Source organism: Crinia signifera, chromosome 3 (genome assembly GCF_055691185.1).
Source record: "Crinia signifera chromosome 3, ASM5569118v1, whole genome shotgun sequence".
In the NCBI taxonomy this organism is placed as follows: Eukaryota; Metazoa; Chordata; class Amphibia; order Anura; family Myobatrachidae; genus Crinia; species Crinia signifera.
Window position 1 is genome coordinate 104339224 of NC_139219.1, and position 144179 is coordinate 104483402.

Sequence of the window (144179 nt, forward strand, 5' to 3'; positions counted from 1 at the left end):
CGGATGACCAGCAGTCAGAATGCCAGTGGTCACTATACTGGCATCCCGAAGGAGGGAACCCCGATAGGGATCAGCTAAGTGCACTTACCTCCCTTTCTAGCTGCCTAACCTGGCTCTCCACAGACTATCTATTCAGGAGTTCCAGCGATGCTCTTCAAACACCTCACACTCACATACAGGGCCATCTCTAATTCCATTGCTCCATATATCTCTAACCTCATCTCCATTCATACACCCTCCCGCCCTCTACGGTCAGCTGACGACTGTCGTCTCTCCTCCACCCTGATCACTGCTTCCCATGCTAGAGTACAGGACTTTGCCCGTGCTGCACCCCTTCAGTGGAACGCACTCCCTCGCTCCATTAGACTCTCCCCGACCTTGCAAAGCTTCAAACGGGCACTGAAAACTCACCTATTCATCAAAGCGTACCCTTCCACTGCATAAACCAGCTGGTTCTCCGACCCCTTGCCTGTTTACATCCTGCTATCTAACCACCACCCCCTCGCTTGCACCTCTTGTATTCTGTCTGTCTCCCCTTCCTACTAGATTGTAAGCTCCTCCGAGTAGGGCCCTCTTCCCTCCTGTTGTCAAAGCCCACTTCTCTTCACATTTCACTCACAGCTCTCCTTTACTCCTTTACTCAGTGACCATCTTCATACTCATCTCCATCATTGGCCTCAAGCCTCTAGTTGTATGTTGATTGGGTCCTCACTACTTACATTTAAGCTGTAATGTGTATTGAACTGTGGTGCTCTTTATTTGTACTGTATTTTTGTTATTTATTCAATGTTATGCCAAGTTTTGTCTCCCTGTATTGTTCCTTTGTACGGCGCTGCGAAACACTTGTGGCGCCTTATAAATAAAATTATAATAATAATAATAATGGTGTTGTGTAGGCAGCCGGGATGCCGGCATCGATATACTGAATTTAGGGATGTTAACAGCATCCAGCACAGGGTGATATATAATAATCCATGTAGTTAGAGTGACCAACCGTCCCGGTTTGGCCGGGACTGTCCTGATTTAGACCTCCTAAATCCCGTGTCCCGGCCAAACCCATCCCGGGACGCAGAAAGTCCAGTTTAAACTAAATTGTTGGTGTTGTTGCCTGGTGACGTGCCGGGCAGCTCACTGCTCTATCCGGCCGCACAGCATTTGCATTAGACTTGGAGTGTGGGAGGTGAAGCTGTTACGCGGTGTGCGTCGCCGTCTCCCCATCATTGGTTAGTTCGGCCGCCGCGTGACCGCGTCCCCTCCCACTCTCCCAGTAATGCTTTGCAGCCAGCCAGGGGCTGGTGCGGTCAGGCAGCATTACTGTGAGCGTGGCGCCGGCACCGCGTTAATGACCTGCTGCGGCCTGTGCTGGTGAGCCCCTGGCTTGACTGAAGGAGGAAGGTGAAGGCGGTGACCCGACGGCTGCTAGAGGTTGGAGCCTGCGAGCCGACACTGCGACTCTCTGAGACGGTCGTCAGTCTGCTCTGCGACGGTGTGCTGCTGAGTGTGATATGCAGCCGGGTGAGTCACTCTGTGGGGGGGGAGGGAGGGGGGGTTGTCGAGCCCGCGACCCCCCTGTCCCGGGTTGGCCCTATGGAAAGTTGGTCACCCTACATGTAGTATAGGTGATTATATAATGTGCGCAGTAGTGCAATTCCATTGGGCGGAAGTAAGTTGATGCCTTAATCAGAGGTTCCCAAACGCGGTCCTCAAGGCACTCCAGCGGTCCAGGTATTAAGTATATCCATTCTTTGCCACAGGTGACTTAATTAGTAACTCAGTCAGTCTGATTTAACCATCTGTGCTGAGCCATGGATCTCTAAAACCTCGACTGTTGGGGTGCCTGAAGGACCGCGTTTGGGAACCTCTGCCTTAGGTTAAGTAATGTCCGCACTCTTCCAACAAGTGTGTGTGCTTGTGAATATATTGGCGACGCCGTGACCTGAGCTCTTCTAATCTACACCTGTAATCATATGTTCCAAACAGCCCACAACCTGGAGATTTCCAGCGTTCTCTTCAGGCCGGGACCTTGCGACTGAGGATGCGGAAACAAATGCATCAGACCAGATAGAACGACCCAAGCAGCAGCATAACAGCCGGGCGGAGGCGCTACATACGTACGCTAATAATACACGGAGAGATGATCATTCATGACGTAGCAAAGAGGCGACACTAGGACACACCCGAGAGCTTTCACTCCCCCGAGCGCCCCAAAGTCAGAGCCAGACGGGTAGTATTACGTGTGAGCGCAGTGCCGTACTGGGAAGTGTAGTTCGTCCGGGGGTAAGAGAGCAGCAGGGAGGGCGGTGACCGTGCAAGACTGTAGCGTACTGCTCTGCTTGTAGCTCCTCCTCTGTGCGGGGCGGGGCGGAACTTGTCATCCCAGCCACTGCTGTCTGTGTGAGTGTAGGTGTGCGGCGCTGCTCAGTTGCCTGCAGGAGGCGGGGGAGAGAGAGAGACGGCAGCGGGATCTCGGTCGTCACCCGGGGCAGCAGGAATGTCCGTTGTTGTCCTGTGAGGAGGTGTCGCAGCAGCCGGACCCCGCACATTGTGCTCTCCCACGCTCACTGTACCACCGGCCTGCGCTGCTGTTGAGCTCGGAGCCATGCACGGTGTGTGCGCGCTGTACGCAGGCGGTGCAATGTAGAGGTATGTACGTTGCTGCTGCTGGAGGGGATTACAGCCCCTACCCACATACAATGCTATACGTACGCCTGCTGCTGGCAGAGTAGTGATGTGACATTTTCCTGTGTGTGCAGATGGAATCTGGCTGCTCCTTGCTCTGACTCATCTGTACAAAGTGCTGCTACTGCTGTTCTTGTGAATGGAGGGAAGAAGCTCCTCACTCTGCACCCTACGCCGTAGCCCATGCTGCTTCCCTATAGCCGCTGGGTACCTGTAATACCTGCACCATAGCCCGCTGCCCCATATCTTATACAGCACTGTTTGCTAGTCTGCCATATCCATGTTACCTGCCTGGTGCCCATTTCCTGCAACAGGTGTCTACAGTGACCCACAGTTATTGTAAAAATTCTACTGAGTGGAAGTTAGGTGAAGAAATATTTTCATTATTATCCAATCTCTCAAAGCTGTGAAAGGTACTAAAGTGCCCATACACGGATGCGTTTGCACAGTGCAATGCACACTCCTGCGGGCATCTCATTGCACAGCACAAAATATGTGCTGCCCTCGGATCGCATCATACGCAAATTGCATGCGTTGCGATCCAGCCGGTAACTGGTGTGATCATCGCACAGTATATGGGCACCTTCAGTAATACCCTGTACACACTATGTGATTATGACTGTTTTTTTTTTTAATTCTTTTTTGAACTATATAGACAAATTCTAATAGACATCGGTTTTCAGCCACGTTAGATGCCAATACAGTCCTGATACGCAGCCCCGTGTCAAAATTGAATAGAAAAATAGACTGTGCAGGCAAGACTATATAGTACAAATCTGTGCTATATAAACAAAATCGAAGGTACTTCCTCATCTTTGCGGCCACCGCTTACGCTATGGAACTTACATACTGTCCGGCGAGCCACCACCATGGGTCCACGCCACCATCTATTACAGTTAGTAAACTTGTGCCAAGCAGAGTGTTTCGAGTGAAGCAAGCCTGTGAGGGGACAATGATGGGCTAATGTAACTAGCGTAGCGGTGGCCGCAAAGATGAGGAAGTAACAAATCGAATGTGTACACTGTGCTGTGCAATTTGATCCTGATTGAATAGAAAATAAATTGCACGGTGTGTGTGAGGATTAATGGTGTGCTTCAGATTTGTCATTTGATGGTTTAAATATGGTGTAACTGAAACATTTTTAAGGACACGCTTGATAGTCATGATTGTACAAGTGTGTACACACCATTAGGGGGCAGCGGGTGGTGGGGTCTAGACTGCAGGGATCCGGCAGAGACGGCTGGGCTCTTGTAGCGCTATTTGCCGGGCAGCGGGTGGGAAGAGCTGCTGGATTTTAAAAGACTGGCCAGACGCTCTCAGCCAATCAGCATCTGGCCAGTCCTTTCAAAATGCTTTCAAATTCTCCCACCCCGCTGCCCGGCAAATAGCGATACAAAGACTCATCAGTCTGGACCCCACTGCCCGGACCCCACTAAACGCTGCCCCCTCACGCCAGAAAATGCAGAGACTAGGCTGGTATGAAAGGGGCCAACCCGGGAATGTCCCTGCATGACCCAGGGACCATATTCCCATGTAAATCCCTGCGTTTTCTGGTGTGAAAGGGGTATTGCATAATACTCTCACATTGTTTAGAAGGCTTGCGATACCAATGTGAAGCCATGTGGCATTGGTATTGCAATGGAAAATAGACTGTGCAGGCAAGTCTATTTTGACTGTTGCCTGTAGAATGTATTTGACCTAGGGACAAATGTCAAGTGCAATTATCCACAATTGCATGGTAAAAATAGGATTGAAGTAGGATAATCAAAATCAGCCATTAGCCTGCATTGCACCATGTGTACACACCTTTGCCCAGCTGATGGTGCCCACATACAGTGTGATTTGATTTTTTTTTTTTTAGTTCAAATTGCATTACATCTTGTTCAAATTGCACTGTTTATTTGCCTTTGTGATGTGAGGCGCAATCCCGTGTAGTCCTATGTTGCAAGGAAAAATAGTATGTGCATGCAGGAATTTTTGTACTACATTGCATACTATTGTGTAGTCAAAATCTGGTGTGTACAGTCCAAATGCTGTAGGACACATTGTATAGGCTCAAATCACACCTAGCGCACATCTCACTGTATGTTGGCACCAAGAACGCTGATTTTAAGCACTTGGGGAAAAAAAACTGTTTGTAGTCATTTTAAAATAGAGATTTTATGAACTTTACTGATTGTTACAATATTATGTAATGTTGCATACAATTCTATGAATCAATGCTGCTTTTATTTTCTCCTCTTTCACCCTCTAGCACAAGACATGTACATTCTTGGAATCAGGAGTTGCTGTCACAAATCTTGATACTTGGAGGAAACCAGACTAAATGGTTGTGGAAACCAGTGCATACTGTGAGGAGTAAAAGGATTCGTGCAGAAGACAAACCTGCTTCTGTTTCAATTTTGTTGAAAGATTCAAGGAGAGATATGAACCATTGTAGTCTCAAAAGCTCAAATCGGATGTGCTTTTCATTCTGGATTGTTGCTGCTGCTTCCTCCAATGTGTATTGACAGTGCTTCATCAGTTGTTAAGGAAGGGAGGGGATTATTGTATAACAGGAAACAACCTAAATATAATTTTTCTTTGACAAGTCTCAAGAGAAAGTTGGTTTTGCCACAGCTTCAAGTTGTTTTGATGCGTTAAATACCTGCTCGTTTTCTTTTGCCTCTAGTTCGGAAATGGGACATATTATTTTCCATAATCAGAAATTATTCTCCTGCAGTGTTTTTTGAGAACAAGGACTTACCTAATATTCTTAAACAGGAATTTCATTAGTATGCCTCTAGTGCTATAATTTTAGTTTGTTCTCTAGATAAATTCAACAAAACTGTGGTGATGGTGAAGGTACATTGGAAACAGTGTGGTGTCTGTCGGGACCTCTGGGGAACAGTGAGAGTCTATTGGGCACCTTTGGAAAGGAACTGGGTTTTTTTGTTGCCGCTCATATGAGTGCCACAGCGAGCAGGCACTCTCAACAAAACCAAAGGAACAAACTTGAGTGTACACTACACTGTATAGCTCATAAACCTGGCTTCTTTCCCCCTTAACTGATTATGTATTTTGCATCTCCTCGCATGGTAATGTAATCTCTGAATAATATTATACTGGTTCACAGTATAAGAGGGACCTTTTTTACTTAAAGGCCCTACACTTTATTTTGATTTAAAAACGCATACAAAAGCAAGATCTATGAAGTCATACTGAAATTCTACTTCTATTATCTAGCAGCTTGAATCTTGTTCCGAAGTTGAACTACTCATTTGTGGATCCCACTTTCAACTGTCCGGATCTTACTCAACAGATTGTTATTTTGCAGCTATATATATATTTTTTTATTGATGACTCCAGGAGGTGGGCCCATGAAAGAGTGTGGATACAGTGAAATTAACACTCGTGGAACCTCCCCCATGGAGTCTCCTAACAAAAAGAAGAAAACTGTTGTAAAGCGAAAATGGGAGGTTTTCCCAGGGAGAAACAAGTTCTACTGCAATGGCAGGATTATGATGGCCAGGCAAACTGGAGTATTCTATCTCACACTGATCTTAATCCTGGTCACAAGTGGACTCTTCTTTGCCTTTGAGTAAGTGGTTTGTTTTATATTTTCATCTTAGTTCCAAACTGTTTTCTGTAATGGTTTGCTATATGTTTAAAAAAAAAAAATAAGTTTACTGCGCAAACATTCATATGCTTTTTTCACACTTCAACATAAAATAAAGTATACTTTTTTATTTTTTGGTACTTGTGTAATAACTGGATGCCCGATTTTGAGATCGGGTCGGAAAAAATCGCATGCGATGCGATGGACGCGATTTTCCATAGGATACAATGTTAAAATGGTTCTGTTCATTTCCCCACTATCCAAGTGGGCATAGAGTTGATTTTATATAGCGTGGCGAGCCACCGAGCCCGAAGCATGGCGAGCGGAAGTGGAATACATTTTATGTAATCCACTTCCCCTCACGAGGCTCGCTGCGCTCGCCACGCTTAGGGCTCGGTGGCACGTTGCGCTCGCCACGCTATATAAAATCAACTCTATGCCCACTTGAATAGTGGGGAAATGAACAGGACCATTTTAACATTGAATCCTATGGAAAATCGCGTCCGTTGCGACGCGATTTTACCGCAGCATCGTATCTGATTGTATGCCTTAAGTTAAGGCATACAATCAAATAATCGGGCGTCCAGATATTACACAAGTACCTTTTTTGAAAGTGGAAAACTACAGTGGGGTGACTTTAAATCTCTACAGAATGATGTAGCTACCAGGTTCAGTGTATGGAGCTATTCAATTAATAGCAATGCGTCTGGCGCTTAAGTCAGGAGATGCTGTAACAACTACTGTTAACCAATTCCTGTAATTGCCGGGCACAATGAAGTTAATGCATGTGGTAACACCGCAATTAGGAACTAGTTAAGTGATGATTGTGCTCATACCCTCAGGAGGGTGGGGGCAGAATTCTCCAATTTGTGTGTGGTCAATTAAATAGCTCTAGGCACTTCACCCAGAATTGGGGCAAAAAGCAATACATGTATAATGTATCTCTTAACACTGTAATAATAAAGTGTTCTCTTGTGCTAAAGGTCCATACACACTGCGATTATGCTTGGGGGAAAGCCACTCAGTGCATACACACTGAGGAGCTTTCCTCTTGCCCGGCGCTGGCAGCGGAGAGGCGGACGGCTTTTCATAGCACAGCGCTATACAAAGCCGCTCATCTGCTGGTAATACAATCAGATGAGCGGCTTTCCTGATGATGATGCGGGAGCGCGCATCACCACTCATCACCGGGCCATACACACTGGGTGGCTTTGAGCTTAAAGCCACTCAAACTTGGTGTTTTGAGCGGCTTTCAGCTCAAAATCGCCCAGTGTGTATGGGCCTTTAGTATGTTTTTTTTTCACAAGAAATAGTTTTGTGCTTACCAACGCAAATGTATCCAAATCTAAAAATGTGTATATTTTGATTACTTGCCAATATATAAAACCATGTGAAACATTTGGCTGAAAATTAGTATGGCTTTCTGAAATTCATAAGAATTCTGTGTAGCACTGGCAAAGAGAAAACAGATTTTGCATTCCATTAAAAATTGTGAGTTGTTATTATTATTATTTTATATATATATATATATATATATATATATATATATATATATATATATATATATATATATATATATATATATATATATATATATATATATATATATATATATATATATATATATTTTTTTAATGATGGGGTAATTCACTGAAGAAGCAACCAACCTCAAGAGGCTGGACAAATGGCATGGAGGGGTCACCAATTTAGATTTCTCTGCAATGTTGATGAAGGGAATATTGAATAGAAAAATATAATACTGTATAATAATTATATGTTTTGATCTTTATTATATATATATATATATATACAGATCCAAAGAAAGAGGCACTTTATTTTTTTGCCATTGCGCAAGTGTGAAGGTTGCACTATTCATATGTGGCAATACTTCTGTGGCGATTGTCACAAAATGAGTGATAGTCAGGGAATGCTTGTGGGAGGTAATGGGGCAGCGACAACTCACAGGCATGTTGTTACAGTTTGTGACTGCATCCCATCCACTTTTTTTTTTTTTTTTGTATAAATGGCTGCAACATTTCTGAATCAAGCCCAGTGTCTCTTGAGATATGTTGAAGAGAGTGGAGAGCACTCAAAGCAAACTAGTTCTACAGAGAATGCAATTTCAGATAGACAGTGAGTAGCATAAAATATGGGATGTAGGTTTGTCATATTCCATGATTCTGTGATAGAAGGCTGACATTGGATGGTGCCCAATGGAGCAATTCCATTGTTACTCCATTTAAACTCAATTTAGACCTGGGGTGTCATTGCATCATGCCAGTTACTTTAGACTGGTTTAGCTACTTTATGCTGCAAAAACCTGGTTTATTTCAACATGGCATTCATAAAAAAAAAAAAAAAAAAAAAAACATTTTGAATGCCACCTCCTAAGTTTTTTTTGTCTTTTTAGACATGAGATCGGCCTTGCAGAAACAATTTAATTGACCCCTTATGGCTGAATTTCTGCATCGAGATACAGGTGGCAAAATCAGACAAAGCGAGCTTTGTGAAAAGGAGACTTGAATGCAACTAATAATACTAATAATAAATATTTTGGTACTTGTTTCCTAGCACGGCCACAATCGCGGGCATCGGGTGTCATTTTTAGTGGTATGCGACCGACGCAATGCCCCCGATTTTCCCATTGAAATGCATTGAAAACAGTCAAAATCGGGTCAGTTGCGTCGTATGCGGCTAAAAAAGGCTTAAATGGTGCAGACGCGATGCCCCCGATTTCCCCATAGGAAACAATGTTAAATGGCTCAATGTACCCGCGATGCCCCCGATTTCCCCATAGGAAACAATGTTAAATGGCTCAATGTACCCGCGATGCCCCCGATTTCCCATAGGAAACAATGTTAAATGCCTCAATTTCACCAAATCATCATAGGGAACAATGGTAAATGGGCCAGAAAGCCCCCAAAACACCCAAGAACAGTGAAATGTCCCCCCAAAATTAGTTTACACCACCCCACGATCAACGCGAACCCGAAGCGCAGCGAGCCCGCGTGGGGCGGCGGTACGCGTCCTCCGACCTTTTCATACCCCCACTATCCACGTCGGCGTGGAGTTGAGAATAGAATAGTGTGGCGAGCGCAGCGAGCCACCGAGCCCGAAGCGTGGCGAGCGCACGCAGATACCTTCACAGGTAAACACTTCCCTTCGCGGGCTTCACAGGTATCCGCGTCCCCTCGCGGGGCTCGCCACGCTTCGGGCTTGGTGGCTCGCTGCGCTCGCCACACTATTCTATTCTCAACTCCACGCCGACGTGGATAGTGGGGGTATGAAAAGGTCGGAGGACGCGTACCGCCGCCCCTCGCGGGCTCGCCACGCTTCGGGTTCGCGTTGATCGTGGGGTGGCGTCAAATACTTTTGGGGGGACATTTCACTGTTCAGGGGTGTTTTGGGGGGTTTCTGGCCTATTTAGCATTGTTCCCTATGATGATTTGGGTAAATTGACCCATTTAACATTGTTTCCTATGGGAAATCGGGGGCATCGTGGCTAAATTGAGGCATTTAACATTGTTCCCTATGGGGAAATCGCGGGCATTGCGTCGCGGCCATCGCACCCGATTTTTTTAGTGCATGCGATGGCCGCGATGCCCCCGATTTTTTCCTCACGATGCCCACGATCATGATCTTTGTGGCCGTGCTAGGAAACAAGTACCAATATTTCTATATGGTGCCATAAGGGTTCTTTCAAGCCTGACAATACATAGATAATCAATGTACAGTTCAGCTATATTTGCATAATCATTATATATGGCCGTATTAAATTGACATATCGTGCCAAACTCCCGTCTAAAGCGACAGGAGATCTAATTAATGGGTGTGCCATGAGAAAAAAGAAAACCTGCAAAATATACAATACCTGTATTAAAGTTTTTTTTTAGATTAAGATCATGGCTTGATCTTGATTTATTAAGTTCCACATCCCATTATAATTCAAACTTTTGTGTTGTACCCAATAATGCAGGCCCAAACTGTGTGTGAGAATTAATTGTATATTATAGCAGTTTAAATTTTTTTTTTTATAAAAAAAGTCCTAGTGCATTAGTTGCCATTATGTTGAACTGTACTGATAACATTTGTGTGTGTATATATGTGTATACACACGTCGAGGATCTGGATATCTGAAAATTTTGTATTTGGTTCCCACCCCGCACCATTTTTCATGCTCACCTGGTCCCCCGCCATCGGGTTTGTCTTTAGAGGCATCCTTGGGACCAGGGATACCTCTGAAGACGAACCCAATGGACGTCGGGTGACCAGGTGAGTTAAAAAACAAATACATTTTTTTCCCAAATTTCTGAAAATCATTTATCCAAAATGCTCGTGGTCCCGAGCATTCTGGAGATATAAGATCTCACTCCTTTTACTCCTTCATTTGCCAGCACAAAATTTACTGTTCCTATCTGATAATGGCACACTTCATCTCTGATCGTACATAGGGCCTGATTCTGCTTCACTTGCAAAAGCAAATTCGCTCTCTAATGGACAAAACCATGTGCACTGCAGGTGTGACAGATGTAACCTGTGCAGAGAGTTACATTTGGGTTTGTACTACAAACTGATATCTATATTGCATTGTAAAAATAAAGCAGCCAGTATTTACTTTGCACAGAAACAAAATAACAACCAATTCTAACTCTCTCTGCACATGTTATATCTGCCCCACCTGCAGTGCACATAGTTTTGTCCATTAGGGAGAGAATTTGGTGGTATTCAATCCTTGATTCCAACGTTCTGAATCCTGCCCCACTTTCGACCAGCTTTCCAGTTTATCGGCAGGCAAAATTCAATGTTCCCTCTTTCGACTGGCAAGAAGGGGCGTTTTGGTGAAAACGTCTGTGGATTGTCGAGATCCGGAAGTGAACTCGACAATCCACCGCTGTTTTGGACAAAACTGATCCGAGTTGTTTGAAATTCTCATCTGGTTTGCTGAGTTCTGCCTTTTAAGTGTTTGGGGAGGTATTCAATTGTTTGCAATGGCTGAATGCATGGAATTAGCCGGTTTGTGTGAAAACCATTTTATGATTTTTTTTTTTTTTAGCATTTTAATTTGTATTCAGAATATACAGCGTGTAAAATAAGTATTGAACACAGTTTAAAAATGTTCTACTTAAATATATTGTAATGAAATTTTTACCAAATGCCAACAATACCCCATGCAATTCACACATGCAAAGAAATAAAATAATAGATGTCTATACATTTTAAGTTATGAGTAAAAGTGTGAAAGACACAGAAAAAAGTATTTAACATGTAATACTTCGTACAAAAGCCTTTGTTGATAATGACCATTTCAGGACGCCTCCTGCATGGAGAAGCTAGTAGCATGCATTGCTCAGAGTGTAAGCTTGCGAGCAGGGCCCTCCTACCTTTTGACTGTCTATAAATACCCTGTTTGTTGTATCACTGTCTCCTTAGTAAAACGCAACGGAATATGCTGCGCTATATAAGAAACTGTTAGTAAATAAATAAATGAAAATATAGGCCCATTCTTCCACCCAAACAGTTTTGAAATCTTGACAATCAGAAATAGGTGGGCTCTTCACTGCGCAAAGTTCTGCCTTTTAGAGGGTATAGAGTTTACACCACTTCTCAAGTATGAACAAGTAAAAAGGAAAGCATCCCTCCACCTTTTTAATAAGGCGCTCTGAAACAAAATTCGGTACTTGTTTCCTAGCACGGCCACACCGATTTACATCGGGGTGGTCGTGTCGGAAAAATCGTGTCCATCGCATGCGATGCGATCGTCGCGACCGACCGATTTTGGATCCGATTTTTTTTTTTTTTTTTTTTTGAATTAAATGTAAATCGGGTCCCTGGGACCCGATTTTACATTGGATTCAATGTAAAATATTCCCAACCCCCCCCCCCCCCCCAAATGTCACGGCGTACACCCCACCCCACGATAGACGCCAACCCGAAGCGTGGCGAGCGCAGCGAGCCCGCGAGGGGCGGCGGTGCGCGTCCTCCGACCTTTTCATTCCCCTACTATCCACGTCGGCGTGGAGTTGAGAATAGAATAGTGTGGCGAGCGCAGCGAGCCACCGAGCCCGAAGCGTGGCGAGCGCAGCGGATACCTTCACAGGTAAACGCGTCCCTTCGCGGACTTCACAGGTGTCCGCGTCGCCACGGACACCTGTGAAGCCCGCGAGGGGACGCGTATAACTGTGAAGGTATCCGCGTCCGCTCGCTGCGCTCGCCACGCTTCGGGCTCGGTGGCTCGCTGCGCTCGCCACACTATTCTATTCTCAACTCCACGCCGACGTGGATAGTAGGGGAATGAAAAGGTCGGAGGACGCGCACCGCCGCCCCTCGCGGGCTCGCTGCGCTCGCCACGCTTCGGGTTGGCGTCTATCGTGGGGTGACGACGGGGACATCTAAAATGTGAAATGGGTCATATTGGCCCATTTCACATTTTTCACATTTTTTTAGGATTTCAATGTTAAAAAATCTTTTAACATTGAAGCCTATGTAAAAATCGGGGGCATCGCGTCGGGACCTATGTTAATGGTCCCGACCGACGCGATGCCCCCGATATTTTATCCTAGCCGGCCAAATGGACCTGATTTCAAAGGAAATCGGGTCCATCTTATGGATCGTGTACCTTAACTAAAGGTACACGATCCATAAGATTTGTGGCCGTGCTAGGAAACAAGTACCCAAAATTCTAATTCTTTAAATCTTAAAGGCTCTGTGTGCTTCTTCTTCTATAAATTCTGAGATTTTAGTTCTTTAAATGACTTGAATCCAATTGAAAATCCAAGTGATTTCTAGCGGCTTTAATTTCTTTTCTGAAACCAGTCGAGGGTGTCCTTGGCTGTGTATTTTTTATAATTATCTTGCTGAAATGTAAACCCCCATTTCATCTTCAGCATCCTTGTAGATGGTGGCAGATTTTTATCAAGAATGTCTCCGTACATTTTTTCCACCCAACCTTGTCACCAGTCATGTGAACAATTCCAGTTTGGTGTGATGTGATGTGCAGTGCCATGTCTCCTCCAAACATGGTGTATTATAGCATCCAAAGAGCTACATTTTTGGCTCCTCTCTCCAGACTGTAATCTTTCACTATTCCACAGGCTTGTGCAAATGTTGTGCAGAAAACTTTTGAGTATGCTATTTCTTCCGCAATGGAGTCTTGTGTGCATACAGGCTATGGCGGTTAAGTGCATCACCTGATAATTCTAGGTCTTTCTGAAGCTCTCCACAAGTGGTCCTTGGCCTGCCGACGTCACCGTTGTGGATGGTCCCGGGCTGGCGATGTCACGGAAATGGCGCGCGACTGACTATGTCATGAAAAAGGGGCGAGGCCTGCCGCCACTATCACGAAAGGGGGCTTGCACACCGGTGGGGACCGGCAGCAGGCTATTTTAGTGGGGCGCTGCTAGAGGGGAAGGGCGCATTTTTGTTGTGTCACCTTGTTAATGAGACATCTTTTTATAGGCCATCAGTTGGGACTGAACCAGCTTATATTAAGGCGCAGGATTGCTTTCTAATTACTGATAGATTTCAGCTGTTGTCTTGGCTTTCCATACTTTTTTAGCACCTGCCTTTCTTCAGGTGTCCAATACTTTTTTCCCTTTTTGTCATTTCACATTATAACACATCTTATGGACATCCATGGTTTTGATTTATTTGTATATTTAGATTGCATGCCATGTTACTGACAATAGCTCCACTACAGATATATTTACCTTTTTAAAAAAAAGAGAGAGAAAGAAATGGTTTAACTTATTTTGCCTGTTCTATGTACTGTTTGCATGGCACACAGATAATTATGTCAATGTATTCATGTTTCCGCCTCTCCAATGTGTTTTTTTCCTTTTGTAATTGGTTCTTATGGAACACATTAGGAAAGAGTAATAACGTGCTGGAATTTATGATTCAGTACAAAAAAAGAATGGAAACCTCAGACACTCACAATTTAGTGCAAAATATATATCAAGGGATGATGACTTCTAAAAATCTTAGAATGCAGTTATTTTAAAATGGATATAAAATGTGTGTTTTTTCATTTATTTAATGTTTTTTTCCAAATATTTCAAAATATCTTGTGTTTTTATAATATGTTGTAACCTTTTCGTATTCCAATTTGACCACTGAATTATGTGACTGACTGTTTATTGTGTTTCCTCCGATGGAAAATGGGAACAGCATCATTTTGTTACTCTGCCCAAGTTTGTAAAGCCACATCTCTACTTATTCTGAGGTCCAGCATTTCAGTTCTTTGGAGAAATTTTTCCTAGATGCTCCTTCCACACTGTGTGTATGTGTGTGGGGGGAATGATCAGGAGTGAAGAAAGATTGCAACATTTATTGACTAATAATTGAAATGCACATACATTTTTAGAAAATGATTTGTAAAAATTTAATTAACTGATACACGAACACAGTAAAGTTCCATACACACTATTTTTGCCCAGAGTTTATGGACAGCGATGATGTGGAAATCGCTGGCCTAAAAATCGCTCATAGCATTCCCCCCTTAGCCAGCTATTTTCACAGGGGGTCAACGGCTTTCCATAGCAGGACTCCATGGAAAAGCTGTTCAGTCTGTTAAATCAACAGACAAACGGCTGCAGCTGGTATTTGTGCTCATCGCTCTGCTATACATACTGGGTGGCTTTTGAGCTGCTATCAGCTCAAACGACAAAACTAAGCTCAAAATCGCCCAGTGTGTATGGGCCTTAAGTTTGGGAACTACTGTAATATGCTGTTGGACACCTGTTTTTCTTTCGTCCGCCCTCTGGAACACCGCAGGTATAAAGGTGCCCATACACACTCCGATCCTGGCATGCATTCTGGGCTACAATAGCATCCATCACATCGCATTGCATGCCTTGTGCATGCAATGCGATGAAAAGCAAGTACAAAAAGTATGTGCAGCACATACTTTTTGTACTCTGCGATGAGGTGCCGCGGGAGCGCGCACCTAAAAGCACACATCGCACCGCCGGGAATCGGAGCGTGTATGGGCTCCTTCAGTGTAGGGTTTTAAGTGCTACATAATTAGAAGACCATTCCCTTGATGCATAGCATCCAAAGCAGGTGAATCTGTGAAATCATTCTCTCAGTGAACTGTGCAATACCCATTCAATCATGTGTGGTTAGGACACCTGGGGCGGGATTCTCTAAAATCCGCAGCCCTCTTCGCCCGGCATCGCATTTCTAATGACCGCATATTCTCTAAAATATGCGGTCATTAACGCAAGGGGCAGCTCTTGCGGTAAGAGCTGTCCCTTGCGATGCGGCGCCGTTGCTGGACTTCCGGGAGTCCGTCTGCGCATGTGCAGACTGACGTGCCGGCCGCAGGGCATGCTGGGAGGGATCCGTGACTGATCCCTCACACACCGCTGCGGTAAGAAGCCCATAGGCTTTTGCTGGCGATTCCCTCCGCAGCGGTGACACTGCGGAGGGAGGTTAGAGAATACAGAAATGCGTTTCTGTGATAGAGAATCCCACCCCTGGTTCCCAGTGACCAGGACATATAGAGCCTGATCTTAAGTTTGGTACAAAGCCTATATACATATAAACTGGCAATTTGCGGCTGTACACACATGCAGAGTTGCAGTACTGATTGAGATGCACAATGACTGAAATGTACGCAGTGGTAGCCCTTCAGATACACAGATGTACTGTCTTATGGGAGTGTAAAATTGATGGGCTGTGTCAAGTTTCCATAGTACGTCTGATGGTTGTGAAACATACAAGGCTGGATCAATGCCAGAACAGTTGCTGAAAATAGGGGTCCCAGTCTTTACATATTCAGACACACTTTGTTAACCAGGGAAGGGCTAATTCTGGGATTGGCATGAAGTCCTAGACCTACCTATGTTAGCAAATGCTAATTTGTTTGCGGCAACATGCGGCTCTCAATCGGGCATTTAATGCACAGGTTTTTATAAAATATTTTGTGCTAGAATGTACTTAAAGTTTGTTTCATATGGTTACTGGCCTCTTGCTACCAGCAATTATGCTGCGTGCTGATTCAAAGGAACATACACACGTAGAGATGTGTGTTAAGCTATTTTGCTAAGCTATTTAGGGTAGGCGATTTCCCTGTGTTCAGATCGCCCATGGGGAGCACAAACACGTGCAGTGATTTGTGCTAAGCAATTTTGCATAAGCGAAAAAGGCCGGGTAGTGGTTAAGAATGAGAGATCTTGATCATTATCTCACAGAGAGATGTGCAAAGCAATTTGACTTGATTTTTACTGCATGCACTGACTTAGTTAGCAGGTGATCGTGACGTGCAGGACCATTCATCGTAATTGCTCGGGGCATACACACGGAGAGATCTGTGCTTACTTTCGATTGCTACAAAAGAGCAAAAAATCGTTCCGTGTGTATGCCCCTTTTATACTGTGCATGTGTGAGTGATTTATGAATGGTGAAAATGGTTATTCAGTTTAGCATTATTCTTTGATGCTAATGTGATACAATACTCCTCTTTTGAATATTTAAACACCTTAAATGTTAAGATAAATTTTTATACACCAGGCCTTTCTCCCCTGTCCATAACAATAGATGTTTGAGAATGTAGTGGTTGTGAGATTATGGTTTCAAGAGTTGGTACCTACGACACGTGCAGGTGAAGAAATTGGCCTCTTTGGAGCACTGGAGTTCACATTTGCTAGTGAATACATAGTCAACATTCTTGTGACCAGTATTCTAAGAATGTAATACCATTTTAAATATGCCATGTTGGTGTCTGAAATTACAGCTTTGCTCTAATTTGTGTGAGAAAAATCAATATTATTTCCAGTCAAACCTAACTGACTGTCTTTGGTATCTGCAGAATCCTACTTCACCTTATGAAATTTGCCTTTAAGTTGAATTCACTTTTATGCCTTTTGCCCTAGAAATTACAAGTGGGACTTGTCCTCTGCACTGCAGGGGTTCATTTGAAGGGGACTTACCAAATGTCTATCATTGTCTCTGCAGTTGCACCATTAAGCCACTCCCTTTCAAGTGGTATATTTACAAACCAGTAAATGGCTTTTAAAGTGCGCTCCATATCTCCCCCATCTTACACCCACAGGCTTGGGTTACACTCATACTAAAGAAAGTCTCTTTCAATTCTGTGACCTACTGTAGAAATATTCATGTATGATCACCAAAGAATACCACTGTATTGCAGAAATGATTATAAAGTACTCTGATGGAGAAATATCTCAAATGCTCCCCCTCAACCTCCCTTGTATCCTCTGACCATACAAGAGCAACATCTGCTACCATAGTATTTATTGTCTGGTGATCGCGGGTACCACCATCTTCCAATGACTGTAGCTGCGAAGCTGTTTGCCCTGCTCTAGCATCTCTGCCCTAGTTTTGTCAGATTTCTGCTTGCACCCCTAGAGGGGTGCAAGCAGAATCCCACGCTCTGGTGCCTTCTGGCACTATTCCTTGTGTGCTCTAATCGACCCTATTGCCAAATTTGCTAAAATGTATACATTGTTGCACTCCCATGTTACATATACACCTTTTTATGTGTTCCTTTCAAACTCCTGCATTAATATTTTGTAACTTGAAGAAATTTATTTTCATAGCATTTTGCATCCATCAATGATTGCCTACACTTATCCTCATTTTAGTGGATACCTTTAACATGGCCTTGCTCTTCAACTGAGGTGGTATCTCACTCAGTCTTCCTCTTCAACGTTGATCAATCCAGCTGATTCTTGAAGTTAAGGGGGTGAGTCTGAATAACCATGCAAGGGGATGAATAGCATAAGATGCATCCCCTCGCATGCCGTCACTGTAGGAGAAATCATTTGATGGTCACCAACCATTGAATAACTTCTCCTGCCTTTGCAAATAGAAGTAATTTGAGACTGCTTTATATTTGTGGCCTCCGGGATGAAGACGGGGCGGGTGACTGACGTCACATGACCCCACCGCTTATCAATGGGAACACCCAATGCTTTCTTGGGGATGCCCATAATCTGCTAGGAATTCCCGGGACCCAGCGCCACCTTTGTCCTTTTCCTACCCTCTGGGAACTGCCCAGCAAGTGAGCAACTCACTGCGGCCGTTCGGTGACGAGCGAAGCCACCTATTAAGTGGCTTGAATGAGCTCACCACACCCAACACATGTAGTCTCTGCTCACAGTGTATCAGATGACTTATTAAAATTGTATAAATGGGCAATGCTCTATTGAGTAGCTATGATCCTGTAAGTGGACGACTAGAACTTACAGTAACAGACACCATTTTTGCATAAGGAATGATTTCTGTGGGAAAGATGTTAATGGTTGCATATACAGAATTCCTTGTCTTGTGAACAAACAATTTAGTTTTAAAGGTTAAGAGAGGAATTATTATAATGTGACTTTAGATTCACTATGCACCCTTTAGCAATATAGTTTTAATAAAAGCCACCCAGAATTGGGGCATCTCTGCACATAATCTGCAGGAAGTAGGGGGTTTTGCCCTTATTGTGGTTATTGCAAAAATGTTAACCCATACCTCTGGGCACTTATCCTGGAATCTGTGAGTTAACCCAAGTTAGCTGTGGGTTTATCATGAAAGGAGAAAAGGGCTTGCAATCTAATAGCTCTAGCTCAGCAGCCAACAATTTCAGTAGGCTGCAAGCAGAAATGTTGGCAATGATTGCGTCTAATCAGCAGAACAATTTTGTTTTTGCTGTCAGGTGCTACCTAGCGGCCAGCACTTAAAATACTAATGAATCCCCTCCCATATGTCTTAGTAGTAAGGCTTTTCTCTTTTAAAGGTGTGTAAATTCTTGGACAAATAATATAGTGGATACATGTTGAAAGATATTTTTAATATTATCGTTCAGTGGCCACATCCAGGAGAATGCAGTCTATAATGAGAATCAGAATTTGACTTCATGTACAGACAACAGAGGGTGTAGTTAACCATAGGGGTTGATCCTATTAATCGTGAAGGGTGCGAGTTGCCGTTCGAGTGTCGTTTTAACGCTGAAAACGGCACCCAAATTATCCCTAACTCTCACCCTTTGCAGGGCTGAATTCGCTAAAAATTGCTCACACCCCTGTGGAGGTGCTCACACTTTTCAGCAGATTTGGCCCACAGTAAAGTGCGCCTGGTGTCGTGAAAATTTGCAACTCGCAAATCGTACGCATCCTTTGGGGTTAAAAGGATCGACCCCCCCCCCCCCCCCCCCCCCAATAGTGTGTACTAATTTGCTCATAGCTACCATAATATCATTAGCAATATGATGATCACTCATATCATTAAGTATCTCATAATGGGCCAGATGTATCAAGCTTCACAAAGTGCTAAACCGGAGAGTGAAAAACAGCCAGCCAATCAGCTCCTATCTGTCATATTACAGGCTGGGTTCGAAAAATGACAGGTAGGAACTGATTGGATGGTTGTTTATCACTCTCCACGTTTTCACTTTTTAAAGCTTGATACATCTGGCCCAATGTGTTTTCAACTAAAGTGTACCTGTAACTAATGTATTTTGAAGGCTGAATTTGCGACTAAGAAATTTATTTCATTTATAGTAGTGGAAGCTTTCATAAGAGACACTTTTTTTTCCATTAGGAGATTCAAGTGTGGTATGTTTACATATATGGGAAACCTGTAACCTTGGATTTATCTGGCAGTAGGAGTAGGGCATCAAAGGGCAGTGCATATGTTTGTAGAATCATTTCAACTATTATTGGTTGATGGCCCAAATTTAATTGCAGACCTTTTTAAAATGTCAAGGAACATGAACGCTGTAGATGTAGAATGTTAAAATGTAAATGTTTGTTTCCAAGGCCACAGTCTCTGGATATCTAAATGGACTAGCAAAACAAGACCCCAATGTATCAAATGGTCATAAGGACCTCATACAGAAATATATATATTTTTTAAACACAAATCTTCTGTATACCATTAGGACAAGCACACATCTTTATTTTAGGGAATGTTGGGTACTCTACTCCCATGAGCAGCTCTGAATTCAGTGATCACAAATCCAATCTTGAAGGCAACAAACATCTGGGTATGTTCTGAGTCTCATGCACACCTGCTGAGTAACATTAGTGTATTTTCAAGGCTGAGAGTGATTCCGGTTGGTTTGCAAAAGCAAACTCCTCCTTTTAATGAACATAACCATTTGCACTGCAGGTGGGACTGATGTAACATGCGCAGAGAGAGTTACATTTTAGCGAGCTCATTTGTTTCTGTGCAGAATAAATACTGGCTGTTTTCTTCTCTCACTGCAATTTAAAATTTCAGTTTGAACATACCCCACCCAAACATAACACACTCTGCACATGTCATAGCCTCACCTGCAGTGGAAATGGTTTTGTCCATTAAAGATTCACCCCCTATATGCATAATAACCGATAATCAGCCCACAAATCCACAATAACACATGGGTACAGGAAGTTATCCCAGATTTAATGTGTTCTTACCCAAAAGCGAGGCCTTTTTCACCCAGAAAAGGGGAACTATTTGAAAATTACAATAATGACCATATTTCATATATCACATTATCAACCTGTTTGTTTTTAATTGGGCAAAAAATCATTGGGGCTTATTGGATCTCCCCTGCATATGGATTTCTGCCTTACCCACAACCCTTATGTAAAAATTTATTTAAAATGAAGGCTGTGTGTTGTATACTATCTATTTATTTATAAACTTATGTATATTTTTTATATTTAATCAGTAAATTGTAAAGAAGAGCCAAATGACCTATAGATATTACTTGCGCATCATATTGTCTATTCCCTGCACATTTAAGATCATCCCACACACCAATACTAGTTTGGCATTTGGATATGGAATTCTAGTGAAACAAAGATACAACACACAGCCTTTTTTTTTAAATCCCTTTTCTTTCTACCACACACATCTATATTTTAATGTCATTTTGCTACTGTAATGTATTTTATATGCACTAATACTATGTACATTTTAAATTATTTACTTTAGTGCGCCACATCAGATTATGTTCTACCTCTTTCTTCACTTAAGCTAAATCTGAGGCAGCACCTCCTGATATTACTGTTACAATTACTGTATAACAAGGAGATGGTCGGTTGGTTGAAGGCCTTTAGGTCGATACCATTGGGTCAACATAGAGCAATGTCGACATGGGACAAGGTTGACCGGTGCTTATGTAGTCACAAGCGTTGACAGTCAAAAGGATGACATGGACCTAATTCACTGGATCTGTTACCTTTTCATATTACCTGCTTGTTTGTTTATAATGTTTATTATGTGAAAATCTGACTAAACATTTATTGGAAAAAAAAAAGGTTGATATGGGGTTTTTCACTTTTTTTGAGCCGACATGTGCCGATATGTAGTATTTAATGACTTACCATCCACTAGAGCATGGTGGGAAAATAAAATAGTGTCCATGTCGACTGTGTTGACATTTGAGTGGAAAACCCCCATGTTGACCTTTTGACTGTAGACCTAGACCAGCCATGTCCAAACTGCGGCCCTCCAGCTGTTGTGAAACTACACATCCCAGCATGCCTTGCCACAGTTTTAGCATTTCCTAATCGCAAAACTGTGGCAAGCCATTATGGGACTTGTAGTTTCACAACAGCTCGAGGGCCGTAGTTTGGACATGCCTGACCTAGACCCTTGATGGCTAACCTTTGCACCCCAGATGTTTTTAAACTACACATCCTAGCATGCTCTGCTTCAGTTTTGATATTTTGGCCATGCTAAATCTGATGCAGAGCATACTGGGATGTGTAGCTCAACAACGGCTGGAGGGTCAAAATTAGCCATCAAGGCCCTAGACCATGTCGACCCTGTCCCATGTTGACCTAGACACCTGTCGACCCAGCTGTCAACCTAATGACTGTTGACCATCTATAGGTCGACCCAATGATCTTATTCCCTAACAAGTGGTTTTCTGCTATTAGAATGGTGAGTCTTGGTGCTATAGTTCTGTTTGTCTCCTATACATTGTGTCAGTGCTAAAGAATTAAGGGGTAGATGTATCATTATTTTTATTCGTTCATAAAAATGCCCCATTCCGCTTAACCACTTTATCGTGGTGAACCTGGCCCGCACATCAACTGCATGTACTAATGTAGAAGTAATTGTTAAGGGAGTCCATTATCCTCCCCAACCGGGAATATGCATCCTCCCATAACGAATGTCAGCTGGGTCTCCAACCTTCTAATGCTCCACCTGCTTGCTGGTCTTCGGCATCTCTAAATTAAAACAGCAGATGCGCTGTGTAATGTTTGCATAGGATGCTGTATACCTGGCACATGCTGTTTTATTTTGAAGAAGTCGAAGACTAGCAAGCAGGCAGAGCATTAGAAGGCTCAAAGAAGAAGCTGATGATCCGCGACGGGGCTGCATAAGGAATGAGGCCCCACATCGCCAGATAATATATCGGGTAAGACCCAGGCACTCTTTTAAATAAAGCAGCTCCGCCAAGCCTTCTCTCCCTTTAGCGCTGCCAGTTTAAACACCCGCATAGTGGATGTCCTACATAAGGGAAAGCACTATCCCCTGATATAAGGAATGGGGATAGCGCATATTGCCCTGATTGATGGATGACAGACCTAAGTTCCCTCCCATTTAATTAAAAAAAAGTGAGGGCCCTACAAGAGAACAGATGCTTGAATATCGTTTTTGTGTCACTTTCGACCAATCCATTCTCTTGCTCTTTATGCTCTGCTGTCCTGGCAGTGGAAGCCATTACTGAAGATGGGACAGACCATCCACAATTTATTATAGATATACTCTATTCAAACATATTTTAGATGCTCTGATTTGAGAAATGTTTGGTAGAAATATTATTGCCTTTAGAGCTATGCGGTTTATGTTAATTCCTTGTCCTAAGTTGATGGCTAGGCCTATTTTCCATTTCAGGCTATGCATGATATATTAAACTTCTTCCACTGAACAAGCATGTAAATACAGTACATAAATTTAGAAAGTGTTCAGGATGATTTCAGTGATCGCACTCAGTGGAAAAAAAACATTTAGATCCTTTTATAAAGTTAGGGTCAACCTACCCCCCCTGCTGTCACTGCAATGTCCCTCAGGGTGACATAAGACAGCGTGAGTGGCATAAGTCTCTTAGAGGGTGTTGAAGAAAGAGCAAAATAGAGAGCGGAGGGAGAAAGGGGTGGTTAAGGATTGAGATCCTCATTGAAAAGGATGGAATGAGAGAAGTGCAAAGAGAGAGTATGTCTAATAGAGAAAGGGAATGAGGAGAGGGAGGGGTGCAAGCAGTAGTAAGAGAATGTCGGAGAGAGTGAAATATCGCTGCAAAAGAGCAAGGGTGTCATGGAGAGAAAGGGGGTGTTGGGGAAAAGAATGAGAGCTTATTAGGGAGTGCTAGAAAGATAGCACCGGGTAAAGGAGGGGCGTTGGGGTAAGACCGAGAGGGAGGAAAGAGAAAGGGGAATTGTGGGGAGAAGAGAGAATGGAGAAAGACTAGCAGAAGAGAGAGGTGAAATATCAGGTGACAGGGAATGGATGAGAGAAAGAAGAGGGTGATAAGGGGACTGGTAGAGTGAAAAAGAGGAAAAATGTGGTGGGGAGAGGGGTAGAGTGACGGTGAGTGGGTGTGAGGTGATGGTATTTCACAGAGAGTGAGAGGGAGTGAGGTTAGGCAAGGGCAGGGCAACACCGGCCCTCCAGATGTTAATGAACTACACATCCCAGGATGCTTTGCATTAGTTTTGCTATGTGGCCATGCTGAAACTGATGCAAGGCATGCTGGGATGTGTAGTTCATTAACATCTGGAGGGATTCAGACAGTCGGAATCCCGGGCCATCTTTGTTTGATCTGACATTAACTTGACAGTTGGAAATCAATGTTCTGGCTGTTGAGTGTCAAAGTCCATGGATCAGCGAAAACGGGCGCGTATTGCGAAAAATGGCTGTGAATTCGACAACCTGCAGCAATTTCCAACAAAACTGATCCGATTTTTGTAAAAAAAAAAAAATTTTTTTTTTTGTTCAACATTAACCACTTAACTCGTTTAATATTTTTTTCAAATCAGTCCCAAAAAAATTATATTATGTTATTCTGCAGCATCTTAAGAACTTTTTTTCAATTTACGTGAAAATAAATATGTAAATATGCCTATGGGGATGTATAGCACTCATCTATTGTAAATATGTCCCCAATGTTTTATCATCACACTCCCATCAGCATCCATAGGTTGGTCACTGATGTGAAACTACACCCTACCCCAGTGTCCATATATCCTGGTTGATTTGTTTTACCACCCACACCGCCATTACATTTTTTTTAATGCAGATATCAGCACATGTGCCACAGGGCACTGACTGATTTAAGATGTGTGTGGGTTTTTTGTTTTGTGAAGCCCTAGGTGCATGGCTTCGTTTCCAAGTGAATATGAAAAATCATGCTATGGTGTAGGACATTGAATGCTCACAAAAAGAAGGGCCCAGTTACTCCCCGACCCCTCACAGATAAAATAAAAAGGCCTACTGAGGGGAAAAGGGTCTTAAGGTCCCTCTTGCCAAAGCTTAGAGGGACTTCATCCCTGACTCCCAGAGGCAAAAGGCCTCTTAGGGACAATGGTCTTCAGGCTTCCATCTGCCTCTCGGCTTGTGTTGCTGATTTCTCCTAATTTTTAAAACTGGGAAACGGAAAGGAGAGTGCCTCCATGACAAGGGGAGAAGAAGACCCATAAGGGTCAAGCTAAGTGTAGTGCAAAATAAAAAGTAGACCCGTGTAAAAATTAAATACAGTAGGCCCCACCCAGAAGGTGAGGAGTGTAAAAATGATCCCTGTCCTAATCCTAATGTCAGGGCAAATGGAAGAAAATGCCTCCTGAAAGTGTGAGATGCAAAGTGCCATACTCATGCAAAGATGGTGACCATTCACCATTGCATTTTCCTTCACCCCTGGCTAGGGCAGTACTAGGGGTACATAGATGGCTATCCAGCTAGAGGACCAATTGGTTCTAGAGTCTTGTCCAATCCCCAGTGAGAGAATAGATACGAACAGGCTTGTTACTGCTCTTCATCAGGGGCCTCCCATACCGCTAGAATAAAAGCGGTTACTTAGCCCAGAGATCTCCCCTTCCTACCAGGATCCCCTGCTCCAATGCCCGGCAAGGAAGTAGGTACTAAACCAGGTTTTCATCAATCCATAGCGGAGATTCTGCCATTCCATTCCGCATCAGAATGGGGACTAAATCTGGTGTGTCACTATTCCCCACCAAGAGGTCGTTCTGGACACACTGATGAGAACCAATAGTTAACCCAGCAAAACTTTAATAGAACTGCATCTGTGTTGCTGATGTTCCCCGGTTTAAGTATCTAGGAACCAAGAATTTTTAAGATCAATTGATTTATACTGTATATGGGAATCTCTGCACGATCTTTATTTACTGTTGTATTGCCTAGCTGCAGGGTTATATTTCATACCTAATGTTGAACCTGTAGTCCTGTCCACCCCCACCCCCCCATACTAAACTTTGGGCCAAATGTAATAGGGTATGAGATACTGGGAGAGGTTTCCCATTATTCTAAAGTAGTAATCATTTACACTGCAAAACCAGGTTGATTTGGCCATATAATTGATTGGCGCTTTAAAAAAAATGGGAAAACGCTCCCAAAAACACCCGATTACATTTGGCTCGATCTTAGCCAAAAGGTAGAGGTCAAAGGCAAGCTGAGGTTCCACACTTTGCAGCTTAGTCTTCTTTAGTCTCGTGGCATTCAGGTGTGAAATCAGAAAGTGATGAGACCACTACATCTGGTGAGTGTCTTGATGAGCAGGACTGCAGATGTGCAGAATTACATTTCTCTATCATTCTTATGGGATACAGGGAGTCGTTCATAACGATGGGGAAAAGAGCTTATCCGAAGGAGACAGGCACATATAAAAATTTATACAGGGTGTACTGGCTCCTCCCCTCTGCTCCCCTCCCTCTAGCTTCAGTTTGAGAACTGTGCCTCAGGAGAAGCACGCATCAGGAAGAGCTCCAGAGAGTTTTTCTTCTGTTTTATTTTCTTTATTATTTTGGGGCTGCTGTTTGGACTTAACAGCAGTCCTGCGTCGTGGGAGACTAGGGGAAGGGTTCAGCTGCTGGCCACTTCAAGGTACCGAGCTGTCCCTGCCACAGGACCACCGTCCTGAGTGGGTGATGTTACCGCGGGCATTGCGCTGCAGCGCGCACACCCCTGGCACGCCGCACACCCCTAGTCCAGTCTGAAGACGTCAGTGGTGAGTATTACCCCGGGGTCCCCCGCCGTGGGGTCCCCGGGTTATTGTGCGGCAAGATGGCTGCGGTATGGCGGTGCCCTGCACAGGGACCGCGTAACCCCCTGCCTACACTGAGACAGGGTACAGTTCCTGTTTTGTCCAGGGCAGGTACCAAAGAGGATTTGGACATTCCCCAATGTCAGTCTCAGTATAAAACGCAGGTAAGCTCCGGCGCCATTACGCTGGGCGGAGCTTACCCAGAGTGAGACCAGCTCTGTGAGGGCGCCAAAACCTGCTTCCTGCTTCTTCCCTGGCTGCTGGAAACGCCATTGTACTGCTCCAGACACTCCTCAGCGGTGTGGATCAGAGGGAATCTGCTTGCAGAGACAGCTTCAGGTTTTCAGCGCTTGTGTACTTGTGCACTTGCCTGCTTACACTGTAAAGTACTGTTATTGATTACTGTACTGTATTACCAGCTCTTCTAATCGGAGAGCTAAGGTTATCAGGTGTATTGGTCTCCTCCATTATCCTCTGTACACCACCCCACTGGCTTGTTAAGCTGTACAGATCAGATAAGGCTACACATAGTATTTATCTGGTTAATTTCACACTGCATATCCACTGTGTGTGCGCGCTGTGTGAGGGGAGACTGTTTGTCACAATGGTGAGGAAACTTACATGTATGGTGTGCAGTGATAAGTTTGTGCCAGCATCTTCATCACAGGTTACTTGTGAGCCATGCATGTCCCCACAAAGTACTGGGGTCCCCCCACAACTAACTGGGCAGCAAAGTAGCACACAGGACAGCTCACAGGAGCCAGCCTGGGCTACAGGTATAAAAACCATGCTTGAAACTGTGACTACACAGTTAACTGCTACTGCAGCACAGACCCAGAGAGTACAAAGGGAGCTGGCTATCCTCTCTGCCAGAGTGGATGTAATTACCCCCACCCCTGGGGATACTCGTAAGAGAAAGGCCCCCTCTCAAACCCCTGATTCCGGGGCTGACGATGGGGATGATGATGATGATGTGGAGGATGCAGACGCAGGTGATGACGAGCCTGATGCTTCACAGTCACTACTGCGGGGCACAGAGCCATTGATTATGGCAATCAGGGAGGTGTTGGACCTTCCCTTGGCTGAATCCACAGCAGGGGATGCCTTCTTTGCTACTCAGAAAAAGCAACAGGTAGTTTTCCCTGAGCAGGCTGACCTGGAAAGTACATTCAAGTCAGCGTGGAATAACCCAGAAATGAGGTTTAAAGTGGCTAAAAAGTTTAAGTCCACGTTTCCCTTTGATCCTGAGGGACGTAAGGTGTGGGAGGAGCCACCAGAGGTTGATTCTTCTGTGTCTCGCTTAGCCAAAAAGATGGTACTCCCAGTACCAGGGTCGTCTTCATTAAAAGACACCACGGACAGAAAGGTTGAAAACACTTTGAAGTCCATTTTTACTGCTAGTGGCGCGTGTCAGCGTCCTGTATTAGCTAGTTGCTATATGGCCAAGTCCATATACACGTGGGCCTCCCAGATCCAGGAAGGTCTTCTGGGCGACATGACAGTAGCACAGGTGTCTGAGAAATTACACCATATTCAGGACACTGCTAAAGTTCTGTGTGAAGCGCAGAAGGAGTTAGGAGCCATTAACGGCCGTAACTCAGCCATGGCAGTGTCAGGGCGCAGGTCCCTCTGGCTCCGGCAGTGGGTAGCTGACGCTGACTCCAAAAGGAGTGTAGAAAGCCTCCCCTTCACAGGTGGCAGGTTATTTGGAAGTGATTTAGACGATTTAATCTCTAAAGCCACGGCGGGAAAGTCCACTTTCCTACCATCCACTCCACAGGCGCCGAAGCGTCCTTTTCAGGCTCACTTCCAGCAGTCCTTTCGGGCAAGCAAATTCCGCCCTAAAGCCAGGGGTGGTTCAAACGCTGCTAGAGGTTCCCGTGGTAAATTCAGGAAGCCATCCGCTTCAGCCACCGCAGAGCGGCCATCCGGGGCAGCTGCAGGGAAACCAGCAGCATGACGGTGGGGTTCCACCATTAGCTCCGGCAGAGGTGGGAGCCAGACTGGCGTTCTTCGGCCAGGTTTGGGAAGCCTCGTGCCTCAATTCTTGGGTGCAGGCTCTTATTACGCACGGCTACAAGCTGGAGTTTGCAGTTCAGCCACCTCAGAGGTTCTTCAAATCAGGCCTCCCAGCGTCCCCAGAGGACCAAGTGGTGTTGCAGCAAGCAATCCAAAAGCTGGTACAGGCCAAGGTAATAACCAGGGTCCCTCCCCTAGAGAGGGGGCAGGGTTATTACTCAAACCTATTTGTAGTTCCGAAACCGGACGGGTCAGTACGCCCAATTTTGAACTTAAAATCCCTGAATCCCTTCTTGAAAGTAACCAAATTCAAGATGGAGTCCTTGCGGGCCGTGATGGCGGCACTGGAGGAGGGGGAGTTCTTGGCGTCCTTAGATGTGAAGGACGCCTACCTTCACATCCCAATATGGCCCCCTCATCAGAAATATCTGAGGTTTGCGCTGCTAAACGAGCATTATCAGTTTCGCGCACTGCCATTCGGCTTGTCCTCAGCCCCGCGCATATTCACCAAGGTGATGGCGGAGATGATGGTGGCCTTAAGAAAAAAGGGTATCTGTGTGATACCATACTTGGACGACCTGTTAGTAAAGGCGCGGTCGCCACAGGAACTACAGACAGCCTTACAAGTTACCATACAGACCCTGTCGGGCCATGGTTGGCTCCTGAATCTGGCAAAGTCTTCTCTGATCCCTTCACAGAGACTCCAGTTCCTGGGCATGGTGATGGACACAGCTCTCATGAGAGTGTCCCTGCCACAGGACAAGGTATTGGACATCCAGCGGCTGGTCACAGACTTGCTAAGGACCCCCCAGGTGACGGTGCACCAGTGCATTGTCCTATTGGGAAAGATGGTCGCCTCTTTCGAGGCTCTCCAATTCGGGAGGTTTCACAGCAGGATTTTCCAGCTCGATCTCCTAGGGAAGTGGTCCGGTTCACACCACCAGATGCACCGGCGTATTGCGTTGTCATCTCGGACCAGACTGTCACTACAGTGGTGGCTCCACACGCCCAACCTGCTGGCAGGGCGTCGGATTGGCATCCAGGATTGGGTCTTAGTCACCACGGATGCAAGCCTCACGGGATGGGGGGCAGTGACCATGGGTCAGTCCTTTCAGGGCAAGTGGACCCTATGGGAAACACGCCTCCATATCAACAGCCTGGAGTTACGTGCTGTGTATTACGCACTTCTGGAGGCGGGCCCTCTCCTCAGCGGTCAGGCGGTCCGTATACAATCAGACAACGCCACCACTGTGGCATTCCTGAACAGACAGGGCGGGACCAAGAGCAGGCCCTGTATGAGGGAAGCATCGAAGATCCTGTCCTGGGCAGAGAGTCATTGCCAAGCGCTCTCGGCCATTTTCATACCCGGGGTGGACAACTGGGAAGCAGACTTCCTCAGTCGCCACGAGCTCCACCCCGGGGAATGGAGTCTACACCACCAGGTATTCAATTCTCTGGTGGCTCGGTGGGGGACCCCACTGGTAGACTTGATGGCATCAAGAAACAACTGGAAAGTATCCAGGTACTTCTCGAGGGCAAGAGACCCTCAGGCAGAAGGAGTGGACGCCCTCTCCATACCGTGGACGTTCAACAGCCTGGTCTATGTCTTTCCACCGATCCCCCTAGTGGCTCGGGTGCTAAGGAAGATAAGAAGAGACGGAACCGAGGTGATTCTGGTGGCCCCAGACTGGCCACGAAGAACGTGGTACCCGGAACTTCTAAGTCTGCAAAGGGACTCGTGGCGCCTACCCCTGCAAAGAGATTTACTCATGCAAGGACCGTGCGTCTTCCAGGCCTTGGAACAGCTGCGTTTGACAGCCTGGAAGTTGAACGGCAGATCCTGACTCAGAAGGGGTTTCACACTTCGGTCATCAGAACTATGACAAGTGCAAGGAAACCGGTAACAGCTGCACATTACCACCATATCTGGAAAAGATATGTGGGTTGGTGCGAACAGGGAAAGTTTTCTCCATCAGAGTTCAAACTTGAAAGATTCAAGCTGGTCTGGATCTCGGCCTACGCCTAGGCTCTTTGAAGGTGCAGGTATCTGCGTTATCGGTTTTCTTCCAGAGGAAACTGGCTAATATTCCTGAAGTGCAGACATTTCTGCAAGGAGTATTGCATATACAGCCTCCTTTTGTGGCCCCTACTCCACCGTGGGACTTGGATGTTGTGCTGAAGTTCCTTAAATCCTCCTGGTTTGAACCCTTGGAGGAAATTGACCTGAAATATTTAACCTGGAAGACAGTGGTCTTACTGGCCCTAGCTTCGGCTAGGAGGGTCTCGGAGCTAGGGGCGTTGACTTGCAAGAGTCCTTATTTGATATTCTTTGAGGACAGGGCAGAATTACGCACTAACCCGCGTTTTCTACCCAAAGTGGTGTCTGCGTTCCATGTGAACCAGCCAATTGTGGTTCCTGCTGGTGGGCCTCATTCTGAGGTGCAGACGTCCTTGGACGTAGTAAGGATTCTCCGTGTCTACATCAGGAGAACAGCAAGGATTCGAAAAACTGATGCACTTTTCGTCCTCTATGACGCCCAAAAGATTGGACGTCCTGCTTCCAAGCAGTCTATTGCACGTTGGATATGTGCAACCATTAAACAGGCTTATGCGGTAGCAAAGCTGCCTATGCCTGTTGGGGTGAAAGCTCACTCTACTCGTTCCGTGGGGACATCCTGGGCGGCTGCCCGAGGAGTTTCGGCCTTACAATTGTGTAGAGCAGCCACATGGTCTGGCCAACACACTTTTGTCAAATTTTATAAGTTTGATGCTCTGGCCACTGAGGATACTCAGTTTGGGCAAGCGGTGCTGCGGCAATAGGTTCCGCACAATCCCGCCCGTTCTGATATCTTTGGTATATCCCCATCGTTATGAACGACTCCCTGTATCCCATAAGAATGATAGAGAAAATAGGATTTTAATACCTACCGGTAAATCCTTTTCTCGAAGTTCTTATGGGATACAGGGCACCCGCCTCTGTGCGGAGGTTTGCCTTGCTCACTGTGAGATATGGACCAATACTGGGTCCTTCTGCTACCCTTCTAGTTCCTGGTGGACATAGGGTGTAGGTTACCTAGGTAACTTAATTTTACATAGTGTACCTTAAAGGTCCACGGGTGTAAATTGTCACTTAGGTGATAATTCTATACATTGTTCCAGTTGGAACACAGTTCAAAATAGTTGTCATGTTGACATGTTCTTAGGCCCTTAGACTTCCCAGGTTATGGGGTTGCTAATGTGGTCTGTTATGTTGAATGTTGGGTGTGCTGGATGAATCTCACCACGGTAAATATACACATATTCCTCTCATATTGTTCTTCTCCTTCGGCACAGTTCACTTAACTGAAGCTAGAGGGAGGGGAGCAGAGGGGAGGAGCCAGTACACCCTGTATAAATTTTTATATGTGCCTGTCTCCTTCGGATAAGCTCTTTTCCCCATCGTTATGAACGACTCCCTGTATCCCATAAGAACTTCGAGAAAAGGATTTACCGGTAGGTATTAAAATCCTATTTTTTGTCTAGTAATAGTGGGGAAGAGCAGAGGCGTATGAGAAGTGACTGGGGGTTATCCACACCTGATTGCACGGCTGCTAATTCACAGGCAGGCTATTATCAAATGACTGCACATGCATACTGCTTTCAATATGCATGTGCCAGGCTGTCCTGCAATAAAATCCAGTATCTTTTTTTTTTTTTTTTTTTTTTTTTAACATTCTAGCCGCACACAAGTTGATTGACAGGAGGCCCAACATTTTGTGGTTGGTAACCGGCTGTTTACTAAGAATATCAGGGAAAACGCCGGCATGGGCAAGAGTTTTCAAGGAGGGTTTGTGATGTCTGCTTCATCCCTGAACAGACAGTTTCTACTGCACTGGCCGAATATATCCTGGACTACACACAAACTTCGCACTCTGGAAAAAATATTATTTGAGGAGAGGTTGCGAGTGGTTTTGCAGCTAATCGCAGAGCTGCAATATTTTCGCTGGGCGGGATTTCACTCTGGCTGGGTGACTATTACCGGATCACAAGGCTTTGCAAATTAGGAGCCCAGCAATCCGATATGAATAACCCTCTATGTAAAAGCACCCATAAAGTTGTGGTCATATCACATGTGTGTATACAGCCTAGTGAACAGGAAAGCGCCCCCCCACAAACCCTCACCCTTGCATGCAAGGGGATGTGTACACAAGCACATCCCCTCGCAGGCAACTGACCGGGAGAGACATCTATGATAGCCACTGACCATCGATTTTATTTCTTCAGCCTTCGGTATGAAAAGTAAGTCAATACCGATTTTTTTTCAGATGGCAGCTGCAGTCTGATTCAGAGCAGGCGCCGCTGTCATGTGACTCCCATCGACCGCCCCATGCAGGCATTGAAACACCTGCATTCTCAGGGGAAAGCACAGTGTTTTTAAGTGGAAGCAAATAAAACGATGGATGTTCCCCCTGCTACCGTCCCCGACCCTCCCCTTACTATGCTACACTTACCAAAAGTGTTCGCACAGGGGACCAACTGGGTACTACTTTTGGTCGAAAGGGTCAACCTACATTGTGATTCCTGGGACCTTGACCCTAGTCAAATGTTAAATCAAAGTTCTGGGATTTTCAATCTGGATTGACCCTTTTGCATAGAAGAAGTTTGATCCGTAAATTATACCCCTTTCGGACTACCTGGTATTTTTCAGGTTATTTTACCGTTTCAAAACGGTAATATGTGTAGTTTGTAGTTTGAAAGGTGCAGAGTGAATTTACTGGTTCTATAAAACTGGTATTTCTTTTGGTAATAAAGTAGTGTTTTACCCGTTTCAGACCTGTTGTTTTTTTTTTTTTCATCCACTGTTTTCTATGGGTTTAAAAGGGTTCAATGTTGTGAAGGGACAAACTGCATTAAAATACCATTTAATGACAAACTGCATTGAAATACCGTTTAAAAGATATGTTGTGTGAAAGGGGTTTCTTGCTCAGACCTGTTTTACGAAAAGTTTCAAATACTGGGTCTAAGCAGGTTTTGCGATGTGAAAGCAGTGTCACTGGGACCAAATAGTTGACTCAGCAATTTGGTTTCCTGTCTGAAAGGGGTATAAATCTTTTTGCACAGGTTCCATCTGCCCCATTTGCAGTGCAGCATGACCTTGCTCTGTTGCTTGCTTTTTTTGCTTTACTTATACCCCTTTTCAGACAGAAAAATCCCAAAAACCCAGGTATTTCCCGGATACAAAAACCCGGGTAGAACTAGGCAGCAAGGGGCTGACCCCCTTTCACACAGGAGCAAAAACCCCGGTATATAGATCAGCCAATCAGCATGATTTTTCAATAGTCGGGAGAAAAACACGGGTCGGACCCTTTCACACAGCCGCAAACACGTGTCTGACACGGGAAAAACCCAGGTAAATACCTGGGTCGAAGTCCCGGAACTTTAGACCCGTGTTGACCCTTTCAGACAGAAGAAAAACCTGTGTCGACACGGCAAGAGCAGGGAAATTCCCGGGTCTTTTTTTCTGTCTGAAAGGGGTATTACAAACATGAATCAGGCTCACAGACGTGACAATATGGAAGCTTACTATGCATAAGTGTAGGACAGAATTGCAGAGTCTACAGTAGGTGTACTAATTTGATCGTAATGTTATTTTAAAAGCATTTCCGCTTCAGTCTGTCTGACATATTCATTATTCCTTCTAGGTCTTGCTTATTAGTTTCTCTTTTTATTATTGCCATATGGGATTTCTGTTTTTTTTTTCAGCTGGTTAATGTATTTTTTTAAGGATGCTTTTATTAAAAATCTAGGGAACAAATAGCTGTTCAGGCTCAAGGCTCTTCTATATTCCTCTTTTGAATCTCTTCCAAAGTTGGTAAAATTAATAATTAATTTTAAGACCATTCTAGAATAGTCTCAGGGGAATGCATGCATGCTAAGAAGTTTAGCTTTTATGTATCTTTTTAGCTCTAGTACTCAATGTACATAATTTTCTGTGATCTATACGAAATTTCCATGCAGTCCTGAAGGGTCATATAATTTATTATTATTAACCTTTATTTATATGGCGCACAATGGTCCCGCAGCGCCCAGTTACAGAGTACATAATCAAACCGGAAAAACATTGACTTACAGATGAGAACAATACAGGACGAATACAGGGTAAATGATTATAGGAACATCAGCAGATTACTGCAACATACGTATCCAGGTGGTAGCAGAAAGCATGTAAGTGGGTGAGTGCTTTGTAAGTGAGTGCGAGAAGTTCGAATTTAATTCTGAAAGGGAAGCCAGTGAAGGGCTTGTAGAAGAGGGGAGGTGGAGGTGGTGCGTTTGGTGAGGAAGATGAGCTGGGTTGCAGCATTGAGGATAGATTGGAGTGGAGAAAGGCATTTGTCAGGGATACCAGTTAGGAGGAGATCGCAGTAGTCCATCCTGGATATGATCAGTGACTGGATAATGGTCTTAGTGGCATCCTGAGTGAGAAAAGGTCTAAAAATGGCAGGTTTGTGAGGTGCTGAATATGTGGTTTGAAGGAGAGAGCGCAGTCAAGGATTACACCAAGACTGCGTACTTGGGAGCTAGAGGTGGTAGTTGTGCCATCAATAGATAATGAGATTGTGGGATGTTAGATTGTGTGGGAGGGTGGGAAGATGATCATCTCAGTCTTGGACATGTTAAGTTTAAGAAAGCGCTGGGACATCCAGGAAGAGATAGAAGAGCGGGGGAAAGGTCAGGGGATGAAAGGTAGATTTGAGTATCATCAGCATATTGATGATATTGAAAGTCAAAAGAACTAATGAGCTCACCTAATGAGGATGTATAGAGAGAGAAAAGAAGAGGACCAAGAACAGAACCTTGTGGGCCACCCAACGGTTAGTGGAAGTGGGGGGGGGAGGTGGTGTTATGAGAGACTACAGAGAAGGAAGGATCAGAGAGGAGAGCGGTAGGAGGGCAGCCAGGAGAGAGCAGTATCATGCAGACCAAGGGAGTGAAGGATTTGGAGAAGGAGAGGGTGGTTCAGTGTCAAATGCAGCAGAGAGGTCAAGAATATTAAGCAGAGAGTAATGGCCCTTAGATTTGGCAGCATCAAGATCATTGCAGACTTTAGTTAGGGCAGTTTCAGTGGAGTAGAGAGAACGGAAGCCAGATTGGAATGGGTCAAGCAGAGAGGAAAGCAGGGAGGAAAGAAAGTCAGTGAGGCGGTTGTAGACAAAATGCTCAAGGAGTTTGGAGGTAAAAGGGAGGAGAGAGATGGGTCAGTAGTTGGAGAGGGTGTTGGGATCAAGGGTAGGTTTTTAAGAATAGGGGAGACAATAGCATGCTTGAAGGCAGAGGGGACAGTGCCTGATGAGAGGGAGACATTGAGAAGGTGGGCAAGATGGGAACAGGCAGAAGGAGAGAGGTAGCGGAGGAGGTGGGAGGAGATAGGATCAAGTGGGGAGGTGGTGGTGGGGGAGTAATAGATGAGGGCCATAACTTCCTCACCAGATACATGGGAGAAAGATGTTAGAGTTGGTGAGAGGGAAGGGGAGGGGTGGTAAGGGATAGGAGGTGGTTAGTTGCTGGCGTTCTGGTGGGATACAATATCTTGACATATTGAGTTAATCTTGGATGTGAAATAAGTGGCAAAGTCAAGAGCAGACAGCGAGGAAGGGAGAGGAGGTGGTGGTGGGCAGAGGATGGAGTTGACAGTGGCAAAGAAGCGTCGGGGGTTGGAAGATTGGGAGGAGATGAGAATTTTGAAGTAAGATTCTTTAGTGAGAGAAAGGGCAGCACTGAAGGATGAGATCATAAGTTTGAAGTGGAGGAAGTCTGCCTTAGAGCGTGATTTCCTCTTCTGTCGCTCGGCAGTGCGTGAGCATTTTTGAAGGTATCTGCTGCATTTGGTATGCCATGGTTGAGGTGTTGATTTGCGAGGGTGAATTGTGGTCGGTGGGGCGACAGTGTCAAGTGCAGAGGTAAGGGAAGAATTGTATAGGGAAGTGGCTTGTTCAGGACGAGAGAGAGAGAGAGAGAGAAGTGAGTCCAATAGGGAGGTCAAGGATGAGGTGTCAATAGCCTCAATGTTACATTTGGTGATGGTAGTCTTAGGAGGTAGAGATGGGGAAGCAGAGAGAGATAAGGTAAAGGAGAGCAGGTGGTGGTCAGAGAGGGGAAAAGGGGAGTTGGAGAAATCAGAAATATCACAACGATGAGTGAAAACCAGATCCAGTGAGTTCCCATTCACATGGGACGGTGAGGTGTTCCACTGGGAGAGTTTAGAGGATATCAATAGGGATGTTGAAATCACCTAGGATAATAGAGGGAATGTCGTAAGTGATTGGCAGGTTGGTAGAGGCCTATGGCATGGACCTCAAATGTAGAGAATGTAAGGGATGGTTCTGGAGGAATGAGTTCATAGGAGTAGCTAGAAGGTAAAAGGACCCCGACACCACCACCATGGCAACCTCCAGGTTGAGGTGTGTGTGAGTGTGAGGCCCCCAGCAGAGAAAGCAGCAGAAGTAGTGTCACAGTAGGTAATCCAGGTTTCAGTAATGGCTAGGAGATGCAGGGAGTTGATAATGAAAAGGTCATGAGTGGGAACCAGTGTGTTGCAAACAGATCCGGCATTCCAGAGGGCACAGGATAGGGGTATGAGTTAGTGGTTGGGATGTGAATGAGATTATCAGGATTGCTATAGCGTTGAGGTGATATTAATTTGGAAGGCTCAGATGTAGAGGGTGTAGTGGTTGTGCTGACTCCTGGGCTAAGAAGTGGTGGAGTAGAGGGCCTGTGATGGGGTAGAAGTGAGTGCAAGTTGGGTAACAGGACAGGAGGGGAAGGGTAACTAAGGGGAGGTTGTGAGACAGAGGGTAGAGGAGGAGACTTGGAGAGAAGAGTAGAGGTGGTACCAGGGGGGCAAAGTAAAGTATTAGGTAGACAAGGAGTGTTGGGGGGTGTTGTCAGGCAGGACATAGTGTAGATAAGAAAAATTAGGGTTTGAGAATGGAAAAGAGGAGTGGTAGCAGAATGAGAGATAAAGCAGCAGAGTTGCAGGTAATAGTAATACACTGGTTAATAGTAAAGCAGATATTTAGCTAATACAAGCAGAAAAGTGACAGTGTTGATGCAAACACCAATATTTCTAACAGTTGATTACAATGTCAAACAAATGATAGCATTACATTAACGTTTAAACATGAGTTGGTTGTATAGTGAGGTGAATGGTGAGGAGTGCACTCACATTTGTTAAAGTTGGTCTATAGTTTTCTGAGCTTTGATAGCGTGGTGTCCTTCAGTTTCTTATTGGTGTAACAATGTAGTTAGGATTCAGTTTTCCCACTTTAATAACGGCCCTCTTCAATTTAGGCCCACAGCTAAACTATGGCCACAGCCGTATGCAATCACAACTTGCATGGGTTCCCAATAATTGGAATCCACTCACTCAGTCCCCACCCCCTGCAACACATAGCAATAAAAGTGGCTTAGAAAAACAATTCTAGCATTCCAGGCTACTATATATCATTTAGAATAAAAATAAATTCATCCCTACACACAGGCTAGGTACTGTTGTGAGTTACACAGAGGAGATGTGTTTTTTTTATTTTATTTTTTTAAGCTGGATATACAAATCAATCCCACACAATAGGTGTAATGCTCTGCAGTACAGAGGAGATGTTCAGTGTTTTTTCGGTACTTGTTTAGTTTCATGGCGGCCGATATATCGATTTTCTACCTGTTCATAACCCCACTATCCACTACACATGGAGTTGATGTTATATAGTGTGGTAAGCGCAGCGAGGCCAAAGCGTGGCGAGCTGACACTGATTACTGCGCTCGCCACACTATATAAAATCAACTCCTTGCGTAGTGGATAGTGGGGTTATGAACAGGTACAAAATCGGATTGGCCGATATCGCATCTGATATATCAGCTGCCGTGAAACTAAACCAGTACCATTTTTTTTCTTACCTGGATATACAAATCAATCCCACAAAATGTGTAATGCTCTGCAGTACAGAGGAGATGTTCAGTGTTGTTTTTTTTTTTTTACCTTTTGGAGACGAGAGAGGATGAGGTCAGATGCATCAAAATAAGCTGAAGATCTGTTTTATAACGCTGTAGTTATGATTCCGTTTTCCCACTTTAATAACGGCCCTCTTCAATTTAGGCCCACAGCTAAACTATGGCCGTATGCAATGAGAACTAAAATACTCACTAAAAATAACCAGATTATTAAATTTGCTATACATTGTAAAAAATATATAGTTACTATATATATATATATATATATATATATATATATATATATATATATATATATATATATATATATATATATATATATATATTTGTATTTGATTTTGTCTTTGCTACTTAAAATTGGATCCATTCTATTACCTCACTGCCCAAGTGAAATGTATAATATGTCAGTACTTGTGTATTATAGCAGGGTGCCCAATTAGCATACGTATACGCTAGCGTAGGGAAATTGCATCGGCCGTTTTAGTGCCGTGTGATGTGATTTTCCCATGTAATCTATTCACTGCTCTGTTGGCCCCGGCAGATCGCATTGCACCTCCCGCAAAATCACATGCGATTTTATAGGGTGCGATGCCATTACATTAGCTATGCACTTGTATGACATACAATGTTTTAGGCCCCCGCACTATCAACGCCACCCCGAAGCGTGGCGAGCGGCAGCGGAACACGTCCTCCCGACCTTTTCATAACCCCACTATCCATGTCGGCGTGGAGTTGATTTTATATACCGTGGCAAGCACAGCAAGGGGACACGGATTACTTTACATGTATTCCGTGTCCCCTCGTGGGGCTCGCTGCGCTCGCCACACTATATAAAATCAACTCCACATCGACGTGGATAGTGGGGGGTATGAAAAGGTCGGGAGGACATGTTCCGCTGCCCCTCACGGGGCTCGTTGCACTCAACACGCTTCGGGGTGGCGTGGATAGTGGGGGGGGGGTGCTTCAAACCTCATGTCATACAAGTGTATAGCTAATGTAATGGCATCGCACTCTATGCGATTTTGCGGGTGTTGCGATGCGATCCATCGGGGCCAAGAGAGCAGTGAATAAATTACATAGGCGCATCGCACGGCACTAATACGGGCGATGCAATTTTCTTACGCAGAATCGCCCACTAAGCAATTTGCTTAGTGGGCGCCCTGCTAATACACAAGTACCAATATGTCTGTAATTACAGTTAAAATCGCTGCACGTGCTGTGGGCATGTATAGCTAATGTCCAGCACTGCAGAGTCAGAAGGATTATATAATTTCTACTCTAGCTCTTCAAACATTAATTTATATACGTCTATTTCTTTTTATTCAGCGCATGTGCCTGTTTCGACTTTTTTTTTGTGTGTGTGTAAAGCAGTGTTTTTCAACCACTGTGCCTTGGTTAGAAAATGACATATATCATTTAATGCTATAAAACATTAAATGCCATTATAAGCATCAGCGTTTGTGTACGTAGTAAAATTGGCAGGGAGCTGGCAGGAGCGGGTCCCCGTGACTTGCTATCCTATCAGCACTTACAGCAGCCTTGGGTGCCCTTTTCAGACACTTAAAAAGATGGCGCTGCAGTGGGTTATGTTCAATATAACAGCCATCATGGCGGCAGCCCGGCAGAGCGGTGCAGAACTCTCCCAGCTGCCGCTGTATCAGAGCAGTTCAGCAGCACGCCTATATCAAAGCTCAAGCACGGCTCCCGATTAGAGATGGGTCGTTTGCGAACGAACCAGATCTTTTGAATGGATCCCATCCAAGAACGAGCGAGCCGCCGATCCCAAAAAGGTGATCCGTTTCGTTTTCCATTGCAATGCATTTTCCTGATCTCAGTGCTTCCACCTGTGGCAGCTGAGATGTACTACCTCTGGAGACTGAGTACAGTGCTGTGATAGAAAGTGATAGAAAGATTAGCTGCTGCTGCCAGGGATGGCCATCGGTGCAGACGCCATCGATGGTTGCCATCGATGACGATTCTGCAACCAGCCATCGATCAGTGTTTTTACTCGGTCATGTATATTCCCACCTTTTTTTATAATTAAAGCGAGTCAAGGAGCCGTGCAAAAGATCCGTATCTTTTTACCGGGAGCTCCATCGGATCCCGGCTCAGCTTAATGATCCGTTTTGCCCATCTCTAGTCCCGATTAGCTCGTGTAATAGGCGCGCCGCAGACCTGCTCTGATGCAGTGGCAGCCGGGAGAGTTCTGCACCGCTCTGCTGTGCTGGCTGTTATATTGAACATAACCCACTGTGGCGCCATCTTTTTATGTGTCTGAAATGGGCACCCAAGGCTGCTGTAAGTGCTGATAGGATAGCTAGCCACGGGGACACGCTGCTGCCAGCTCCCTGTCCATCTCCTGGCAGCTGGGAGTGTTGTGAACTGCGCTGCCCGCTGCTATCAAGCCACCACTCTGCCTGGGGGTTCTGCTTCCTGGAAAATCTGGTCGCCAGGAAGCAGAATCTGGTCGCCATGGCGACCTGGCCCCCGGGTTTTGTCGAGCCCTGGAGTATAGTGTGTGTGTGTGTATAGAGATCTATCTGCTACATGTATTTTCAAAGTTATCTTTCAGTTGTCACTGTAATCCGCTATCAGCCAATCAGCAGTCCGGCCATTCTTTAAAAAAAAAAATCAAATTCAGCAACACTTCCTGCCCGCTGTCCGGCAAATAGTGCTGCAAGCTCCCAGCCACCGCTGCCCGGACCCGCTGCTGCACATAGGCGCCCTCCAAGTGCTGTCTTTCCCCCCTCATGCCAGAAAATGATGGGACTAGGCTGGTGTGAAAGGGGCCAACTCGGGAATGTCCTTGCTTGATCCCTGGACTGTATTCCCGGATAAGTCCCTGCATTTTCTGGTGTGAAAGGGGTATGAGATGCATATAATCTAATAAACTGAAGTAAAGCTTTGGAAAGGACTAATCTCAAAATAGCCCTTTTTATATTTTCTTGTACCACAAGATTAATCTTCTTGCCTCTTCAGTTTTCTTGTTTATTTTTAGTCAAGCTTATTTCATTATGCAAATTATTAGAATGCTCATGCAAGGTATGTGCAATTGACCTACATTTGTGATGCACATTTGTGTTGCTTACACAAGATCTCCTTGAAAGTGACTACTTAAGCTTTTCCCATGGGTGGAAATGCATCAGAAGAAATCCTGGTTACTTGCTGACCTAATTTTTGCTGCATAAAATTTCATCAGGATTCTTTTTAGAGATTTTTTTATTTTTTTAATAAACAAAAGATTACGTTTACGCCATCTTTGTAATATGCAAAAAAAAAAAAGGTTTTGGATAAATACTACAGGAAACTGCCATTTCCATGGTATCTTTCATTCACCTGCTTTAGCCTATAAGTATTCAGAGTAGTTGCAGACCAGCACTAAGGCCCTTATTCTGGTTAACTCGCAAAGGCAAATTCCTTTTCAAATGGACAAAAGCATGCGCAGTGCAGGGGGGCAGATGTAACGTGTGCAGAGAAATTTGGGTGAGTCATTTTGTTTCTGTGCTGGGAAAATACTGACTGCTTTATTTTTACACTGCAATATAGATCTCACTTTGAAGTAAAACCCCACCCAAATCTAATTCTCTCTGCAGTGCACATGGTTTTGTCCTTTTGAGAAGGAATTTGCCTATGTGAGTGAACCAGAATAAGGGCCTAGATCCTAATTCCTAACCACAGGCTATATTTGCTCTTTTGGAAGCTTGTTTCTGTAGATTTTATGATAAATCTTGTAATATCTTTGCAGTACAATTTCTCTGGGCCACTGGATTTGGAAATGCCATATTGTTTCATTTCTCTGGGCCACTGGATTTGGAAATGCCATATTGTTTCATATTAGTCTCTATTTTAAATTTGAAATTTATTAAAATTATTTCTTTAGGGGCATCTCATACCAATTGTGTATGTAACTCATCCCTATTTTCATGTTTAAGGAAAGTTAGATTTTCTGCAGGCACAAGTAACTCCTACAATATGCCAGATTGGGTGTAAAAAAAAAAAACCTCATAAAACCGTAAAACCCAATGTGAAGTAAAGGAAAACACTGCACTGTGAAAAATATGAATGTCCTGTAAAGTTTTATGGACTCTGATATAGTTAACTAAGCACATTATGTGGAAGAATAAAAAGAAACAAAAACATACACACTTCTGTGCATGTACACATGTTAGGACACCTAAAAGAAAATCCTACTGTCAGAAGGAAACCTCTATTGTGTGTACTAACAGAAGCGGTACATCTGTCAGAACAGACTTAGGTCTACAGTCATTAGGTCGACATGAGTTTTTCACAGTTTTTTTTGACCCGAATGTCGACACAGTTTGAGTTGAACTGCAGCCCCTCGCATCGCTCGCAATGCTTCGGGCAAGGTACCTCGCTACGCTCGGCACACTATTTTATTCTCCCACCATGCCCTAGTGGATGGTAGGGCATGAAATACCGCCTGTCGGCACATGTCGGCTCAAAAAACAGTGAAAACTCATGTCGACCTTGGCCCCTCTTGACCTAATGACTGTTGACCTAAGTCTGATCTGACAGATGACCGTTTCCCGTACTAACATGTGTTTTTTCCTCCACATGAGGTGATTGGTTTACTTTATTTATTAAGTTTCTTATATAGGGCATACATATTCCACAGCACTTTACAGAGTATAGTTAAACATTAACACCAGTTCCTTCCCCAGGGGAGATTACAATCTATATTCCCTACCACATGTGTACACACACACACACATTCTAGGGTTAATTTGTTGCAAACCAATTGACCTGCCAGTATATTTTTGGATTATGGGAGGAAACCGGAGTACCCAGAGTAAACCCACACAAACACGGGGAGAATATATAAACTCCGGTGGGAATCGAACCCATGACCGCTTTGAGGCGGTAATGCTAACCATTACACCATCCGTGATGCCTCGAATATCAGAATCCATGAAACTGTACAGGACATTATTATTCATATTTTCACAATGCACTGTTTTCCTTTACTTTTTACATTGGGTGTAATGAATATAAAATGTCAAATTTAAACCTTAAAAACCCACTCTGTCATATTGCGACATTAAGCAATAGAATTTCTTTAATACGTATACATGAGCTACTCTGCATGCTATGTGGTCATGCCTGTCGCTGCTGTAAATCATGAATATGTATTAGGTAAATCACAGCCCAAGTGATTACATATTCAAACTTTTACAAACCGACCACTAATGAGCTGTCGGTATTTTCATATTACTGTGTGTAGTGTTTTTTTATGGTTTATTATGTTAATTTATAGACCCTTGATGCATTAGCTTCTAGTTGCTTCTTTTTCATTTACTAGATGGATTTGCCTCCATCTTTGTTCACAGCACATTAATAAATGGTCAGTGCTTGAATGAAGGCACATTTTCATTTACATACCATAAGCTAGATCTAGTTTATCGTTTTAAAATCTAGATAGTTGTGCTAGGCAACAGACTTCTACTGCTTGTTGCCTATAACAACTATTGATGCCAGTTGGACATTGCATCTGATTTTGTTAGCCCACTCATACTGTATGTCTTAAAATATACAATGCTCTCTGTGTGACAAAGCTGTGAGTGACTCATCATATATTATTTTTCCTTTTTATTGATAAATGAAGCCAGCATTTCCTGTTTTCAGTGCAAATATTGTATATTGGAACTTTAAGTGTTTGTTGGGTGTTCAAGAAATGGGTGACTGACAAGCTATTGTCAATGATTTGGAGGGTGGTGCAAGCTCTTTTTACTTATCATGCTTGTTCCACACAAAAGCACCAGTTTTCAACCTGTAAATCCGCTAAACATGTGCAAAGTATTGCGTATGCTGCAGAAACCAATTTGAGCATCCACATTTTTTGCCTGGCAGTGATATGACTAATATTCGCAGTGGAAGAAATTCTCAGAGCAGTGTGGCTTATTGCTTGTGTCCCAGTACAACTCACTGTTAAGAGCTGCCCCTGCCAGAAGGAGGATACCAGCTTTTCCCATTAATTTGGCCCTTGCTTACCCTGTTGGAGCCACCCCTCTTCAAATCTTACCCACCCTACCAAGGCAAGCACAGCAGCCTTCCAGATTACTGCAAACAGAAAGTGAGATGCTGGTTGGGAACGGAAGGGCTCTCAATGGACTGCTCTTAACCTGCTGTGGTAGGGTTCATCCGCGCCCCCCACCCTTTGCTTCCCGCATAATGCCACCTGTCAATTAGTGGAAAACATTGTAGCAGCTTGCAATATGGGCTCATTCATACACTTGTACAGGTAGATTTCAAAAAAGTACACCTGGGTAATGAAGGAACACCAAGCATTTTAAAAGCAAATGTGTTTAATACATGAATTAAGCAAAAATGTGTCATGACCACAAATGCTTTATAAAGAATCTGTTCTTTTCTATAGCAACATATTGTGATGCTTACCACATGGTGTGTTTTGTGAGTTAATTAGTGCAGAATGTGAAATTGTTCGCTGAGTCCTCATTCACCATGTGGAGCCTAAGACATGTCTACAGCTCAGTAGATTTGGCTAGTGGCTGGTAATTCAGCCCTTAAACTTGGCTAAGCGCACCGGATCTGAGTCAACAACTCCAATGGTTGATGTTTTTCATTTGCGCATGAGTCTGAAATGCTAAAGGTCGCAGGACAGGGTGTTTGCACAGTTGCAATTGAGATTCACAGTATACAAAGAGTCTTAAAATGAGCTGGGTATTTCTGCATGGTGACTGGATGGCGATTATTCAGACTCCTAGAGATAGTCTTTTAACCTGTTGCAGGCATGATGATGAGAATCCTTAATCGTACATATTGAGGCTAATCTCTGATGGAGATTCTGCACCCAGGGAAGGGCTTGCTGTGGTATTTAAATTTTGAGGTTCATTATTTTCCCTAAGGTTGTCCATGTTTCAGTTGTTTCTAGGAAAGTCTTCAATAAGGATGGAGACTGTTATGTGTCAAATGAAATTGCTTTTAAAGTGTTGATATTCCAAAGGTGAACTCAATTGTCAAAATAAGTTTACTCTGTCCTATATTTCTATTTTCACATATTTTCAAAATGATGTTTGGGGAAATCTTTCTAGTGTTTATAATGTCTGCATTACAGTATTTGCGTAATGTGGACTGAACATATATCATATCTGCGCAAAACCAATTGTGGCTTGCCATCTAGATGAATGGGCATCTATTTGAGCTATTTAATTGTTGCTGCAATGAGATGCCCATTATTCATGTCAAAACCATCTTCTTGCAGCCTCTGGAGGTGTGCTAAAACCAGAGCTGTCAGTAGTGTTAAATGTTAATGGTAGTCTGATCTTCATATCATATCCGACACCTGATTTCTGTGTGCATTGGAATCTGAATCTGTATACAAAGTGCTACAATTCAGCGGACATGCTATATCAAATCATTTAACACATTGCAATGGTGTATTACATAACAATGAAGATGCTAGGAAGACAGGTCTAGCAGAGTCGCATGGAACTTGGCGGCTCACTTGTGCCAGGTGTAAAGCTCCATACACACGGAGCAATTTGGTCTCTGAGCAATTTTTACTTAATATCGCTAAGCCATCAAATAGCTAAGTGTCCCATTGTCATCAGCAAGGATGAAAACTGAGTTCCTGCAGGAGAAAGCCACTGGTTGGAGGAGCATGCTCCTCCGACCAGCCACCAGTACTGGGTTGGTCACTCCCCAAGCGATGGTTGCCCCATACACACGGGGATATGGTCGCACAGCAACCATGTCCCCGGTGACCTATACCGTGTTCTCACTGCAATTGAGAAATAAACTGCTTTTCCCTTCTCACTGCAAGGCAAATTCATGGGTGAAGAAGTTCTACCCGGTAATTTGCCTTTTAACACTGGTTTTATGCAGTGAGAACGGGTCAACCCGTGTCTGCATACACGGTTCGCATACAAGGGTTAAAAGAAGGGTTTTACCCATGTATGAGATTCGGGTATGCGACCCGTTAACACTGCATAAAACCCGTGTTAAAAGGCAAATTCCCGGGTAGACATGCTAGACCTGGGAATTTGCCTGCAGTAAGAATGGGGTATTAGGCTACAATCGCCCCGTGTGTACAGGTATTAAGTCTTCATTTTGTGACTTGCTGTATTACAAAACATCTGATTTTTAAATGGTTTGTCTTTTTTGTGTACAAATGTCCTGATTTGATTTTCATGCGTCCATATAGGTTAGTTTAGCGTGGTAGGAACTGGAGCTCCCCTGCTGTTTTTGTGTTCTTACACTGTATAAAAGAAGACAGGGATTTCGCTGTTAAGTGTTGGATTCTGAAACTGCAAATTTGATCATGTCTAGGTCTGAAATTCGAAAGGGTAATTCATTTATCATTGGCCTTTTTTATATTTCATCCATAAACCCAAGAACAGCTGCCGGGTTTCAGAACCCAGCGCTTCGTGAATCCCAAAATGCCTTGATGCTGACCCTTGAGTCCAGTGATTCTGCTCGCTGCCAAGTGTACGCTCGCTGCCAAGTGCAAAAATAGTCCATAGGTGAAGAATTACTCAACACCATCAAGGATATGTTGCTAGCAGTGTAGCCACATATACCCAGAGGTAATACATTTCAAGGCACCATTATTTATGTATTAACCGTTTCTTATACAGCATAGCAAGTTCCATTGTGCTTTTTAGGATTACGCAATGATATGAAATTTGGCCTGTGGGTGCTAAATCATTACTCCTTTCATCCTGGCCATTTTAGGTTTTCTTGAAATTTGTTTGATAAATGACCTAAAGTAACTTTCATCTTTTAAGAATTTTAGCCTTCAGTGACCTTCATGGTGTTCATACGACAGGATTGCGACATGACAAAAAGTGTGAAATTTATGCTTGCAGAGTCAACAAAAAAAATCATGACTTAGCTTCAAAACAAGAACATAAAAGTTCTAACATAATTAGAAGAAAAGGGACCATAGTTTTCATAAAGTTTATATTTTAAATGTGAACTTCTACGTTTCAAGGTTGTATGATGTAACACTTTTTACATATTCAATGTCAAATAATGCACTAACCATGCAACTGACAAGTTCAAATCTCGCTCTGGCAATGGACATTCCTTCTGACCTAATCCCTGTCCCCCGTGAGCCTGGATTGCCCGAACACAAGAGCAATATTGATGAAAGACTGAACTAGCTTTTTTTCTGTCCTTCTTTAGCATGTATGTCGTGTAGCTAGTTGTTGATGTGATGCATCAGTGGGGTGTGCATATTGCCGGTGCACACTGAGTGACGTAGGTGATATGCCAATCTGCCCAACGGGACACGTGTACACTCGGCTTAAAACCATTTCTTAGCTTTATAGTCCATATTCCACCTAAATAACCTGTGCTTGGTAGAAGTCAATGTTGTGATTGTGAACAACTGAAAGAAAAGTTTTGTAGAGCCCACAAAAATTTGAGTAGCTATTTTGAAAAAAGACTTCCAAAAGACTCACGCATTGAAGAAATCGGCAATTGCATGCACACGATCTACTAATGTGTAGGGGGCTTTAATATTTTTGTGCACTTGCTATGCTATTGATCAAACCACCACTATTCATTGACAAACTATTAAATAAACAGTATTTTGGTAATGGAATAGGGTTGCCAATTTTGCTGCTTTTGGACTTTGCTTGGGTATGCACACTCCTGCGATTCGCCTATTCCAGGGGTCCTCAAACTATTTTGCTCTGGGACCCCATCAGACAATAAAAATAATTACGGGACCCCAGCAAGTTACTGCAGAAGGTCATCACATCACATGTGTAAGTCAGCACATACATGGCAGCATCGGGGAGGCACAAACTGATGGGAGGAGGCTAAACTAACAGACAATGCAACAGATCTATCAGACTCCTTGTATCAATGACTGAGATTAGAAAAGTCATCAGCCTGATGGTCAGCAACATGGAGTCACGACCCCATGCTGAGAAGGCCGTGAACCACTTTGGGGTCAGGACCCACAGTTTGAGAACCGCTGACCTATTCAATTACTAATCCACTAAAAGTGGAGTACCGTGAAAATGGTTACCAGCAGTGAGAAATGGATAAATCTGCCTGTATCCCTCCAAAATGCTAAACTAACATCAGATAAGTTTGTTTATTGGTTATTATACGTCTTTTTGGTACTTAAATTGGGTCAAATGGTTGTTTATATGCATATTTTTTTATTTTATTTTTTAAAGTGAAAAAATTGTGTAATTAAAATAAGTTCAAAAATTATACCGGCGGTACACTTTTTTTTTTTTTATGGACCACTTTTGGGAAGTACGAATCACTGTATACTGACAATGACCCACAAGACTTTGTGATGACTAGAAAACTGGGTCAGGGCATCTTCAAAACAATTTGTCCTTTGTCAAACTCTGATACTTAAACTTGCCCATTTTTTCCTGCTTCCAACAAAATTAATATATATTTAAATTTAATTTTATAAAATTTTAATTTAATACAAATTTAGTAATATTCTGCCTATTATATCACACTTCTTGAGGATGCCTTTGTAACAAAATACTTTGTAATCAATGTAATGTACGTCACCAGTCAATGTTGCAATGTAGTTGCCAGAATGTTTGTGTATTTTTTTTTTTTCACGCAATCAGTGTTTATTAAGATGAAACAACAAATATACAGTGTGACATACATTTTTACAGGGACATCAAAAATATTAAGTATTTCAAATCAGAAGAAATATATAGTCCCATGCAAGAGTGGTAACAGGATGAATGTACAGATAATACAAAATTACAATGTAACTTAGTTTGTTGTATAAGTGTTATACAGAAACACAACTAAAATCAGCAGAAGGAATGGGAGAAAGAGAATAGTGTAGGAATTAATCCTAAAGTAGGAAAGAAAGAAAAGAGTCAGTTAAAGTCTACCAGTGTCTTTTTAGGTTTGTGTTACAGACGTAGATAGGGGTGTATTAATAAATTAAGCATATTCAGGGTTTTCTTTAAATTTCAACCATGGGGACCAAGTAGTGGTAAAGACAGATGAGGGTAATTTAGAGGAGGATGTAAGGTCTTCCATGAGCATGTAACGGTCAAGTATTAAGAACCAACGGGAGATCGGGAGGCATGTTGGGGATCTCCAGTATCAGGGTATTGTTGCTTTTGCAGCATTCATCAAATGCTGATGTAGTGATTTCTTAAACTCTGGGATAGGGATATCCATGTAGTTTAACAGCCAGAACTCTGGAGTTTGTGGCAAGTAATGGTCAGTAATTAACATAGATAATCTCCTGATCGTCTTCCAATATTCCGTTAGCTCTGGGCACAGCCACCAGATATGCAGTGGGGTACCTTGGGAGTGGTGACCTCTCCAACAGGTGGCAGGGATAGTAGGGTACATCTGGTGTATGTTTACCGGACACCTGTACCATCTGGAAAGGATTTTATATGGAGTCTCCAGGACCTGAACCGAAGACGAGCTGGCAAAAGTATATTGGAATATCTTAGGCCATTTGTCATCTGGTATGTCAATCGCGAATTCATTTTGCCATGTCTTAACAAAAGGGGGGAGTTTGTGTATTATTTTTATAGCCATATACAATATGAGCTCCCTCTCTTTATTAGACTCTCCCTGACTTTGCAAAGCTTCAAACTCACTGAATAACACCTGTTACTCAACGCGTACCCTTCTGCATAACCTAGTACCAAGGCTGCTTTCCTACCTGCCACCTAATGTCCTAGCCATCCCTGCTGTGCTCATTTTTTATTCCTTCTGTCCCCCCCTCCCTCTAGACTGTAAGCCCCTGCTGAGAAGGGACCCCTTCCCTCTTGTACTCACAGCCCGCTTCCCTCACACTTTAATTACAGCACTCTTAAACAGGTACCATTTATATCAACATCTCTTCTTACTTGTGTTCAATTATCTCTACCATTGAAAACCTGCCAATGGTAGCCTGCGGACAACTCCTTTGCTTCCCTACATCTCGGCTGTATTGTGTACTAAGAAGTGTGCTGCTAATTGTTACCTGCGATTAGGTTTTTTTTAGTTACTATTAGGTTTAGTTCTATATACCCTGTATTGTTCAATTGTGTGCTATGAACCACTTGTGGCGCCTTACAAATTAAATGTAATAATAAAATGGGGTGAAATCCATTTCTGCTTTTAGATCTCCTGCTAAAGTGGCAGCATTTCGCAGGGAAATATGACATTTTACTTTGGATCTCTCTAAGTGGTGTCCGATTTGAGTGCTCAGACAGGTCTTTTTTCATTAATCGAAGCTCTCCACCCCTGCTGAGTGGTGAGCTGAAATGCAAGCATAGGTAGCTGATTTTACCTGAATGGTGCAGAAATTTAAGGACCGTGCACGGACTATGTAATTCCCCCAATCTGCTTTCTTTTTTTTTTTCTTGCCTTCAATCCAACAATTTTGGATACAGATGGAACCAGTCTAATCCTGCCCATCACCCTGAAGTGGAGACAGGCAGTGTTTGCGTCCCCGGCCGCCTGAAAACAGGGACGCGCATGCGTAAGACACTTGCGCGACCCAGTTAGATGGAGCGCCTCTCCACCGGTGCTCGCCAGCAGGGGCATTCTAGTGAGCGCTGGCATTCTGTAGCTCAATAAAATCAGGAGATGCCTTTTATATGAGTGACAATTCCCAGATACTGCTTATTAAAGCTGAATTTATGGATTTAGAAATTATGCACTAGATTAGGCAGTTGTAGAATAATCTATTTTTAAGCATGTATTTTTGTTTTGTTAAGTAAAAATAATCATTTTATAGTTGCTATATTGGTTGTGAACATAGATTTGTGTAACAAGGTTTGGAACGCTGTAACTGCATATGCTAGGCTAGAACTGTTGAATTAATGTATAGACCTCTGTACTGAAAATAACTCCTACAGTATCATGATCTCCTACATATTGATGACCTAAAATATGCATTTGCTGTAGTTTGGACAACTGCATTGTCCTATTGGAGAAAAAGCGCTATATAAATGAAATTATTATTATTATGATTGCATTGTAGAGAAGTGAAAATTTGATGATTACTAGAATCTTTTACTTGATGTCTTGTAGCTCAACAGAAAGAAACATACGTACCTAGGCACAAATTATTTTACCATATATAGCAAAAGTCCCTTGAGTGTTGCCTATATTATAGATATTTGCTTTATAAATACATTTTTATTGCCATGATTTTTATTTTATTTTTAGATTTCCACTTTGACATTATGATTGTCTGTTTTTATAGTAAAATATTATACATTTTGTATGAATATTAACCTTTAAAACCCCATTGGTGGCTTGTCACCTCACACTAATGTTTGATGCTCATGAGAAAGAATATGTATTAAAAAAGATACTGAGATTTACTAACTAATTCAGAAACCACTTTTTGCTATATAGAAAATACTCATGAGGATTTTCTTAAGGGCTGTACACACGGAACTCTGCTCTGCGATTTTTCACTAAGCCGATTTCTTATCAAGATGTAGTTAGCCATCAGAGATAAGACTTAAGGTCCATACACACTGGGCGATTTTGTTTTCATCGCTGGGGGGAAAGCACAGAGTGGCTTCCCCCGGCACGGTCAGCGGGGGCGGGCGGCTTTCCATAGCGCATCCACAAAGCCACTCATCTGCTGGTAATATCAGCATATAAGCGGCGGCCAGCAACGATGATGCGGGAGCGCACAGCAGCGCTCTTCGCTGCCCTGTACACACTGGCCGGCTTTCATGCTGACAGCCGCTCCGACGCACTGACTGTACACACTGAGCGGCTTTCACATGAGTCGCCCAGTGTGTATGGCCCTTAACTACATCCTGCTTTGCCACAGGCAGCTTAGTGAAAATTGTCCCGTGTGTACACCCCTTTAGAGGTAATTTGCTGTATTGTCCCACTGAGATGAGCAACAAGAATTGCAAAACTGTAAACACTTTTATTCTCTGTGATTTGAGTAGGTGGTGGTACTGGTGGAGACATCGGCTCATTTAAAGAATGATGTAGTATTAACAGCCACAAGGTGAACACCAGCTGTGTAAATAACTGCCTCTTCTTATTCCTTGCAGTTGTCCTTATTTGGCAGGGAAGATTACTCCTGCAATTCCTGTGATTGGTGGAATCCTTGTGTTCTTTGTGATGGGGACCTTACTACGAACTAGCTTTAGTGATCCGGGTGTTCTCCCTCGTGCCACTTCTGATGAGGCAGCAGATCTGGAAAGACAAATAGGTAACAAAATGAACTTTAATTTTTATTTCAGACTTCTCTTTCATCCAGCAGGGGACACTGAATTCATACTGTGCCCATACACTAAAATGATTTTTTGCTGATTATCTGATCGGACAATTTTTGCCGCTAACCGTCAGATCTCGATTGGATGCACTCTTACACAGAGCTTTTGCTAAATCTTCTGATCTTACATGCTACATGAAAAATCTGAAGATTTTCCAAAGGATTCATAGGAACGCACATCGCACATAAATCTTCAGGAAAGAAGGACAAAAGATTTCAAGGCTCATTTATGCAGAACATCTCAAGATCGCAGATCTTTCTAGTGTGTGGGCACCTTTACAATGGGTATAGATTGGTAGTCACTGTGTAACACAAACGTCCATTGCCATTGTTATTTCGAAAGATACTTCATTTCCCAGTGCAAGCAGTGTTTGAATTCACACATTTTGACCTGTTTTGTAAGCAATAAAGGTGGTCTCTTTTCCCAACAGCTAAATAATCCGTTTTCAGCGGCACGGAAGTAGCCAATTGCCAAGCGATTCTTCGTCCGCTATATTTTTCATAATCAAGGACGGGATTAGTTGAAAACCCTCCTCCAGTGGATGAAACAGTGAAGACAGTGATACCAATGTCTGATGCAACTTTGTTTAAGGATACTTTAGACTGTAGAGAGAAAAGAGGATTGGGGCTCGCCACCTATTTTTAACACACTTTATTTTTCATTTCCAATTCACTTCTGCCTCTTATATACTTCGCCGTTTTATCCAGTTAAAATAAAAGTGATATCTTAACATTTAAATTGTACTAGGTGCACCACTCATATGACAGGGTATCCAGACTGATCATAAAATGACTCAAGATAGGCTGTCATATGGTCGATGGGGGTCTAAAGATTGACAGGCAATAGGCCGACATGCATTTTTCTACAAAATTTTCAGCCAACATGATCTGACAGGCAGTATTTTATGCCCTACCATCCACTAGGGCATGGAGGGAGAACAAAATAGTGTGCCGAGCACAGCATGGTGAGCGCAGCAATACACTTAGACAGTGTCCATGGCAACATAGACACCTTAAAAACTCATGTCGACCTTGTGACCCTGTCATCCATTAGTGGTCGAACATGTGATTGTAGACCTAGACTAGGTAGTTGTAGCCAGCTCCAGTCCTCGAGAGCTACCAACAGTGCACATTTTTCAGCTCACCTTGCAGGTGCACAGCTGTACTCATTACTCACATTGTAAAAGATCCACAGGTGGAGCTAAATACTTTACTTGTGATTCTGTGAGGAGACATGGAAAACATGCACTGTTGGTAGCTCTCGAGGACTGGAGTTGGCTACCCCTGACCTAGACACTGTAGATGGTTTGTACCATAACCATATGACTGATTCTCTTTTTACTTTAGACTGTAAGCTGGAGACCATGTTTAAATCTGTGTACTGCTACATGAGCACAGCTCAGACTTGTGCTATTTGGTGCTTGGGTTAACAGGGCAGTAGTGAATTGAGCAGATAAATTTAGTCAAGGGGCTATAATACTAGTACTCCTAGTGCAGATCTGAGAGTTCTTGCAGAACACATCCAGGAGTCATCTGTTTGGATGAGGCCTCCAAAGATCTCAGCCAAGTTAGCTCTCGAATATCCGCTTCAGCTAAAACAGTGTACAGAGCTCTCTGGTTGTGCTCATGGCAGGTGAATGCTGAATCAAACTGGTCAGTTGAAGCTCTCCCATTTATGAGAGATATTCTACCTCCCCTACCCTTGGCTGCTTTTGCCTCCCAGACTGATTTTTCTTGGGACCTTCTATTTTACACATTTTGTGCCATTTTGTGGAAGAGCCAGCTAGAGGTGGTAGAGGACAATACCAGACCATTTATTGTCACCAGGAATAGATGTTAAAAAATAAAAGGTGGCATGACGGTCTCCCAGTCCCCTGGGTTGAAGCTTGCTTATAATATTTTCAGCTGATTTGAGTCTGTGGATTCGCCATTTAGGGGGAAATTTACTAAGATATGTATTCTACTTCACATGTGATGTTGCTATGGGCAACCAATCAGAATCTACCTATTTATTTAGTACCCTCTAGTAGACAGGATCTGATTGGTTGCCCATAGCAACATCACATGTGAAGTAGAATACACATCTTAGTAAATTTCCCCCTTAGTGTCTATAGTGTTCAAGATGGATTTTTCAGGTTCACCACCAAATCAGTTCTTTATGACAGGTAAGGGTGCAGTCTTACAGAAGGTGTTTCAATCTCTTAAGTATCAGCTGTCCTGGTCCTTCTACATCAGAGGTCTGGTGTTCTACTCCAACTTTTTTTGTAGTGCCCAAACCAAACTGTTCAGTCAGGCCAATTTAAATTAGCATTTAATGTGTTGATTTCAAAATGGAATCTACTTAGTCATTGTAGAACCAGAGGCGTTCTTAATATCTTTATGCATCAAGGATTCGTATATACACATTCCAAATTAGGAACGTCATGAAGCACTCTTCTAGTTTACAAGACTACTTTCCCTTTTGGGCACTCCCATTCGGTTTATCGTTGGCACCTTTGGTCTTCAACAAGGCCATTTCTGTCATGATTGCACACCTACAATCTGTGGAAGTAACCATAGTTCGGTTTTTAGACAACCTAATGATCAAAGCACTATCATAATTGCTTCTTTTGGAACATGCCTTTTTGACGTACAGGTCTGATACAGTGCGGCTGGATAATTCATTCCAACCTCTTATCTCAGACTCCAGTTTCTGGGGATGATCCTAAATATGACATTGAAATGTGGTCCTGACCGAAAACAAGGTACACAACATTAAACAAATGGTCCAGATGGTCCTCAGAACATAGACTCAGTGTGCATTCGCCCGTTGAGGAAGATGGTGGCTGCCTTCAAAGTGAGATTCCAATCAGACAATGCAACAGGACAGGGTAAAACTTGAAATCTCATGGTTATGTGACAAGTCTCTCAGATTCTCAGGTGGGCAGAGAGGCAGAAAGTAATCAACAGTCCTCATCCTAGGAGAGGACAACATCCTAGGAGTGGACAACTTGGAAGCGGATTCCCTAAGCAGGCAGGACCCTCCCCGGATAATTGGCACTGCATCCAGACGTTTTCATGCCATTCTTCAAAGATGGGGGTGTCCTCAAATAGACATCATGACAGCTCTAGTTAAATCAGCAGCTACCAAGATATGTGTAAAGGACAGGACATCCAGCAGCAGAGGCAGTGGATGCTGTAATGGTCTCCTGGCTTAATGGGACCTGAATTTAGTGTTGACGTTTCTTCATTATTACTCCTTTTGTGTCACTCCTGGGTACTTGTGTAATATCTGGGCGCCTGATATATCGCATCGCATGCCACTACTTAAGGCATGCGATGCGATTGGACCCGAATTTGAGCCTTTCCCGGGAGGAGTGTACAATTTTAATATTGCGTCGCATCGCATGCCTTAACTAGTGGCATGCGATGCGACGCGATTATACCCGATATAACATTGTACAGTCACCCTGATTACAATGTTAAATGTACCCCCAGACCCGATTTATTTTTTATTTATTTTTGTACACCCACCCTGATGGGTGTTTACTATGTGAAATCCCCCCCCCCCCCATTGTTAATGCCAATCCGAAGCGTGGCGAGCGCAGCGGTACGCATCCTCCGACCTTTTCATCCCCCCACTATCCATGTCGGCGTGGAGTTGATTTTATATAGTGTGGGGAGCGCAGCGAGGGGACGCATATTACTTCACATGTATTCCGCGTCCCCTCGCGGGGCTCGCTGCGCTCGCCACACTATATAAAGTCAACTCCACGTGGATAGTGGGGGTATGAAAAGGTCGGAGGGCGCGTACCGCCTCCCCTCGCAGGCTCGCTGCCCTCGCCATGCTTCCGGTTGGCGTTGATAGTGGGGTGCCGTTAACAATGGGGGGCCATTTAACATAGTAATCACCCATCAGGGTTGGGTGTACAATTTAGAAATCGGGTCTGGGGGGGGCATTTAACATAGGAATCAGGCATCTGGGTGCCTGTGCGATTAAAAATCGGGTCCAATCGCGTTGCATCGCATGCGATATAATTCGATGCGGCACAATTTTTTAACGTGCGATGGAAAAATCCGGCGCCCAGATAATACACAAGTACCCACTCCTGTCTGTCTACCCCTCCCCTTTAGAATGCAAGCTCTCATGAGCAGGGCCCTTTCACCTCATGTGTTTTATAATGTATATATCTCTGCTACACTAATTGCTTCAGTGCCGTGTCCCCTGATGCAACTGTATTTATTTAAGATGTACTTGCCCTAAATTGACTTGTACTGCAATTCATTTTTTTATTTTATTTTTTTTCTCATTTATGTGTTAAGTGCTGCAGGACCCTTGTGGCACCATATAAAACACAATAATAATAATTCCATGTTTGAATCACTGGAAGAGGTGCATTGTCTTGGATGACTGTTCTCCTTCAGGTCCTGGCCTTGACTCTTTGTATTTCAAAGTTAAGGGCGTAGTCGAAGTTACACATCAATCAGCTTAGGGCGGGGCCATGACGGCGCTGGAGTAAGCTACCCCCACAAAACATAAGAGTCCAGAGAAGGCCTCTGAAATCTTGCTACAACAGATTCTGGAAGCTATATCTAGCTCTGAGCACCGTTTATCTGGCCAGATCACAGATTTACAGTCGGAAATCCTTTCCATAAAATCCAACTTTAAAGCCATAACGGAGCAAATGGATGAGGTCAAGAAACGCATATCATTGATAGAAGATACCAGCACTCAGTATCTTAAGAAATTGTCGTATGTTACCCAGCAAACCTCTGAACTTAAAAATAAGGTTACAGAGATGGAGGGCAGGCTGAGGCGCAATAACTTTAGATTTGTGGGGTTACCTGAGCATGCAGAAGGGCAAGACTCCCAGAAGTTTGTTGAAAAATGTCTGTCAGACACATATGGTAAAACAGCATTTACAGCACAGTTTGCGGCCGAGCGAGCACACAGGGTCCCCCCTAGACCTCCCCCTCCTGGGGCACCACCATGCACTTTTATTGTAAAATTTTTAAGTTTTGTGGACAGAGACATTGTGCTACGATCAATCCGGACAAACGGTCCGTTATTGTACAATGGTAATAAGATTGCGGTGTTCTCAGACTTTGCGCTGGAAGTTCAAAGAGAACGCGCAAGATTCGGCGACATAAAGAAAAAACTTTGAGAACTACACTACAATTACTCCATGTTATTTCCCTCTAATCTCAGAGTAGTGGACAATAATATAACACTTTTTTTCGCTACTCCCACTGAGGCAGCACAGTGGTTGGAAACAAAAACGGCTGAATCCGGACGGAGGGAGCCTGTATAGTAACATTGTAGTTGTATGATAACTAACATAACCTGCTGGGGAGTCCCCTCTCCTTTTTTTCCTTCTCTGCTCAGGGGTGGCCCTAGATATCTTATATTTCTAGCCCTCAGAGTGGGATGCACTTTCCTTTTTTTTCCCTCTTTTTCTGCCTTATATGTATTTTGTCTTTTTTGTCATTATGGTATTGTCAGGATGTATGTTTTCATTTTTCTTCCTTTTCTGGGGCGGTTTTTCTGGGGGGAAGGGATTAGGTATGCCTACAGGGTCAGGGTATACAGGGTGAGGGGAGGGGGGGAGCTGCTGGGATACTGTTAAACATGTAAAAAAATGTCTTTTGACCACAAGTACTCCTGCTGATCTTCATCTAGACCTTACCGAGAGTAAAATCAGTAATCCCCTGGTTAGATTCCGGGGAGACAGGCACAAAATGCCCCATACTGATGCTTTGTATAAAAGAACGAATTAGAATGGGGATGTTTAAATTTGTAAATATTTATTTTATATTTATGTACACCCCTATTGGGTCAGAACTAGCTCTGAAAAAGGATAACTCATGGCTTTGGGGTGAAACCTGGAGATGCACAATGAAGTGTATAATAAGCGATGATAGAAATATGGTAATCATAATAACTAATATAGCCAATGATTAAATTATTATCTTGGAATGTTAGGGGGCTAAACAATAAGATAAAACGTTCTCTGGTAATGAATCAAATACGCTACGACGAGGCTGACATCGCTTGTCTATCACAAACCCATTTAACAGGGGGTAAACTCATGGCCCTAAAGCAGCGTTGGGTCGGATGGGCGTTCCATGCCCCGTTTACAAACTCTTCTAGAGATGTCTCTATCCTTATAAAGAAATCATTAGCTTTCATGAGTAATCGGGTGGAGATAGACCGGGGCGGAAGATATATCTTCCTGGACTGTATGATCAATTCTCTACCAGTGATGGTACTAGTGGTATATATCCCCCCCCCCCTCTTCTCTTTCGAGATTCTAGTGAAAGCTATTGCCTTTGTCGCAGGGAATCCCTCGGCGTCTGCAATATGCGTAGGGGATTTTAACAATATTCTAGATCTACAATTGGATAGATGGCGGGTGCGCTCTGCCACGGCGGCTGGTGGGAAAACCCCCTTTTTGAATTTTATTTAAGATGTCGGTTGGGTGGACATATGGAGGGAACGGCATCCCAAGGAGTCACAATTTTCTTGTTTTTCCCCGTCATATCAAACTTTCTCTAGAATCGATTTAATATTGACATCCCAGGCCTTCACCTCTTTTGTCTCTGCTGTAGAATATAAACCCTGTGGTATATCCGACCATTCCCCAATTATCATGGAGTTTTTGGATAGACTACAAAGGGGCCAAAGTTTCTGGAAACTTAACCCATCATGGCTACACTATCTCGGCCAGTTAGATACCATACATGACCTCTGGCGTGAATTCTGGGAGACTAACTGGGGCTCCACCAAGGCTGCCATGGAATGGGATGCATTTAAAGCCTTTATGAGGGGGGTATTCAGAAAACATATAGTGGAGATTAAGAAGGCTAAAAAACAGACTACAGGAGCTAGAATAGAAATGTCGGGAGCCGGAAGCATTATATTTAATAAATAAAACTGAAACAGTAAGGCAGAGTTGGCAGGAAGCCCAAAAAATTGGCTAGAGGAAATACAGGAAGATAATAATAAATTAAGGATTAACCAATCCTGTAGGGCCTATCAATCATCTGATAGAACAGGGCGGTATCTTGCATACCTGGCAAAAGCAGAGTCCACTTCCTCCTGTATAGGCCCAATTAGGGATAAGCAAGGGCTGTTGGTATATGATACACCCCAGATGGGTAAAATGTTTTGTGAGTACTTTGAGACACTCTAATTATCGGAACTTATGAGTACCCCATAAGAAATCCAGACCCAGATAGACAAGATTGTACTTCCCAGTCTATCCCTAACTGATAGGGCTGATCTTGAAAAACCAATAGAGATCAGTAAAGTCTGTCAGGCAACAAAAGAACTCCCGGGGAATAAAGCCCCCGGTCTAGATGGGATTCCAATCGAGGTTTTTAAAAGCCACATAGAAGTAATTGCCCTTCAATTCTATGCCATCCTGACTCGCTGTTTCGATGAAAACGAGATCCCTGCGTCAATGATCGAAGCTAAAATTATAGTTATTCCAAAACAAGGAAAGGATCCCAGTAATCTGGAGTCATACCGACCTATATCTTTACTGTCAAACGAAGCTAAAATCCTTGCAAAAGTCCTAGCAAAACATATTCTTAAAATAGTTCGCCCTAACCAATCAGGATTTATGCCTGGAAAAGCAACATCAACCAATATACGGCGTTTATACACCCATTTACAGCTACCGGTGGAACCAGATAGCCAGCCAGCAGTGGTATCTTTAGATGCGACTAAAGCTTTTGACGTTGTGGAGTGGCTATTTTTATGGGCCACCCTTAAAGCCTTTGGCATAGGAGACAATTTTATTAAATGGGTACAATTATTGTACAAACATCCCATGGCACAGGTGTCCCTGAACGGATGGACATCACCGGCATTTAGGCTTTTTAGAATCACCAGGCAGGGGTGCCCCCTCTCCCCTCTGTTTGCTCTTTCAATTGAACCTATTGCCTGTATGCTAAGGACAAACTCTGACATTCATGACCTTCGAATGGCCCAGGGAACTGACGTGGTCTCCTTTTACGCTGACGATGTGTTGGTGTATTTGTTTGACTACAGGAATTCACTTCCTGTTGTTATAAAACTGATAGCCGAATTTGGAAGGCTTTCAAGTTTTAAAATTAATTGGGAAAAATCAAACATTTTGTATTTGGGGACCGAGTCACCCCAGGGCCTGCCCCCTCTGTCACCATTGATTTGGGCGGAAAAATTTAAATATCTGGGGGTACAGATAACCTGAAAGCCAAAAGAATTTGTCTAATATAATATACTTCCAATTCTGAATAAACTAGATTCCAAATTTAAATCATGGGGTAAACTACCGCTTACAGTGACTGGACGCATCAACTTAATCAAAATGGTGGTGCTCCCACAACTGTTGTATATAATCGAGCAGGCCCCAATTTTCCTCCCCAAAGTAATATTCAGGAAAATTAATAGCAAATTATCATCTTTTATTTGGCATAATACCCGCCCAAAGGTTTGGTTGAATAAACTAACAATGGAGGTACTCTTTACCTAGCACGGCGCCCATCGCGGGCATTGAATGCACTTAAAAATCGGGTGCGACGCGATGCCCGCGATTTCCCATAGGGAACAATGTTAAATTTCTCAATTGACCCGATTTTTCTGTTCAATGCCTCAATTGACCCGATTTTTCCATAGGAAACAATGTTAAATGGCCCACAGAGGCCAAATAGGCACCCTAAAGTGTGAAATGGCCCCCACAATTGTTAACGCCACCCCACGATCAACGTGAACCCGAAGCGTGGCGAGCGCAGCGGTACGCGTCCTACGACCTTTTCATACCCCCACTATCCACGTCGGCGTGGAGTTGAGAATAGAATAGTGTGGCGAGCGAGCCCCGTGAGGGGACGCGGATACCTTTTGAAGCCCGCGAAGGGACGCGCTTACCTGTGAAGGTATCTGCGTCCCCTCGCTGCGCTCGCCACGCTTCGGGCTCGGTGGCTCGCTGCGCTCGCCACACTATTCTATTCTCAACTCCACGCCGACGTGGATAGTGGGGGTATAAAAAAAAACGGTCATAGGACGCGTACCGCCGCCCCTCGCGGGCTCGCTGCGCTCGCCAAGCTTCGGGTTGACGTTGATCGTGGGGTGGCGTTAACAATTGTGGGGGCCATTTCACACTTCAGGGTGGCTGTTTGGCCTCTGTGGGCCATTTAACGTTGTTTCCTATGGAAAAATCGGGTCCATTGAGGCATTGAACAGTAAAATCGGGTCAATTGAGAAATTTAACATTGATCCCTATGGGAAATCGTGGGCATCGCGTCGGTCGCGTCGCACCTGATTTTTAGTGCATTCAATGGCCGCGATGCCCGTGATTTTTTTACCTGCGATGCCCACGATCAAAATCGTGGGCGCCGTGCTAGGTAAAGAGTACCACAATGGATAAGGGAGCAGGGGACTCGGTCTCCCAGATTTTCGTTTATACTATATCTCAGCCCAAATGGCCCAGCTATGCCCGTGGCTAGTGGAGGCGGAAGATAGCGACATGGCACTTGCTGTGGTCACGGCAGCATCGCTGAGTAACAATCCAAAAAATAGGATACTACAAACTAGTACCCAGTTAAAAGATCCACCAATAGTGAAACAAGCTACAAAAATCTGGCAGGAGGCAAATAGAATTTTGGAGATACAGATTATAGACCCAATCCATCCACTAGACGACTCTGTGATGTTTAAAGAATTAATAAATATACAAGTCAACGAAGTTTGGCATCGTTACTCCATTACAACTTTGGGCCAAATAGTCCATTCAGGCCGTTTAAAATCCTTTGCTGAATTAAAAACTGAATTTGGTCTCCCTAAATCATACCTATATCGGTATTTGCAATTGAAGGCGGCAATAGCGGCACAATTTCGGGAGGGTCTGCCAAGATCTAAACTGCAAACCTTTTTTCTTTTGTTATGTTTGTTCGAAAAGAACAGCATCATTGCCTAAATCCAAGGCACTGTACATGCTATACATTGCCATTCAAAGGGGTTGCCCTGCTTTAAAGCTGAAGTTTGCTCAATGGAGAAGTCTAGATATTAAGCGACTGTCAGCAATGATATACATCCTCCAACTATATTGGTACACTAACTATTCAGTGGGTATGCCTTGGGTGGCACACTGCATGCCTCTACCTTGCCAGGCAACTACTACATTTTTTGTTTAGTGTTTTAAGTTTGACACATTTGCAGCTTTGGACATCTTGTTTTGTAGGTTCCACAGAGCTCTCCCATCCATGGAGGAAACTTTGAGACATCCCCAAGCCTCCAGTGTCCCCTAGTGGATGAAAGAGAAAATGGGATTTTTGTATGAAGCTCTCAGTTTAAAGTTCTTATGCAGAGTTCCTACTAGAGGCAGTGTGGAACTCCATAGTTAGTGTTGAATAACAAGATCAGATTCTGCAGCCATTAAATTTTAACCATAAGGGATTTTACCTCCAAGTGTGGCCTCCTGTAGTAATAGATACAGGCAGAGAAGCGTCGGAGAGTGGTCTTATATTCCCCTGGACCATAGACCACCTTAGACACTTTAGGGAGCAAAACAGTGCATCGCCAGCCATGGATAAAAAATTATTATATGCTGTGTGGTTTAGCGCTCAATTTTTTTGTAAGATTGTGGGCCTACTGCTTTGTGGCAAAGCTGTAATTGCTCAGAGATGTTTCAATGTCACAAAAACAGCTATTACAATTGACCATGGGCAAATCTATTAACAGACATTTTATAAACTGAAAGGTGTCCTCCTTTTGCTAGTACCACCATTAATGTCATTAGCAATTAAATTGTTCTGCTGTTTAGGCACAATCACCGCGGAAGACTTCTGAGATGTCTATCAGTAATTTGTGAAGTGTGCCTGATTCAGACCTGCTGGCTGGGCTGTGAATAGTCTGAGCCCATGATCAGGCAAACGCCACTCTGCCAGAGTTTTCCCTGCCTCTGTGCACAGCTGCCAATGCATTCGCAGCTGTGCGCAAAGGTGAAAAACCATTTTACAATCACCACCCAATGACTGCTTCTAGACTGACTTGGCACTGTGATGGCCGTGGGGAGACATCTGCTTCTTTAAATGACAGTAGCAGCTTAATCCCATCTATTTGTGTACTTTAAAAGTAATGGGCATTCAGTCAAGTAAATTTCTCTGATGGGCACCCAACAATAAACGATTTTAATGCAAATAGAAGCGAATCCAGTCCAATACCGCATAACTGACACGAATGACTCATACTATAGTTTGACTTGTCTTTTAAAGGCATCCGACTTGGCACTTGATGTGCCATGTTTTACATGCAATAAATTGCATGCAAATTGATCATATGTAAAAGGACTCCCAGTGGAGTTCAAGGTACTTCGGATGTGATCCATCGCGTGTGCTAAAATGCTGACGGATGTACATACGATTTATCTTAATGCGCAGCACGTCCAACCTCCGACCTGATGTGCACGGGACCGCACACCTGGTCAGAGCATATGTCAAACATGCGATTTGGCCCAGTTTTTTATTTTTTATTTTATTTTTTTTCTCCTGATCTGTTGCAATTAGTTGAAATCAGCCCAAATCGCACTAGTGTATGGGGGCTTAAGGATGAGATCTATATAACCACAATTTACTTAATTTAATATATTTTTCTGATATTTATCAAAGACAAACTTTTGGGTGCCTTGAAGATTGTTCTGATGCCGTGATTCCAAAAAGCTTGGGAACCACTGGTCTATGCACTTTACACATCCGAATGGAGCTGTAGTCTTCGGGTATACACTGTCATTTGTTTTTAATTAATACTGTATGTGATTACATGTACAAAATATATATTTTTGTAATTCTGAAATACACAATGGAATAGTCTGTATATTTTCTTGATTTTGCTTTAGGACGGTGTCTGATTTAAATGTAAACACAAATTAAAATATGTGCCTTGTTTTTTTTTTCTTGTAGATGTTGCCAATGGATCCACTTCAGGTGGATATCGACCTCCTCCTCGAACTAAAGAAGTAGTCATAAATGGACAAACGGTTAAACTGAAATATTGTTTTACCTGCAAAATCTTCCGCCCACCTCGTGCCTCACACTGCAGTTTGTGTGATAATTGTGTAGGTAAGCATAAGTGTGGCATAATATAGAAGTGATATTAACTCTGTTAAATTGAATGTCAAATGTTATATAAACCACAAAGCCTAGGCATGGTGTAAAGTAGTTTAAATTCACATGAAAGGTACCCAAACCAGGATTCCGACAGTCAGAATCCCGGGCTTTTTTCGACAGCCGGAATTCAATGTGCTGGTTGTCTAGTGTCGGAAAGTGGGCCTGTTGGCAAAAATGGCCGTGAATTCGACAATCTGCCAATTCCGGCAAAACAGTTCAGATTTGTTTTATAGTCTTATCTATTTTGTCGTAATTTGTCTTTAAAATGCTGTCAAAAAGCATTAAATATCCACTCGTGGAAATTATGGAAAATAGTGGCATTGTCAGCATTTACCGTTTAGACACCACAATGGCAAGATTTTAATGTTGACATGGTGCAACAGAATACCACCAGGAGGGTTAAGCAGCGGCTAGGGGGTGAGGCACTTGGTGTTCCCTCCAGGCTTCTTTTTGCAGGGCAGTGTGCTCTGCCCATTTTTAAGCTTCAAAATGTGCCCTGTCCTTTTGTGTGAGCTTGCGTTGACATCCCGCCGAGCACTTTGCTATCTGAGGCGGTCATTGTCTGCTCTTCTAGCTGCACCCCGCCACACTGATACGCTGAGTGCAACAGTCAGCTATTACAGGTGGCACTAAAAAGTATCTAATCCTGGGGGAGTTTCCTGCTTAGTGGGGTGGGGGCAGCATTTGCCGGCTAGATGGGGAGCACCCTACCATAGAAAACACTAGGTGGAAAGTAGATACTTACCAAAAATTAACCTCACTCTAGAGGTCTGCGCCAGAAGTGATGACCACTTAACCACCGGTGCGTTATAAGCCTTACTGAAGCTGCTGCAGCTGTCTGGACCAGGTAAGTGATCATTTGGCCACCAGAAACATTAGGTAGTCATTCTACCATGTAGACATAATTTAGGTTGACATTAGGTTGTGTAATCATTTAAAACTGGATTTATTTCTGGTTCACATTTGGACCTAGCCTCCTGCAAAGATGATTACATGACGCTAGAGCACAAGTGTAATGAATTAGCAGCTGAAAATATTTGAGCTGCCACACTTTGTTCAAACACTAAGTTACATGTTCAGATTATTTTGCTTTTCTTGTGCATTGTCAGAGTAACTACAGGTTGAGTATCCCGTATCCAAAATGCTCGAGACCAGGAGAATTTTGGATAACGGATTATTCCGTATTTCGGAATATTTTAATATTTCAATTATGTATTTTGAAGTATCTTGCATGTATGCTGTATAAACACATAAAATACACACAAATATATTTTATTACCACATAAAATACAACAAATATATTTTATTTGTTCAAAAAACAAGGTTTCAAAACATGAAACAAAATTTGTGTTTCATCTCAGATATTGAATTTGAATGCCAAGCAATCATTTTCTTGCACATATATAGTGCCAGTTACATATCATGTCACCAGTAGTGCTGTTACAAATGTCCCCAGTGAGTTTTTAGCAAAAAAAATATTTTTTATTCACTTTCTGGAATGTATGGTTTTCGGAATAATTCGGATAACGGATACTCGGATACGGTTCAATTTTGAATTTTTTTTCCCACAATATATGTTGTGTACTTGTGCAGGGCTTCATGCAGCCCACAAGGCTGCCTGTAGATAGCTGAAGAAAGCTTGTCTTGCAATAAAAATATAAGGGAAACCATGAATCAGATACTGGGTACACAGTATTTAATGATCTCAATGATTTTGTGTATTCTGACTGGTCTGAACCAAAAAAATTTAGTCTAATGGGTACCCTGCTTAAGTCATTCACAACAATACAGTTCCAGAAATGCAGCATTGATGGGATGAGTTAGAAACTCAGGGAACCCGAGGTGTGCTCCCACCACCAGTGCTGTGCCTAAACACGTGCATAGGAGGTCGTGCAATCGATGGACCCTCTCCCAAAGGAGAAGTGCCCCGTTTTTTCCCCTAACCCCTGTCAGCCATAAGGTCAAAGAGGGGAAAAAGGGATCGGTGGGTTCTCTTCGCCTAAGCTTAGAGAGACCTGCTTTCCTCAACCCCCGGAAGGGTCAGGACGGTGGGTCTTCCGCACCCGAAGGTTTGGAGATAAGATTAATGGGATAAGATATATGATGACATTGCATCCGCTTATTTAAATTGCAAGCTTCTAATTTTAGTAGTAGTAGCAGTAGATTTAATCTGCACATATAATTCAGGAGAACAAATAAAGGCTCTGATTTTACTGTAAATAGCTAGCTGGATCTTTTTCTTCTCACCGTTCATATTCATTCTCATAACCTAATTTATTTTTCATTTATTTACCAATCTCATAAGCACCAATAGGTACACTTAAAGATTTTATTTAAATTTCTTAAGTTTGTTGTATGTACTACTCTGGCTTGCAATCTTCTACTTTCCTGTATTATCATTTACATACTTACTATTGATCTGTAAAACCTTTAATTTATCTTGTTTATTCAACTTTCTTTATTTCAATAGTTTTTTTGGTACTTGTGAGTTATCCGGGCGTCCGATTTTTAAATCGGGTCGGATCGGGACATCGCATCGCATGCGACCATCGGATGCGACCATCGGATGCGATGCGATGCGATGACCCGATTTTTCCATAGGAATCAATGTTAAAATGGACTGAGTCCATTTTAACATGGAATTCAATGGGAAAAAGGGGTCCTTTTCATACCCCTACTATCCAAGTGGGCATGGAGTTGGATATAAACCTGTGGCGAGCGTAGCGAGCCCCGCGAGGGGACACGGAATACCGTCCCCTCGCGGGGCTCGCTTCGCTCGCCACGCTTCGGGCTCGGTGGCTCGCTACGCTCGCCACAGGTTTATATCCAACTCCATGCCCACTTGGATAGTAGGGGTATGAAAAGGACCCCTTTTTCCCATTGAATTCCATGTTAAAATGGACTCAGTCCATTTTAACATTGATTCCTATGGAAAAATCGGGTCATCGCATCCGATGGTCGCATGCGATGCGATGCGATATCGCATCGCATCTGATTGTATGCCTTAACTTAAGGCATACAATCAAAAAATCGGACGCCCAAATAACTCACAAGTACCGTTTTTTTTTATTATTTCAATGTAATACAAAAAAGAACATACTGTATACATAAAAATACAGACATTTTAATTGTTTCTTCTACTTTCAGTTCTAAAATTATCTATCATTTTTGTGTAAGATCCATGAATCAATCTTCTAGACTTTCACTTGTCACTGCAGGAAATGCTGCACCTCTCTAATGCCCCTTTCAGACCGCACCTTTTACCCGTTATTTTGAGGTTTCTTTACCATTTTAAAACTTCAATTTGTGCAGAGTGAATTTACCGGTTCTATTGAGCTGTTATTTCTAAACGGTAATAAAGCAGATCCTACCCGTTTTTTTTCATCCATGGGTTAAAACGGGTTTAGTGTTGTGAAAGAACAAAAACGGCATTGAAATACTGTTTAAAGACATGCGGTGTGAAAGGGGTTTTAGCTGGCAGACCTATTTTTAGAAACGTTTTAAAATACCTGGTCAAAGCCAGTTTTGTGGTCTGAAAGCAGCATAATACTACCTTTTACACAGCATAGTCCACTCACTGTTAGCGGGTTGAATCCGTTTTCAACCCTGCTGACTACCTGGGTTGAAATGCCTGGTCACTCGACCTGTGTAATTTTAACTGTGTGATCCCAACCTGGGATTTTTATCAGTGGAAATGATGACCAGGTAAAAATCCTGGGTCTAGTATCTGGGAATCAAGCAGGGTTTTTAGTTAGTTAAACTCAGGCAACGCGCTGTGAAAACAGCTCTTACACAGGATTTTCAACCCGGTAAGTGGGGGCTGCCATTGCGCAGATGCTTCGCGGTGTCCACCCGTCTGCCGGTGCCCACCCATCCCTAACCCACCTCCCCCATCAGAGTCCATGCTCCACTGACCTCATTCTGCTGCCATGCTTTTGCGGGTAAACAGGGCAGTGGAATCTGGGACCATGGAAGGGGATCTACCAAAATCCCGGGTGTGTGACCTGGGACAGGTTGAAAAACAGTATAAAAGCAGTATTTCTATGACTTCTGAATAGAGGGAATGACCGATACAGCCTTTTCCCATGCTCCAACTGTTCAGAATAGTGAATTGTTCATTCCAATATTTTTTTTCCCCCTGTTCTGCCCTGCTTGGCTTACTAGTGTTTTAGGGATCTTGTTCTAAATGACACACATTCTTTTAAGTTTCATCTAAAATATGTACTGTATTTATCGGCGTATAACACGCACAGGCGTATAACACGCACCTTCATTTTAAAAGGGAAATCTCAGGAAAAAGTAAAGTTTTCACCTGTCCGAGGCCGCAGGCTGTGTGCCACTCATTGGGCTCCTCCGGGATAGTCCTCACCTCAGCTAACTACCATGTTGGTGTAACTCCGGCTAAATGTCCCGCAGCATCACAGGGAAGCTGCCCGTCCCACCGGAGGGGTCTGCAGCCCGAACAGCGGCTCATAGGCTCCGCCACACGCAGGGGCCGCACACCGAAACTTTCCAGCTCAGCAAAACAAGGCTCCTTCCCGTCTCTTGCTGCCGGCACTCCGCTGCTGCTGCTGGGGCGCTCCGTGCCAGCACCTCTCCGGGACTCATCCTGCACACGGCGCAGGCGCACGGAACTCACGTCACTAGCCCTTGAGAGAAACGCGAGATTTGGCTGGCGCATGCGCCGTTCGCTCATAGGAAGTGGCAACGCTCCCGGTGCGATAGGTTATGCTACGCATGCGCCGACCGGTGGGACGGACGTACTAGAGCAGCCTTTACATACTGGTCCTGTTCCCACTGAAGCTCTATGGGCGAAGTCTGGTGTGGTGCTGGAGCGGGTGCATGCGGGGGGACAGGCGGCTATATCGACGTATAACACGCACATATCGGCGTATAACACGCACCCATCTTTTCCCCCTATTTTCAGGGGGAAAAAAGTGCGTGTTATACGCCGATAAATACGGTATCTTGACACTGCAAAACTTATACTACGTGCACAATAGATATTTTAAATGATATGCAAGATAACTAAATTTTTTTGTTTTATATAGTCTAGCGTGTACGCACTGTATAGTTAAGGATGCGCACTCCAGAAGAGAAAACATTGGTACCAATCTGCGGAACATACAACCCAATCTAAAGACATTGTCAATGGCCGCATACATGAACATGGCCACTATTTCTTCTGTGATATTGTTCAGTCTTTTTGCAGTATATAGTCTGTCCAGGAGTTCAAGGGAGATCATAAATGACATGTATCATTTGCAGTGTTGTCTAGTGTGTACACATCACTTTCATATCAAAATACAGTATGTCAGTGGGAGGTTAGTGGTAATTAATTTTATTTAGCTATATTAAAATAGTTTGAGTTTATGTAAATTGATGTTGCACTGTCCATGACTGCACCAAATGTATTCTTGCATTGTCTAAACTGCTTTTATAGGAAATTGCTTTTACATTGGACTTGTAGGGTTTTTAGTTTTTTATTCTCTCCATAGTTCATTTAAAGGAAAAATTGCACTTGTTTTGGTTGCCTGTTCTCACTCACGCACACACTATTAATTGGCTTTTTTATTTTACGCCTGTCCTGATGTTACTAGGTTTCCATGATATTGGAGTTCAGCTCTGTTCTATATAAGAGTGCTGTCTCCCACAGCATTAGAACAAGCAGTCCAGTTACAGTTGGTGTACTCAAGGGATGGAGTAGCAGAACAGTGAACGTTATCTGGTTCCAAGCACCTATATTAGATCTAGGTGTAGTTGGAAAGGTATACACCACTGGGTCTGTAGCCCCATTATTTTGCTGTCTCAAGCCTCCAAACTTGCTGTAAGTTTGAATTATGTGCATGGTTCCATAGCAACACATTCGTATTCTATTTATGAAGTTATGGACAGAACATGCCTTTTTGTACTTTCACTCCTGCAGAAAGATTAGCTAGAAGCATGTCCACCAACTCAACTAGAAGTCAGCTATCTCTGAACGGTGAAATAGATGTTGCTACAGTTGATAAAGAAAAGGTAAGGTCCAGGCACAAAGTGTTAGGTGCAAATGAAGGTTTTACTACAGCATAACACAGGGAAAAGCTTAATCCAAAAAGTACAGCTGTAAGATACAGGCTCAAAGTGGGGCAGATTTATTAAGCTTGGAGAAGAGATAAACTGGAGATAAAGCGGAGAAAAGGTAAAAGGAGATAAAGCACCAGCCAATGAACTCCCAACTGTCTTTTTCAAACACAGCTGATTGGCTGTGCTTTATCTCCTTTTACCTTTTCTCCGATTTATCTCCCAGTTTCTCTCTTCTCCAAGCTTAATAAATCTGCCCTACTTATCCACCAATAAATAAACACCAGCTTGACCCTTCAGTGGGCAGAGTATCAGCTTAAATTAACAGAGAAACAAAGGGTGATGAAGTCACATTTCCTGAGGCTTCTGTTGGTCAGTTCACGGAAGGCATCCTGGGTAGCTGGTTGGATGGCAGCTCAGTTCTTTAACAACTGTGCACACTGGATACAGGTTCTCCAGAATCCTGGCAGGAGTTTCCTGCTATATATTTCATACTACGTCCTTCCATAACTTTAATCTAGATCTACAACTTTAAAGCTAAACAAGCTATCATAATAAAAATCAGTACTTCATTTATATAATGTAATAAGAAATGCACTGATACTAAATATGGCTATACCAAGACTTCTTAATATTAAATAGCATGCAGTGGTATTATTATGCCGCTCAAAGCAAATGCTTCCATGCATGTAGTTTCACTCGCTGCCAACAGATGGCAGTCCTTTCGGGGTATCATTCACGCCTTTGTCAAGGTTTAAGTGCAATAACAAGTTGTTATTGCACTTAAACCTTGACAAAGGGGTGAATGATACCCCGAAACGTTGGTTTGCTATATATTTAACAAGCAATTCCTGTGGCGGAAATACACAAATAAATGACACTTCGCAGTGTCTTCCCAGCATATTCCCCATTGTCTACACAGAACTTGTTTTACAGTGCCTTTGCCTGAGAGGATCTCTTTGTTGAAACAGACACACACAAACAGACACACACACAGCGTTCAGAGACAGTGGCTATGAGATGTAAACAGTGACTCACAGAATGGCACAAAGACTGCAGCAGAGTATTATACAAAAGAGCCAACAGAACCTCATTCCCAGAAACCTGAAAATCTTACACAATCACTCTGGCAGCCATTTTGTTGTTGCTCATTCACATGACTTTAACAGTCCACCCTTTTGATGGTACCCAAAACCATCACTACTGATCTTCACCTGGGGTCATAATGCAACATTTTTTCTGCGTGTGTGTGTTCTACAAAGGTTAGGGAAAAATTATACAGTCTCCTGAATTCCCATTTCATCTGCAGAATTTCATCCATCTTATTGTCTATCACTTCCTGTGGGCTATCTGTGCTATTGGTGAGATGTGAAGCACTTGACTCCAAACTGTGTGGCCAGGGTAACACAATACCCTCCTGTTATGGCTGTTAAATACCTTAGTATCATCCTATGCTGTAATAGTTCTGTCCTAATATGCCTGAAGCTCCATCAAAACCATGTTGCACTGCAGAGAGTTAGATTTGGGAGTTATTTTGTTTCTATGCAGGGTAAATATTGACTTCCTTAGTCTTGCACTGCAATTTAAATTTCAGTTTAAACACATTTGTTAACCGGTCTGTATCTGGCCCTAAGTCTCGGGTCCATGATCCTGCTCTAAATACGGTATATGAACAAAGTTAATGTGATTGGTCTCCTTATTTAAAGAGCACTAAAGAGGCTTGTGTTCATCAATTCATTCAAAGGTTAGAGATTCAAAACCTAACTTTGATGTTACACTGATGTTAAACAGGAGATCTTTCGATACATAATCAGGATCACTTAAGAACTACATTGCAACATCAAATGTAAATGGTCATTTTGCCTCTTATAAAATTGCAAATCCAGTCTGAATTAGTCTTTTAAATTTGCCTACCTAATAGATCAGCTGATTTCTAACGCATTCTACCTAAAATGCGAATTCTTCTATCATCTAAACTTTTCATTTGAAACTAAATAACTGTGGTTGAACACTCACATTTACCAACTCTGTACAATATATTTCTGCAATACTACTGCTCCAGCTCTCATTCAGCCACCTTTGCTTTTTTAAATCTCCCCCTTTTTAGCTCATCCACACTATGGAGGTGATTCTAATTGCTTCAGTCACCCGCATGAGCGCATAATGGTTTATGTGCCGGGTTTTTTGGTGAAAGGCTTCGACATCTTGCATAGTCACTGAGCCTTTCGCACGGAACGCGTAGCACACATGGGAACACCCAGCATTTGCGGGCGGGATGAGGTGTGCCGGGGGCGGTTGGCTGTCGTCCTGCTGCCCGCAAATATAAGTCATTCTCCACCGGCTTATATTTGCGAAGGCAGTAGAAATCATTCGATGGTCGGCACATGCGAGGGGAAACGGAAGGGGGGGGATTGCATTTGCCGGGACAGCACCACAAGTCTCGGTAAGCTGCGTTATTTTATTTTGCCCTACCACAGACCCACTACCCTACCACTCTGCCCTGCTCACTCACCTCCCTGTCATCTCACCTACATCCGTATCACACTGTACTCTTTCTTGGCTCATCTCCCACAGTTTCCCTTCTTAGGTCATGGACCAGCATCACAACTACACCCTTTTGTATCGCTATCTTTCAAATTTATTCACCTCATACTTCATTCCTGCAAATCTAATTTGCATTTCTCCCACAAACTCGCTTTCCCTCCAGATTCCTTGACCGGTTTGCTTCCTCACTTCCTCTTATCTCTTTCTCTCATGTCCTGAGCAAGCTTTCACCCTCGCAGATCAACACTTCAACCCTATCACACCAAATTCACCAGATATCTGTAGAAATCTTAATGTGCTGCCGAAAGACAGTGGAGGAAATCGGACTTCTTCCATGTATTATTGTTTATATGGCAACACAAGGGTTTTGCAGTGCCTAGCAGAATACATAAGTAATCAAAACAATGAAACCGCGAGATACAGTACAAGGCAATTTAGGACAAGTACATGGTAAATAAGGATAGTTGCATCAGTGGACACTAGTAATTTTTAGGGTGGCAGAGACCTAGGGTTAGGAGTCTCTTATCTAGCCCCCAAGTGTGCTGTCTTGGCGTAATTCTTGACTCCCTCTTTTTCAAACCACAAATTCAGTACCCCTCACAAACTTAATCTTTCTAGAATCTGACCCTTTCTTACCCAGGATGCTACAAAGACTGTTATCCACTTGCTGGTCATCTCCAGACTGGATATGCAATCTCCTGCAATCTGGCATCCCGGACAAACTCCTCTCTCCACTCTTATCTATCCTTCATACTTCCTGTCAGCTCCTCTTGATCCCCAAATGTACTAGATCCACCTTTCCTCTCTTATAAACAATACATTAGTTCCCATTCCCTTTCATAATCCAATTAAAGCTACTTACTTATAAATCCCTCACCTTCTTCAATTATATATGTGATCTTTTATCCTTTTACACTCCTGCCTGTCCTCTTCTCTGTTGATGCATGCCGCCTCCTCTGGTGCTTTCTAACTCTCTCCCTGCCCCCACCCCCCCCCACCCCCCTCTCAGACTCTCCGCAAAACTTAAAATGGGCTCTGAAGACCCACTTCACCAAATCTCATCCTAACACTCAGTTCCACACTCACTGTCTATCCTGTTTGTCACTCCCCTTTAGAATGTAAGCTATCACAAGCAGGGCCTGCTTATATCTTGTGCTTTTCCTACTCTTACTTAAACTATCTTCTGCTCCATTACTTTCTTCTACTGCATCAAATCCCTCTGTTTTCTGCCACCCAGATATCATTGTTTGCTGATGCAGCTATGCTATATACCCTGTACTCTAATACCCCTTTCACATCGCAGACACGGTTTAAAAACCGGTATTTTAAAACGGTAATTAAAACGGGTCAGAGCCTTAACAGTGACCCAGATTACCGTTTTAAATACCGGTTAAGTGTCATTCACATAGCACTTGAAACGTTTCATCCAGAACACGTTTCAAGTGCTATGTGTGCCTTTTGCCTGTCATATGCGCTCTTGCATTTTCCTGACTGACCGTCCTCTGTTATCATATCACCCATTTGCAGCTGGCTGTGTTGTCCCAGTGTTCATAACCCGAGGCTGACACATGATCAATGACGAGTGACAGGCTGTCGGACGGGCTGGGCTGGCTGGCGGGCGGGTCAGAGAAGCTCCGGCGTACCGATCGCCGGAGCACAGGTACAGGGGGGGGGACAACGACTGGGGGGACAGAAGCTGGTCACGGGGGTGTCCCGTAGAGGTGCTGCGCCAGTGGTGCACACCTGGACACCACTGGCGCGCACCTATTGTATAGCAGTGGTATGCCCGGAGATTTTCCGGGACAGCCCGCTGCGGCAGCGCAGCTGAGCCCGGAAAATCTCCGGGCATACCACTCAAGTGGTTAAGAAAGGATTGTGTTTGTAGGGAAATTTGTTACTCCTAGTATGACACGCTGCGCTCACAGTACTGGGCAACGAGCGGCAGCTGTGAGGAGAGGGCCGGACGGGCGTATGCCGAGGGCTCATCTTACCGGCCACAAACAATTAAATTGTAATTGGGTAACGAGAGGATGAGCATGTAATGGGATAGGGGATGCTTGATGGATGGAATAGATAATTACTGCTGCACCTCCCGTAATTACTCCACGCGCGTCATTTGCAAAGCAGATATTGATCTATTGTGCGCTGTATATTGTGTTGCTGTGTTGTTGTTTGTGTAACGGGTTCTAGTGTGATTGTGTGTCCTGTGTGACATATAGGAGGGGAGGGGGCGCCACAAATTGTGCTTGTGCTTGTGTTGTTTGCCTGAAATACCGTTTCAGACAAACTGTACACATTCACATTGCACAAAAAACGGCAAGGAACCGTGTAGGACTCTGCTTTTTACACGGTTCGAAATGCCAGTTAACTTGAAACGGTAAATTGGCTGTGGTGCATTCACAGTGCAGGCCTAAACGTTTTAAAAAGGGAAAAAAACGGCAATATACCGTTTTAAAAGTGCGATGTGAAATGGGTATAATACCCCTTTCACATCGCACTTTTAAAACGGTATATTGCCGTTTTTTTCCCTTTTTAAAACGTTTAAGCCTGCACTGTGAATGCACCACAGCCAATTTACCGTTTCAAGTTAACTGGCATTTCGAACCGTGTAAAAAGCAGAGTCCTACACGGTTCCTTGCCGTTTTTTGTGCAATGTGAATGTGTACAGTTTGTCTGAAACGGTATTTCAGGCAAACAGCACAAGCACAATTTGTGGCGCCCCCTCCCCTCCTATATGTCACACAGGACACACAATCACACTAGAACCCGTTACACAAACAACAACACAGCAACACAATATACAGCGCACAATAGATCAATATCTGCTTTGCAAATGACGCGCGTGGAGTAATTACGGGAGGTGCAGCAGTAATTATCTATTCCATCCATCAAGCATCCCCTATCCCATTACATGCTCATCCTCTCGTTACCTAATTACAATTTAATTGTTTGTGGCCGGTAAGATGAGCCCTCGGCATACGCCCGTCCGGCCCTCTCCTCACAGCTGCCGCTCGGTGCCCAGTACTGTGAGCGCAGCGTGTCATACTAGGAGTAACAAATTTCCCTACAAACACAATCCTTTCTTAACCACTTGAGTGGTATGCCCGGAGATTTTCCGGGCTCAGCTGCGCTGCCGCAGCGGGCTGTCCCGGAAAATCTCCGGGCATACCACTGCTATACAATAGGTGCGCGCCAGTGGTGTCCAGGTGTGCACCACTGGCGCAGCACCTCTACGGGACACCCCCGTGACCAGCTTCTGTCCCCCCAGTCGTTGTCCCCCCCCCCCCTGTACCTGTGCTCCGGCGATCGGTACGCCGGAGCTTCTCTGACCCGCCCGCCAGCCAGCCCAGCCCGTCCGACAGCCTGTCACTCGTCATTGATCATGTGTCAGCCTCGGGTTATGAACACTGGGACAACACAGCCAGCTGCAAATGGGTGATATGATAACAGAGGACGGTCAGTCAGGAAAATGCAAGAGCGCATATGACAGGCAAAAGGCACACATAGCACTTGAAACGTGTTCTGGATGAAACGTTTCAAGTGCTATGTGAATGACACTTAACCGGTATTTAAAACGGTAATCTGGGTCACTGTTAAGGCTCTGACCCGTTTTAATTACCGTTTTAAAATACCGGTTTTTAAACCGTGTCTGCGATGTGAAAGGGGTATAAGAAACTGTTTTCTTGTTTTGCTTATTTGTTTATGTCCTGTGATTGGGGGCTGAAAACTCTTGTGTCACCATATAGGATAATAAGAATTATACAGGGTCATTTCATGTTAGTTTTAACCAGGTGTCTCAGACTTTTACAAAAAATTGTCATTGTCAGTTAAGAGTGGATGTCAAAACAGCTATTTCTGCCAAATGTCTCAACTGTCTGAAAAATCAAAATTGTAATAAATTTTTAATTTGTGTTTTTTCAATTTGAATTGTTCTGCAAAATCTAGTAATACAACAGCTTCTGTTTCTGGACTAATGGTTTACTTCAACTGGCATAAGTATTTAGCCTGCGACTTTGCTGTATCAACAGCAACACAAATAACTTCAGAGTACCAGTGATTGTAACCAATTTACTTTGGTCCGTGTGGGCACACTGCTTATAAACAATTGTTTCCTCCTTGTCCATGTCACTATCATGAAAAACTTTATCAGCTATTTGCAAAAATGCTTCCAGACCTGGGCATTTGTCACATCGGTGAAGCATGCAAGTTTTTGAGACTGAAGAACAAGAATTTCAGTTAAGTCTTTGTAGTCCATCTTTAGTGGTACAGCAGCAACCAATAATTTCAAGTTTTGTTGAGTTTTGCAAACACACGGAATGCATATCTCTTGCAGCAGCACACACCCCGTGCAGGTCTTAAGTATCAAAACATAGGGCCTGAGTCTGACCTTATTGCTATTGTGCGAAATTGAAGTGTTTTGCGATCAATTGTCCTGGAAAACTTACCTAATAAGGCTACTTTTTACAGTATTGGACTTTATTTATTGGACTCCATTTATATGGACAAGTAAACTGCTCAATGTATTATCTGTGACTGATCAGTAATTGATTATATGTTCTCTTATATATGTCAGACCTTTTATTATAGGTCTTTTTTAATAATTATTGATTGATTAATGCTAAATCTGCACTTTCTAAATCTATTATTAGTCGAGATATTTGGCAGAAATAGTTGTTCTGACATCCTCTCAACTAAAATAATGTAATAGAAATCTGAACTGGGAAGGGAAGGGGGGTGATCTGGTGTGGAATAACCCCATGGCTTGTAACAACTGTTCAATATGAAATGTGTTACATAACTGTGGAATGTGGCCCCATCCTTTTACATGCTTGGTGTTCTATAAAAATGGCAAGCTGCACAAATCCGTTTTAGTCGATTACCTGTCCTTGCAAAGCAGGTGCTAATCTAAACAACCCCCCTTTCCCACACACTGAATCCTGATGTGTATTCATTACTGGCTGACACATTTAAAAAAAAATGTACAGATGAAGGAGATCTTGAAATCATGAACTGTTAGGGGTCCCTGAGCACTAGCGTTAAGAAACCCTGCATTGGGAAAAGGTAGAAAAAAATCAAATGGGCATTTCATATGCAGATGTATACTTGTGTACGTAATATACGAGTACACATCTGCATATAAAGTATTTAATACAGTATGCAGTTGTGTACTCGTATACTTATCCTTTTTACACCATATGGTATACAGTACTGTTTCACCATATGGTCTCCGTTTCACCATACGACTTAGTATGAAACCTGAGCAATCAATACCCATAGCAGATCATCGATCTCCGATATTTTTTCGAATTAGATTTGTACCATCATATACTGGCATAACTATAGAAGGGGCAAGGGGTGCGGTAGCTACGGGGCCTGGTGTCTTAGGGGGGCCACATAGTCAGCTCCCCCTCTTTATGCCATAGGTCCGCAGCATCTGTCTCTCAAGATCCCCCCCACCCCTGAACAGCGACCAGCTTCTCTCCTCCCTCCCTACACTGCGACCAACAGTGTTCAAACACCCCCCAACCCCTTCTCCTTGCACAGCTGCCAGCTCCTCCTGACTGCCCCCTCACACAGCTGCTGCAGCAAAAGGGTTGGTTGGGGCTTTAAAAGTTTTGCTATGGGGCCCAGAAAAGGTCTAGTTGTGGCCCTGACAGTGCCAAATTGAACAAGTGTACAGTATCGGCAAAGTGTGTAGCACACCAAATGGGGCTGTTGTATGCGATATTAGGATAGTTGTATGTGGACACATGTGTTGGGCACTTTGGCTATGATAGCCTACAATATGTTTTGTGGGCCTAAAGTAATTGCGATTTAGCATGGGAATAAGGTTATAGTTTCAATCATTTATCTCCACATCCTAAACAAAATACCTTTTTAATAAAATGTAGCACTACTAAATATCATTACATTGGCATCCATGCACGTTTTTTTCTTTGTAAAATAAAAAAAAAAACATTTGATTAATTATGTGCCATTATATATATTTTTTTCTTTTCTTTTTGCCTCTCATTTCAGAGCGCTTTGATCACCACTGTCCCTGGGTGGGAAACTGCGTGGGGAAAAGAAACTACAGATTTTTTTATATGTTCATTTTATCGCTGTCCTTTCTGACAGTGTTTATATTTGCATTCGTTATCACACACATAATACTTCGTAAGTATCCTAGGGCTAGCCATTTTTTGTTGTGTTTGTTTACTTGTCCAGGTTTTGGTGTTTTGTTATGTGAAAGCTTATATGGTATTGCTTAAGTAGAATATTTAATTTAACCTTTCATTTAACATTATTATTATTATGCAATCTATTTCTTTACAGATATATATTCACATGCAAAAGCTTTGTGAAAAGCACTACATCATTTCAACAGGAAATATCTGTTTAGGACTTGGCTGGCCTACTTACAGTACTAATTTTGTTTTTACCTCAGTAACCAAACCAACCTCTGTAACTTCTAATAATAATTATTCATGGCCAACGATTTAGCTGGTTTGGTAGTATTTATTTCTTATGGAAAAAAAGGTTTGTACACACGGTCGACATGCCGTGCGATGCGAGTCCCGATGCGATCTGATCGCATCGGGACTCGCATCGCACGGCATAAAGGAGAGGAGAGGACAGTACCGATACCTGTCACCAGGTGCCGGGCAGGGGCACAGATGGTGGGGTGCTGCGACACCCGGGGCCTCGGCACAGCAACAGCTTCCCCCCCGCCACCCCCCATGCATATATCAGAGGTCACACCCCCCGCCCTCCTCTATACGGCAGACTTCCGGGACCGGGTCACTGCGCTTCAGCCCTGCAGCCCCAGGAGAAGCGGCCGCCGGAGCTATGTGAGTAAAGGCACAAAGACTATATAGTGCAGATCTGCACTATATAGTTTTGCCTGCCCTCACTATGTTGCTGCCGATTTGCGCTCACTCGGGAGCACGCATCGGGCTCGTTAGCCCTAAAAAGTACACAATAGGCATGCAATATGGCTTCCGATATATCTGCAACATCGGAAGCCATATCGTGCCCATGTGTACACACCATTAGATGAATAGATCTGAATATAAAGGGGCACAAATTAACAACCTGGAATCAAATTAATCCTAGTACTTGTAGGTGTGCATATTTGACACTATATACTGTAATGGTAATTCGTGGTAGAGCAGAAATGAACTGAAGGAAAATATATACTTTAAAAAGACAGGACCTTGACTTTGCATAATAACATATTTCTGATTTTCTGCTGTTCTACAAATACATAGTCAGCGCACTGTGGGAAGTTATTAATGTTCACTGGGTACTGGATTCTATTTTGTCAATTAACGTGTATCCTGTACAAAAATTGTTGATATGGTCATTAGGTTGACCCTATTAAGGTCGACGTGTTGTCAACCACTAAAGGTCAACATACCTTAAGTTAACACCTGAAATAGGTCAACATGGTTGGAAGGTTGACACAAGCATAAGGTCGACAATTGCAAGGTCAAAAGTTCAACATGCGTTTTTCCAATTTTTAATTTTTTTGTCCCAAATGTTGACATGGACACTTTTTTAAAGGGTACAGCTGCGCTCATCATGCTTCGGGTGCACTATTCTATTCTCCCTACACGCCATAGTGGATGGTAGGGCATGAAATCTAGTCTGTTGGCACATGCCGGTTACACAAACTCATGTCGACCTTTTGACTGTTGACCTTGCCATTGTCAACCTTCAGTGGTCGACCCAATACATGTCATTCTAAATTGGGTCGACCCAATAACCCATACTCATTTGAACTCTGCTTCCTAAAACAATGTATTATTCACTCTCTGCACTCAGAAACAGGGTCAGACGGTCGCCCACAAGCATTAGAGCAGGCTTTCCCAACCCCGGTCCTCAAGGCACACCAACAGTACAGGTTTTAGTGATAATCCAGGCTTCAGCACAGGTCGTTTAATCAGAATCCCTCAGATACTAATTAAGTCACCTGTGCTAAGCCTGAATATCTACGAAACCTGCACTGTTGGTGTGCCTTGAGGACCGGGGTTGGGAAAGCCTGCATTAGATCAACAATGGGAAGGTCGACAGTGGTTTTAACCTTTTTTCTTCAAAAACAGGCAATATTTCATACCCTACCATGCACTAGGGAATGGAGGAAGAATGAAAGTGTTCCGAGAGCAGCGGTTCACGGCACCTGAAGCATGGTGAGCCATGCGAGGGGATGTGGTACACTGATATGGTGTCCATATAGACATTCTGGGGGAAAAAATGGCCTTCACATTGTCAACTTTCCAACCCTGTCGACCTAAGCCCTATCTACCTTTAGTGGGCTACCTTCATATTATCTACCCTATGACCTATACCAGCAAAGTGCAGCTCAAATTGACAATAAAAGAGCCTAGGGACCAAGTCCTTTTTATAATGATTTTGTGGAAATCGTGTATTTGGTAAAAGCCATACTATCAATGCATGAAGAGTGTTGTAAGTGGTAATGATATAGAAGCCTTCCTGATTAATCCTGATCTTTGGCTCCAAAGCTGCATCGTGAAGCCATAAACTTAAATGGACCGTCAGATGCATAGTAATAATATTGAAAATGCGGACGTGCAAGACAGGCTGCTGATTGTGTTCTAGTTAAAGTGTATATGTGTATATACATATGGTTATGGTACAGAATTCCTTGTTAAAACAGAAGAAACCACCATGACGATAGAAAGCTCGACATTCAATCCACCAATTACAGACGAAAACTAGAAATGCAAAACTCCAATGCTACAGTATTTTATCACCAAATATGACTCTGCATATGTCAATGTGGAATCCATTATTCAGAAACACTGGCGCCTACCATGGAATGAGACAATTCTTGAAACCTTATTCCAGAGACCTAATTACATATTTCAAAATGCTTAGTTTAAAAGATTAACTAGTACATACTGCAGTACCACAAAAACTGCAAACCCCATTAGAACCAGGAGTTTTCACTGATGCAGCACCTGTCCGCCTTGCAATCAAGTCAAAGCTGAGACAACCGAATACAGAAAAGGCTCTATTGACCGGCGTACAGCAAGCAAAATTCAATAAAGTTTCACAGTGCCTCAAATATTTGCGCCCCCCCCCCCCCCCCCGACTGTTGTACATACCTATAAAACACTTGAGTTAGATATAATCGGAAGATTGCGGGGTTAAGTGCTCCAGCTGTGTGTTCCACCCAATATTTATGACTGAAATTAATGCCAGCATGTGGTTATACTGTAGTGCATTCTTAATATTGATCCTACAGTACTTTAATTTTTTTTTCTCATTCATTAGCCGACCATGCTCCTTATTTTTATTTTTTTATTTTTTTTTCCTGGCAGTAAAATGTCTAGTTTGTACCTTCCAAGCCATGCACCCATCATCTATCTGTATTTTCCACTCTCTTTACCTCTATGCTTGCTGTGCTTGTTGAAGGAAATTCCTCCATTATAGTCCCTATTCCTATACCTGGGATGTGAACCTATCAGATGTAACAAAACAAAGTATTATGTGAATAGAAAACTATATACCAACTTGATAACTTCATCTGGCTTATCTGGATCAGATGGGTTTTGTCTGGGACAAAATTGCCAATGGTTTGCAGGCAGAATTAATTTGGTGGCCTTTTGATAGGCTTCTTTGCGGTAGATTAACTAAGATGGGAGTTCTATTGAAGATGGGATGTTGCCCATGGCAACCAAGTTTAGTCTCTTTGGCGATTATATTTTTTTTTACTTGTTTCTAGACCTCAGCTATTCCTGTTTCCTATATGACTGTCCAATATTCTTGGCCTAAGTCAGAAATTGTAAATCTTACCAAATTGACCACTGGTTTAAATGTGTGAAAAATCTTTAGTCCTTTTGCTTTTGTGAGGTTATCACTCTGCTTACTAAATGGGAGTGGCCTAATTTCTATACTTCAGTTAAATTTGTCAGGACTCTGGTCTCTGGTGTTCCCGGCCTTGGCAGCAGTGGGCCAGTGGTGGATGCTGGAAACTTAATAGGATAATATATTATCCTTCATCGAGGACAGCTCTCTGATGACCAGCTGTCCCTGGAATGAAGAGGAGGTATGAAAAGTTCCATATTACACTCGTATCAATACTAAACTCTTCCTTTCGTGGTTCCAGAATATCGGTGATGGCTAACCTTGACGCGCCTGCTGTTGTTGAACTACACATCCCTGCATGCCCTGCATCAGTTTTACTATTTGACCATGCTAAAACTGATGCAGGGCATGCTGGGATGTGTAGTTCAACAACAGCTGGAGTGTGAAGGATAGCCATCATTTTTCTAGATAATAGGAGCTCCTCTTCTCTTCTTATAGTAAACTTTCTTGAATCATAGTGCCCCAGAGTACCAGAATTTTATTCATGGCACCCATAGGATTAAGGTTGTTTTTTTTTTGTTTAGTTTTATGGATCCATTTTGAAAAAATATTGAAATACGTAAATTATGACTACCTGTCTTCCTTTGGTTCTGCTAAGTGGTGCTATATAAGTTGTGCTTCTGATTGTCCATTATTTTAAGTTTGGCAGCCACTAGCACTGAATTTGCCTAGCACTTTAAACATAAACAATTACAATTTGGTCCTGGACTACCAACCCACAGGACCTAGTTATATCGTTTGTGAACAGCCGTACTGATTTTTTTTTTACTGGACTATTATATTACTCTTACCTTTTTAATATGAATCTCCGCTATGAAACTATGGTTGGTTAACATTTTGACAACTTTCCTTGTATTTTTCTCAGAGACCTATAACTTTAGGTAGGCAAAGTAAATGCTGCTTTTCCTATAATATACTATTACTTTGCGAAGTTTGATATACATGTGCCACATGTTTTGTATTTACTCATATTTCCATTTTTCTTGGTTACTGATTTTTTATGTAAGGAAGTATAAGAAAATGTTTTGTAAAGTTCGGCACCAGGGCAAGGGATAATAAATGATTGCTCTCTTGTGTTATAGTATATGTTTTTTGTTGTCTGAGATTGATTGTGTAGAAATTAACATTCTCCAGTTTTTCCTCTATGACCTTGGAGCAGCAGTTTTTTTTGTTTTTAAATCTGTTATCTCCTGTTTTCTTCATAATATACCAGGGTTGCCCACCCTCCTGGAATGGCCGGGAGGCTCCCGGAAATCAGGTCTGCCTCCCGGCCCCACAGGAAGGCAGGCAAGCCTCCTGGAATGCCCCCAGCCTCCCGCAGTTCCCAATCAGTGGGGGGTCTGAGAGGGATCGATGACTCAAATTGTGTCATTGTGGTCCCATTCTGCAATGCCTGAAATACATGCATTGCAATGCGGTGGCCTTGGCCAAGATGTTGAGATCGCAATGCCCATGCCCCCAAATACAGCACAACTTTAGCCCCACCTCCAGCCATGCCCCATTCACGTCATGTCCATCGGTTCAGCCACCTTCTTTGGCTAGCTGGCTGCCCTCCCCCGGAGAAGGCAGCTGAAAAGTAGGCAACCCTGTAATACACATCAGCAATAGTTTAAAAAAAAATTGGAAAGTACTATGTTATCAATGTATTGAACAACAAAAAAAATTATAATGTACTCCCAGTAGGAATTCACCACTCATTTCTGCCAATGCATTAAATCAAAGTGCTTTCATAAACTTTACTTCAGCAAGTTCATTACAGTTCACTGGTGGATTTTTCTCATATTTTTCCCTAATCATTTAACATGTATTTATTATTCTTTTTCAGAATGCAGCGTTAAATTGATGTTATATGGGGACTTGCTTTGTTTTGTTTATTTGTAAATTAGTAGAATTGCATTTTTATTTTGTGTGTATTTTTATGTCTCATTTTTTTTTCTGTTTTATGCAATTTTAGGATCTCAACAAACAGGATTTCTCAATGCCTTAAAGGACAGTCCAGCCAGATATCCTTTAACAAATGTTTTCTGTGTTCTGTTGCGAGGATATTGCTAACGATCCCTGAGAGAGTGCATCGCTAAAAATATAGTTTATACACATTAGACCAGCAGTTCTCAAACTGTGGGTCCTGACCCCAAAGTGGGTCCCCACCTGCTTAGCATGGGGTCGCAACTCCATATTGCTGACCATCAGACTGATGACTTTTCTAATCTCAGTCAGTGATTCAAGGAATCTGAACAATCTGTTGAATTTTCTATTACTCTAGACTCCTCCCATCATTTTGTGCCTCCACAATGCTGCCATGTATCTGCTGTCTGCTGCCTACACATGTAATGTGATGACCTTTTACATCAACTTGCTGAGGTCCCGTAAATATCTGATCGGGTCCCAGAGCAAAATAGTTTGAGGACCCCTGTATTAGACGATATGCACAAAAATATTGTTAACTATGGTCATTATTGTGCATATACTTTATTTTATTTTCTAATGCTGGGGTTCTCAAACTCAGTCTTCAAGACCCCACAAAGTTCATGTTTTCCAGGTCACCCATCAGGGTGACACATTTTAAAAGATCCACAGGTGGAGCTAATTTTTTAACTTGTGATTCTGTGAGGAGACTTTCAAAACATGCACTGTGGGGGTCTTGAAGTCCGGAGGACCGAGTTTGAGAACCGGTGTTCTAATGTGTACTCACCTTCAGTTTCTGCATAATATTTGCCCACTATTTGTTTGCTACATACAATAGAAGCCAGTTTTTACCCTGTATGCATAAGAAATGTATGCATTTGAGCCCTTTTCATTGTAACTTGATTTGTTTCTATTAGTTATTTACTCTCTAACTGAATTAATCCTGTCTTTGAAATGACCGACAAAATATTTTCATAAACGAATTCCTTTTTTGTAATACTCAAAGAAAATGTTTAAAGATTTTGTAATTCCCCCAGATTTTTATTTTATAGATTTTAAAGTTCTGAGCCAGGGTCTCAAGTTGCATTCTTGTTATAAGAAATGTATTTGCTTATGTTCCATAAGACTTCATATATTCTGATAAACAGTTTGCCATTAAAGTGTATCTTCCTTGACTAATGGATCACTGTTTTGGAAGCTGTGGTGTGTTTCTTCTCTGTTTGGTCAATTGTTGGCCTGTCAGGTTTTCATACCTATTTGATCAGTTCAAATCAAACTACCAATGAAGATGTAAGTCATTCATTTGCTCTGCCTCATTTAAGTAGAAATCCACCAATCATTGCTGACTATTTGCAGTACTGCTGTCAGAACAGGGATTACAAAAGTTAATTCCTAATTTTTACACGGTCTGAGCAGACTCTTCATGAAATGTGCTTGTCTGGAAAAAAAAGTAAAAGCAGCATCTCAACCAATGACAGTAGGGTGAAATTTAGGTTTCCTTCATTGTAAAGGTCCTGCCTTTTACATGGGATAGACACAAGCAAATGGTCAACATAAGTTTTGGGGAATTCTTTCATCCCTTTTTTGGACTTATGCATATTTTCCGTCTATGGGAACTCCTGTCGGGAACAGTAAAGTATGCTGAGCGCAATGAGGAATATGGTCCAAAGAAAGGGTACCAGTTGCACTAATTTAGTGTCCAAGTGAGGAAATGTACAAATTGACACAAAAAATCATGAGAAATATTTTAATGTCGACAATTTCCATGTCGTTTTTTCTTTTTTTTTAATATGAACTTTTTGTCTATTGACTTTGTGCATGTCGACCTATTGGCTGTCTAGACATTGTCTGCCATTTAGACCGCAACCCTTTATATATAGAGGTATCCTTACTATTCAATGGCTTCCAAAACAAAGTAAGCCTAAGAAGACTAGGGTCCTGTAAGAGATCACTTGCTAAATTGGGGAAATGGTTTAACCGTTTAGAGTCAATATAATAGTTATATTGTTTATGATACTGTACATACAACAGCTGGTGCAGCAGCGGTGAGGTGTATCTTTTTACCTGCAGTCATTTTTACAGCACCAGATAAAAAAAAACAACAAAAAAAAACGTATTGCATTAAAAGCTGGTTGGTCGATTTGGGCTATCTAATTGGAGCCTGGTTGATTTATGCTTAATGCAGGTTGAGTATCCCTTAACCAAAATGTTCGGGACCAGGAGAATTTTGGATAACGGAATATTTTAATATTTCAATGATGTATTTTGAAGTATCTTGCATTTATGCTGTATAAACACATAAAATACACACAAATATATTTTATTAACACACAAAATATACACAAATATATTTTATTTGTTCAAAAAACAAGGTTTCAAAACATGAAACAAAATGTGTGTACTAGCTCTTGAATTTTGATATTGAATTTGAATGCCAAGCAATCATTTTCTTGTACATATATAGTGCCAGTTACATATTATGAACTCAGTAGTGCTGTTACAAATGTCCCCAGTGAGTTTTTAGCAAAAAAAAAATATTTTTTTCACTTTCTGGAATGTATGGTTTTCGGAATAATTCGGATATGGGATACTCGACCTGTATACACAAGATCAGCCAACCTAAATTCCCTATAAGCAAGCCCCATCCTTGGCTGATAGGATGCCGGCCTGTATGTTTGTCTGTCTGTATATATGCCAGATTTATTTTCCCTTTATTTTGAATGCAATGCAAAATAAAAACTGCACTTGTGCTCAATTTTCATCATTGACATCTGTCTTGCATAAGGAATTTGGACACTTACATAAAATGAGTGGCTTTTTCTTTCACCATGCTGAAGACACATTTTGGAATGACTGTAGATGTGTCTGGTTCAGGAATAATATACCACAAATGGTATGGTGTCAACTAGTCTGTAGCATGTGTGCTACAGCTGACTTGCCGCTGGTCATGTTGGTAGACCCTGGCAGTCATCAGTCATCAAGTCTTTTGTACAAATCCCATTTTTGAACATTAGTTTGTAGTAAGCACTAACAAAGACAGACCAAAATTAAACATATGTGGCAATCTTTGCAAATTATTTTTATTAAGGGCTGTATACTGTATTTGTTAAAAGGAACTACCACACTAAACAACCAGGTGCTTATTAACATTGTGTAACTTTTGCAGATTAAAGGTTCCTGGTCAAGTAAAAGAGGGAAAGAAAACTATAATCCATATAGCTATGGCAATATTATCACTAACTGCTGTACTGCACTTTGTGGACCATTGAATCCAAGGTAAGGTTCTTGCTGCACCATGTACATGCTAATGATGACGGTGTTACAAACCTAACAAAGTTGTTGTGAGCATGTTGCCATTGATTCATTGGTACTTGTGTACTTTCTGGTGCCGTGAAACTATCCATGTGCGTCTGTGTCCTGCTGCGGGGCTGTAAACTCCATGCCAACGTGGATAGTTCGTACCCCCACTATCCAAGTTGGCATGTAGTCGATTTTAGATAGTGTGGTGAGCGTAGCGAGCCACCGAGCCCGTAGCGTGGGCGAGTGCAGCGAGCCCCGTAAGGGGACACAGACGCACGGCACCGTGAAAGTACACAAGTACTGATGCATTTATGGATACTAAATAAGATGACATTTCCTAATCTGCAGGTAGAGTGTTGAATTTATTGTATACGTGGATATAGGTACTTTTTTATTTATAACATGCCAGATGTATAGTTGAATGCAAGTCTATTTTGGGAGCTTATGTTATTGTTATGTAAAGCGCTGGTGTCTGATCCCAGCAAAAGCACCCAGTGTGATCAATGTGTATCTATAAACCAGGTCCATAGTGAATATGCCATATTTGTTTTTGATACATTTATAGTTTTATATGTATATCCCAGCGGTGTGAGATTAGGTTTCTTGCCTTTGGCTGTCAGTGTCGGCCAGCGGGATACGGTCATTAGGTCTACAACAATTAGGTCGACACCACTAGGTTGACAAAGGTCTAGGTTGACATGGGGTATTTCACTGTTTTTTAAACCGATAGGTGCTGACAGGCGGTATTTCATGCCCTACCATCCACTAGGGCGTTGTGGGAGAATAAAATAGTTTGTCCGAAAGATTCGCGAGCGAAGCAAGTGATGTGGTGCACTTCAAACTGTGCTCATGTCGACTGTGTCGACATTTGGGCAAAAAAAGGTGAAAAACCACATGTCGATCTTTTGACTGTTGACCTATCCCATGTCCACCTAGATCCATGTCGACCCAATTGTTGTAGACCCAACGATCCCAACCCCGGCCAGCATACCTACTGGCTCTAACACTTGAGTCTACAGTATGTATGTAAATATGTATGTTCGTATATATGTATGCAGGTGTACATATAGTGTGTCTGTGTGTGTGTGTGTATGTATGTATATATGTGTGTGTGTGTGTGTGTGTGTGTGTGTATGTGTGTATGTATGTATGTGTATATATATATATATATATATATTGTGTGTGTGTGTGTGTCATATACACTGTATATGTATGAAATGAAAGTTCATGGCTAAGAAATTCTGTTTGATGCACTATTGTCTGTCTTCATATACAGTATTTATTTTTTTACATCATTCTATTTACTGAATTCATGGTTTTGTTTAGATTTCTGATTTTTTATATATGATAAAAGCTGGCTTTTTGGTGTGGTGTTGTAGTATTGGTGTGGTGGTGTTAGTGAATGTGGAGGATGGGACTGAAAAAAAAGTATGACTTCTTTTTATTTATTTTTTTCTCCAGTATAGTTCTTTGCTAAGAATAGAGTTAATTGCATATGTCTAGAGGCCCCCATACATTTGTTCGACTTGTCCTAGGGACAAGTCGGACCTGGCTTCACCCTGCAGCTCCCCGGGAGGGGGACACACTATTAGGCACTTGATGTGCCAAGGTTTGCATATGATAAATCGCATGGATTTATCATATGCAGTCCCCGAGGAGCTGCAGGAGGAGGGAGCCATGCGGGGGACATCAGCGGGCGGGGGATGCTGGCTAATAGAGAGCCGAGCAGGGGGAGGCTGCGCGATTGGCTGAGAGAGGTCTCAGCCAATCAATGGCTTGCTAGTCATCTGTATGGGCTTTTTTTTTTTTTTTTTCCAAGTTATCTGTGCCTCTCGGCTCGCGCCGCTGCCCGGCAGCCAGCTTCATCCTCCCTGCCCGGTTCCCTGCTCCCGCTGTCACCCCACCACAACAGCTTCAAGTGCCTCCTGCCTGTCTCCCTATGCAGCCTCCCCCTGCTCGGCTCTCTATAGCCGTCATCCCCCACCCGCTGTCATCCCCCGCACGGCTCCGGGGCTAAGCTGCACATAAGATTTAGCAAATCTTATGTGCAGCCCGTCCGACCTCCCGACCCCGATACGATACGCACGGGACCACGCATCGGATCGGAGGGGGTGTCTGCAAGTGCGATTTGGGCCGATTTCACGGCCCGATTCATCCGAATCGGGTGAAATCGTGCCCAAATCGCATAGTGTATGGGGGCCTTAGGATTAGGGCTTTAGTTGGTAGAATGTTAAGTCTGGCAGTAAAATCATTTGATGATTTTTTGTTATTTGCTATGTGCCATTCGACACCACTACAATGTCCAGCTGTGTAGATAACTTATTCTATGGAAATGTCACTCATTACCTGTTCTTTATGTGGCAAAAAAATAAACTGCCAAATCTAGATTGCTGGAGAGTAAACTGGTAAAGCACTTTGCGTGAAGTGCAAGTGGGGCGCTTAGCAGGAGGTTCTTGATCCAGCAGCTGCAAAAATCGGGGTAGTCAATCGGTGGTAACAGCAAGAAAACCAACAGGGTGAGCCCTGAGGGTTTGGATCAGCGCTTGAATTGAATGAATAAAATTCTATAACAATTGGATGATCTTTACAACTATATATTTTATATTTATTAAAACATATTAAGAAAAACACATATAAAAGCATGAATAGCTCAAAATATAGCCCTGACATTTGCATGGTTGCACTTGCTCAACAGCATATTACCAAAAATGATTACTTGTGTGCAAACAATGAGGTTGTACAGAGGTAATGATGTGCTGTTAGCATGATGTTGAGGAACTGGCTGCTAGGAGAAGAGCAGTATCCGGTCGATAGGTCTACAATCAGTATGTCGACCACCATTGTTTGACACACGAAAAATGTTGACATGCACTAGCTCTACATTGACACATGAAAAGCTCAACATGAGTCTATTTCATGATTTTTTTTTTCTTCTTATACAACCAACTTGCACTTACTTCACCATCCATGTTGGCAAAGATGAGATTTAGGGTGCATACACACTGAACAATTTTTTTGACCAATTTGGTTGAAAGACATTTCCATTGAACCCAGTGTCCTGGACTAAAGATGTTGACTAAAGATATTGACGACAGATGAAAGAAGAAAGATCTAGCTACAGTTTATAGGCTCATTTTGAAAGATATTCAAATTGAGCTGCACGCACAGTTGACGAACAATCTTGATGAACTGGCGGGTATGCGCATCATCATTCATCGTTTGTTTGTTGACAATATCTTTTGTCAACATCTTTCGTCCAGGACACTGGGTTCAATGGAAATGTCTTTCAACCAAATTGGTCAAAAAAATTGTACAGTGTGTATGCACCTTTAGAATAGTGTGCCCAGCGTAGTGAGGCACCGAGCCCACCCGAAGCATGGTGAACGAGACATTACACTTATTGAGCATCCATGTCGACACTGTCCTTTTCAAAAGCTATTGTTTGCTGAAATTTTTCATTTTCCTTCTTTTCTATGATTTTATTTTACTTTTTTAAAAATAAGAAAAAATGAGGTGAATCCTAAACAATTAATTTTTTTTTTTTTCCATTTTGTATTTTTTTCTTTAGCTTAATTGACCGCAGAGGTATTGTACAAGCTGATATGGCACAATCTGTCGCACCATCTAATGGATTGACTATGTATGGTTCTACTCAATCTCAGAGCAACATGGTGAGATATGCCGTACCTTTTCCTTTTCCATATGTGTGTTGATATAGTATTGCAAGCCTTCATACAAAGAAATGCAGTGTAGTAATAGATCTACTTGTATTTAATGGTTGCATCTGCAGCAAATAGAATAACCCTGATCAGCATGGTTAAGCGCCTACCACACTTACAGGTACAATATGCAACTCCGACAGGGTGACTGGATCAGCCATGTTGAGGAAGATATCTGAGAGCAGACACTGGGCAGTATTCAATGATAAATTGCGCGATGTGCAGCGAATCCTGTTTAGGATTCGCTGCACATTCGCAGGGTACCGGATTGCTGGAGCATTCGCTGCCATCCCTTCCTGTCACCCTATTCAATGCCACAGGGGCTCGCTGGCCGGCATTCACTGCGAACAGTGAACATTGAATAGGGTGAATCAGATTTTCAGTGAAAAAGATTCACCACAAGGAGTGAAAACAGCTCGATTTGCCTAAAAAAAAATGGTGAATCGGAAGCATTGAATACTGCCCACTATCTCCAGTACTATTGGTAGCAGAGAAATTGATTTCACTTTGGTTGGGCCTAAAGCTTGTTGATGCCCTAGGCCAGTGGTTCCCGAACTCTGTCCTAGGGACCTCAAACAGTTCGTGATTTCCAGGTCACCAAGCATTGTCACATTTTAAATTATCTACATGTGACCTGGAAAATATGAACTGTGTTGGGTTCTGAGGACTGAGGGCCTACTTCAGATGTGATAATGGGACAGATGTATAAAGCACCAGCCAATCAGCTATGTTTGAAAAATGACAGTTTGGAGCTGATTGGCTGGTGCATTACCTCCTTCCACTTTATCTGTTCTCCAGGCTTAATACATCTGCCCCAATGACGGTTATACGACTGACATGGCACTGCCTTGGACAGTCTCTGGTGTCAACTCTTGTGTTGTGTGAACATATTTCATACTGGTTGACAATGCAAATGCAGATGCACTGGTTGATCTTGTGATTCAGTCGCATCACCATTTGGAACTTGTGCGCCGGACTGTTACTATACACACCTGATTCTTAGCTAGTGTATTTTATATGCACATGCAGCTGTTTGCAGACACACATTTGCAACTTATCGCTGCTAAGACAACTAGCTACATCTGTAGGTCTGCTACTGGCTGTTGACCGCAAATTACTAGTGCTTGTAAAATTAGGCTTCTTTATATGCAATTTTTTAACTAATTTGAAAATCCCAACTAAACTGCCATGCTTGACATGTGGTTTCACTTGCGTTTGAATTAGCATTATTCAAATACCAAAGGATACCGGCACTAAGCATGTGACATATCCATAACTGTGAACACTATATACTTATGTATTTATTTATTACAGTTTCTTATATGGCGCACACATATTCTGCAGCACTTTACAGAGAATATCTTGAACATTCACATCACTCCCTGCCCCAGTGGAGTTTACAATCTACATTCCCTAACACTACACAGACATTCTAGGGTTCATTTTTCTTTATTCTTTTTTTGTGTGAAGCCAATTAACCTACCAGTAAATTTTGTGGGAGGAAAAGCGGAGTAAACCCATGCAAGTACAAGTGGATTATACAAACTCTGTACAGTTAGGGCCATGATGGGAGTACCCGTGACCTCAGCGCTGTGAGGCAGTGATGCTAACCATTACACTGTACATGCTGCCGGAACTGTGTAACGGTTGACTTGCTGTCTAAGATACTGTATATATGCCACAGGCTTGGAATAGGATCTTGAAATACAGTATGTAGTCCTCGTTTTATTTGGCTGTTAGACAACAAATCAGTTAAGGTCCAGATGGAAATGGTAATTAAATCTATATGTTGCTCAGCAAGACATATCGGAGAATGGCCTCATGATTCTTTTCTTCTGACAGACCATTAGCACAGATATGAGAACAGGTGCTCTTCTCCCTAATAATGTTAGGATCAGGGAATGTCTCATTTGCACTATGCACACTGAGTAATGTTCCTTATGAGTAATGTGTTTTTTTTTTTTTATATATATATTTGTGCGCTTTAGGCACCTAGTCTGTATTGAACTCATAGGTCTAAGCCGGTTTGGGCTCCTGTGGTATATTATCTTTACTGTACATTGTGCATTTCATTTTTGTCTGCTCTTCACATTTGCTTGCCTCATCTAGTCGAAGTCAAATTTTCACTACTCTTTGGTCATTTTGTGGTTTTGTTTTTATGATTAACCTTCAATGTTTTTAATGCAATGCATTATGCAACTACTACTTTATGTCAAAAATGTAATCTACAAATTTGAAGTTTCTTGCTTCCATGCATCTAGTTTAAATGCTAATTATTATTATGCAGTCCAGGTGTTAGGCTTCCTCGTAAGTTGCTATCAAACTTGCACTGTGTACTGTCTGTACTTCTTAAAGCATGCTATATTATTGGTAATGTAGTATATCTGTAGCCAGATCTTGTGTTTGAGAATACATAAAACAACCTCATTAAAAGCATTTGGATAATTACTTCTAGATAGACAGCTTAGTCCAATGAAAACAACATTCTAACAGACCTTTAATAGCGCCCCATCAGATGATTAGAATCTGTGTCATTTTTTTGCCAATATAAGTTACCAGTCTATACTGTGGATCTAAATATACCTAATTAGCCAACAAAATATATGGGCATTATCAGTATTGCATATGCTGTAATAGTAAATTCCAGGTTAAAGGTTTTGAATTATAAGCTACCTAAAAATTTTTATTAAACTTAAACCTTGGTTTGTGAAATTACATTTTACTGGCAATTGACACATTTTTATGTATAATTCATAAAATTTTGCATTTCCACTTCTATTATGATACATATATTGATGTGTGCCCATCTATTATACACAGTATACAGTAGCTACTGCTATAGATATTGGAAAAAATAGAAGTGAGAGCCCTGCACTTCAAATAGGGTGTAGCTAGATTACAAAGTATTCACCAACTACCTATCTATGTGCATGTGAGAAAAGGGAAAAAATGGAACCTGCGCTCCCAGTTACAGTAGGATGGAGTGTATATATATATATATATATATATATATATATATATATATATATATATATATATATATGTGTGTGTGTGTGTGTAATAGATATAGGTCCTTTGTCAAGACAAGCAAGTTACAACTGTGCAGCAAGGTGAAAGGCAGCTATATATATATATATATATATATATATATATATATATATATATATATATATATATATATATATATATATATATATATATATATATATATATATCTCTATAGCTATAGATCTGTTTAGACCAGTGGTAGCCAACTCCAGTCATCGAGAGTTACCAACAGTTCACATTTTCCAGACATCCTAGCTGCTGCCAAGGTGTGCTCATTGCTCACTGACACATTTTAAAAGATCCACAGGTGGAGCGAAGTACTTCACTTGTGATTCTCTGAGGAGATCTGGAAAACCTTAACAGTTGGTAGCTCTCGAGGACTGGAGTTGGCTACCCCATTGTTAGACAATAGTGTGCTACAGTTAAATAATAGTTCACTAGGAACCAGAACAAACAACATTACAACAATAGCCAAGGGATGTTTGCGCCAATGCTTTTATTAACTTTTTATTTTATGTAATACATTTCCTCTGGATATTTTACAAATTGTTTATCAATTGACTGCTAATCGGTATCATCGTATAGGTACTGGGACTAGTACCAATTGGCCGCTCATTTAAGTATTGTTGTAATATTGTGACAAGAAAAGAAACAAACCCAAACTACTTCTGCGCCTTCACCTCAAAACATGTATATATGAAAAATCTTATAATAAGCTTATCTTTTCAATCCACTCTGCAATGAAATCAATACTCCATGCTCCGGAGGAATCCAATATGGATCATGCAAAGGAAGCATATAACACTATCCATAGCGTAATACAGTTTTTTTAATACATACAATTTATGAAGAGTTATAGGGAACAAACCCTTACAATTTTCCAATAAAATGGCAAATTACCAAATTTGCCATTTTATTGGAAAATGTTAAGGGTTTGTTCCCTATTACTGTTCATAAATTGTATGTATTAAAAAAAACTGTATTACGCTATGGATAGTGTTATATGCTTCCTTTGCATGATCCATATTGGATTCCTCTATACTATAGCTATAAAATATATATATACTGGGCTATATTTTTTTTTTGTTCTGATGATTCCACTTTGCTTGAGGCTTTTATCAGTTTGTATTCCTCAAACCTCAAAAACAGAGACCACTTCTCATTATGCAGACCAATAAAACATTAGTTATGGAATGGGTAAACATCGTTACTGTGTAAGTACTCGGTACCCTTTTTAAGCCTTCAATTAGGGCTAAAGAACAGCAAGTTTTCTCGAATCATCCAGATCTTCAATTCACCTCAAAGTGAACAAAAGTTGGAGACATGAGATCTGTATAGTGCAGATTCTGATCCTATAACTATCTATTCCCTGTGTAAGAAAGCATCCTGGAGAAGTAGGTGTGGACAATCATACATACCATAAATATCTGCAACCACCATACACCCTTATTATACTTATCAGTCATAATGCGTTGGTGGAGATAGACAAGTGCAGTATCTGTATAGGATGTTGTATCATAACAGCTGTCATCCAGGAAAGGTTCCGGAGGACTCTGGACCTACATCAGCCTTACTTGTTGATCATTAACCTTGATTATAGGGCCATATATGGTACAAAGTGATTTTACTAAGTGACCATTTTGGGCACTTAACACTTTTGGTAAATATTTGAGGGCTGTCCTTTGGAAAGGGGGTGTGGTCACCAAAAAGGGATGTGTTTTTGAGTGTAGAAACCCCCTCCCCCGCCCCTATGCTTGCCCCCTTACACATTATGCCCCACGGAATGAGAGAAAATTCACGCGAAAGCAGTGAAAATTCTCATGGAACACAATCATCCAAGATTCATGTTCTGCCACACGGATTGAGCCAAAATTCACATTATATAATCCAGTAATAAAAGAAAACAAATAGCATCCAGTATCCTGCTGTTATCAATCATATTTGCAGCTCCTTTCTCTCCCTAGGCACATACACCAGGTCCCCTCCCTCATCTTTCCACTGAACCCAGATATCAGCTTCTACTTCGCTACTCCTGCCGCAACCCCCCCCCCCCCTTCCCCCCCGGACACAGTTTTTACCCCTCCCTGGTCACATATAGCAGCCTCATCCCCATACAGGGCACCCCAGCAACACTCGCCAAACAGGTCACACTGGCAGCAGGCCTGTAGCATCTCCCTTTCTCCCTAGGCAGTATGTTTTTTTTTTTTTTATTAGACCAGACCTTTCCTTGCTGCCCAGTATCTGATGTCACTGGGAAAGAAAATCCTGGGAAGCAGACCCCATGACACGAACAAGGTTTTCTCAGCAGCACTGTATGCTGTAGCGCTTTGACAAGCAGCTCAGACTGCTTGTCATTGCTCACTGGTGGGGGCAGCGGGCAAGGCAGGATTGGTTAGGTCACATCCGGCCCGCAGGCCATATGTTGCCCACTCCTAAGTTACAGAATATGCGCTGTTTCTTTAGGCCTAAGTGAAGGCCTAAAAAAGGTAAATAGTACTTGCACAGTAAAACTGTTTACCCATTCTATAACTCTTGTGAAATGTTTTACTGGTTATGAGAAGTTGTCTCTGTGTTTTTGAGGTATAGCAACTGATTTAAGCCTCAAATGGATTAATCAAAATGAACTCCCATCACAGCAGCATTTTTCCCTTTTCTAAAGTCTGACCACCATAGATATGTTACAAGGAATATGCGATTGTTTGAATCTTAGGGGGGTATTCAATGTTTGGCGTGCTTCCGCCGCCATCTCCCGACAGGGGAGATGGCTGCGGGGCCGTATTCAATGCTGTCTTCCCCGACAGCATTGAACAGGGATTCTCGGCAGAACGAGCCCGACATCCCAAGCTGTCGGGCTCGTTCTGCTGAGAAAAGACGGAAATAGGCGAGGTCCCGGCCGGAGCTAGTCTATTTCTACCCTCGACTCGAGGCCACGCCTCTTTCTCGCCGCTCGGCGGCCGGGACATTGAATCCCGACCGCCGAGCTCAAGTCGAGCAAAGTGAGAACGGGACAGGGGCACGGCTGCCGAGCTTGCTCAACAGCCGTACCCCTGACATTGAATACCCCCCTTAAACTGAGCATTACATAGTTGAGTTGGAGATATCCAGGTCCTATTATGAAATTACACGTTTGACTTTCATAGAGGAGCCTACATAATTATACTAATATGAGTGGTTCTTAAACCAGTCTATTGTGGCACCTAACTGGTCTATAATATATTTAAACTCTGCATCATTAGAGTTATTTTGATACATTTAAAGGGCATTCAGTTATCGGGAATGTATAGCTGACAACTTTTACAACGCACTCTTCATTGTGCAATATTGGCGGGAACCAGAGTCAGGCATTCTGACTGTCTCTTTAAATCTAAGCCATCGCTGCTAACTGAGTTACCCTTAAGCTTGAGACTAGAACTGAGACCACTTAGAGGTTCATTGCATTGCTTTAAGGACCACTGTTTACAACCTATGAAGATTCTGCTAACTCTTCTGTATTTTCTCTTCATGCCTTTTTTATTTTTCCTTTTTTTTAATTCAACGACCTTCACTTCTGCCCATATTTCAATTTATTTTCTTGGAATGCCCTTTGTTTTTTATACTTGTATTCCTCCATACCCTTCCATTCTGCAGTGTGACCAAGACCAGTGCATTCAGAGCACCAAATTCGTTTTGCAGGCTGCAGCCACGCCACTTCTACAGACAGAGATGACAGTAACTACTGAGGAGCCACCGTTACCTGGAAAGACCAGCATAAATGCCCCGTGTGCCCCTTTAACACTTGGGCAGCCAACACCACCATCTTCAATGCCAAATCTTAATTCGGAAACAGTTTTAACAGACATCATACCCTTAAAAGAAGACATTGGAAACCATCAATTTCTAACACCAGATGAAGCACCATCACCACCGGGAATGTTGTCTGCAAACAGCGCTGTGACTCATAGCCATACAATGCATGTCCTGAACCTTGTCAGCCAAGACTCTTTGCATGAAGACTCAGTGCGTGGTCTTGTAAAGCTCAGCTCTGTGTGATCTCCTGTGACACTTCATCGTTTACAACGCACACCTGTCAAACCCTGTGATAAGCTTGCACTGTGTGATGATAAATGCCTGTTGTACAGTGACAATAATTTCAACATGGAAAACATTTATTTGAGAGCAGTACCTTTGTTTACCCGGGTAATTTAGTTGGTTTGAATTTGTATTTCATTATTGCTTTAGACTACATCCTTCAAACAAATCTGTATTTTCAAAAGCTGGATATGGAAATGTGCTGGAATGTAACCTGTGGATCAATTGGAATTGCGTAAACAAAGCAAGATGTATGGTATATTCTGGATGCAGTCTCTTGACATTACTTTGTACACCTTTTTGTTTGTTTTTGAAGATTGCTCAGATTTTGGAAAATCAAAGAGACATGCTTTTGTGTTTTTTGTTACTGTACATGCTGAATGAACCAAGGGCAACCCTACACTGTGTTGTGAAATGACACAATTCATTCGAGAGATTACCAGATTGTGTCTCTTTTCTTTTGGAAGTTGTACTAAAGTTTTACTTTGTTGTATGGATAAAATATGCTGCTCTCTGGGGGATTTTTTTTTTTTTTTTTATATATATCTTTTTTTTTTTTAGTTTTCTGTTATGGTTTAATAATGAGCACCAACAAAAAATAAGGAAAACCTTTTGTTACTATATATCTGATATTTTTATTGATTTGGTTGACTGTGCCCAAATCAAGAAGGGCTGATGTTGATGAATGATGATGCATTGAGTTTAGTCACTTGTGTAAGTGCTTAGGTATGGTATAGTTTAATGCCACTATACTTTTTTTTTTTTCTTTCTCAAACATGTGCTGAGACCTCAAATAAAGTTTCAAGGTTTTTTTTCTTACTAGTCTCTGACTATCACTAAAAGGTTAGCTAGCCTCAATAAATATTTCCTTTTTATTTTGTAGTGCTTTTGAAAAATTTAAACACTCAAAATTCAAAGTCATAAAGCAGTGGTTCCCAAACTTTTTAAAATCACGGCATCCTAGAGCATCAGAATTTTTTTCAGGGCACCCCTAGTCCAAAAGTGTCTTATTCTGTAAATTGATTTGTATGTCATACATGGGTTTATTTTTGGGTGAGGGACAGGATTAGCTTCTGTTTGTCCACATATTTTATTATTGGTAGCCCACCAGCAATGTTTTTGCCTTTTACAATGACCATAAATAATTTCAATTGCCTCTAGACCACTAATCCAAGGCACCCCTGCAAGTGTCCCGAGGCACCCCAGGGAGCCTAGGCACACAGTTTGGGAACCACTGTCATAAAGTATAGTTTAAAAATATTATCTTTGCTTATTCAAGTACTTTTTAATAAAAAATTATTTATTTTAGAAATATATTCAGTTTTTAGGACTTGATTTCCTGTAGATTATTTGTACAATTGATAAACCATGTAATTTTTGTTTAGTGTTCTATGCTTTCCAAAAGTAGTCTTCTCTTTCCTGGAATATCTGGATTAGACTACTGCCAGGCTGCTTCTGTCACGACCGGCATGCGGCTCTGCACAGTGTGACGTCTTCAAAAGTCAAACTGCGTAGGTCGCACCCGTCCCCACTACTGCCGCCCCGCACTGACTGCACCGACCACTGCTGTCTGCCCCGCTTCAGGCCACACCGCCCGCCCATGTAAGTAGATGTGCGGGTCGGCTGGGGCTTTTTATTTTTTTTATTAGGGAATCCCAGGATTGAAAAAAATGCCCTGGGGTTGGCATGCCTAGTCTGTAAATGTTTCCTTGTTACATTTTATCTATTCAATTACCTCGTGACACAGTTACCTTTTTAAATCTTGACAAACGTTACAGCAGAAGTGATTGTACACCTTGGCGGGCTGGCGGTACAATCACCATAGGTACGCTGAATGAGAGGCGCTATATCTGTACATGGAATACCTTTTCAATTAACAGATATGGACATAATTGGTCATTTGTCATTCTATACCACAATTATCATATAAGTCTGTAGACATATATAGAAAACGGCATATGATTTAAGAATTGTAAATACTATCACAGATGAATAAAAATGAAACCATATAGGATAAAGGTACGGCAGTTCTTATACAGTACCAGGCTAGTAAAAGGTTATTACATGCTGCTGAGTTTCATGATCCTTAGCTTCCAGCTATTACAACACTAAAGGTGGCCATACACACGCAGATTTATCTTCAGATCTGGCTGGTTGGAACAAAAACATGGTTATGGTTTAGAGCAAATGACAGTTGACCATTTGCTTGGAAAGGCTGGAAAACTGACAAACTGTCACTCATCCATAACCATGTTTTTGTTCCAACCAGCCAGATCTGAAGATAAATCTTACTGGTGTATGGGCACCTTTAGGGTTCTATATATACTAAGCCTTGAAGAGAGATAAAGTGCATGGAGGTAAAGTACCAGCCAGCCTAAAATTTTTGAAGCTGTCTCCACTCCACTCAACTAAGGCCCATACACTTACATTTTGAGCTGAAAACAGCCCAGTTTTGTCGTCTTAGCTGCTTTCATCTCAAAAGCTGCCCAGTGTGTACAGGCCAGCAGTGAGCATGGATGCGCGCTCCTGGATCATCACCGGCGGTTGCCACTTATCTGCTGGTATTACCAGCTGACTGGGTGGACAGCTTTTTATAGCTTACTGCTATGGAAAGTTGTCCACCCCCGGGAAAATTGCTTATACCGGCAAAAACCGCTCAGTGTGTATGCACTGAGGGATTTTCGGCCCAGCAATTGTCCCCATCATTGCAGGCAACACACACTGGGAAAAATTGCCCAGTGTGAATGGACCTTTAGTAAATTGTCCTTTAAGGTGGATGGAAAAAAGATATCCATTTTGTTAATCTTGAGTTGTTAAACTTGCAGGGTGCAACCCAAGTCCAAATGGCAGATCAGACAACATTTACACTCTACTAGACAATTCATCCTTATCCTGTGTTATTAGGTCATGTCCTTTTAATGCAGTGTGTGTACTTCACAGTGGGAAATCATCAAATGTAAAAATAAATGTGTATAGTATAAGGATGTGATATTCCTGCGTACCAGTAAGTGAATACTATTGTGCTTCTAAACCTGTGCTTTTATCTTTAGTGCTGTATTAGAATCCTTCCAATATGGGTACCAAAAAGTAAACTAGAAGTGTTTTTCTGTGAACATTTAATATAAAAGCGCTACCGAACAACACAGAATAACGCTGATAGGATCATTAAGCTTTATGCAGTTGCCTAGGGTGCCGAGATCCGAGTGAAGGGGGTGGCACCGAGTCTGCCTATCACAAAATGAAGGCTGTTTTATGATAGAGTTCCTTGATGTATTTAATGCAGGTTGCTGCTCTGGAGCTTCTTAGATGTCCCTCCACTTCCACTTGAGTGGCTGGAAAGTGGGTATTGGTGGCAGTGTGTGTTGAGGAGGGGCAGTAGGTTAAAGTTTTGCCTACAGTATGGTGCATAGAAGCTTTAAACTTATTCTTACAAAATAACCAAAACTGATGGAAAACAAAGGTGATTATACCATGTAGCTCAAATCAAAATCTATGCACTATGGGCCTGATTCAGACCTGTTTGGATGGGGACGAACTCTGACCCGTTTTTTGATGGTGGGGATCTGTGCAAATGCAAACCCCCTGAGCGAACGCCTTCAGCGAGTATCACACTCGCCGAGGCGTTCGCATTGTCAGGGGGGCGGATGGCGGACAATGGTCCGGATCAGGGACAGTGCAGGTCGGCAAAGGTGCTCGCACAGAAGCCCTGCACATGTGCATAACTATGTGAATGCGCAGGGCACAACCATCGGTCACACGGGGGACCGTATGGATCAGAATGTGGCCCATAATTTGCTTTGAAGTACATGGTATGATCACCTTTATTTTATATAGGGTTTGTACGTAGTCAACTATCGATTATTCCTCTGTATTGGAGGTATTGTACATAGTTTGGAAGTAGTTTTATATGAAGGTTGTGAAGAATATAACTAATAATCAGAATCCCTATTTATGGTTTACGGTTTGGTACCCACTTTGGAAGGTATCTGATACAGCACTAAAGGTAAAATCACTGTTTGATTAGCATGATATTATTCTCTTTCTGGTACTTGGCAATATCACTGTATTTTTAAAATATAGGGGGCACTTCAATTCAAGGTGATGATACATACATATACATTCAGCAACCCTATAAGGGAGTGAGGTGATGATGGGGGTCTAGTTCAAATCAAGGTGAAGTAAAATGGCCATGAATTGATTTGCCCAAACTTTTATTTCCAAATTCCGGCAGCACCCTAGGAGGCTCACTTATTATTTGGCACTTGATAATTATTGCATGTAAACTCCTTGGGAGCTGCAGTGGGAAGCAGGAGAGCTGGGTAGTGGTGATTTGCGGGGTCCGGGTAGCAGCAGGTGCCGGGCAGCTAGCAGTGGCTGGTGCCAGGCGGCGGGCCTAACCTGCTTTACTCATTATTGTACTGCTTTCCAGCCCTTTGCTGAACAAATTGCCAACAGTTACAGCCAAATATTTCACATTCTGACTTGTCAGTCCATAGCACCAGCTGCCATTTTTCTTCAACCTAGTTCCTATATTTTCATGCATAGTAGAGTCGCTTGGCCTTTTTTCCATGTCAAAGGTACAGCTTTTGTTTACAAAACTTCCATGAAGACCACTGTTGCCAGACTGGTTTCTTCCTATTTTGAGCTGATGGAATTGCTAGCCATATTTAAATTTTGAAGGGAAGAAAGAATGATGCGTTTTCCTTCTGATGCACTAAGTTTCCTTGGCAGACAACTGCATCTATGATCCTCAACATTGCCCATTTCTTTGTGCTTCTTCAAAAGCCCTTGGACAGCACATCTTGAAATCCCAGTCTGCTTTGAAATCTTTGCCTGGTAGAGATCTTTCTGATGCAGTATAACTACCTTGTGTCTTACAAAATGAGAATAGAGTGCTAAATTGTGCAAAGAACATAGTGTATATTTAAAAAGTAGCTAATAAAAACCATTTATTAAAATAATACTTAAATTTCCTTTTGGTGTATGTGGAATCCAGAGTGATGTCTGACCAGATTTTAGATTATTTTACAACTTGCCAAAGTCACTCACACAGTCTTCCCCTACATCCTTTCAAGTGTACTTCTCTTCTGATGTTACTGATTTGACACAGAAGGGAGCACAAGCAGTGTTCTTCTCGGGGCTGGTAAGTTTATGTCCCTGAGTATGCAGTCTTATGGCTCCCACTGTTAGTGTCCCCAGGGAGATCGTGACAGTATGGTTATATTGTTGCTGGTTTCCACAGTAAGTCCATCTCCAAAGCATTTTGTGTAGTATCTACACTTTTTAGATTTAAACACACTCCAAAAGGAGCTATAAACATTATTTTAATTGTCTTAGTGCATATTTCAAAATATTACCTATGTTCTGTGCACAATATAGCTCTTTTCCTTTTTAATATACAGTAGTATGATTATTTTAAATTAAGCAGCTATCACAGTCTGATAATATATCATATATGTTCACTACACTACAGTTCAGTACCTTGTGTCTTGTTACTTTCAATAGGGTATGACCTGTGGCATGGAACAGTCTTCCATAACCTAGCCTTTGTAGCAGTTTGGCTGGTCCTCACCCAGTTTAATCCTCCTGCACAGCTGTTTTTGTTAATGATGGTGTTTATTTTATTGTTTTTTTTATTATTATTATTATTATTATTATTATTATTATTATTATTGGTAGTAGTAAATCATACACCTAACTATAACTCTATAGATTCCCTGACTTTGTATAAGTGTACAGAGAAGAATTGCATTTTGTCAATTGCGTGAAATGAACACTTCTATTTTAGATGGCATTCTTACTTTGCAGCAGCATGTTTTTCTCATCTGTCTAAAACTTGCACAGTAGATACAATACACACTTTGCTGCATATATTGCCGATACAATCTTTAGTTATTTGGGTCTCAATCCAAATGAAGTGCTGGAATATTTTGACATCTGAATTGACTGAGCCCATACTGTATATGAGCTTTTCCTGCGGAGATCAAAACATCTGATGATGGAATATGTAAACAAACAAGAAATTGAACTGATGTCTGATACCACTTTCACATCGCCGACACGTTTTAAAAACCGGTATTTTAAAACGGGTCAGAGCCTTAACATTGCCGCAGATTACCGTTTTAAATACCGGTTAAGTCTCATTCAACATAGCAGTGAAACCGGTTCATCACGAACACGTTTCAAGCCAGTGTGTCAACATTGCCTGTCATTTTGCTCTGTAGCTTGTGTTGTTTGCCTGAAATACCGTTTCAGACACACTGTACACATTCACATTGCACAAAAAACGGCAAGGAACCGTGTAGGACTCTGCTTTTTACACGGTTCGAAATGCCAGTTAACTTTAAACGGTAAATCGGCTGTGGTGCATTCACAGTGCAGGCTTAAACGTTTTAAAAAGGGAAAAAAACGGCAATTTACCGTTTTAAAAGTGCGATGTGAAAGGGGTATAAAAAAGTTTATTTTATTTTTATTTTGCATGAAAAGCAGTATACAGTTGTCAGTAGTATCCCATGCACGGGGATTAGACTTGTTGTCATACAACTACTACAGCACAATAAAACTGTATATCAGCTGGTGTACCAAAGGTAACCTTAATACAAATATATTAGCAGTGTGTATATATAGATAACCGAAAACAAATTCCTTGTATACACAAGTATACCTGGCCAATAAAGCTGATTCTGTCAACCAATGTTATACAGTATACTATTATAGGTGGGGTTGTTTTTCTTGTTTATCTTTAAGATGTGTACATATGTCCCATTTGTTGAGCACATTGTTATCATTACTAACCTTTGTTTCACAGCAGCTGTTTGCTCAATTTATAGTCATTTGCAAAACCAGCAGTGATACAATTCTACCAACTGTCCCGGTTTTTGCAGTCACTTTTCTTTTTGTGTGTATCCTGCTTCGCATCCATGGGCAGCAGTGTACCACAGTGGGGATGGGGACAGTTGAGAGTCCCCCGACACCCCTGTAAAGCCATGCCCATTTTGAATAGGCCACACCCCTTACCAGGAGTGTGCCACTTCGGGGTGTCCCGTAGACCTTTTTAAGGTTGAAAGGTATGGTGATATGATTGACGTTTTCACAATCTCTTTATATGTATTAGAGCAATACTGTGCAGATCAATACACATCAGAGAAGTCTGCATCACATCTTTCGTGGAAGATTATTTTGTTATAATTAGCAGATGACATCCGCTGCAAATTTTATATTGGATACAAATTATCTTTCAGGTACTGTGCTACAGACGTATATGTGGATATTGCTACTTTTGTAAAGGTTTGGTTTGTTTTTGGATCAGTGTTGGACTTATGACAGTGTAAATTGCACAAATTTACAAATAATGCTCCAATGCAGTCTACAGACCAAATTACATTAGTCCGTCTTGCCTTAAGGACAAGTCGGACCCAATTTCCCTTACGTTCTCAGATCCCTGGGCAAGCTCACCTACGATTTGGCACTTAATGTGCCATTTTTACATGCGATTTATTGCATGTAATACTACTGCAGGAGGATTTAAAAAAAAAACATTCAAATTAATTGGTGGCTGCTGATGGGGTATGCAAATGCCTTCAGTGTACAGTAATGGTGGTCACACTCAAATGTGGCTCATGCAGACTCATGCATATACCGTTGTGCTCATAAGTTTACAAACCATTTGTCAGAGAAAATTAATGATAACTCTCAAACTTTTCTTTCACCCATGGTTAGTGGTTGGGTGAAGTCATTTATTGTGAAACAACTGTGTTTACTCTTTTTTAATCCAAATGACCCTGACCAAAAGTTTACATACCCTGGAGATTTTGGCCTGATAACATACACACAAATTGACACAAATGGGTTTGAATGGCTACTAAAGGTAATCATCCTTACCTGTGATCTGTTTGACCTTTTATACACACACTTCTTACAAGCAGTGAGTTTCTGGTCTCCTGAAAGACCCTTGCATCTTTCATCCACAGCTGCACTGACGTGTCTGGATTCTGAGTCACGGGGAAAGCAAAAGGTAATTGAAGTGTATAAAACAGGAAAGGGATATAAAAAGATAGCCAAGCAATTGGGAATGGCAATCAGCAGTGTTCAAACACTAATTAAGAAGTGGAAAATGAGGGAACCATGGAAACCAAATCAGTCAGGTAGACCAACAAAAATTTTAGCCACAACTGCCAGGAAAATTATTTGGGATACAAAGAAACATCCACAAATAACTTCAGCCAATATACAGGATTATCTGAAAAAAAGTGGTGTGGTTGTTTCAAGATGCACAATGAGGCATTTGAAGAAAAATTGGCTGCATGGTTGAGTTGCCAGAAGAAAGCCATTACTACGCAAATGCCACAAAGCATCCCGCTTACAATACTCCAAACAGCACAGAGACCAGCCTGGAAACTTCTGGAACAAAGTCATTTGGAGTGTCGACACCAAAATGTAATTTTTTGGCTACAACTATAAACTATACATTGGAGAGGAGTCAAGGCCTATCATGAAAGGTACACCATTCCTACTGTGAAACACGGAGGTGGATCACTGATGTTTTGGGTATGTGTGCGCTACAAAGGCACTGGAAACTTGGTCAAAATTGATGGCAAGATGAATGCAGCTTGTTATCAGAAAATACTGGAGGAAAACTTGCACTCATCAGCCCGGAAGCTGTGCATCGGATGTACTTGGACGTTCCAACATGACAATGTTTCAAAACACAAGGCCAAGTCGACCTGTCCTTGGCTACAGCAGAATAAAGTGAAGGTTCTGGAGTGGCCATCTCAGTCTCCTGACCTCAATACCATTGAGCCACTCTGGGAAGATCCCAAACGTGCAGTTCATGCAAGACAGCCAAAGAATTTACAGGACCTGAAGGCATTTTGCCAAGATGAGTGGGCAGTTTTACCATCTGAGAAAATAAAGAGCCTCATCCACAACTACCACAAAAGACTTCAAGCTGTCATTGATGTTAAAGAAGGCAGTACACGGTATAAAGAACTGAGGTATGTACACTTTTGACCAGGGTCATTTGGGTAGTTTCTGTTATTATGATTTAACCCAACCACTAACCAAGAGTGAAAAAAGTTTGTGAGTTCTCATTTATAGGGGGATATTTAATCTCCCACCGCCATCTCCTGGTTGGAGAGATGGCTTTGGAGCCCTATTCAATGCTATCTTCCCCCAACAGCATTGAACAGGGGAAGTGACTAACTCCCGGCTGAAGCTCACATCTTCCAGGCCGCAGGTCACAGCCATGCCCCCGTCTCGTCCCGCTGTAGACGGGACATTGAATCCTGCCTGCAAATTCTCAGTCCTGCAGACCGAGAACGGGACAGGGCCATCGCTGTTGGGCCAGCTCGACATGGGTATGTAAACTTATGAGCACAACTGTATGCCTGTCAGGATCTGGACCTCTTTTTCTGTGCACTTTGTTTTGAGTTTTTTTACTTTTATTTTGCTACCGTTTTAACATCAACCAAATTAGAAAAATGTTTATTTAAGGTTTTATCCTATTAGCCCCATTAACAGACACTTATACTGTAGTATACCTTCCAACTGTCCCGATTTTAACAGTTAGGAACAGTGGTGTAAGTTTGACTCATGTGCCTCCGTTCAAATGAGTCAATCAGTAAGGCTTTTCTATACCCACCATTTTTGTGAGTCGGGTATGAAGTCCTTGCATATTGGTGAAGGGTCAACCAGCACAAGTTCTTTAGACCCAGTTACACGGGTGAAGAAATATAAAAAAAAAATAGTTTTGGGACATACTTCACCATTTTTTGTTTATGCATTTTTTGTTTATACCTTTCTCTTTCATATTCATATGAGAACTCATCTGTAAAGAATTCATTTCAACCCATTTGAGAACCAGTTTTTGAAAAGTGCATACTTGAAGGGAAGTACCGTTTTTCTATATAAGCACCAGTACATCTCTGTCTGAAAATTTGTTTTTGTGGATGTTTTTGGGGAGTGGTGTCTCCTCATCAGGTATTGAGATTAATTTTAGCTGCTGTGCCAGAAGGTTTTTTCACTCATTCGTTCTTGTTGCATATTCTATGTATATACCAAAACACTAGCACCACAGTTTTTGTAATTAGCAGAACGCTGTCATTATGAACAAAGTGTTTTAGCATATTGTGTAGATTGAAAACATTGAGGTTTTCCACCACTACTTAACTGTATGTTTAATGTGCACTGCATGATATCTAATGGAATTTCTGATGGATAGGTGTTTCCTATGGAAATTGCATGTTTTAAATGTAACAAAAAAGAACATGGCTGTTTTTTTTGGGGGGGGGATTTTGAATATCAAAGTAACCTTATTGTGTGAAATGGTACATTTTCAGGTCCAGGTCCAGGAGACACCAGTGCTGGTGGAACATAATTAAACAATGATGGATGCTGTGGAATGAACAAGTGACTAGCCAACAAGTGACCAAACTAGTTGCGATTGACCAACTCAGTTGGTAGCGGACATGCTGGAAAATGTCTACAAACCCTGCTGTATTTGATGCCAATACACTCCACTGACTCTTGTATATAGTATAATGTAAATGCAGTTTATATCAAGGCCAGGTTTACTTCTGATTTATTAATTTGTACTTATGGTTTCTAAGCTTCAGAAGAATAAATTATCTTTTGTGCCAACTGTCTTGTACAAGTTAATAATTGTAACTGGGAAACCTACAAATGGTGCAAAACACACTGCAAAATCTAGCTGTATTTTTATATTAGCATTATTCTTTATATACATGTGCCACAAGGGTTCCGCTGTGCCAAACCGAGTACATAAACAAATGAGCAAAATAAGAAAACGGTGACTTATAGAACAAGACAAGTACATGGTATTATAAACATCGCTGCATCGACTGTCCTAAGCAAAAGGGTGGTCTAAACCAGTGGTTCTTAACCTTGGTCTTCAAGTACCCCCATGTCTCTGCACAAAATCACAAGTGAAATAATTAGCTCCACTAATGTGTCAGTGAGTAATGCGTGCACCTGCTAAGTGATCTAGAAAATGTGAGCTGTTGGGGGTACTGGTCTAAACCATGAATTAGGTGCCATTGTAAGGATTCTGGAGTAAATTAGGGGTGGGCAATAAGCAGCCCTCCAGCTGTTGAGGAACTATACATCTCAGCATGCATTGCATCAGTTTCAGCATGGTCAAATAGCAAACCTAAAGCAAAGCATACTGGGATGTGTAGTTCATCAACAGCTGGAGAGCCACTTATTGCCCACCCCTGGAGTAGATGGTAGTCTAAGAATATGATGAAAATGTACATGAGGTAGAGAGCCCTGCTTATGCTAGCTTGCATTCTGAAAGGGAGGGGCAGACAGACGGGTAAAACAGATGGGGTAGACATTAATCATGGAACAGGGTTAGCATGAAAAATGACTGGGTTTGAAGAAGAAAATTTTGATAGACCATTTAAAGTTGTATATGGTCTCCATGTTATCAGGCAGGAAAGGCAGCATGCATTTGTTGATTGAAGAGGGCATGAGTGTGAAGGGAGATAGGCAGAGATATAAATGGATGAGGGCCGGTAAGTGTGGGAAGTTTAAATTGGAGTCTGATGCGAAGGCTAGAGGAGAAATTTGCATTGTCAATATTTAATGAAATTGTGGGAGGGTGTGAGATGATCATTTCCGTCATAAGGTGCGTGCACATGGGCATTTATCGCTGGCAATATGGTCGCTCCCCCGGCAGAGGTTCCCTGTCATCAGTGACCATCTCTGGTCGCTAATGAAAAGGAGACACTGAGCAATATATTGCCCTCGTGTGTACACGGCTTTAGACGTGTTAAGCTTAGAAAAGTGCTTAGACACGAAGAGCTAGCAGAGCGGCAGTTGGAAATACACGTGAAGAGATTGAGAGAGATTAAGGGCCATGTATCAAGCTTCAAAAAGTGATAAAAAAGAGTGATAAACAACTAGCCAATCAGCTCCTACCTGTCATTTTTCAAACCCAGCATTTAATATGGCAGTTACAGTATTACACTCCATTTTATCACTTTATGAAGCTTGTTACAGCTCTCCCTTGATGAGGCTAGAGCAGGGCTGGGCAACACCGGCCCTCCAGATGTTAGTGAACTACACAACCCAGGATGCTTTGCATTAGTTTTGCTGTGTGGCCATGCTGAAACTGATGCAAGGCATGCTGAGATGTGTAGTTCACTAACATCTGGAGGGCCGATGTTGCCCAGCCCTAGGCTAGAGGCTTCTCCTAGCCCCAGTCCGTTGCCAAAGAGCATTTCTTGGAGGTTCCGACACTTTGAGGAAACAACCTGTTAGTCAGAAAAAGAGACCAGAGCAACTATGAACTTCAGAGGAAAACGGAAGAACCATTTGAGAGTTTTCCACGCAGCCCGCACAAATCCATTTGACGTGCCGGCTGAGAACTTTTGATTCCTCATACAACTGTCTGGCATGTGATAAGGGGACTTTTACTTATGAGGTCATACCGGTTGCAACTGGTACAGGCTCTTTGTGCAATTGACAAAGGAAAGAGTGTATAATTTAAGGAAGCGATGTTACAGAACATGGAAAATAATAGCTTATTTTCCATTATGAGGTACTTACATAGTTCACACACATTCTGCAGTGCTTTACAGAGAATATTTGACTATTCACATTATTATTATTATTGCTTATTTATATGGCGCCACAAGCTATCCGAAGCACCTAACAATACATAGATGAGCAAAAGAATAAAACAAGAAAACAGTGATTTACAGTACAAATGCAAATTAGGACAAGTACATGGTAAATAAGACAGTTGCAGCTTATGCAATTATAACTGGCAGAAATATATTCTTAGAAAAGCACATGAGGAGAGAGGGCCCTGCATGTTAGAGATTACAGTCCAAGAAAAGATAGCTGAGAGACAGTTGGAAATACGAGTGAGGAGAGGTAGATTTGAGCATTATCAGAATAGAAGTGATATTGGAAGTCGAATGAGCTCACCTAGAGATGACGTATATTTATTTTTTATTTATTAATTTACAGTTTCTTATAAAGCGCACACATATTCTGCAGCGCTTTACAGATATTTCAACCTCAGTCCCTGCCCCCAGTGGAGCTTACGATCCATATTCCCAACCACATGTACATACACACACACACATTCTATAAATACTTTTTGTTGGGAGCCAATTAACCTACCAGTATATTTTTGGATTGTGGGAGGAAAATGGAGTACCCGGAGGAAACCCATGCAAGCATGGGGAGAATATTCAAACTCTGCACAGTTATTGTTGGGAATCGAACCCATGAACTCAGCTCTGTGAGGCACCATCCGTGACATATATAGAGAGAAAATGAGTGGACCAAGAACAGAGGCCTTAGGGGACGCCTACTGTCAGTGGAAGTGAAGGGAAGGTGGAGTCACGACAAGAGTCAGAGTAGGATCGGGCAGAGAGGTAGGAAGAGAGCAGTATTATGCAGACCAAGGGAGTGAAGGATTTGGAGAAGGAGAGGGTGGTCAACAATGTCAAAAGCAGCAGAAAAGTCCAGAAAAATAAGTAGATTAGTGGCTTTTAGATTTGGCAGCATGAAGATCATTGCAGACTTTAGTGAGTGTATATGAATGATAACTCACAAACTTTTCTTTCACTCATGGTTAGTGGTTGGGTGAAGACATTTACTGTCAAACAACTGTGTTTATTCTTTTTAAAAAGAAAATCACAAATTTCCGCCAGCCCCTGCAAGCATGAAGCAGACTCCATCTGTAGTTTTATAAAATGTTTTATCTTTATGAAAGTACTTACGTATATTTTAATAACTTTAAAAACAGTTATTAAAATATGCAGCCAACATGGCTGACCTTTATAAAATGTTAAATTTATTTATAAATTACAATTAACTTTTATAAAAAAATAAACCAACACTGATAGTTTTGCAGGTACTTCAACATGGAGGGTTATGGAGTTATTCTGGTTGGTTCACATGGCTGCGAATTTGCAGCCTTGCGAGTCCACCAGATGCCGCCATGTGAATGCTGATATGCATGCCCCCCTTGCACTCCATGTACGTTTGCAGGGGCTGCGAATGGATGTTTTACATAAACATCCATTCACAGGCTGTGAGGGAACATCCACATCATTCGATGGTCGCTGAGGTAACCTTAGATCTGCGTGGACATTCAGAAGGAAGTGGGCATCACTGGGCAATTTCCATGAAACACAGGGCGTTCCCATGGCCGTGACTATCCACGCACTTCCCCCATTCACATTGTCCGCACACATCATGTATCTGCACATGCACAGAAATGCGTCTGCGACTGACACCATTGGTCACCGTGCGAATGAACATTCTGGCCGAATGGACCAGAATAAGGGCCTATATGTTCTGTGAACAGGCCAGCTGTACCAAACCACTTTTGAAAGGTTTTTAATACTGTTATCAGCAACATTTATATATTGCGATAGATAAGGTGTGATATGTGTATGTGTAGATATGATTTACAGTGTTTGATGGCTGTGCTTTCAGGAGCACAATGTGCACATGCAGGTAGGAGTGGCTTCAAGCTCCCCGGTACCATCAACTTTGTCCTTAGTTGTGGGTGTGCATTGTCCTTCTGAATGCGGTGCCACTCTCAACACCATATATCATGGTGCAACACATGTATCGCAATAGCAAAAGAGATGGTGCCACTCTTAAAGGCGTTAAGAGTGACACTGTTTACAGAGCATCAATGCACACATGCAGCTTTGGGTCCCCAACACCATCAACCTGCTCCAAGCTGCATGTGCATTGTCCCCCTGAAAGCATTGCTATTCTTAATGCCGTATATTATTGTCAGCATTATGAGGATAACTTTCAGGGGATGCGGTCGGAATCCCGGGGTTCAAAATCCCGACGCCAGAATCCCGACCACCAAAATCCATGACACCCATAGAGGGAGAATAAATTAGTGTGCCGAGCATAACGAGGCACTGAGCCTGCTGCGTGGCGAGCCCGCAAGGGGGGGTGATCCACGCCCCTACCCCCCTTGTCAGGATTTCGGCGGTCGGGATTCCATACCGAATCCCTTTCAGGGACCTGGGATGAGGAGGAGGAGGCGGATGATGATGGATTGTGGTGGTAGGGTAAGTGAGTGGGAGTGGAGGTTGAGAATAACTGTCAGGGTAGCTGTGATAAGGAGCAGGATGGATTGTGGTGCTAGAGTACTGTAGGTGGGTTGAGGACTGAAGGGTAAAGTGTGATGTGGAACAGGTGTCTCTGTTTCCATCTCAACAACATGGAAACCTGATGTTAGTTTTCATTTGTGCCCTTTGTAGAGAACTTTAGACACCAGTCATTGGCACTCATGTCTTTGATCCTCTGTAAAATTATGCATTGTGTTGCAAATATATTCAGAAAAGTCATCAATTGCATCAGTTTTTTTTTTTTAAATAAATGCAATCTTGCCTCTTGCAATAAAGGGTCCTCTTCATTTGCTGATTTTTTTACACTTTTTGGCCGGTTGAGGTTGGAGTGGATTCCTGGGCGGTATCTGCAATTGCAGCAAAATCTGGGGTGAGGTTCAAGTCATCATCTTCTTTTTCTGTAGGGGAACAAAAAGATTAATTAAAGATAATATAATAACTTTTTTATTTTACAGTTCCCTACAACAGTCGAAGAATGGCAAGCTATTGCCCAGGAATTTGACAGGCAGCGGAACTGTGGGGGTGCCATAGACAGAAATCCCAACAAAAGCGGCTTGGACTACTACAATTACAAGGGCTACTTTAGTGTAGTTCTGATGGCAGTGTCACAAACCTGACTTGGTTCACGTTTGTTTTCTGGTTTCCAATATTTTCATGCTTGTCTGTGTTAATGCTGCAGCTGCTCTGCATTCCTCAGTGATTAATCACATGAAAGTCTCCCTGACTACAGCACTGGTCACATGATCCAGGTATATTCAAGTAATCCCAATTCCTGGTTGTGGCCTAATTGCTACTGCGGCCAGTAGCCAACCCCCAGCTACCTAGGATATAAGGATTCACTTTAGAACAGCTCTGGGCCTTGAACAACTAGTCTGATCCCTGTGTTCATCCAGAAGTCAGCGTCCTAAGAATCCAGGTTCCTGTGCAATCTGCTGCTGTCATTAAAGCTCCCTGGTACTCTCTACCTGCCAGGTTACCTTCCAAGCTGCTTACCCCCTTCCCGACATTTGACGTATATATACGTCATGGCCGGGATGTACTTCCCGACACATGACGTATATATACGTCATGACTTCAAAGTGCCACTGCGTCTAGAGACGCAGTGACAGAGGGACGATGTCTGCTGTCCCTGACAGCAGACATCCTCCCTCATTGCCCAGGGGGGTAGCGATACCCCCCGTCTTGGGCGATCGCTGCTATTGGCTGTTCAAAAGTGAACAGCCAAAAGTAGCGTTAAACTGCATGTAGTGTCAAATTTAGACTCTGCTGCCCCCTAGTGTCCAAAAAAAATAAAGGAGGTTAAAATAATGATTTTTTAATAAAGTATAGATATGGTCTTTGTTAGTTATTAACTATTTTGAGTGGTATGATTATTTGTCTCACAAGCAGAAAATGTAACATTTTGCAAATAGCAAAATGTTCCATTTTTTTACGACATTTTGGTATTTTTCACAAAAAAAAAAAAATTGTATCGACCCAAATTTACCACTAATTTAAAGTACAATGTGTCACGGGAAAACAATCTCAAAATCACTGGGATAAGTAAAAGCAAAAAAAAGTTATCCCCACTTAAGTGATACACGTCAGATTTGAAAAAAAGGCCTCTGTCAGGAAGGCAAAAACTGGCTGCGTCTACAGCTCCTGTAGAGAAGAGGATAGAGCACTCCAGCATCCTTCAGCAGAGTTTGCTACTGGCTCTTAAAGGGCCATCACCATCTTCGACTCCCTAGTCGACACAGGCGTCAACTCTAAACCTCACTCATCATTCTCCTGAGAGTACCCCAGAGACTGACTCCAAGGCTCCTGATTATCTGCTACGGTGAACTTCATCCTGCTGATGCTGTTAGTACCACCTTGCATGATTAATTTCACCTGCTATAGCTGCTGTTATATTATCTCTAGCATCCAGCTTACAGTCAGCTTCCTAAGTGCAGCACAGGACCATCGGTTCCCAGACCAACACAGTCATCTACTCCCAGTTTGATTCTGCCGTCATTGACTGCCTGGTCGACGCTGCAGTCATCGACTTGCAGGTCGACACTGCCATCATCGAGTCCCAGGTCGATTCTGCAACCATCCACAGCTCCCAGGCTGAAGAATACACTATTGATTCCCTGACCGACCGTTCCCTCCAATGGCTCCCAGGCCAATGTACCCTCCTAGTCCAGTCAGACTCTACTGTGGCTCCCAGGCCAACGTACCCTCCTGGCTCCCAGGCCAGACAGACTCTATTGGCTCCCAGGCCAACGTACCCTCCTGGCTCCTAGGCCAGACGGACTCTTTATTGGCTCCAAGGCCAACGTACCCTCCTGGCTCCCAGGCCAGACAGACTCTTTATTGGCTCCCAGGCCAACGTACCCTCCTGGCTCCCAGGCCAGACAGACTCTTTATTGGCTCCCAGGCCAACGTACCCTCCTGGCTCCCAGGCAAGACAGACTCTTTATTGGCTCCCAGGCCTACGTACCCTCCTGGCTCCTAGGCCAGAAGGACTCTCCAGCGGCTGCCAGACCGTCAACTGCCCGTTTTGGCTCCCAGACCGTCAACATCCCTCTGGCTCCCAGGCCGTCCACAGACCATGTTGACTCCCAGGTCGTCAATGCTGCATGTCTGCTCTCAGGCCGTCCACCTTCTCTTCCGACTCCCAGGCCGTCAACACTCTGTGTCGGCTTCCAGGCCGTCGACATCTCACAGCCTCCCAAGCCATTGACTTATCGCCAGCTTCCAAGTCGTCGAAACCTCTCCAGATTCCAGGCTTACGCAGGCCACTTACCAAGCTCCAAGTTATCTGGTCCACACTCAGCACTATCCATCCCTTGTGATTGGCCTGTTAAGTTTGGGAAAAAAGGTCAGAGGGCCGCGATCTCGCCACCGAATGCAGTGGAGTCCAAACCTCCTTGCGGGGGTCCCAGGTGAAAACTGTCGGTCGTGTTAGATTCCGTGCCTCTGATCAGAGTCTCGTCAACTCCCCCACCTAGCTGTGCCCGCAGTGCTAGTGCTATATGAAATGTCCTTGCCTCAAACCCCTAGTGTTCCAGTTCCCAGCATCCACCACTGGCCTACTGCTGCCACAGCCAGGAACACCATAGACCCGAGTCCTGACAGGCAGTAGTGAATGTGAATTTATATTCTTGGATGTAGGGAAGAATCGTCATTGTTCCAATGATGGTTCATTCAGTGTAGGAAGATCACTTCCTACACTGTTAATTTGCCGCCTGCGGAGGAAACAAAGAATGGCCTGGGATTCGTGTTCATGCCCGAACACATTACGAAGCCCTGCCCACAAAGAGTCCAGAGCTGCAAAAGGGGGATTTTTAGTTACCGTCTTTCCAGGGCCCGGCACATTGTGGAGCATGCATTCGGAATTCTAAGCAACAGATTCCGAATAGTCCACCTTCCCAGTAACCTCAGGCCAGATAAAATTAACATGGTAGTAAGTGCATGTTTTATCCTGCATAATATGCAAGGCCACGATGCACATGCATTTACTACCAGCAGGACATGAATAACCCAACCAGCCAGCGGAGGAAGTAGTGATTTCCTCAGTGGATTCACAGTCAAAAATATTACTTGGCAGTGAAAGGGCAAAAGAGGTCAGGCATAAATACAATTGCTATTTCAATGGGGAAGAGCTATGTCATCACAGGAGGATTGAATTAGGTAGACTGTAAAACAATAACTTACCGTTGTGCCCTTCTCTACATCCTGGCTGTCAACATCATGCTCTGTCATAACCACATACAACTGCTTGTCCGACCTCTTTTGTAGCAGGAACGTTAGTTTTTTGTAGTACCAAATGTTGTTGTGTATATGGCTTCCGCAGCAGCTCCAGAACATTTGGAATCTTCCACTTTTTTACGTTGGATTACTACTGTATATAATGGACAAGCCAGTTGAAGACTTCCTCTCTGCTCTGCTTGTTGCTGTACTCCGGTGAAGAGGTGAGCCTTAAACATTCCTCCTCCGTCTGTATAAAGAAAAACCTTTGTTATGTTTAAATAAAGTTTTAATTTGTAGTTACATTTAATTTTATGGTTAAATAAAGTTCTATTTTTTTTGATACATTACATTTTTGTTAACCAGTATCAATTACAAATCAAATGCAGTATGGTGAGGCAGAGTGCAGCCAGCATAATAATACAGTACATTGGTGATGCAGGATGCAGACAGCATAATAATGGTAGAAGCCAGCATTAGAATACATTGATTGGCGCAGGCTGCAGCCAGCATAATAATACATTGGTGGCACAGGCTCCAGCCAGCATAATAATACATTGGTGGCACAGGCTGCAGCCAGCATAATAATACATTGGTGGCACATGCTGAAACCAACATAATAATACATTGGTGACGCAGGCTGCAGCCAGCATAAAATACATTGGTGGGGCAGGGGTGCGGCCAGCATAATGCATTGGTAGTGCAGCCAGCATAATAACACATTGGTGGGGCAGGGTGCAGACAGCATAATACATTGGTGGTCCAGGGTGCAGCCAGCATAATAATACATTGGTGGAGCAGGGTGCGCCCAGCATAATACACTGGTGGTGCAGTGTGCAGCCAGCATAATAATACATTGGTGGTCCAGGGTGCAGCCAGCATAATAATACATTGGTGGAGCAGAGTGCGACCAGCATAATACATTGGTGTTGCAGGGTGCAGCCAGCATTACAATATGTTAGTGGGACAGGGTGTGGTCAGCATAATAATTCATTGGTGGGTCAGGGTGCAGCCAGCAGAATACATTGGTGGGGGGAGGGTGTAGCCAGCATAATAATACATTTGTGATGCAGGGTGCGGACAGCATAATAATACATGTGTGGGGCCATAATCACACATTAGTGGGGCAGGGTGTGTGCAGTGGGGTAGCCTGCATACCTTGTTTTGGTCGCAGAGCTGCGTGCATGTGTCTCAATAGCTTCTTCCGGGATGAGAGTATCCAGGAAATGATGTCAAAACAATACAGATCGCACTCGCGATAAATCGAATGTGCTGAAAAACCACCTTTGATTGAACATGAGATTCAGTAAATATTATGTACAGCACAGAATATGGTACTTGTGTAGTTTCATGGCGCCGTGCGTCTGAGTCCCCTTGCGGGGCTCGGTGGCTCGCTACGCTCGCCACGCTATTTAAAATCAACATGGATAGTGGGGGTATGAACCCCCAACATGGATATCCATGCCAACATGGATAGTGGGGGTATGAACTATCCATGTTGGCATGGAGATAAGTTACTTTTTTTGACATATTTCGTGGCGAGCGTAGAACCCGAAAGTAGCCTGGCGCCGTGAAACTACACAAGTACCCAGAATATCTATTGACACAACATTCCACCGGCGGGCCCGCGCATCGCGTCAGGGTACCCATTCAACGTGCATGCAATCCTTCAATTTATCGCACAGATGCGGTTGAAATCGAATTATTGTATACAATATCGCCCTAATGTATGGGCACCATAAGACCCACACAGCCACACCAATCCAGGGGCACCTCACCTAAAACCCATGTTAACCCCAATCTCGGTGCTGTAATTAATTAGTGTAGAGCCACATGATAATGGCTTGCTTAAATATACCTAAACTAAAGGCCTACCTAGAGCAACCCCATAATGCTCCATATGGCGTGTCAGGAGCAGCACCTCCCCTTAATGATGGATCTATTATGCCCCTCACAACAGAAATACATCATGGCAGACACTCAATCCCAGGTGCATGAAAGGAGGGGTAATACTAATTAAAAAAAAAAATTGGTTTACACTGAATGATATCGGTAACCAGATTTAAAAATCTCATTGTAGTAGAATCCAGAGATCTTGGTTAAATATATTTCTGCACATAAGCAAATTTTGTAAGAGCCCCTATCTTCAGCATGAATTCACAATAGCTTCTACTTACCCAGGGCTCGACAAGCCCCGAGCGCCAGGTCGACACGGCGACCAGAATTTCCTCCCTGACAACCAGATCCTGAGATTGGACGCAGCGGCAGTGTGCCTCAGCTGCACATAGTAGTGTGACCCACCCCCCCTCGCAGCCTATCAGAGATCCGGACCCCTCCGTGACCCTGGCGGAGCAGGCCCTGTTTTCGGATTGTTACGGTATCCAGCCCACCCGCCCGCACAGAGGTGCTGCCGCAGAACAGCCGATTACCGCTATAACATAAACAAGCGGTGTCTGTGTATTTGCCGGTGAGAGCAAAGACATACCTCCCAACATGACCCTCTCCAGGAGGGACACAATGCTCTGCTCCTAGACATCCATCTTAATGCATGATTACCTTCATCTGTGTTGAACAGGTTAATGGATCAGAAAGGTGCTGCAACACAGATGAAGGCAATCATGCTGTAAGAGGGAAGTGCAGGAGCAGAGCATTCTGTCCCTCCTGGAGAGGATTATGTTGGGAGGTATGCATAGAGGAGACTCCAACAGAGAGACCGGTGACTGGTGGAGAAGCCGCCCCACACTGCACAGGCCAAGGAGCTGCTGCTGTCTGAGGTAAAGGGGGCCCCGCCACCCTGGGCCTTGCTCATTCCTCCCAGCCCACAGACATGCAGCAGTGTGTAATGGTGAAGTCAGAGAAGGTGCAGAAGTTCAGGGGGAAATGGGCAGCACTGCGAGCAAAGCCTGGAGGAGCTGATTGAGTACATGGGGGGCTGAGGAGGGAGGGAGATCCTGCAGGTGGCCGGTAAGGACTTGGAGTAACGTTCTTGCCCGTTCCCCCCTCAGTGTGTCCTCAGTGTGTCTGCTAAATGTAAATATTACTGTGTGCAGCGGCCGGCTATTTTAAATCCGCTCCCCTGCCCTATAGTTCTATGCACCTGGCAGTAAAACAGCGGCTCTAGTTTGCTGAACATCCAGCCACCCAACTGCAGTGCTGTGGTCCTCCTGTCCCTGTCAACCCCTCAGTGCTATGGAACCCAGCACCTCCTCAATGCCTCTGGCAGAGTATGTAACTCCATGGTAACTAGCATGTTAACCCCATTGGCAGAGCGTGGTAATCCCTGGTATCAAGCATGAAACCCATAGCAACAAGCATGTAGGTAAGCGGAACTTGTGTGGCAAAATATGTAATTACGGCATGTGGCGTTAAATGTATTACAAAGGCATGTATTACATAGGCATTACAGTGTTTGACAATGTTTAATGAGCATTACAATGTTGGTATAATGTGTATTATGGCATGTTGTATATGTACTGGGCATTATAGCGTGTGTAAATGTTTTAGTTTGTCTGGCTCCTACATCCTGGCTTTATCAAGCCCTGTACTAACCTAATATACTACTAGGTATATATCTCTACTCTTCTTCATTTCAGTGCAAATGATTGGTTAAAATACTCTTACTGAAGGTTACATTTTACTAGCCTTAAGGAATTTTCTGTAAGATGTGTGCTTGTTAAACTAGTAAGACTTTATAGATATGTAGTTAATAATTCAGTTCAATGGACTATTTGTTTCCTTTGACTATCACAAAGAACTACTTATGTGGCTCATGCTCTAACCCACTTACGAAAACACCAAAACATATGACTTTCTTTTTATAGATGTTCGGCTGACTATATAAAAAATAAAATAGACTACAAAACTGAAATATTCCAAATGTAATTGTTTGAATGTGTTTTGAATACTGGGTACGAGAGGACTAACAGAGCTGCATAGAAATAAAGTAATCGCAGTGTAATATATAATATAATAATAACACGCAGATATAAATAACTTGATGTAAAATAGTATATAATGTAATATGACTGCAAAATGTAGTTAAAGGACTTTGCATGAAGAATATGTATTTAACCCTTTGAGTGCCAAGTAAATTTGTCAAAATAGTTGTGAAAATTGCCAAGGAAACATTTCTATTAATCAGAATGACCTGTAATGTTTACCTTTTATATAGGAAATATAATCTTTATTTGTTGGCACTCCAACCGTTAAAGAACTAATACAAATAAAATCATGTTGTTACGTTGTAATGAGTTATAGTCCAGAAGAGTAAGAATCCAGTTCAAAGTGTGCGTACCGGTCCTCAACACTTAGGGCCAGATGTACTAAGCTTGAAAAGTGATAAAATAGAGAGGGATAAGCCACCAGCCAATCAACGCCTACCTGCCATGTCACAGGCTGGGTTTGAAAAATAAGAGGTAGGCGCTGATTGGTTGGAGATATTTCTCTCTCCATTTTATCACTTTTCAAACCGGGATGTTGTTGCGGTACTCAGGACGATTGGGAGGTATGAGTACAGTAGGAATATGTTTGCTCAGTTGTACACTGGAAAAAGGCTGCATATATGCCTGGGAAAGCTATACTCTTTGTGGGCAGTGAATCACAGCTACAAATAGATCATGATGATAATGATCGCTGGGACTAGGAAACTACCTGTCCTCGGCTGATGAGTAACACTTATTGGTTCTCCTTTTGTGGAGCATTTTTGCATATTCTCATTATAAATAGATAGATAATGACCAGCGCACTAGCTCTATAACTGTGTCCCCAAATAAGTGGGATGGTGTGTTATGTTGGCGGTAAGAAAGATGCAGATATAAGTGGGTGAAGTACGAAGTCCAATACCACCAGCTTGTTACCTGTTTCGCTGAAGGTACACTAGAAATATAATAGTCCTAGTCAGGACATTAATGATATTAACAATTTATTTTAATTGTAGATTTTTATTAAAGAATAGAGATTGGTTATTTATATGTTCTTTTTACACCTTGGGATATCTCGAAGGTTTAAAACCATCGGGCATTTTATGAAGAATTGCCTTCTTCTCTTTTTTAAATTTCCAAGGTGATATAATTCATTTAGGAATGATCACCTAAAGTGATTAAACAAACGTTTTTTAAAAGTGTCTAAAAGGACATATTTGATGTAAGCACAATCAGGCACCATATTGAGTGTTGTCTGTTTTTATTATTTTATTGTTCAAGGTGATGTAATTGATTTGGTAGATGTTAACTTTAAAATGTATTAATGAAAGACACCTGTACAATGGATATGTAAGAGGGGTCAGCCTGACGCTAGGCCAGCCCTCTGACGAAGTCCTCTGTGACGAAACGCATAGGGGCGTGGCCTAGCATCAAGTGTGATCGTGGAGCCAGGAGTGAGTGTAACCTCTCCAACAAATGTTAGGTGCTGTGCACCATCCTATGCTGTCTAATTGCGGCTAACATGTCAGCCGCCATCTGTGGTACGTCACCCATCCTTGTGTGTTTTATGTAAAGCTTTAATAAACATCAACTTTTATACCAGTGGTAATTTGCACTATCAGAGCGCCCACGTTATCTTTATATATATATATATATATATATATATATATATATATATATATATAGTCCACTGGTGCTGCCTGCACTGAATAGAGGCTGCCAGTATTATTTACTCAGGCCACTGGCAGTGCTACTGCCTAAGTGTACCTACCGAGTAGTACTACCTACCTACTAGGCTGCTATATATAATTCAATTAAAAAATAATACCTGTACTGCAGTGCTGCATGGAACTGTAATAAATAATTCCATGCTGCTGGTGCACTGACGTGTGACACTGAGTGCCAAGCAGTACCTAATAATAAAATTAATTATTATAAATTCTGCTGATGCATGTTGTAGTCTGCTACTGCTGTAACTACCTTTTGTGGTGGTTACAGGCAGTGCTACTGCCTACCTACTAAAAATACCTGTCCTGCAGTGCTGTGTGGAACTGTAAAAAATAATTCCATGCTGCTGGTGCACTGACGTGTGCCACTGCCAACAGCAGAGCAACAGCAAAAACTCCTCAACCTGCCCTGCCATCAGCTTAAACAAGAGGTGGTGATGCTCTGGAACTCCACCCTCTATATGCTGCAGAGGATGGAGGAGCAGCAAAAGGCCATTGAAGCCTACACGGCTACGTACGACATAGACAGAGGAGCGGGGCTGCACCTGACGCATGTGAAGCGGTGAGGGAGGAAAGGAAACACCCGCCTAGCAAGCCAGATAGCTGAATCCACCCTAGCAATCAATTGAGTGAGAGAAGTAGCAGCCAGATAGCCCTCACATACCAGATAAGGGTCTTGTTGGCTGCTAACCCATACATGTACGGTTAGGTAGTAAGACACCGGTTGCTTAAAAGTAATACATCTCCAACCCAGGGGTCCTAGAGAGGTGGAGGAACTCTTCCATCTGCCACCTTAAAATTGATTAGCCCCCTCCCCTCCACCCATTAGGCAATGATTTAAGAGATGACTGCTAATAAATGAATAATAATAAAAAAAAATTAAACAATCAGATTACATTAATTAATAATAATCATAATCACACAATCAAGCCAGATAGGGGTCTTGAAAAAACAGAAGGTGGTGGAGCGCTACATAAAAATAGGTTTGACCAATTGGGTATTAAAAATAATAAAAAATTATTCTAGCAAATATAACAATGATATAACAGAGGCATTACACTCTGACAATTTGGATTACAAATGAGAAGTTTATCCACTTGGACCAACTCTCCCTCTCCCAGAATTTCCAATTGTTGGACATCTGTACACTGGACATTAGAAGGGACACCACCACCTGCTACTCACTGGAGCCTTCCTTCAATAAGGACTGAACCTTTACATCCACACAAAAACAGGATCAGGTTTGAAAACTTCCAGTCAGGTTTATGGACACCCGCAATTCCAGTTTCTACAAGTACCAAAGTGGGAGACTGTGATTCCTCAAATCGGGAGAGTAACAATAGGAACAAGTGAGATATTCTGTGTTTATATGCATTTATGTTCAAGTATCCATGTAATCCTAATCGGGGTGTATACCATGTTTTAATATCATCATATACAATTGTGTTTGCACGATCAAGCCAGATAGGGGTCTTTTTGGGGCCTAGTTTTTTAAACTGCCATCCTGTCTGCTGCTTCAGTGCCACTCTTACATGAGCCACATGTTTGTGCCGCACACTCGTGTGGCTTAGCATAGTTATCCAGCTACCACGGTGCAAACTTTTGCCCTAAAAACAATATTGTGAGGTGTTCAGAATGTTATTGAGGTTAATAATAGCGTAGGAGCAAAGAAAAACAACCAAAATTCTGCGATTTTAGCAGTTTTTATGCTTTTTTTTTTTTTTTTAAATCAGAACCCAAAAATCCAAACACAAAACGTTTAGGGGGTGTTTTGGCAAAACCCATTAGAACCCAAAACCGGAAGGTAATCGAAACACGAAAAGTGGCCGGTGCACATCCCTAGTATAAAGATGCACTTAGTGGTATTACAGCAAGAAAACATGCTGAAATATGGTATCTCTGTCTTTGCAAATTCAGATACCCAGATGTACACTATGGGCAGGACTTTGTAGCAGCATTTGCATAGAGGCGTTGTCCGCCTCTGAATCAACCTCAGGGCGGGATGTACTAAGGGGAAAATGCGGTAAAACCCCTGTTTTACCGCATTTTCCTATGTATTAACCCCCCTCCCCAAATGAGATTTGGTAAGAAATGTCCAGTTATTGTTGCAATCATTAACTGTACACTGCTACATTAGTTTAATTTAGCAGCGTAAATGATTGCCGTGTTAAATAAACTGGAGATTCTTACCAAATCTCTCACTTTCTGTTTCTCATCCGATTACATTTCACCCAATGGTTGAGATTTAGTGGGTTTACCGTTTTTGAGAAAATGCTATTTTTTCTCGTATCGCCGTTTTTTGAAAAAGCATTTTTGTCGCGAATTCGCATATTTAATGAGGTGCGTATTCCGGCATAATAAAGTGCGATATAGGGCGATTTTAGCCATGAAAAGGTGCGATTTTTTTTTTTTTGTCATGAAAAGGTGCGATTTTGTGATAAAAAAAATGGCGTGAGGTCCCCCCTCCTGTACATAACCAGCCCCGGGCTCATTGAGCCGGACCTGGTTCCAAAAATTTGGGGGACAAAAAGCGTAGGGGTCCCCCGTATTTTGAAACCAGCACTGGGCTCCAACAGCCCTCGGTGTCATGCCACAGCCGGGGACACTTTTTAGAAAAGGTCCCTCGGCCAAAACATGAGCACCATGGCTGGTCAGCCTTGGATGGGGTACCTGGGGGAATGGGGACCCCCCCAGGCTTTACCCATCCGGGGCTGAAGCCCGGGGCTGTCACCGGCGTCAGTGGCCAGTGGACGCCGGCCTGATAGGGTTAAACTGACATTCCTAACATTGCTTAATACAGGAGAACTACAAGTGCCAGCAGACCTCCCCCGCATGCTGGGACTTGGAGAACCACAAGTCCCAGCATGCGGGGCATTAATGGGCCCGCTGGGACTTGTAGTCCACCTGTAAAAAGAATGTTAAAAGAAAACACACACACACAGAAAAGTGAATCTTTATTATATAAACATACACACAGCTCACTTTTACACCAACATACTTAACGCACCAGGGTCCATCTCTGGTCTCCCTCCTGCATAGCCGGCTACCCCCCCCCCCCCCCCCCCACTAAAAGCGGAGACATCCGGCTTTCTCCGATGGAGTTAACAGCTTCTGTCGCGCTGTCCCAGCGTGACAGAGGCTGAGAGCGTGATTAGACGATGCGTCTCTATGGAGACACATAAGCCGAAGACGCTCTCAGCCTCTGTTGCGCTGGGACAGCGCTACAGAAGCTGTTAGCTACATCGGAGAAAGCCGGTTGTCCCCGCTGTCAGTGCGCTGTCATTAGCCGCGAGCCTCGCTGTTTGGGTAGAATCCTCGCTGTCCCCTGACAGCGAGGATTACCCGGAACGTAGAATAGGGTGAGCGGCAGCCGCTTGTTTTCGGTGATCCCCGCCATTTAACCCCCTCACCGGCTGCATTGAATAGAGCCCATGTACCTAAAATGTTCTAACAAATATTGAGTATGGCTGAGTCAGTATATATAGCAGAACCGCACCTGTATTGGAAAAAAACTGCATGAGGACATATCTGTAATTCTTGGTGTGTGTGTGTGTGTGTGTATATATATATATATATATATATATATATATCTATATATATATAATGAAGTAATATTTAATGATATGACTGTTATCAGGCATATTGTTTGTTTTATTAACTAAAGCCTTTGGTCATTTTGTGTGTTATTTCATTATCATTATTATTATTATTATTATTATTATATCAAGATCTAATGATTTAACCTTGAGCATGTATGTTTGCGATGCACACATTGCAGCTCAGTCTGCTAGTTAAACAGCATTTCGACATATTATAAATATAGGTGTAGTGCTTGGAACATAGACGTTGATGTCAGATAAGAACCATTTGGCCCATCTATTCTGCCCCTTGTTTAACCATATTGTCACCTCAAACCCATTGGATCCTTATTTATTTTCGAAGGATATCATTAGGTCTATCCCATGCATGTTTACATTTTTTTACTGTCTGAAGGCCCCATACACTAGTCCGACTCTCAAGGGCAAACTAGCCTGACCAGTTTGCCCTTGAGAGCCACCCAGCAAATAGCACTACTAGTTTCCAGTCGCCGCTCAGACCCCGCTGCTTACCCCACAGAACCTGCTGCCCGCCACTGCACATAGGTGTGTGTAAGTGGTGCTTCACCGCTGGCACACACCCAGGATCGGACCCAACACATCGCGGGTGCTAAAAAGCACCCGCGATGTGACACTGATGGGTCCGATCCGATACATTTAATGTGCAGCCCGCCTGACCTCCCCACTCGGATGCGATGCACACAGGACCGTGCATCGGGTCAGAGGGGATGTCAAAGGGTGCCGGACGGGTTCCCGACAGTCGGGATCTCGACAATCATTTACCCGACGTCGGGATCCCGACTGTCAAAACGCTGACAGCCATGTGCCCGACGGGCACCCGCTATTTTCCCTCGTGGGGGTCCACGACCCCCATAGAGGGAGAATAGAATAGGTGGCTCGCGTAGCGAGCCACCGTGCCCGCAGCGTGGCAAGCGCAGCGAGCCCGCAAGGGGCTTTTTTGCACTCGCCACGCTGTCTGACTCTGGCCAGTCGGGATCACGACGTCGGGATAATGACTGTCGGGATCCCGACTGTCTGAGTCCCATACCACACCCATGTCAAACACATCCGATTTGGCTCCATTACTTGGCCCGATCTGTTGGAATCAGGCGCAATCGGCCCAAATTGGACAAGTGTGTGGGCACCTTTAGTCTCTACCACCTCTGATGTGAGGCTATTCCACTTGTCCACTACCCTTTCTGTGAAGTAAATTTTCCTCAGATGTCCCCTGAAGCTCCCTCCCTCCAGTTTCTGTGCATGTCCTTGTGTTCTAATACTTCCCTTCCTTTGAAGAATGTTTCCCTCCTGGAGCTTGTTAAAACCCTTGATATATATGAAAGTTTCTTTCATGTCCCAAACTATACATATTTAGATTATTTAGTCTTTCCGGGTAAGTTTTGTGATGTAAGCCATGTACCATTTTAGTTACCCTTCTTTGTACCTTCTCTAATGTACTTATATCCTTCTGGAGCTATGGCCTCCAGAAGGATATAAATATACATTACAGAACTATTTGCAAGTAACAAACTCTAAGCTATATACATGCAGGGTGCAAATGATTGTATAGAATATTCAACTATTCAATTATTGCTGCAGGAGGATACCCTCTAAGGTTAAAGCCCCCAGGGGCTATTAAATGTTAAAACCATTTCCTCTTGCAGTAAACTCCTGGCTAATGTATGTTAACCCATACGTCTGGGTTAAGTGCCTGGAAATATAGGTTAACATGCTCGTGACAGCCACAGTACGGACATTAGTCTCCCTTCTGAGTTGCAAACAGAAATTCCAATAATTATAGAAAGTGGCAATAGGGTCACATAGGAGCGCTGGTAAAATTCACACTGTATCAATAACAGAAAGATTTAGAATTTATTTTGTACCAGGCAAAATTGCAGCCGCTTTAAAGGATGTGTACCTTTTAGGAAAAAGAGAAAGTATACAAGTGGCTGCAACCCACCAGGGCTGCTGTCACTTTAAGAGGCGCTATAGATGAGTGGTTTGAAGCAGGACTGGTAACTATACTGAAAACCTATATTGCCTCAAAAAAGAACTGTTTTTTTTTTTTTTTTATATCAAAGCCGCCATTGTTCTGAGCCACTAGCAAAGCCTCACTTATTAAATAGATTGCCAGTATTATATGTTATATGTTGTGAGTCTTGTATGTCCTCAGTTTTTGCTTTTTATATATGTTGCTTTTTTATTTTTTTATTTCAGGTTATGAAGTGCACTTCAATATTATGTAAACTAGGAAAATCGTTGTTTTAATAAATTGATATATTGTATACTAAAGTGGTTGATTATTGGCCCAAGCAAGACAGCGCCTCTTAAAGTGACAGCATCCCTGGTGGGTTGCAGCCAGAAATTCCAATAACCAAGTATTTCTGTTTGCATCTCAGAAGAATAAAACTGACCAGTGGGTTACCACGGGCTGCAATTAAATAGGTTCGGGCACTGCAACAAACCCGTGGTAAGCCCCATAATATTATTACCAGTAAATAATATAGCGCACGCATATTCCGCAGTGCTTTACAGAGACTATTTGAACATTCACATCAGTCACCAGCACTTAGGATGATGTCCTCTCCAATTGCCAGCAGAGGGGAATCCCAAGCAATAACCCAGGTCCAGCCTGCGTTGTGAAATGGTTTCAAGCCACTGTAACATGTCTACAAGGCCATGTTCATTGACCTGGACTGTACCAAGGATTTGAAAGGGGCATTAGTAGGTCTTTGTAGACCCCTTTTATACTTACATTTTCCATTTAATAGTTTGTCAGATTGCCAGTATGAGTGGAACCTCATATTCACTCCTTTCTCTATAATATTCTCAACCTACTTCATAAACGGAATATGATGCGCTATATAAGAAACTATTAATAAATAAAATAAAACCACCAAAATGTGAATGCTGTGAGATTTCTTCGCACTACTGTTTGACCTCCTACAGAGAGGTGCAAGTGTTGAGCCTGTAAGAAGCGCCAGTGGTCAAAATTTTTTAGGGCAAATTCTATTTTAAGATCTGCAAAGGATTTAACTGTACCATTACTAACAAGGCAGCTTAATCTATCTAACCCTATTGCTTTCCAAGATAAAAATGAATTAGTCAAAACTAGAAGGAAAGAGGATCTTATATTACAGGGGTGTGAGGGGGACACTGTAGAGGAGATATTTCCGTGGGATCTCACTCACCTCCAAATGTCAAGTCTGGGGCCAATGGTAGGGTGCGTAATATGACATCAAGGGAGATATCGTTGGGACGTTGCTGATATTGCTTCCATCGAGACCCATTGCAGTTCCTCATCAGTCCTGGTCCAAGCCAAAATTCTATTCAATGTCACAGCCTGGTAATAACTAGAGATCATAGGAAGCTGTTTGCCACCCTGATGTTTCTGCAGAAAGAGTAGTCTATGTGTCAGCAGCAAAATTGCTAAACTGACAGTCTGTCAGTTTTGCATTGAGACTGACCTGAATTTTATGAACATCATTCCCCATCCCTTATCCCCGGCCACATTGAGACCACTGCAGTTACCTGGCAGGGACATAGGTCCCAGGTTAGGGACCTATGGTAAAAGGGGGTCCCTAAAAGATAACCACATACCCCAGAGGTGTAGCTAGGGCGGAGCTCCAAGCACCGAAAGTTGACAGGGTGCCGGAGCCATGCACCGCAAACGGCATCCCTGCCCTGCTGTATACCGCCCGCTCGCTGTCTTCTGAGTTTTACTCAGAAGTCAGAGTCTACAGAAAAATGGCCACCGGCCTCCTGCACTGAGGACATGTCTAGTGCAGGAGGCCGGTACAGAGGGTGGGGTAGTGGGCTGGATGTAGGGGGGTAGCATGTGTCGAACACAGGCTGTGCGTTCCATCTACTTGACTGCTGCCTGCCTCGATGTCCACTGTCTGGCGTCGAGAATCAGGTAAGACAGGGGGAGCAGTCTGTGGTGTCCTGTTGATAAACAGGGGGAGCAGCCAGTGGGGTCCTGTTATTATACAGGGGGAGCAGCCTGCAGGGTCCTGTTATTATACAGGGGGAGCAGCCTGTGGGGTGCTGTTATTGTACAGGGGGAGCAGCCTGTGGGGTGCTGTTATTATACAGGGGGAACAGCCTGTGGTGTCCTTTTAATACAGGGGGAGCAGCCTGTGGGGTCCTGTTAATATACAGGGGAGCAGCCTGCGGGGTCCTGTCATTATACGGGGGGAGCAGCCTGTGGGGTCCTGTTATTATACAGAGGAAGCAGCCTGTCGGGTCCTGTTATTATACATAGGGAGCAGCCTGTGATGTCCTGTTATTATACAGGGGGAGCAGCCTGTGGGGTCCTGTTATTATACAGGGGAAGTAGCCTGTGGCAACCTTTTACTATACAGAGGGAGCAGCCTGTGGGGTCATGTCGGTATTATTCTTATTATTATACAGGGGGAGCAGTCTGGGGGTGCATGTATAATAATGTAATAGGGTGGCAGGGGGGAGGGGGTGTAGGCCTGCTACAAATGGGGGGGGGGGCACAAAGCATGCCCTTGCTCCGGGCACTGTGGCACCTAGCTACACCGCTGACATACCCTCATAAGGACCCTGTCAGAGTGATACTCCGTAAGTCCACTTGTTGATTATTATCCAGGATTTATATACTTCAATAAAAAGACACATTCTTATAGAGATATTTGTACAGCCTTTCATTCACACATCACATTACACTGTTCTCCATTACCTTTATTAATCCCACACATTACTCTTAACAATACAGAGGGTGAGCGCTGGGCCATTTTTTCCAGTCTAAATTTGGGAGACTACACAACTCCACCCCAGCAGCCCCCTCACTCATTGCACTATAGCGCGGTGACCACCCCCCTACTTCTAAATGTATGTAACAAATTTGATTTCTTCTCTGGAATATTTAAACCTTTAACATTTTTGGATATGTAACTTACGTGGGCCCCGACTGAGCTGCCTTTTTTTGTACCCAACCCCACTAGAGCAGATAAAGTTGTGCTGTGAAACAGCCATGCTGCAAAATATTTCAGTTTACGGTAATTATCACCTCTACACGAGTGGAATGATGGGTATATGAGGCAGTTATCTGTTGCATCTTAATTTAAATAAAAATGCTAATCTATGGAAAAGCCATGTCATTACTGCTAATGGCATATACTGTATATGCACTCTAATATATACAGCACAGAAACTCATTGCAGGTCATTCTTGTTTTTTTAATCTCTGTTGCGTGGGAAACTAATGAAATCTGAGGAGGAAAAAGCTGGAAATATATCTCGGCTCTGAAATCTACAGCAAGAAAAATATCCACAGCATCTGTGAGCAATATGGTTGTACTCACTACAGGCATAAATTAGTTGTCAAGGAAGAATTTGTTTAATCCTAAAAAAATAACGAATTACTACAATCCACATCAAAGAAGATAGTATCTTGTTCAACAAAACTTTAAAGCATAAATATTTGAGGGGCCACTAGCTAAACACTTCCAATTCATTTATAAAACTAAGCCTATGAAAGCATTTATTGAGTTAGTGGCACAAGGACGCAATTTAATAGTTTGGTAAATTAAGCATTATCAACATTATAAACAATTAGGCATCATTAAAGCTGAAACACTAACTATTCCTGCAGTGTTTCTAAGAAACATAAATATTTAGCTAAATTTCCACATATTTGGAATCATTTACAGACTTTTCCATCTGCAAATTTTCTGTGTAACTAAATGCACTGCCTTTTTTCAAATTTACTATAATAATGTACTGTTAGTAATGCGAAATTCCTGTAACAGAGGTCAGAATGATCACCCTTGAACCAGATGTGCTTTTCAGATTTTTTTTGTCACCTTAAAAACTAACTAAATCACAATTGACAGAATGTGACTGCAAGCAGCTGTAAAGATGGATCCATACCTTTGGGTAAACTCTGCCAATCAGCTTAGTGTTTTGTACCCAGCTTGAGTCCCGTACACACTGTAATATTATTATTATTATTATCCTTCATTTATATGGCGCCACAAGGGTTCCGCAGCACCCAGTTACAGAGTACACATAATCAAACAGGAAAACAGTAACTTACAGTTGAAGAAAATACAGGACAAATACAGGGTAAATGATTATAGGAACATCAGCCAAATGCTGCAACATAATTATCCAGTTGGTAGCAAACAGCGTGCTTTGGTGCAGGCGAAGACTGCTGAAGTAAGAAAGCATATGCACATGAGGTAAGTGGTCCCTGCTCATGAGAGCTTACATTCTAAAGACAAGGGGGAGACAGACAGGGGTGACACAGGAGGAGTAGATAGGGCGAGCAACAGAAGGTTAGAAGCACAGGTTGCTGGGTTTGGTGAAGAAGTGGGTCTTAAGAGCCCGTTTGAAGTTCTGTATAGAAGTGAAGAGTCTGAGGGGCAGAGGTAGAGAATTCCAGAGTAAGGGAGCAGCACGTGAAAAATCTTGGCGGTAGGAGTGGGAGGAGGTAATAAGTTGGCAGGAGAGCCGACGGGTGTTAGCCGAGCGAAGGGGAAGAGTGGAAGTGTAAATAGATATAAGGTCAGAGGTGTAAATGGGAGAGGAGTGGGTGACGGCTTTGTAAGCAAGTGTGAGAAGTTTGAATTGAATTCTGAAAGGGAAGCCAGTGAAGGGCTTGTAGAAGAGGGGAGGTGGAGGTAGTGCGTTTGGTGAGGAAGATGATCCGGGCTGCAGCATTGAGGATAGATTGGAGTGGAGACAGGCATTTGTCAGGGATACCAGTTAGGATGAGATTGCAGTAGTCCAGTCTGGATATGATCAGTGAGTGGATAATGGTCTTAGTGGCATCCTGGGTAAGAAAAGGTCTAATTCTGGAAATATTTTTGAGATGAAAATGGCAGGTTTGTGAGAGGTGCTGAATATGTGGTTTGAAGGAGAGAGAGGAGTCAAGGATTACTCCAAGACAGCGTACTTGGGAGCTAGAGGTAATAGTCCTGCCATCAATAGATAATGAAATTGTGGGACGCAAGGTTGTGCGGGAGGGTGGGAAGAGGATCATCTCAGTCTTGGACATGTTAAGTTTGAGAAAGCGCTGGGACATCCAGGAAGAGATAGCAGAGAGACAGTTGGAGAGATACGAGTGAGGAGAGCAGGGGAAAGGTCAGGGGATGTAAGGTAGATTTGAGTATCAACAGGATAGAGATGATATTGAAAGTCAAAAGAACTAATGAGCTCACCTACTGAGGATGAGAGAAAAAGAGAGGACCAAAAACAGAACCTTGTGGGACACCAACGGTTAGTGGAAGTGCGTGGGGAAGTGCGTGGAGGTAGTGTTATGAGAGGATACAGAGAAGGAACAATCAGAGAGGTAGGAGGACAGCCAGGAGAGAGCAGTATTATGCAGACCAAGGGAGTGAAGAATTTGGAGGAGAGGATGGTCCACGGTGTCAAATGCAGCAGACAGGTCAAGAAGAATAAGCAGAGAGTAATGGCCCTTAGATTTGCAGTATGAAGATCATTGCAGACTTTTGTGAGGACAGTTTCAGTGGATTGGAGAGAACGGAAGCCAGATTAGAATGGGTCAAGCAGAGGGTGGGAGGAAAGAAAGTCAGTGAGGCGGTTGTAGACAATACGCTCAAGGAGTTTGGAGGTAAAAGGGAGGAGAGAGATGGGTCAGTAGTTGGAGAGGGTGTTAGGATCAAGGGTAGATTTTTTAAGAATAGGGGAGACAATAGCATGCTTGAAGGCAGAGGGGACAGTACCTGATGAGAGGGTGAGAGATTGAGAAGGTGGGCAAGATGGGAACAGGCAGAAGGAAAGGAGTGGGAGGGGGAGGAATGGATGAGGACCATAACTTTCTCACCAGATACATGGGAGAAAGATGATAGAGTTGGTGAGAGGGAAGGGTGGTAAGGGATAGGAGGTGGCTGGTTGCTGGCGATCTGGTGGGATAAAATGTCTTGACGTATGAGTCAATCTTGAATGTGAAATAAGTGGCAAAGTCAAGAGCAGACAGTGAGGAAGGGAGAGGTGGTGGTGGGCAGAGGAGGGAGTTGACAGTGGCAAAGAGGCGTCGGGGGTTGGAAGACTGGGAGGAGATGAGAATTTTGAAGTAAGATTCTTTAGCGAGGGAAAGGGCAGCACCAAAGAATGAAAGCATAAGTTTAAAGTGGAAGTCTGCCTTAGAGCCTGATTTCCTCCATTGACAGTGCGTGAGCATTTTTAAAGATATCTGGTGCATTTGGAATGCCATGGTTGAGGTGTTGATTTGCGAGGGTGAATTGTGGTTGGTGGGGCGACAGTGTCAAGTGCAGAGGTAAGGGATGAATTGTGTGAAGAAGTGGCTTGTACAGGGCATGAGAGAGAGAAAATAGGAGAGAGAAGTGAGTCAAATAGGGAGGACAATGATGAGGTGTCAATAGCCTCAATGTTACGTTTGGTGATGGTAGTCTTAGGAGGTAGAGATGGGTAAGCAGAGAGAGATAAGGTAAAGGAGAGCAGGTGGTAGTCAGAGAGGGGGAAAAGGGAGTTGGAGAAATCAGAAATATCACAACGATGAGTGAAAACCAGTGAAGATGTGAGATTAGGTTTAGAGGCAGGTGATTTTGAGGGGTTATTATACAGGGGGAGCAGCCTGTGGGGTCCTGTTAATATACAGGGAAGCAGCCTGTGATGTCCTGTTATTATACAGGGGAAGCAGCCTGTGGGGTCCTGTTATTATACAGGGAAGCAGCCTGTGATGTCCTGTTACTATACAGAAGGAGCAGCCTGTGGGATCATGTTGGTATTATTATTATACAGGGGAGCAGTCTGGGGGTGCATATATAATAATGTAATAGGGTGGCGGGGGAGGGGAGTGTAGGCCTGCTACAAATGGGGGGGGCGCAAAGCATGCCCTTGCTCTGGGCACTGTGGCACCTATCTACACCACTGACATACCCTCATAAGGACTCTGTCAGAGTGATACTCCGTAGGTCCACCTGTTGATTATTATCCAGGATTTACATACTTCAATAAAAAGACACATTCTTAGAGCGATATTTGTACAGCCTTTCATTCACACATCGCATTACACTGTTCTCCATTACTTTTATTAATCCCACACATTACTCTTAACAATACAGCTGGGCCATTTTTCCAGTCTAAATTTCTTCTTTGATGTGGATCTTCTTCCCTGGTCTGGGTGTGTGGCAGGAATTGATGGGCCTGCAGGAATGCCACCGCCTCCTCCTCTGTCTGCGGCAGACTAAAAAAGAGTCAGGTTCTCCATCGCCATAGTCAGGTTCGCCACTGCCATCATACACCTCCGTGTCTCACACAATCCTACTACTGACTGCTACCTGCATACCACTTTGACTGACTACGTTACGCTGTCCACGCGGTACTAAACACAGACTGTGCGGGGAGAGGCGTGGCCACGGCGAGGCGGGAGTGAGGTAGCGAAGGGAGAGAGCTCCTTGGACTTCCATCCTGTGAGGCATGTAAGGTCGCTGAGCCGGTGACTTCCCCGCCCCCTGAGCTCCGGAGTGTGTGATTACATACCCGACCGAGTGCTGGGCTGCTGCGGCTGAGGAGGCGCTGCGGGACGGAGAGGAAAAGAGGACAGCGTGTGCCAGCGTGACGCGGCGGTGACGCGGCAGTCGGGGGAGAGTGACGCGGCGAGTCAGCGCCGTCCCACCCGGCAAGCCAGACACGAGGAGGGAGAGGAAGATTGTGTGGTCTCCCTTGCAGCCCCGCTAACTCCCCAGGGCACCCGACTATACAGGCGCAACAGCAGGAGAGGGAGTGTGAGCTCGCGCTCTCACCCCGTCGAGCGGGCTATTAAAAAAAAAAAAGGGAGAAAGGTGAAAAGCACACACTGCCGGCATCCCTCCAATAGCCGTGCCAGCCCCCCAGTATACCCTGACTGGGCAGTGAAAGTGGAAAGGAGTGAGAGGGGCTTCCCATTACCCCACACAACTAACTGAGAAAAGGGTGAACTGCTGGCATACCTACCCTGGCGATTGAAACTGAGTGCCTTTCCTGTGGAGAGACTGCCTGCCATGAGGAGAGCTTGAAAGACACACCAGGAAGAGGTAAAGGCAAAAAACATTATTTATTATACAAGTGCTGAGATATTCTGCCAGTTCGTGGGATATAATCTGCCTTCTAGCCTCTAAGAAACGCTTATAAGCCCTGCTATTGTGACTGTATATTGGTGTGCAGGCAGAAGACGTAGGAGAAGTTCTGCTAGTTTGTGGGATATAAATTGCCTGCTAGCCTCTAACAAACGTGTATAAAGACCTGCTGTGGTGACTGTATAATGGTGTGCAGGCAGAAGACGTAGGAGAAGTTCTGCTAGTTTGTGGGATATAAATTGCCTGCTAGCCTCTAACAAACGTGTATAAAGACCTGCTGTGGTGACTGTATATTGGTGTGCAGGCAGAAGACGTAGGAGAAGTTCTGCTAGTTTGTGGGATATAAATTGCCTGCTAGCCTCTAATAAACGTGTATAAAGACCTGCTGTGGTGACTGTATAATGGTGTGCAGGCAGAAGACGTAGAAGAAGTAGACCCCTAAACTCTTGTGTTGGAATCCCCCCTCCTCCCTGGCCTTTGTCTCGGATTTTTTTTTTTTTTTTTTTTTCTCCTGCCCTCCCGGGACATTTTCTTTTTTCCCATAGAAGGAAAGTGCATAATCATGGGAAAAACTGGAAATGCAGCCGCAGCTGCCGCAGCAGCCCGGTTAGAAAGATATGCCCGGTTGCAAACAAATAGCAGTGCGCAATCCCCAGCCGCAACACCCCAGAATACCCCTACAAAGGGGAAAAGCCCTCAGGGATCTCAGGGCCCTCCCGAGATTACGCTACAACAACTACTGGAGGCCATTAATGGTAGTGAGCAGCGCTTAACAGAGAAAATGGGGGATATCCAATCAGATATAAGTTCTATGAAACAAGACATAAAGGAGGTCAAAGACCAGATAAAAGAGGCTGAAATGCGGGTCTCCAACCTAGAAGACAGCAATAACATCTTGGTGTCTAAAGTCAATGTTCTGTCAGACCAGGTGCGGGACATTAAACATAAAATGTCTGACATGGAGGGTAGACTGCGGAGGAACAATGTGAGGCTGGTCGGGCTTCCTGAGCGAGAGGAGGGGGCAGATGCAATTTCATTTATGGAAGAGTGGTTAAAGGGGAAGCTTGGCAGTGATTCCTTTTCAAAGGTTTTTATGATCGAAAGAGCCCATAGGGTCCCCTTCAGGCCTTTACCCCCGGGAGCCCCGCCACGAACTGTCATTATGAAATTTCTAAACTCACAGGATCGGGACACAGTACTCCGCCTAGCAAGGCTGAAAGGCCCGTTAGAACATAACGGGGCAAGAATTTCAATCTTCCCGGATTTTGCTGTAGAAATACAGAAAGACAGGGCGAAATTCATCGAGGTCAAAAAAAGACTTCGGGAAAAGGGGGTTAAATACTCAATGGTCTTTCCGGCAAAATTAAGAATAATGGCTGAGGGGGAAACCTTTTTCTTCCAGACCGCTAATGAAGCCGCGGCCTGGATAGATAAATGGGTACCGGGGGCGCATCAGTTGGCGACCAGCAATGCATAAGCAATATTAAAATGCATTAAAATGGGTCCAGGGGGCTCACCGCCTTATGGTGAGCCAAAGAAAGTAGGAGCCTCAAGGGATGGGATTTTCTTTTTGTAAGGGATCAAGTATGCCGTGGGGGGTTTGGTATACAGGGTGGGGGGTGGGGGGGAGGAAGAGGGGAAGGGAAGTTGTATGTGTAGATGTTGTATGTACTTGCCCAGGACTGCCCAATAACCTTTGCTGGACTACCGTGCCGATTAATCGGATGAAAGTGGGTCACCCCAATAGGCTGGTCCCTCTTACCACTTTGGAATGTGTTCATTGGTACGCCCTATAATACTGGTTGGTCTCTCTGTCCCTCGTGGGCCGTGGAGGCACGCAGTTGATAGTCAACTGGTTGATAAAGCTCTTATTTTGGAGTTTAATAACTGCGAGACCTGCACGGGCCCAGTTGGGTCAGGAGCCCTATGGGGTCTTAAATACCTACTGTTGTAGTTGTTATTTCGAATGTACTGTTTTTTCCTATAGGGATTATGATTTTTGTTATATATGTTTTTTATGCGTCTGCTATGCCTACCCTTGGTTTTGACGTCGTGATGATTCTAGGCCTAAGGGAGGTAGAGGAGCTCGCCATATCCCGCGATCTGGTGGATAATCTGTCTGGGAGGAGGAGGAATAGAGGGAAGCAGGGTCTGCCCTGGTTTAAGGGGTATCTCTTACTAAGAGGGGGAACCATAAAGGTACAGGAGATAGAAGGTAACCTAGAATGGTAGTAATTGTATCGTGGAATATTAGGGGCATAAATAACAAAATTAAAAGATCGTTGGTTATGAAACAAATTAAGCAATACAATGCCGACGTAACATGCTTGATGGAAACCCACCTAGCAGGTAGTACAATAAGATCTTTGAACAGGCCATGGGTGGGCTGGACATATCATGCCCCGTTCACTACGTCATCTAGGGGGGTATCAGTATTGGTTAAGAAAACTCTTCCTTTTGTGTGTAACCGGAATTGGATAGACCCCCTGGGGCGATATATTTTCCTAGATTGTGTAATAAATGCGAAACCACTGCTCCTGCTGGCGGTCTATATTCCACCACCATTTACCTATGAAGTTCTGAAAAAAGCACTGGAATTTATGATGACTGCACCAGATGTCCCAGTCATTTGCACGGGTGACTTTAATAACATACTGGATATCCAACGTGATAGGTGGAGTAGATCGCCAGCAGGGGGTGGTAGAAGCAATAGAGGATTTGACACTTTTGTTAAAAGTATGGGTCTGGTTGACTCATGGAGAGAGAGAAATCCAGACACTGTACAGTTTTCCTGCTTTTCTGCCTCCTTCCAGGCTTTCTCAAGAATAGACCTAATGTTGTTATCTACCAGATTGATGCCCAGTGTAGTAAAAACAGAATATAAAAATAGAGGAATATCAGATCACTCCCCAGTTATGCTGGAATTGAGGGAACATAGGGGCAGAGAGAACTCTTTTTGGAAGTTCGACGCAAGGTGGTTGAGTAAACTTGGGGATGATGAAAAGAGAAAGGAGGAATGGCTGGAATACTGGGAGATAAACAAGGGCACAGCGTCAGCTGGGATGGTCTGGGATAGCTTTAAGGCGTTCATGAGGGGTGGCTTAAAAAAAGACATTAGTGAGCTAAAAAGGGTTAGCAGAGCTAGGATCCTGGAGCTAGAGGAGAAATGCGAAGAGCGGGAAAAACAGTATATAGCAGTGGGAGATGATGCGTCAAAGGTGGAATGGTTAGAGGCACAGGAGAGATGGCTTAATTCCCTAAAGGAGGAGAATTCTAGTTTGATGCTTCATAGCTCCCAGATTAAGTATGCGACCTCAGACAGAACTGGAAGATTCCTGGCAAATTTAGCCCAGGTAGATAGCCCCCCAAGTACCATTATAAAAATTAAGGATACGGTTGGCAGGGTCCTACATGAAAACATGGAAATAGTGAACACCTTCAGGGATTATTTTAAGGGAATTTATGAGTCCAGATCAAAACACAGTCAGAGTGAAACCAGAGAGCTACTGAGAAGAATAGATATTCCTACTTTACCGCAGGATGCAATGGATGAGCTAGAAGAACCACTCAACCTGCAAGAACTAAAACTGGCAATTGGCTCCCTTCCAGCTGGGAAATCCCCTGGCATAGACGGCATTCCAGCCGAAATTTATAAACGATATTCAGAAATATTGGCTCCTATATTATTGGAGACATTTAATGCAAGTTATAATAACGATAGGTTCCCTGACTCAATGTCCGAAGCGAAAATAATTGTTTTGTTGAAAGCAGAAAAAGACCCGTTGCTTTTGGAGTCATATAGACCAATCTCGCTCATTGTCACAGAAGCAAAAATTGTTGCCAAGGTTCTGGCAGCAAGACTAAACAAACACATTTGCAAAGTGGTTCACACCGACCAAACCGGTTTCATGCCAGGTAAATCAACATCAATTAACCTGCGTAAATTGTGCACTCATTTGCAAATGTCACATGCGACGGATTCCCTCCCAGTGGTGATGTCACTCGACGCGGTCAAAGCGTTTGACGCTATCGAGTGGCAGTACCTATGGGAGGTAATGCGCGTAATGGGGATTGGCCCAAGGTTTATAAAATGGGTACAGATGCTCTATGCAGCTCCAAGAGCTAGAATGGCTATAAATGGGCACGTGTCAAATTCATTTGTACTTCATAGGGGGACGAGACAAGGATGCCCTTTATCTCCATCCCTGTTTGCACTGGCTATTGAGCCACTGGCTTGTATGTTACGAGGACACCCAGACATAGTGTGATTTAAGACGGGTCTTAAAATAGATACAGTGGCACTATACGCAGATGATTTACTATTATTTCTGGCCAACGGTGAGAGGGCAGGCCCAATAGTAATGGAGGAGATCAGGAGATTTGGGGATCACTCTGGGTTTAGAGTGAACTGGAACAAATCCAGCGTCTTGGCGGTGAGACCGGGGGATTCCGGAACCCCATTAGTCGATACGCCACTTAGGTGGGTGCAATCATTTAAGTATCTGGGGATATGGATATCCCGTGACCCCGCCGAGTTTAAGACGCTGAATCTGGATCCATTAATATCCTACCTAAACAAAAAAATTAAAATATGGCAGAAACTACCATTAACCAGTACAGGCAGAGTAAATATGATAAAAATGATTGTGCTCCCCAAGTTTTTGTATGTATTGCAACAGGCCCCACAATATGTGCCAGACACCTTCTTCAGAACGATAAATAGTATGCTCTCTACTTTTATTTGGAATAATGCGCGCCCTAAGATTTGTTTACAGACATTGATGAGAGAAAGGGACGAGGGGGGACTGGCGCTGCCGAATTTTAAACTATATTATATGGCAAGTCAATTGACACAGCTTACAGATTGGTTGGGCCCTAATTGTGTGAATGAGGGGGCACGGGCGTTGGTAGCACAGAGTGAGAGAGGGACCTCACCTTTGCATAAATTATTAAAGGGGCGGGTGAAGAAGGGGGATGCGCCAGTAGTGATACAGGCAGTGAAAGTATGGAGAGAAACAAATAAGTTGATGAAAGTTACTGAAGTTGACTTAGAACATCCCTTAAATGACCCTCAGGGAATGAAAGAATTAAGGTACCTGCAAATTCCGAGGGTATGGGAACATTATGGGGTAACCATGCTGAGTCAGCTCTATGAGGGGGGAATATTTAAACTATTTGGGCAATTACAGGAGGAGTTTGCAGTGCCTACAACGCACTTCTATAGATATCTTCAACTAAGAAGTGCGTTGGAGTCCCAGTTCCTGGGAAATGCCCCAGAGTTCGGGATATCCCCTATCAAAAAACTGCTTAAATCGGTAAACAAATCAAAATTGACGTCAAGGACATATAAGCAACTAATGCTGACGGATGAGGGAGACCTGGGCCCCCTGAGAGAGAAATGGGAGAATGATATAGGCCCGATTACAAGGGATGAATGGGCTAAAGCACTTTCTTCAATAATGAAAATGACAAATTCAACCAGAGTACAACAGGTACAATTATTTGTGATACACAGGGCATATCTAACAATGACAAGACTGAGGAAGTTTGGGGGAAGGGCCTCGGATAAGTGCCCGAAATGTCAAAGAGCGGAGGGCTCATTCTACCACCTGATCTGGGAGTGCCCAGTAGTGCAGGATTTCTGGGAAAAGATAAAACAAGCTTTAGTCGATTTGGGGGTCAATGGTGAGAGTTTGACGCCCAGAGGCTGTTTATTGAGCATGATGGGGGAAGAGAATATAGCAAGGGAGGATCATTCCCTTATTAGTAATCTGTGTGCCTTGGCCAAGGTTACGATTGCCAGGACTTGGCTGGCAGACAAGGGCCCTGAATTTGAAGGTTGGAAAAGGCTGGTCGAATACACAGTTATACACGAAAAATATATACACACCCACAGGAATACGATAAATAAATTTAATAAAGAATGGAATAAATGGATAAATAATAATATAATTTATAATAATAGCATCACATAAATAGGCAAAGGAAGACCTATATAGAGTGTACAGTAATAGATGAAAAAGCACTTACACATATACACAAGTAAGGTTTAAGGGGGGGGGGGGGCGGGGGAAAAAAAAAAAAAAAATTATTATATAAAGGGGAAGAAAGAGGTTTATGTATAGAGTGTTGTTTAGGAGCAATGTATATATATATATTAAGTTAGAAATAAACTACATTAAGATGCACTGGGTGATTACCATATCCAGCCAAACCTAGAACCAGGGTCATAACAGGCGGAATACTCTAATACAAGGCCAAAGCTAGTAAAAAAACGATACGAAACTTTAGTTGAAGTAGGTGCAGGAGGAGGAAAGCTAGACATCGGAACCCATTTAGTTAAAAGAGATGCAGGGGTAGTAGGGCCTAAAAGGTACTGGGGGAGGTAATAGATAGCTGCTAGAGGGGTACGGGAACAGAAGAAGGGGAGGGTGGGGAATGGGCAAGGTGTATGTATTGTTAAGTAAGTGAATTGTTATATATGTATATGAAATGTCTTATGTATATGTAATGAGAAAATGTTTATGTATTGTCATTTTTAAATGCATGAGAAATTGAATAAAAAGGATTAAAAAAAAAAAAAAAACACAGACTGTGCGTGCGAAGTCAGGGAGTGTGAATTTAGACGCTAAA

At 43.0% G+C, this 144179-nt stretch overlaps 1 protein-coding gene across 5 annotated transcripts; it reads left to right on the top strand.

Annotated features, from left to right (window-relative positions):
- Positions 1–2250: 2250 nt before the first annotated feature.
- ZDHHC14 (zDHHC palmitoyltransferase 14) lies at positions 2251–110024 on the top strand. 5 transcript variants are annotated; one of them, XM_083176341.1, is made up of 11 exons: positions 2258–2643; positions 2754–3045; positions 4934–6259; positions 52517–52677; positions 64660–64818; positions 79492–79629; positions 85301–85349; positions 86439–86541; positions 88418–88527; positions 92120–92222; positions 98946–100205. In XM_083176341.1, exons 3-11 carry the CDS (start codon positions 6018–6020, stop codon positions 99345–99347), a joined length of 1467 nt encoding a protein of 488 aa, XP_083032467.1. In that variant the 5' UTR covers positions 2258–2643; positions 2754–3045; positions 4934–6017; the 3' UTR covers positions 99348–100205. The 5 variants fall into 5 exon arrangements, with proteins under 5 accessions (XP_083032469.1, XP_083032467.1, XP_083032466.1 ...); XM_083176340.1 differs by lacking the exon at positions 2754–3045; XM_083176344.1 differs by lacking the exons at positions 2754–3045; positions 98946–100205 and adding an exon at positions 109724–110024 and having other exon boundaries at positions 2260–2643.
- Positions 110025–144179: the final 34155 nt, after the last annotated feature.

Coding starts and splice junctions, on each gene's coding strand:
- ZDHHC14 (XM_083176341.1), top strand. CDS start 6,018: ATGACTCCAGGAGGTGGGCCCATGAAAGAGTGTGGATACAGTGAAATT. Junction 52,678..64,659: donor AGATCTGGAAAGACAAATAG/GTAACAAAATGA, acceptor TTTTTCTTGTAG/ATGTTGCCAATGGATCCACT. Junction 85,350..86,438: donor TTAAAGGACAGTCCAGCCAG/ATATCCTTTAAC, acceptor CTAATGGATCAC/TGTTTTGGAAGCTGTGGTGT.